At 28.3% G+C, this 144,179-nt stretch overlaps 6 protein-coding genes across 9 annotated transcripts in view; 3 read left to right on the forward strand and 3 right to left on the reverse strand.

Annotated features, from left to right (window-relative positions):
* The window catches only part of LOC107441664 (ankyrin repeat, PH and SEC7 domain containing protein secG), a 13,540-nt gene extending 2,664 nt beyond the window's left edge, over positions 1–10,876 (reverse strand). Inside the window, exons 1-5 of the mRNA XM_043043727.2 lie at positions 8,822–10,876; positions 6,177–6,250; positions 4,418–4,484; positions 3,377–3,417; positions 2,290–2,368 (exon numbers count right to left, since the gene is read on the reverse strand). Of these exons, the coding sequence (XP_042899661.1) occupies positions 2,290–2,368; positions 3,377–3,417; positions 4,418–4,484; positions 6,177–6,250; positions 8,822–10,729 (2,169 nt within the window). The 5' untranslated portion in view covers positions 10,730–10,876. The remainder of the gene's footprint in view (positions 1–2,289; positions 2,369–3,376; positions 3,418–4,417; positions 4,485–6,176; positions 6,251–8,821) is intronic.
* Positions 10,877–15,848: 4,972 nt separating this feature from the next.
* LOC107441666 (uncharacterized) lies at positions 15,849–40,241 on the forward strand. Its single transcript, XM_016055010.3, has 5 exons — positions 15,849–16,155; positions 23,085–23,293; positions 24,617–24,776; positions 37,821–37,967; positions 39,278–40,241. The coding sequence occupies exons 1-5, from the start codon at positions 15,938–15,940 to the stop codon at positions 39,369–39,371; spliced, it is 828 nt and encodes a 275-aa protein (XP_015910496.2). The 5' UTR covers positions 15,849–15,937; the 3' UTR covers positions 39,372–40,241.
* A 9,141-nt stretch (positions 40,242–49,382) lies between these two features.
* On the reverse strand, positions 49,383–75,625 carry LOC107453686 (TRPL translocation defect 14). Of its 2 annotated transcripts, XM_043043724.2 has the most exons (14): positions 75,439–75,625; positions 72,099–72,166; positions 70,311–70,348; positions 67,318–67,355; positions 67,068–67,118; positions 66,600–66,728; positions 63,766–63,860; positions 61,692–61,796; positions 61,536–61,613; positions 57,759–57,854; positions 56,246–56,342; positions 56,066–56,154; positions 53,808–53,923; positions 49,383–51,380 (listed from the first exon to the last, which is right to left on the reverse strand). In XM_043043724.2, exons 1-14 carry the CDS (start codon positions 75,494–75,496, stop codon positions 51,164–51,166), a joined length of 1,275 nt encoding a protein of 424 aa, XP_042899658.1. In that variant the 5' UTR covers positions 75,497–75,625; the 3' UTR covers positions 49,383–51,163. The 2 variants fall into 2 exon arrangements, with proteins under 2 accessions (XP_042899658.1, XP_042899659.1); XM_043043725.2 differs by lacking the exon at positions 67,068–67,118 and having other exon boundaries at positions 75,439–75,624.
* A 27-nt stretch (positions 75,626–75,652) lies between these two features.
* Positions 75,653–79,229, forward strand: LOC107453687 (small nuclear ribonucleoprotein G). Its single transcript, XM_016070603.3, has 4 exons — positions 75,653–75,986; positions 76,072–76,094; positions 78,073–78,197; positions 79,061–79,229. Exons 1-4 carry the CDS (start codon positions 75,955–75,957, stop codon positions 79,112–79,114), a joined length of 234 nt encoding a protein of 77 aa, XP_015926089.1. The 5' UTR covers positions 75,653–75,954; the 3' UTR covers positions 79,115–79,229.
* Positions 79,230–91,223: 11,994 nt separating this feature from the next.
* Positions 91,224–132,874, forward strand: LOC107453679 (transportin 1). 2 transcript variants are annotated; one of them, XM_043043721.2, is made up of 22 exons: positions 91,224–91,842; positions 94,074–94,149; positions 96,086–96,342; positions 99,204–99,419; positions 99,504–99,626; positions 101,328–101,507; positions 102,817–102,924; positions 103,213–103,273; positions 104,972–105,124; positions 106,091–106,263; positions 107,129–107,278; positions 107,361–107,435; positions 107,545–107,631; positions 108,870–108,977; positions 110,687–110,845; positions 111,891–111,978; positions 112,340–112,447; positions 116,499–116,594; positions 118,607–118,682; positions 129,148–129,322; positions 129,405–129,518; positions 131,934–132,874. In XM_043043721.2, the coding sequence occupies exons 1-21, from the start codon at positions 91,723–91,725 to the stop codon at positions 129,510–129,512; spliced, it is 2,697 nt and encodes an 898-aa protein (XP_042899655.1). In that variant the 5' UTR covers positions 91,224–91,722; the 3' UTR covers positions 129,513–129,518; positions 131,934–132,874. The 2 variants fall into 2 exon arrangements, with proteins under 2 accessions (XP_042899655.1, XP_042899657.1); XM_043043723.2 differs by having other exon boundaries at positions 91,482–91,842; positions 112,340–112,438.
* A 7,490-nt stretch (positions 132,875–140,364) lies between these two features.
* LOC107453680 (paramyosin-like) overlaps positions 140,365–144,179 on the reverse strand; it is a 28,898-nt gene continuing 25,083 nt past the window's right edge. For both annotated transcript variants that reach the window (XM_071177764.1, XM_071177763.1), the window contains 2 exons: positions 143,435–143,562; positions 140,365–140,532 (listed from right to left, as the gene is read on the reverse strand). In XM_071177764.1, coding sequence (XP_071033865.1) covers positions 140,499–140,532; positions 143,435–143,562 — 162 coding nt within the window. In that variant the 3' untranslated portion in view covers positions 140,365–140,498. The remainder of the gene's footprint in view (positions 140,533–143,434; positions 143,563–144,179) is intronic.

Raw genomic sequence — 144,179 nt, forward strand, 5'->3', positions numbered from 1 at the left:
TGCAAAAAGGGTCCTGTTATTTCAAAAAACTTTTTCAAGGAGTTTTTAAATTGTAAAGATGTACAAGAATATGCTCAACACTGTAAAATAATAAAAAAATTAAATTTTAAAAAATAAACAGCAATTGCTGCTACTAAATTAGAGATGTAGCATACGAATATTCGTTACTAAGCCTATACTGCTGAACGCAGAATATTCATTTCGGATGAATAAAGGAAGAAGCGTCTGACGAAGACAATATTAGTTCGTTTACATTAGTCTTCCTTCCCTCCCCGTTCTTGGGAAGGGTTAATTCGATTAACAAAACAATACTGAAGATAAACAAATTTGTGAAGGGTCTGATTAAAAGATAAATTATTTTGTGAAGGGTCCGCTTTTAAGTTAAAATAAGGTCCGTTTTTTAAGGTGAAGGGTCCGTTTTTTTTTCAAGGGGACAAATTTCGTCTTAACAGACCCCTGTTAATACAGGTTTTATCGAAAGAAATGATAAAAAAAGAATGTTTATACATTATTATTTGAGGTTCAAAATAGTATAATAAACTAAATGTTGAGTTCAATAGCATGAAACTCTCAAATTATTATTTTTCAACATCTGAATATCAAACAATTTGCTTTTAATAAAAATAATTCAATTATACCTATTTAGTTGCAAATTTATTTAAATGAAGTACTTTTATCAAAATGTAGTTAGCGTAAGCAAATAATGGTATTTAACCACAATTAATGAGAGGGTTGAGTTTGAACAAAAATTATGATTTTATTCTATGGTTAGTTTGTAATAATTAAATAATTTTAACCTTTTCAATTTCAAACATTAAATATTTTAGCTATATAGTAAAGCATTGTTATTACATTTTATTAGAGCTTTAATTAGATTATTAAAAATTATTAAAATAAAAGATTATTAAAATAAAAAAATTGATGGTTTTAGCCAACTCTGATACAAAGTGATCACAAACAATCAGAAAAAAAAAACTCTCCCTCATCATTTCAGATCAATTTTATCAAATTTCCCTAATTTTTGTAACCAGGGGCATAAATTTAATCATTAATTTTTAAGTTATGCCCTACTTTTATATTTACAATATTACATGTAGAAATATTGTAGTTCTTGCTCTCTTTTTAAAAAAAAAAAAAAAAGAAATATTATAAGGCTAATTTTCATGCAAAAAATATCAGATAATATATTTATAAATTTGTACAAATAAATTAAAAGAGGAGAAAAGAAAATTATGCAAGTTCATAAGATTATATATACATAGCATAAAGACAAAAAGAATTCATGCAAGTACATGTAAGTTCATTGAATTTGTTAATTGATTTATAAGTTTCATTCTGTGTCTTGTTTTTTCCTTACATTTTATTTTCTGTTTTTTGCATGATATATTTTCTAATTAATGTGTTTTTTTTTTTTTGCTTTAATTTTTTTTAGTGCTCCTCACATTATTGTAGTATTGATATATTTTGCTTTGGCTACATTGATACAATATTATAAATAAATCTTTTTTGCGGATATAATCGTGTGAACTCATCTTTATCCTTAGTTATCTTTTCATTTTAGTTATCTTTTCATTTTTAGTTATCTTTCTAGTTATCTTTCCATTTTTTTATTCAGCTTTTTAATATATATATTTAAACTCTTTTTAAAGAATTTTATTTCAATTATCTTTATTGTTTTCCATATTTTCTCTCTCTCTATGTATATATATATGTGGTGTAACTACCACTACAAAAGTTTAACATCATTCACTAGTATATAAAGCATGCTAACTTGATTCTATCACGAGGTACCTTTTGATAGATGACGGTTGGCATGGTCAATAACTCCGCCCCCACATGATTAACAATGTCGGTTATTATACCATTGTCAAGTGTTGAAAGGTTATTTTTGAAAATGAATCNATAGCATTAATACCAACTATGATAGCCATATATATATATATATTCAAAAATTTAAGAAAATAATACAAAAGTTTATAATTTTATAATTACAGCCTTAAGTTAATGTTGCTCCCTATCACTAGATTTGGCAGTTTTTGTGGTTCACTGTCCAAAAATGGTTGCACATCCCCGTCTCAAACATCTCTGATTTTGATTTATATTTCAAACATTACTAATTATAATGAACAGGGATAGAAACATGGCATTATTTGATTCAAACTTGATATTAAAAATTTAAAAAGGAGTTAAAAACAACACAACAAAATTACAGACAAAATAAAGTAATATGAATGAAAAATTATTTTAATTTGATTGAAATTTACATGAATATAAAATATATTAACTTACGCAAGTTGCTTCACAAGATGATAAATTAGCCTCGTTCGGCAGAGATGAACCTTCAGTACCTTGCTTATTCTCTAAACATCTATACAAAATAAAAGTACTTTATCATTTTTAAAATGAAAAAGAAGCCAAGTTTCAAATGAGTATTTACTTTGCCAAGTTACAATTCATAAAAGTGAATGTAAAAACAAAGTTAATATTAGAGTTAATAAAAAAGTTAAAAGAAAGTTAATAAAAAAAACATTTGTTTACAGACTCATAGACAATGTGAACAACAGCTAACTTTTAAAGAATAAATTAGCATAAACTGGTTTTGCCAACATCTAATGATAAGAAAACATCAATTTCAGTGTGGAAACAGTAGAAGGAAACATAATGAAAAGTAAAACATGTTATTAGAAGCTTACTTCAAGCAAGCCACAATAAATATTTCTTAATTTATTTATTTATTACAAGCTTAAAAACCGGGCAGCGGCACTTGAGCATCTGTGTAATTGTAGTTTAAATAATCAGATCCAATACAAGAATGTTGCCAAATTAGAATAATCTAGTCTAAGAAATCATGACAATTAGAAATAGAATATTCAAGCAATCCAAATTTTAAAAAAAAGTTTTGAATATAAGCTTTATTGATACTATTTTAAAACAAAACAAAAAACTACAACAAAACTACATTTGGCAGAATAAATTAATTTTTGTACCTGTTACATATCTGAAACTAAGATGTAATTAAACCAAAAATTTTAATTCTTTTAAATTTTGACTGAACATGTTTTATAAACGTTAATACATTCACATTTGGTAGATTTATGCATACATCAGTAATAAATTGGTTGACTATATTTAAGGGTACTTGCACAGGGACACACAAAAAAACTTTTTTAAAAAAAACACAGAAAGTAGTGCAAAAGAGTAAAATTTGTACTCCCTTCATGCATCGAAGTACAAGAACCGTGAAGAAACACTTTTTATTGGCAATTGTAGTTGATTCAAACAAGTATTCGGCATGGAAATATATTCTTATCCCTTCATTAACAAAGATAAAATATATTCACAATAATTCATTACAAAAAAAATTTAACAAACTTACACAACATCTGGCTTTGTTTCATCACCATCCTTGATATCCTCCTTCATATAAAAAATATTTTATTAATCAAAAGGTACAAACAAATGTCAACAATAACTGCAAGCAAAATACTTAAGTATAAATAAAATATATTTTTAAAAGGGCTTATCACTTTCTCCTATTTAAATTTAAAAAAAAAAAAATCAGCAGAAATACAAAATCTTAATTTGAATTGTTTGAAATTTTTTTTTCGTAAATCTGTAAGATTTATCATAATGTTAAGAAAATAGCATTAATGCCAACTATGATAGCCAGGATGCAAAAGGTTTTTGAAATTGCACAATTTTTAAAAAAATATGTTTTCATTTCTGGAATGTGGCTACAAGCCGTATCTTATAAGTTGGTCTTGTTCCATGATTTCTTTTTTTCTTTTCTTAGTTTCTCACATGTCACAGCAATTTGTCATCAAATTGGGGCACAGAACCCAATACAGAAATCTTTCCAACTATAATATAGAATTGAACCCAAAGAAATCTCTGCTCAAGAGCCTGAATTCTTGATATATAGGATCAAGGTTCGACTCTACCAGCCTGGATAGGCTAAATCAACCAGTACCAGCTTGTCTAGGAAGTAAAGGCGGCTACTATGAATTGTTGATTACATTGACATGATCAAGCTGTTGGAAACAAAGTTGTGGAATCTTAATCTTCATGACCCCCAGGCCTACAATGGCCTGTTGCAAGAATGCGTTACTTTTCGCTTTAAGGTTTCAACAACTTACTAAAGTTTAAAGAATATCTTGAAAAATAAAGAGAATTTAGAATTTTGTATGAAATATAAATCGAACTACTTTTATTTTTAAACTAAACACAGTTCACATTTAAACTATTTAACGGAAGGGGTACCTATTTATGACAACACAAAATCCCAAAAGTTTTTTTATACCTTCAAAAAGAAAAAAAACAATAACAGAACAAAATTACAGACAAAATAAAGTAATACAAATGAAAAATTATTTTAATTTGATTGAAATTTATATGAATATAAAATATAAGAACTTACACAAGACATTAAATTAGTCTCTTTCTGCTGCGATGAACTGCCAGCATGTTGTTTATTCTCTAAATTTCTAAACGAAAATAAAACAGAAAAGTATTTTTTTAATTTTAAAATGAAAAAGAAACAAAGTTTTAAAAGAGTATTATATTCAAAACTTTTTTTAACATTTGAAAAGCTTGATTAACCTTTATTTAACCTTTTTAATTCTAAAATCATATTCCTTCTATTATGGGGATAATCCTGTATTGGCTCTGATCACTTTGTGGGGAGAGTAGATATTGACAATGTCAACCTTCATCGATGAAAAGGTCCCCCATCATAGAATCAAATTAACATGTCTCATATACTTGTGAATTGGAATTGTATTTTTGTAGAGGTAGACACACTACAGTACTCCCCCAGGGCTCGAAAAAACTCAGAAATTTTGCCTGTCCCCGTAGACGGCTGGTCCAACAATGTACCCGTCCTCCTTTGGAACTAACCCATAGCTTCTAAATAAATAAAAATATAATTTTCTCTTATTTATTGCAAACATTTATATAAATTGCACAACGAATTAGTAGTTACTAGGATTACATTATACGATAATAAAAGAAATACTAGGTTACCAATAGTAACGAAGGAATTAACTGGATTTCTAGATTAGAAGGTCATATTAGAAGTGAGGCGCTACTTTTGTAAGATAACAAAAATTGAAAATGCATCACAACGGGAAAATGGCCGTCCGCACGGACATCAGATTCGAGAAATTCGTTGTCCACGGGGAATTCCTGACGGCGATTTTTCGAGAAATGACTCTCTTACCAGAATTTTAGCTGTGATAGAATTCGATGAATGGATACCACTAGTTGATTCATTGCTGTTTGGTGAGAAGCCGAGAGAGCTGTATTAAGATCACCGTACTTTGAAATGCATATTGTGAGAGCTGTATTAAGTTCACGGTCATGGTCATTCCTGTGTAGGTTTAGTTTAGTTTTTATATTCTACTCTAGTTGAAATTAACACAATTATTATTTGATTTCTATTTGTATCCTTACTGCTCCTAAAAACCTCAGATCTCTAAAATATCAGATGTAACTCTTATAAACACTTCACTGCAAGGACATTATTCACATAGCGTCTTTTAACTGAACCATGAATATTTATACCAAACAGATTCAAAAAATTAGTAGCATTTGAGCCTTGTTTCCTTACCGAACTAACGTTTAAAGTAGCTGCCAGAAATCCTAAAAAACTGTTATTTTTATATCACACTACTCAATATACTATTTTAAAAATAAAAAAAAGAAGCACCCCACACTACAAAAAAAAAGCATCAAACACAGTAGTAGTAGATTTGTAGCGAGCTTCTTCCACGCAAAAGAACCGAGCAACAACACTTTGGTTTCTAGACGTTTATCAGGGGTCTGTCTAGGTTTTTCTGAGAGCTACCTATTTTGTGAAAATTTAGACATAATTTGTGAAAAATTAAAAAATTAAAAATCAACACAAAAATATGGTAGAGGGTAGGTATTGCGTCCTCTTAAGGGATACAAAAATAAAATTTTAAGAAAAAGTATTTTGTGAAATCCTAAAATTGATTTTGTGTCCTAAAGTTGAATTTGTGAAGGTACCGCTGAACTGTAGTAAATTCGGCCTGGACAGACCCCTGTTTATAGTTGGTACAAACAAGTACAGAAATGGAAATTTCTTTCCATCATTAATTAAAATAAAATATATCCACACGGTTTCATTAGATAACTAAGAATGTTAACATACTTACATAATAAGTAGTTTTGTTTCAATATCGTTCTTGATAACAACTCTGCAAGGTTTGCATAATTTCCTTAAATCCATCTTCAAATAAATATTTGTTCATTAATATAAAAGGCATTAATGAATGTCAATATCAACTGTTTTAAAAATATTTGGGTGAAACAAAAATACAATCATAAAAACGACATCTGTAAGTAGAAATAGTGACTTCACCTAGAGGAAAGGGTGGGTGTCAAATGGCGAAAAGAAGCAGTACGGAATGCTAATTTTTTTGGTGGCCACTTTTCATTTTGGGTACCACAGGCGACTACTATTCTTGCCATTTACATTTTTCTATTGCAGGAATGTGTGACCCTTTGCTTTAATGTTTTAACTTATTAAATTTTAAACATGATTTTGAAAAATAAAATTTAAAATTCCCTATGAATACATTTGCAACGTTAGGGGTGATTGTGAGCCCAAGTCGAAATTCCGGAAAATTTCTTTAGTTAAAAAAAATAAATAAAAAAAAACAGTTTAATTTAAAAAATTAGAAGAAAAAATGTAAACAAGGTTTTTTTCCTTTTTTCTCAATATTTCTTAGTTTACTTAAAATATATTTAAAATTTTACACATACCTCTACCATTTACACGTACCTTTGATGAACTGGAGAAGCAATTAAAATTTACAAATATGTCTTTCTTTCTTCAGTTTATGATTATAACAACTATTTACTGATAAAAAATGAATAATAATCATGAATATAAGCTTTTAAAGTATCTCTCTGGCTCTCCCTTACAAACAAATAAAATAAACTGTGTTTTTAAGTTCCACCTTTGAAAATTTGATTTCCGGATACTTCTGTGATCAATTATTTTTTTAAACGTCTGGACCTTCAATCTCCGGAAACTTCCGGAGATCACTGTTAGCGAAAATTCCGGAAATCCGGATTTTTCCCTCAGCACAATCAGCCCTGTATGGGATTGTAGAAAACTTTAAAAAATAAAATCTCTTTGATTGAATTGCTAAGTCTTTTACTAACATATTTATAGATTTTTTTGATTTGGATGAATTTATTTTTTAAAAATTATAGAATTTGGAAATAAATTGTCTTCTAATTCTATATTCTGCTCAGGGCCTTTATTTCTCTTAATCCTGACTCATAACCATCTTCAGATGAGAAGAAATCTGCTATTCTTACATTAAACACTTCAATGTTACAATGTTAACTTCGAAATTTTTGATTTTTTTTTAAATATTTATTTGAATATCATTAATATAATTGGAATTGGAATATCATTAAAAATAAATAAAAATACATCTGAAACTATATAACTGTATTAAAAATTATTTTATAAAACCTAATGCATGATTAAAAATTTTATAGAAATGCATTATTAGTGGCAAGACAAAAAATTGTGATTCCCTATATAAGAAAACACATATATTAAATTAATTGCAGATTGATAAAAAAATCTTAATATTGAATAGCTAAATTTACAGAACTATCATATTGGTAATACAAATCTAATAGTTACTAACGTAATTGTGCTGATTTATATCCTGTTTTTTATTTTTTTAAATTACACATTCAGTAACTATTTTTCAGATGTAAAAATATGAGTAACAAAATTTACAGTACAGAACCTATTATCTGGAAATCAGAAAACCAGGACGAAAATCGATAAATTTTCCAGCCATTTTTAAAAATAAAAAAAAAAATTTCCTCATAAGATTTTAGGATTTTTCTCTCTTTTTTAAAAGATGTTTACCTTACCATCATTTTACAAATAATCATTAGTGTATTAATTAATGGTTTTTACTACTTTTTAACATTATTTCTAAATACTTTTTTTTTTAGTTGGGTTTGCCAATAAAAAAAACAGCCTTTTGAAGCCATTCAGAAAACCGGAAAAATCAATTATCCGGAAAAGTGATCGTCCTGATCGTTCCGGATAATCGGTTCTCTACTGTTTTAAGTTTCCACATTTTGTATCGATTTGCATTTGGAAAAATAATTTAAATCAAAAGATTTTTTGATTGTCATTTCACAATTCAAATGTCATTTCTAAAGCATTGTAACTTTCAGCATTGTAACAACCCGAATTTTTACTGATGTAATTTGGCAAATTTGTATCATCTTTTTTGCACAAAAAAAATGCTTATTCAATACTACTTTTTACAAATATAAAGGTGGGGAGAAAAACTGCATTAAATTCTCTTTTTGTTTTTTATTTGCATTCTGAAAAATCAATTAGAATTTTTAAAAAATTTATTTAATCATTTCAAAATTCAAATGTCAATTAAGAAACTGACACTTCAAAAGTAATGTAATTTATTACCACAAACCAAGAAATTACTTAGTAATAAGTAATTTTGTAACAGAAGCTTATTAACAAAGATATGTATTTATAATAAATTTTAAATCTAAAGTCAATAAAAAAATTTAACGATCTCATTTAAATGCCTTGTAAATTCTTAAGTCAAAAATTATTGTTATTAAAAAAAAAATGTCCCTAGATTTAAATGAATGATTATTTTTTTAAAAAAATCAGTTGATCTAAATCACTATTTTTTTCAAGCTGATTAAAATGAAAATCTGGTTTAAGTAACCACATTAGCTAATTCTGAAGACTTTTCACAGTAAGACTTAATAAACAAACAGCATTTACCTGAGATAATCTTGAAACTTCAACTGTCACCTCTTTTGTAAAATCTATATGGTTCTCAGATAATACACTTCCATTTTCCTCCTCAAAGCTCATATCAGCTTCACTCTCAAACGAATCAGTAGAATTGGAATATGCTAATATTAAATTTATCACATCCTGTTTAGAGAGATACTCAGCAATATGTCGTACAGGAAACTGAGGTAAATTTATCCTCCTCAAAGATCCATCACGATAAACTCTAGTACAAATCCTGACAGCATCAAGATTTTCAAGGAAATCTTGCTTCCTTACATACAATACCATATCTTTATAAATTGGATACTGATCATTTGTCATTCTAACTAGAATTGCATCAATCACTTGCTTTTTGACCTGATGGTCTCGAGCCATAACCAGTAGAGAAAACTCATTTACCAGGAGACTATAAAAATTTATATAATCCGAAACTCTATCCCGCTGCATCCGATTGATTTCCATCATGCAAGCTAGATAGAAATCATTGAATAAATTCCAATGATACTCTTCTAACTTAGAATAAAAGACTTCGACAACTAATGGGAATTTCCTTTCACTAATCCTTGAATGATGCTTCAAAAACAAATATTTAAGAACAATCTTCAAAATACTTCTCTTCCCGTAACAATAGCACAAGTGTAAGAAATTTCTATTATTAGCTGTAAGCTTTAAACATGCTTCAATTGACTTTTCTGTAGACAGCAACTCAATCAAAAACGATGGCTGGAAATAGGTATTTTTAATTAAGTAGTGCAATGGTGTATATGCATTATTATCAAGAGTGCACATTTTGGCTTTATACCTTAACAAAGTTTTGATGACGGCCATATTTCTAGTGTTTTCAAATGCTTTATGAAGTGGAGTACTGTTTACGTTGCTCTTGGCATTAACATCAGCTCCATATTTCACCAAGATACCCACAATCCTTTCATCACAATAAGGCATACTAACTGCTAAATGCATAGGAGTACAGCAGGTGCTATCTAATGCATTTACATTGGCACCACAAGAGAGAAACTTTTCAATGACACTAATATCTGCACGAGTCACAACTTGGTGCAAAAGTGTGTCACCAAATCGTAACCTTCTATTTAAGAACGACGGATCAATACCATGCAATAATAGATCCACCAGCTCTCGATTACAATGTCTATTCAGCACAGCATTATATAACGGTGTGTTACCATTAACATCTGATTTCATGACATCCCCACCATGCTTAATCAACTCTTCCACAATATCTAACTTAATATTCCTATTTCTTAGACAGCAATAAAGAGGTGTCTGCCTGTGAATATTTTCTGCATTAGGATGTAATCCATGTTCAAGCAAGTATTGTACAACATCATTCTTACAATAATAATTTGTTACAGCAGCATGTAGGAGAGTGTTACGCCCGGAGGATTTGATATTAAGATCTGCACCTAGATGAACAAACTGCTTCACAATGTTAATATCACACTCATTCTTAAAAACATATTCAAAAAGAGGGGAATTACCTTTAGAATCTTTTAAATTCATATTTAAGTCGCGATTTCTAAATGAGAATCTTATAAATTCCCTAATGATGTCCTTAGATTCTTTAAAACGTTTCTTTCGGGCATCAATGGGTATGGATCTATCCTTTTTGATTATATGCAGCAACGGAGTTTCTCCGACGTAATTTTGGATGTTAGCATTTGCACCTAACATGAAAAGTAAGTAAACCTCATTAGTGTTACTGGCAAGATGAAGTGGAGTGTTTCCAAAACAATTTAAGTGATTGATGTCAGCCCCTCTCGCCAGAAGACTACTAATAATTACTTTTTTTCTTGTTATGGTGTGTTTCGATTTCAGCGTTTCAATTAGGGATTCGTTCAGTTCCTTATTACTATTTCGTGAACGGGTCAGCATCTTTCTTTACAAGGCTTCAAAATGAAACAAACTAAAACGACATTCTCCTTCGAAACTTGGATAAAGGATAAAAAGTCTTTGTTTACCAAACTTCTTTGTTTCGGAATCCAAACACCTTTGCCTAAAACTTCGAAACATATGTATTTCGCGCCACTCAGGAAATTGTTCATGACACGCTTGAAATCTCTGAACTAAGGTACTGTTCAACTTAGAGATTGTTTCTACTGCTGCATTTCTACCGTTATTGACTCAAACACAAAATTCTTTTCGCATGGGAATTACTGTTCTGACCACCCAGCAAAATCCACGAAAAAAAATAAGAATATTTTTAACTTACTTAACAAAAATTAAACTAAGAATTAATCCACATAAATATTAATCATTCAAAATAAAAATAAAAATTCATAAAATAATTATTTAAATTCTAACCAATTATTTAAAATATTTTAACCCAATATTGTAAAAGTAAACATAAGGAAAAAAAATAATTTAGTTCACACATGAATCTAATAATTCGTAATTTATTGACTAAATTACAATAAAGAGGTAGTAATTAAATTACATAAATTTTTCTTAATTAAATATTACTAATTTAACAAAAATATACCATGTTAAGGTAACATAATTGTAAAGTAACTTAACCCATCCAATTTCAATTTGTCAAGGTTAAATATAGCAAAATAATTTTATGTTATAAAACAAATATTTCATATGTGGAATACAATAAATACCTCAGTCCTCCATTTTCAAAAAATGTTAAATGGATCCAAAGACTTGCAGCAAATTTGTTCCAATGTATTTCAAGTGATAAATGTTTATTACTTTAAAAATTATAGTGATAGAAAAAATAAAGTGTACTTATTTTCTAATTCGCATCAGTCGGGATGAGAAATTTCTCAATTCATTTCCTCGTTTTCTACTCAAGCTTTGATTTTGTTATAATATTAAAACACGAATGAAGATAAAGAAATGCACAAATTTTATTTTATTAAAAATGATTTGCTAAAATTTCGAAGTTTTTGTTACTCTATAGGGGTTATGAACCCCTTATCCCGCTTTAAGTGACTATGCCTCTAGACCAGCGGTGCGCAAACCGGGGGTTGGGAGAAAATTTTTGGGGGGTAGCAAAATTAAGGATGGGAGGCACAAACCCTGACAGGGAGGCACAAACAACTTAATTCAAAGTATTGAAATTAAGACATATTTCATACCAGGGGGGGGGGGCAACCTGCTGCTCCCGAGCCACATGCAGCTCTTTGAGGGATTATTTGTGACTCTCCATAAATGTACCGGAGTTCCCTTTTCCTTTTTGTGCTATTTTATTTAAAAAAAAAAAAAAATTCGCTCCGTATGTTTCAAAATGTCTTTTAAATTACTGACAACAAATATGAAAGACTAAGTGCAACGTTGTAACAAATTTCATTCCCGAGAATGATATGTGACTCATCGAAAACTGCGAAATAGATTTCAAAATAGATTCCAAAATAGATTTCAAGCCTTGAAATATTTTAAATCGTCTCTTGATTTCTTTTTTTTTTTTTTTCTGAATCCTTTTGAGCATCTGGAGAATTAGAATTAATAGAGATGAAAGAAGATCAAGCTCTACAATTAAAATATAAGTCGACGTCAATTACTGAATTTTGGAAATTTGTACCAAAATCGAGTATCCTGAATTATTAAAAGCTGCTTGACGAATTATTTCAATATTCGGAACAACGTACTTATNTTCTGAATCCTTTTGAGCATCTAGAGAATTAGAATTAATAGAGATGAAAGAAGATCAAGCTCTACAATTAAAATATAAGTCGACGTCAATTACTGAATTTTGGAAATTTGTACCAAAATCGAGTATCCTGAATTATTAAAGGCTGCTTGACGAATTATTTCAATATTCGGAGCAACGTACTTATTTAAATCATTTTTTTTTCCACTTTAAAATTCGTGAAATCCAAGCACCGATCAGTATTAACTAATCAGCATCTCAAAGAATTACTGAGAAGTGCTGTCACCAATTATTCATCAAATTTTAAAGAATTATCAAGAGAAGTAAAATAATGTGTTTAATATTTAAATTCAATGCACATATTTTGTACAATGCACTTTTTGCATACATTTTAAATATCCATTTAATTGCGGCTCACGAAAAATTTCAAATTTTGAAAAATGGCTCGACTGTCAAGGAGCTTGGCCACCCCTGTTTTATACTTTAAATTTTTTTTTCTTGCGTCATTTTTTAAGTGTGTTTCTAAGAATCTAATATCACTAATTTTGATATCATAATGTGCAGATTCATTTTAATGTAAATTTAAATATAAATTTTTCTGTTATAGATGCATTTTGTACTGTATGGCTCAATTTACCACACATTGTAAGCTTAAAAATTACTTCTGTAACAAAGAAAAATTGTTGTCGCACAGTCACCGCTATTCCAAAAAATTTCTTCGCTTCTTACTCTAATAACCCAAAAAGTATTTGATAATAAAAATTTGAAATTTCATAAACATTTTGCAAAACGTTTAAAGAAAATTTTGATATGAAAATGTTATTTTTTTATGCATCGATTTGTTTTTGAATCATTTAAATATGAAATTTTTGATATGAATGTTTTCTTTTCTCTGCGGAGCTGAAAGCAGATTACCACCGAGATTTCCATTTCGATCTGCAGAACTTTTTACATATTGGCATGCGAATTGCAATGAATATTGCTAGGAATAAGCAATGCTAGGAATCAGTTTAAGTTTTGGATAAAAACGTTTCGTTTTTAATAGGTGAAAACGTTTCGTTTTTAATTTTAAAAACGTTTCTTTTTTTTACTGTCAATCGAATTGTCGCTTTTTTTTTTTGACAATCGAAATTGTTTTCATAACTTATATCGAACACTCATTGGGGTTGACCTCGATAATAAATCGTCTGAATTTGAATGCGTTTTCATTCCGGGATTGAACAATTTGGAAAGAGGGAGGGAAAAATTTCAATTATATCTGAAAATATTTAAATATTACTGGACTTAAGTACATAAATAGGAAATTTATAAAAGAAAGTTAGATTATTCTCTTTTATTCACTTTGTCGGTCGTATTAAAAAAATTTAACCCAATTGCTGTGGAAAAAAAATTACAAATATAATAGCTGAAATTCATTCCCTCTTAATTTTTTTTAAAAATTTTTCTTTATTATTTTTATGTATTTATTAAATATTTTTATTTATTTATTTGATTTTTTTTTATTTATAAAGGAAAGTTAGATTATTCTCTTTCATTAACTTAGCCGCTCTTATTAAAAAAATTTAACCCAATTGCTGCAAAAAAAATTATAAATATAATAGCTAAAATTTATTCCCTCATAACGTTTTTTTTTATTTATATTTATTTATTAATTTTATTTATTTATGTATTACTTTTATTTAATTATTATTTTTATTTATTTATTTATTATTTTTTTGAGACAGAGTNTGTTATTTTAATTAATTTATTTATTATTTTTATTCATTTATTTATTATTTTTATTCATTTATTTATTGATATTTTGTTAAGAAAGAGGCATAATGAAGGGCATGAATTACCAAAAAATACTTAATTCATACTTCTGACAATAAAATTTTTTTATTAATAGTAATGCACCGCATTTACTCTATCGATGCTTCTTCATGCTTAACACTTCTTTGTTACTAAAGCTTAAAAACTTAGGATTTATTTTTAAAATAAAAGTATTGATGTAAATGTAATGTTGTTAATGTCATTCCCGACAAATTAATAATTGAGTCATCTATTTGATCTGACATCTGTTTGATCTATTTATTAAAATGCATTTGAAAAAGAAGTTAGAATATGGAGAATGTTAATTAAAAAAAAAATTTCTATGTCTGAGATATTTAATGTAATGAGTATGTAAAGTGATGTAGCATTGAATGTGACACTGGTGATATCCATCATTGTCACATTAAATGCCAAGGATCGTATTGCAAGGAAATCATTTGCGTGGTCGCTTGACTTACAAAAGTACATTCCAGAGCAGAGCCACTGAGCGTTTTTTTTATGAAATATGTTAAATTATTGTAAGAAATTAAAAACCCGGAAAAAAATCAGGATTTAAGGGTTAAAAAAGCCTAAAATATTACTGTATTATTGTAAATCTAACACAAATATTTACTCTCTACATTCTATAGAAATTAAAAACTTTAATTAAACGTATTGATGTATAAATAAAAATAAAACGCTAAAATTGGGGTGCTTCTTTTCATTGAAAGTCACTGAGTTGTCATTAGCAAAGATTAGGATTGAATCTCAATAATTAAACCCACCTAGATTCAGATTGATAGATGCCATCTTGTCTTGGAAGTAAAGACGGCTTGTGCGCAATGCTTCCATATTTCCACAATCATAGCTTAGGTCGTGAAATTCTGGAGCGTTAACTTACCTAGCCCACAACCCACAATAAGTTGTTGCAAAAAAGCATTCCATTTACTTTACATTATATTAAAATATTGATTTTTATAATAGTATTAAGTCCCTTGTAAAAATGAGAAATTAATAACAAATGAAGTTATAATGAGATAAATAAATGAAAAATTGGAAATTAATAAATTTTTAATCCATATTTTCAATCTTCCAGTAAAAATTTAATTTTATCTCAAAATGCATGTTTTGTTTATATTAAGTTTTTTTTTTTTTTTAATCCGTATTGTATAACTTATCCTTTCATTTTCGTCAAATCATTTAGTAGTTGAATAAATGAAATTTTAAAAAAATCCCATTTTAAAAAATATGAAAAATTTCTCTTTGATAACGTTCAACATTTTGCACTTGTAATACAACCTTTTTTCAACTTTAGGTCACTGTCAACCTTCCAGCGACTGATAAAATTTCTGAAACCCAAACAATTCGTTTTTTAAGTCTTCCGTTTAGTCCGGTTTTGTCTTATAAAATGAAACCTTCTTCTTCCCATTTCTTTTCATTTGTTCTTTATAATAAATAATATTAAGATGACAGTCTTGAAAGTTTTTTGGCGGAACGTTAAATGAGCATTATACTTCTTTCCGCCTCAGAAAGCATCAAAAGAATAAATTACACCCGTTGCCAGATTTTTGACCGCAAAAAACAAGTCATCATCGTTTGCTAGTTCAATCGGTCGAAAGCATAGACATAAGGTCGAAAGGAACGGTTATGAGCAGGTGTAGCAGGTCACCAGGTTTTCATCATCGAACCTGTTAATGGCACTAAAGGCAAAGAAAATTAGTGATGTTTCGATATTTCTGTTGCGGTGCGTTTTTTCAGTTTCCTTACTCAATTCAATTACATTGTGCGAAATTCCAAATTTTTTTGTGGACATTGAACTGAAACCAATACTCTATTCTGATGGAAAAACTCTTGCGGAGATAATATTTGATGAAAGTGGAATAATGAAACATTGCAGGCTACATGAATTAGAGTGAGTAACGATATTATTACTTATTGTGCGTTAACAATATTAAAATGTTTTACAATATAATAAAGTAATATATATAGATATTAAATAAAATAAATTTTTTTAACTAAAAGCATTAAAAATTAAAAGTAAAGTTTTTCTTTTTATTAAACTTTAATATATTATTTTCCATGTTTTCTCTGTATTTTTAACTTTTATCTTTTATCTATAATTTTTTTTAACTCTGCATTTTTTGTAAAGTAAAATTCTTTTTTTTTATTATTCAATTTTATTTTTTTATTTTCAAATTTTATTTTTCAAAATTTACGAATAATGATAAAGTAATAATATTATGATGATTAATAATAGTAATTTTATGACTAATGAAGCAATTGTACTGTTGTATAAAATTAGCTGTATAAATTTCACAAAATTTTGTGAAGTAAAATATCTAATCTTTAATTTGTTGATAGAATACTATAAACAGTTTAAACTAATTTATATTCATTGTTTAATTTAATACTTCCAATTAGGAAACGACTGTTTAATTGTACAAAGTAGGTTTTTACTAAAAGATTTGAAAATATTTACCTGTTATTTGAAAAATAAAAACATTAAAAGTTGTGACGATATCTACGAGTTAACTATTTATTTATCCCTTATTTAGCCATATTTACCTCTAATAGCCATTTATCATCATTTTTGATTATTGTTCTCTGTTATTATTACGTTTTGATTTCTATTCTTTTAACAAAATTAAAATCTTAAAACTTAAAGTGCTGTACATTGATTTTAAAATAATCTCATGACATTAATTTTTACGTATATATCAACATATTATTATGGAGTTATGTCATTAAGTTTTCCTTACATCTAAAATTTCAGCAAATCTAAAGTAAAATTAAACAGTTATCCTAAACTTTAAAACGAAAGCAAAAATAATAATTCAACTAACGTTACACGTTTTAAAATACTTCTTATAATTTATTTCTCAATTCGGAAATGATTTATTACTGAAACAAATAAATATAACTGAAAACGTATAAAATTATGTTCTCTCCTTACATAAATTAATTAAAAAATAATATGTTAACATCATACAAAATCGAATCACTTATAAACTTGAATTTATTTTCTAATATAATAGAAAACACTGGGAAATAAATTATTAATTTTAATAAATTATAATTATTTAGTTAAAATAAATTTTTTAATTATTAATTTAATTAATTTGATATGTATGCCTTACAAAACAATCTAGCAAGAGCAATGATAAATGAAATTTTGAACATTAAAGAATTATTTCAAAGTTAACGGAGAATGGAGATTAATGTTAAATGGAGAATAAATGTGATATTTTATTTTATTAATTTTTTGGCAAGGATGTAATTTACTTTATCACAACAATACACAAAAACAAAGAAAATAAAAGAAAAAAGAAGAAAAAACGGAGCATCCTGAATTACTTTTGATTCCCTTTTTAATTGGATTTTCACGTATTAGGACTCAGTCTTAATGGCTCGTGAGCTTGACTTCAAATATGATGACTTATTTAAGCAGATGATATTTAAGTAGAGAAATCAGGCTCAAAAATATACTTTTTTCTGAACAAACATCTTTTTTCGACGGATTTAGATTTCCAACATTAAAATATGGTGGATTTTTAATATTGAAACAGAATTATTAATACGAACAGAATTTTTAATATTAAACAGAATTTTAACTATTTATTTATTAATATTTTTATCGCATTTAATAATAGTAGAAAATTTTTTTTACATCAATTTAAAGAATGTAATTTCATATGGCAAAACACAAAATTTAAACGAAATCGGTCAAATAGTTTCCAAGTAATCCAATTTTAAAAAAGGCGCATATTTAAATCTCCAAGAAATGAGGTTTCAAAACTTCATTCCTTGAAATTGTCGTTAATACTTAAATGCCCGTTCTAGGAAGAAAAAAAATGCCGAGATGTGGTAGCCATGGCAACATTTTACTTTTGTCATACAAATTAATTTCAATGAATGCATTGGTATTTATAGAAACAGGAACAACAGGTCAACGCCCCAATAATTTTGATTATCATGATTGTCATTTGATATGTGCCCATAAAAAGAGGTTTATTTTCCATAGCTTTAATAGTTTTTCTGCTACTTGCATATGAATAATTCCGAATATTTTGGAAGATCCTGTTATAAGGAATAAATTGTAAGTAAATTAATATACGGCAGTTCTGTAAAATAAAAATTGCCAAAAAAGTATACAGCGAGTGCTGTTACTGAGTCTTCTTATTATTATGGCCTTTACAAAACACGAGATGTGGTCTAGAAAGAAAATGATATTTTCTACTAGAAAATACACAAAACTGCATTTAAAGAGAATTTTAAAATGAATTAGTCTAAAAGAGGTTGATGTAATTGCATATGTATCCATCAATATTTATCGAGTCCCGTAGTGAACTGATCGAAAAGACACAGTTTCCCAGTAGAAAACAGAAAGTCAAGCATCACTGGCTGCGGTCAGTTAGCGGGTGGGTGACCACTTTGATCAGCCTGCGTAGGGACCGAGGGTGTGCGGTTTCGGACCTCGTTAAACTGTTCCATCGTAAAGTGCTCGACTTCACGCAGATTGTCAGACTAGCAGACAGTGGATCAAAATTGAGATGGCATGTCTTCGTATCATCTCAAAGAATGTTTTCCAGACCGTCGCCAATAGCCCATTGTGCAGCTCTAGTGCAACGCAAATAAAATACGTACCTACCTGTCTTATATTTATTAAAGTAGAACAATAATAGTAATAATATGTATAGAATAATATGAATAATATAGTGAATAATATGTTTAAAAATGAATATCTTTAAAAATATACTTGTTTAAAAATATAGCTAAATAAATAAAGAAAAGTAACAAATTACAAAATTTGAATTTAAAATTTGGATTCTTTGATACGTATGGGTAATTTCCAGAAAATACAATGCTTCAAAAAACAATTCAGAATAGTTCATTTATTTATTGATTTTAAATATTCCTTAGGTAACCCAACCCTGATTAATACCTTACAGAGAGCAATTAGTTTACAAACATTATGGAGTTTAAAAGGACTCAGACTGAATAACATAATTTATGTTATTAATGATTTAGAGAAGGCAGGAAAATGACAACATAAAAACCTATTTCCTGTTTTAAATCTTCTTAAGTGGATTTTTTTCCTGAAGTTGTCTTGTCTATTTCTATTGGAAAATATATTTTAACGAAATGGCATACCAATCATACATTTAATCAAAAACAGTTAAAGCTATGTGGCGGAATTAAAATAAGAGGTCAGGAAAAATGACATATTTTTCAATGATGTACAAATGATTGACTGAAAAACTTGTTTTAAATTAACTTTCAAAATATTCTTCAAAACTTATTTTTACAGAATACTTTGGAAATCACTCCTTAAGCACCTACTCCAAAAATGATTTCAACTGTTTAGATCTAAAAAATTAGCGAGAGAAAAATGTATGCAGTTTTAAAGCAAATAATTATTGAAAATATCCCAGGTGACATGCCAGAGAAATGGCATTTTGAAACTTAACATACACTTTTAAATATATATAATAGTTAAAACCAGTGTTGAATCATTCTAAAACGCTAACTTTAAAAAAACTGACTGAACTAACTTCTAAAAAGCTAACTAATTAAACTTAAAAAGATCGTCGTTTCATTTCATGATATTATATTTCTGTGACAGTTACAGTAAATTGTCGTATTTGTTGAGAAACACCCATGTATATGTTTGTATCCGCGTATGTGTGTTTCTTACAGAAATCCGCAATTTTGAATTGATTCACACTACATTGATGTACATATGTATAGAAGGCATGGAGGTTGTTACTATTTACTTAGAAACTCCCTCCGGCCATTGGTTGGAGTCCTTCAGATAAAAAAAAATAAAAAAAAGAGTTTTAAATAGAGAGACGGTAGAGCCGTGGTGGCTCAAGAGATAGAGCATTCACCCCCAATGAGGTGACCCGGGTTCGAATCCCAGCGATGGCTTGTCGATTCTAATTCCACACCTGGCTCGCACCAGCTAATGCTGACGTGCCTCAGTGGTGGGCGGATCATTGGTTAAAATCTCCTTGCGGTCAGACTAACTGTGAGAGGTTTTCATAGTTTTCCTCTCCATGTAACGCAAATATAGTTTAGTTCCCTCAAAAAATCCTCCTTGAAGGCTACTTTGTTCCTATTCTTGATCCATGAGTTCCCTTGTCTTCTGGGCTGAGTTTAAAATTACAAGGCTACGTAGAGATGAACATTAATGTTCAATTGATAGTCGTAAACTAAGAATAGGGTCTACTGTTCAACCCCGGTTATGAAATAAAATATAAAATATGTTATAATGAGTCGCAAGTGGCTCAGAGATGGAGCACTCGCCACCCAATTAGGTGATCCACGTTCGAATCCCAGCGATGGCTGGACGAAAACGAAATCTGCTCCCGGTTCGCATTGACCACAGGAGAATTGAGAGTATCGTCCATGAGTTGAGAATCAAATATCACTGACTAGGAACAGTAGTAACTTAAAACAATAAAAGTATAACTAATAAAACTTAATAAACTTAAAATAAACGAAAAAGCAACTAACTTCAAAATGAAAATTAAAAAAGCAGGCTGATCAAAGTGGTCATTCAATCTCTCAATGTCTGTAAGTGATGTTTGACTGCGGTGATCTACTGGGAACTGTGTATTGCAATCAGTGCACTGTTGGACAAATAATTTACAGAGAAAAAAAACCCGTTAAACTTTATAACAATTTTGTATTGACCACTGAATCTTCTTTGTACAATCAGGGTTCGATCGCCTGTCCAATAAGAATGCACCAACAACAATGAAGAACAGTTTTAGACCGTAATTTTTTATGTTATACAAAAATTACGATATTATAAAGGCTATATAAAGATTACGTTATCTTTATTATGTTATTTATATTTTTATGTTATGAATATTAATATCAAAGCTAACAAATTGATTTCCTTAGATGAATACACAATTTAGTATTTCATTTTTATTTTATTATCAGGTAGTAATGAAGAGTTAAAGAACAATAATAGCAATTTATACTATGTCTACTTTTAACATATATTAATGATATACATTAGAAGAGATAATTAAATAAGTAATTTTATTATGCCAAATTTTAACAATATGTTAATACAAAAGCTTGCATAGTTTTAAATAAGTCCATATTTCTTATTTTATTTGATATGCATTAAATGAAGTTAATTAAATGTTTTCAAGAAGGCTACAAAAAAATCAGAATACTTCAACTAACCTTTTAACGAAGCTAAATTAATATCAAGGCCTGTCTACCCGATTATCGTTGCTCGCGGAGTCAATTGTATACTTCAATTTATTGGAATAATAAGTTAAATTAATGAATTAATCTGAAATTATTTATTTTTGTGCAACGTGATGTCAATAACTTTCACATAATAATTGTTTTTAAGCTTAAAATCATCAAGTATTCTAATGATTGAAAAAAATATAATTTTTTCGCTAAATTACAGGTTTTTACGAACAGCACAACGCCTGATACTATAAGCATGAAACGTTAATCCCACAGCTAAATACCCCACTGAAGTCGATTGGAGCAGAGCTCACACTGAATATTTTCAACGGTAGTACTGTTTCTAATGAATAAATGAACAAAATTGAATGAATTGGATAAAATGAATGAACTCCTCTAATTTAATAGATTAATTAGTTCCACTAATTCCTTATAAAAAATAGTCCCGCGGTGAACTAATTGTTAAGACACGGTTCCTGGCAGTTCATAGAAGTCAAGCATCACTAAATGCGGTCATTGTGCGGGTGGGTGACCACTTGGATCAGCCTGCGTAAGGACCGAGGGTGTGCGGTATCAGTCCTCGTTAAACTGTTCTACAGTAAAGTACTCGACTTCACGTGTAGGTCGTCGGGCTACCAAAGCGGGGGCGCCATCCCCTCTGCGGAGGATCAAAATTATGATGGCATATCTTCGGATCATCCTCAGGGATGTTTGTCAGACCGTCGCCAATAGCCCAATGTGCAGCTCTAGTGCGACGTAAATGAATTACAACAACAACCTTATACAAAATTTTCACTTGAAATTACGACTTTAAACTACTGACATATGCAGGAAACTTCAAATTAAGCGACATGATAAAAGGCTTCAAGAAGATGAAAAATTGCCATAGAATTTGGGAATCGCGAACTACGTTGGAAGGGGGAAAATTGGAAGAAATTCCCCGTAAATTTTGACGTCACGCTGTAAAACAACTTCAAAATATACTACGAACTCGCTAACAGCAGAAAAAAAAATTTTTTTTTGATTATACTACAAGAGTTTTTGGAAGTTGCTCCCACTGAACTTATTGCACAGTCTACAACGATTTCTAGACGCACACAAAGATGCCATGTGTGTTTTGATGTTTGCCGAAACGACGACAATCAGCGCAATGATAAGTCCACAAGAGTCGCATAAACTTGTACTTAAAGGTGGTTCCATAGGAAAAGGTCAAACGAAACGAAATTAGGCGAAAGCGTCCAGGGGTGGCGAACCTCGTGAACACCAACGTGTCATTTTTTCCAAAAAATTGTTTAATGAGGTCATAGACGCGCCGTCAAATAATTTTGCCTTCGTGATTATTGGGAAAATAATAATACTAAATACTATCAACTCAAAACTCTTTAATTACATTGAAAAAAAAAATATTTTGAAATGTCTCAGTTATATGCGTAATTCAACTTAAAGTAACATCAGTGTGACTACTGTTGTTGCAGATTAGATGANTTTTTCGAATTTTGAAACGCCGTGTACATTAATTGACAACATCTAACGACATGAAATGAATGTTTCGTTGCTTTATTTTAATTTGCCACACTTGCTATTCTTACTGTGGTGTTGCATGAGTTTATTTGATATTTTTAGAGAAGACGCAGATGCTGAACCAATCATCAAAGTGAGTGGTTTAGCAGTGAAATATCCCACCTTCAAAGAAATGCTACTGCTTATCAATAGTTGTACACAGCTTGAAATTCCTAACATCAATGATACAGATTCCACAACAACAACTACTACTACTGAATCACCAGGTCTTATAATAGGAACTTGGAGCATTTGGAATGGGATTGCACCAGGTAAAATCATTTAATAATCTCCGAATTATTTATTTGTAGCAGATTAGTCCGTACGTGATTTGAAACAAAGAGATTTAAAACTTTCACGTACCTTTTCTCATGTTTACGTAAGTATGTTCTGAAGTAACTGATCAAACGCTGTTTGAGTAATCTGCGACGCAAGCATGCGCAATCTATTAATCTAGTTACAATTCCATATTTGCAACTTAAAGCAACTCTGAAAACAGTAAATATGTAAAGTCAAGTTAGATAATACTATTTTTTTTTAATTCTGGCATGGCCAAGCATTTAAACTTTTGTTTTCAGTTTTTTGTTTTTATTTAAATTTTTGTTTTCAGTATTCAGACTTACCACGTAAATTGGTACCTAAGCTTATACTTCCACACAACACCGTCGAGTTTATTTACAATATCGGCATCGCAACATGCTGCATATGCAAATCGGAATTTTGGTTATCCTTAGTATTGGACTCTCAAAATCCTGCTTTCAGCATTCGGTTTGAGCTTTGCTTCATTCTGTTAAACAACCGAGGCACAATAAATTATTTTTGTGAAACAAATCGAATTTCACAGAAAAGTTTTTTTTTTTACATGGCTCAAACTAAAGATATCATGCAGGTCTTCGGGCTACCAAAGTGGGGAAACCATTCGTATGATAGAAATTGTGATGGCATGTCTTCGGATCATTCACATGAATGTTTCCCAGACCGTCACCATTAGCCCATCGAGCAGCTCTAGTGCGACGTAAGTAAAGTACTACCATTACAAACTAACGATACATTTTACACCACTTGGAACCTGTCTCAGCATAAAGCTAAAGAAGATATTACTTTTAGAAAATATTGCTACAGATTTACATTAACATGATAAAATAAACTTACATAAGCGTAAAACAAGTATTCCTTTATCGAATCAGAATATCTGTTATTTGTTACAGATTAATCCGCACGTAATTTAATAATAAACTTACATAACTAATTTAAACTTACATAAGCGTAAAACAAGTATTCCTTTGTCTAATCAGAATAACTATTATTAGCCGCAGATTAATCCGTACGTAATTTGAAACACATAGATTTAGAACTTTCACGTATATCCCACACGTTCACGTACGTGTTCTGAAGTAACTGAGCAAGCCTTATCTCCCTATTCTATTGCTATTAATTCGTAAATGATATGCAAATATACTGGAGTTCAAGATCAAAAATGCCCACTCGAAATTAACATATGAAGAAAACAGAAAAAAATATTGTAACATATCTAATTTTGTTGCATTTATGTATTTTAATTTGCATAAGCATCAGGAAAAATATTTTTATTGCAGGAACAAAGTGGTGCGGAGTTGGTGATATAGCCGGCTCATTTGAAGATTTGGGCTCGGAAACAGACGTGGACGCTTGTTGCCGTGCTCATGACCATTGTCCAGTAAAACTGAAAGCATTCCGTACTGGTTATGGTTTGCTGAATTTATCTCTATATACTAAGTAAGTTATTAAATTTGTTCTTTAAAGTATATCTAATAAATCTGAACTAATGATGAAAATTGAGTAAAAGAAGTTACATATCAGTAGAAGCTATAGGATAATAAACTCAGGCTGTAAATTTCATGTGATATAAATACTTTTTATATTCTCTTCTCTCTTAAGATATTTAAACTCTTTTCATCTGAGTTCAATGTGTTTGTCAATAAAAGGAGGAAAAAGAAACCTTGAATTTTTTTTTTTTTTTTTTTTTTTTTTTTTTTTTTTTTTTTTTTTTNTTTTTTTTTTTTTTTTTTTTTTTTGTTGATACTTCCTATGTTTTATGTAACACACTTACAATCATTATGATCAAAAGTAAAAAGTCTGGACAAAGTAAAAGAAAAATTTGCAAAAAAAATTAAATTAAATATTCAGTTTCGAAAATTTTACTTTAACGTTTCTTCCTATATTCTTTCAATGGACACTTTCATAGCAACGTTGACATAAAATACAAGATGTGTTTAAAAAGTTCGGCAAATGGATGGATACCCCATTGGTTGTCATGCCAATGGACAGACGCCACTTAAAAAATTACAATAAAATAGTACATATAGTCTTCTACGTGGTTTTACAATAGGCTATTGCTTTAAAATAAATATTTTTAGCGTATTTGCGCAGATTAACATATTGGCAACAAGTAACAAATGGGATTAAATTAATTTAATATGCCTAAAATGACGCTGAATTTTTTTAAACTTAAAAATTATTCCTTTTTAACTACTTTTTTCTTCAAAATATATTTAAATATATACAAAACATAAATAAATCCTTCTGTTTTTAATAGAAAACAAATTAAATTTTTTTTGTTACAAAATGCATCAAAAACCCATATGATCATAAACATAGCCTCATATGAAAGCTGGGCTATTTCTTTTGCGCAATCGCCCGAACTGTTTTTGCAATATCTATTGATAATAAACAAAAAATGAAATAAAATAAAAACTATTGCCTTCCTGCTGTATTATAAATGATGCAAAGAATTGAAGGGAAAGTGTATCAATATATGAAATCAACTCATTCATTTCATTGAATTTCCTTTTATTTATATTTCTCTGAAAAATGTATTTAAAAAGGGATACGATTTTTCAATACACATTGAATAATGAAAGATTTCTAGAACAAAAAAAAGTTTCTCTTTTTTTCACTGGTATTGAAATCTGAAATAATAACCTGCTGTACAGATAAGGAAAAAAAAAATTTTTTTTTTAGAAACAGTATCACATTCATCATTGCTCAATACGAGTAAAATCTAAAGTTACCTGCTGTTCAGATTTAAAAAAAGAAAAAGATTTCGAAACGATATGACTTCATTTATGTATGTTGAATAAATATTCTGTCGTGTCATGTTTTTAAATAATTTCCTCAAAATGATATCGTTTCAATCTGAACTGTGACTTTTTTGAAAGAGAATTTTTCATAGTTAGTTACAATAAACTAATAACCAAATTATATTGAGTTGTGAGGAAAGTAATTTCGTATTTTTCGCAACAGAAGAGTGGGTATATATTTTTTCAAACGCAAAAAGTAGTTCATCAGTGCCGTGAGTAGGCGAAAAATAGTTGATATTCACCTTAAATGTGAATGTCAGCAAAATGATACCAAATTAGTATCAGTCTTATTTCCTTTTGTCATTTTAAATATTTTAAACATGTCAGCAAAATGATACCAAATTAATATCAGTCTTATTTCCTTTTGTCATTTTAAATACTTCAATTTATAACGTCTAAAATATTTTTGATAAATAATTGACTTGAAAAACCTAAATTAGCAATTAACTACTTACACTGCCCATTAATTGGAAAAACAATGTAAGTGCTTCCCTATTTGATTCCGAGAAAAATGGCTTGACAACTATTTTCCTTCTATTGCTAATGCTATGAACGCTAAAATAAAATGCTAAAAAATAAAATTTAATAAAATATTAATTAAATTAAAAATTAATAAAATACTAATTAAATTAAAAATTAATAAAATATTAATTAAATTAAAAATTAATAAAATAAAATAAAAAATTGAAAAAAAAAATTCTGCAAGATGCAGCTTACCATACAAAGATGCCAAATGCATAAAAATGTCAATTTTGAATTTTTTGTCACTTACGTTGATTTTTCAATTCCACTGCAGTATACAATTAACTACCTAAATATGCTTGTCAGTCGTATTTTAAACTGGATCAATATTAATTTTTCAATTGTTATTTTTTACCGTTTTAGGAGAGTCATAAACCGTGTACAGTTAGTTTTGTATAGTTTAGTCGGAAACACTTATTTTAGGTTTTATAAGAAGTTACAGAACCAGAAAACTTTTTTTACTCTCAAATTAATATTTTTAATGAAAATTGTGATATTTTGAAATGATGCTTTTAAATAAATCAATAAGTATGCATCAAAATCACATTTGGCAAATTACAGCCAATTATGAACGTTATTCTCAATCTGGGATTTTGAAACTAAAAGAGGGAGAAAGTGAGATTAATCCCGACAGCTCTTCATGACGATCTTATACCAATCAATTGAAAAAACAACGAAAGTGCTTCTCAACAGATTTCGAGAAAAGTGACTTAACGTCTTTTTTCTTTCTATAGCTAATCCTATGAACGCTAAAATAGAATTTCAGAAAACTATAAAACAAAATTTATTTTTGAAAAAAGAAAATGTTTTTCCAACATGTAGTTAATCATACAGAGATGCCAAATATATATGTTACGGTCAAAGCCCGAAGTCCGGCTACTTCGCACTTTGGCCATATCTCTCGGCCAAAGTGAGATGTAATTGAAACGATCAGCGAATATTCTACTTTGGCCGGCCATTTCGCGAAGTGGCCACGATGTTCCGGCCAAAACGCGATGTGCTCATTCAAGAATGCCCGGTAGGCGGTAAATTTTTTTTGTCGACCATTTTACTACTTTTTTAATATCTTTTGCATTTCTGATAACTTTTACTTTACTTTTAATTATAGTGGTACGTTTTTTCTCATACCGGGTGGTACGGTGGGACCACAATTTTTTAATATTTGTTTTATTAAAAAGTTAATTTGCTAATATTGCCCCTTTTGTTTTCTTTTTTAATTTAAAAATATAAATCTTCCAATTTAAAAATATAAAAAATAGACAAGTTTTTAAATTAAAATTTAAAAAATTTAATTTTTTACTTCAAATAGTCAATAAAAAAGTTTATTTTTTATTTCAAATGGCCACATACCACCGCAGTTAGCTGCGGGCTGCGGGTACCGCAGCTAGTAATTTTGAAAGAATGAAGTTATGGTTTTACAGAGCCAATAATACGTGTCAATGATTTTTTCTTCCAACTTTGGCTGATCATCCCATGCCACTTCGCAATCTGGCCGGCCAATTCCCGAAATCAAGAAAAGATCGAACATTGGCCAGCCAATTTACAGCGTTCTTAGCCATTTCGCGATTTGGTCGGCCAACTCGCGAAGTGACCGAATTCGGGTTTTGGGCGTAACATATACAAATCTCAATTTTGAATTATTTGTCGCTCACCTTGGTTTTTCTTTTGCAAGGCAGTATAAATACTGCTGTGCAATTAAAAAAAAAAACAACAAAAGTGCTTCGCAATAGATTTCGAGAAAAGTGGCTTAACAACTATTTCCTTTCTGTTGCTAATGCAAAGAGCTCTAAGCTGGAATCAAAAATGTCAAATAGATAAAAATCTCACTATTGAATTTTATGCCGTTTGCGTTGATTTTTCTATCGTATGGCTGTTGAGATATGCATTTTAAAAAGGACAGGAGGGTCTTTAGCATGCTTTCAGTCGTGCACATAGAATAAAGCGCGTGACACTTCGCTTTTATGATTCACGGGAACGTGATAAATCGAAGCTTTAGACTTTCCATGGATAAATAGAATAAAAATTTCCTCACTTATAGGATAACAGTCATTTTTCTTCTTGTCGTTTTATAAACAGAGATTGACTGTCCCTAGGCCATTCAAATTTTTGGGGTCCTTCGATTAAATTGTTTTTCTCTTATATTTTTTATTCATTCAAATATAAAAGTATTTATATATATTTTCATTTAAGAATGCATATTTAAAATTAAAATAAATAATAATAAATTAAATTTTACTTTATTTTGTTAAATTAGAACTAAAAAATAATCCTAACATTTTGAAAATTTTTTTATATATATTTGAAATTTATTTTTTTTTAAGAAATCATTGTTTTTCCTAATTTTTTTAAATTTATTTTCATTTATGAATGCATATTTAAAATTAAAATAAATAATAATAAATTAATTTTCACTTTATTTAGTTAAATTAAAACTAAAAAATAATCGTAAAATTTTGAAAATTTTTTTATATATATTTGAAATTAATTTTTTTTTAACGAAATCATTGTTTTTCTTAATTTTCTTAAATTTATTTTCATTTAAGAATGAATATTTAAAATTAAAATAAATAATAATAAATTAAATTTTACTTTATTTTGTTAAATTAGAACTAAAAAATAATCATAATATTTTGAAAAAATTTTTATATATATTTGAAATTTTTTTTTTTAAATCATTGTTTTTCTTAATTTTTTTAAATTTATTTTCATTTAAGAGTGCATATTTAAAATTAAAATTGATAATAATAAATTAAATTTTACTTTATTTTGTTAAATTAGAGCTAAAAAATAATGATAACATTTTGTAAAATTTTTAATATATATTTGAAATTGGTTTTTTAAAGAAATCACTGTTTTTCCTAATTTTTTAAAATTCATTTTCAAAAAATCTGTGGGGGCGGAGTTATCGACCATGCCAACCTTCATCTATCAAAAGGTACCTCGTGATTGAATCAAGTTAGCATGTCTTATATACCAGGGAATTGATGTTTAATATTCGTAGTCGTAGTTACGCCACAATACTCCCCCACCAGAATTTTATCAGAGATAGAAGAATTCAATGAACGGTTTCCACTTAGTTGCTGTACTTGTGAAAGACCGGCAGAGCTGGAATTAAGATCACCGGGTTTTTAAGTGCTGAATGTGAGAGGTGTATTAACTTCACAGACGTAGTCCGTCCAGTGTTGCCTTGAGCAGTCGAGTGTATGCTGGCCGACGTTGTGTGTATGTTCGAGACGAGACTGAGCAGCAACAGAGCGAGGAGGTGGATGATGCCGCTATCACAAGTAGCAAGTCAACTTTTCAATGTGGATTATCCATCGAAGTATGCGTTACTGTCAAGAGATTGCGAAGTAGGCGTTACTGTGTGTACAAATCACGTCCGGGTCACCACTTATCTTTGGCGAGAAATCGTTTGCGTTTATTATGAGTCTGCATGTTTAGTTAAGTCTGTCGCCAAAGATAACAGAAAGAAAAAATGCTTAATTTAACCATAACTTTAATGAAAACTTAACAACAAATTAAAAACGAACAAGAATAATCGAGCAACTAATAACTGAAGAAAAACGTAAAGCAGATTGTGAAAAAAGAGATAAGTAAAGTAAAGTAAAGAAAAGAACAAAGTATCACGATGGTTTCGATGGTAACCAAATTTCACGATGATCACATTTTATTTCTTGAGCTTCAGTTCAGTTCAAAGAGATTATGAAAAATACTTTGAGCGTATGTTGAAATTTTCAGCTTCGCCAGAGCATGAACTTCTCGAATCAAGTACGATGATTTCACCACAAATCCATTTTAAGGGGGCCCCTAATCATTGGGGGCCGAAGGCTATGGCCTAGTCTGACCTAATGGGTAATCCGGCACTGTTGACTGTTCTTATTTTCGTTTGGTACTGCTACTGTGATCTTTGTCTATGCACAAACCTATCAGTCACAGCATCTGGGTCTGTTTCAGACCTTATTTAAGGATTGTTATAACCAAAGCGAAGTATCAATTCAAAACTTTCTCGGGCAGATCGCCCAATAATTGGGCTCTTGTAACTCGGGAAGAAGTGAAGTGATTATCCTAGTCCCGTCGGTTGGTCGGGGCGCCTGAAGCCGAGGTGGCCCTTTACCCCTTCATCACGAGATGCGGACCCTTGAGGTCCTTGTATCCTAAAAATGAAAGTATAAAGAGTTAGTAGTGAGCTCAAGTGAAATTATAAAAATGACATTGCTCAAGTGAAACTCAACATTCAAAACATTGCTCAGATGAAATCATAAAAATGATAAATTTTTGCATTAACAGAAGGTAAATAAATAAGTAAAAATAAAAATAAAAGTATACTTCTAGTAAGGAGTTTGTCAAAAATTAATTGTACATCCCAGGTACAATTCTCTTTCTCTCTTCGCATTCTCACATTACATTTTTAATACATCCATTCCATTTCTTAGTGCACTTTTACCAAGCATAATCAAGTATTTAAACAAATCAAGTTGATTTGTGTCAACGCTTTCATAATATTGACAAGTCCATGTCCGAGTTTTTCTTGTTTGTATTTTGTCTTTATATATTTATTAGTGCCATTTGTATATTTATAGAGTCATGTATATTTTTGGTGCCATTGCCATATAATGTATAATCACTATATTCGAGCCATTGAGATATACTCACATTGTCAATGCTACATCACTTATGAAAAAGTGAGCAACTGGCCACAGGGAGGCGTCTTCAGCTAAATTTTCGAACTCAAAAATTGAGTCGAAATTTTCGGGTTCACAGTCTAACGCTTTCTTAAAAAAGTTTCGATTTAGTTTGTTAAAATGGTGATCGAAACTGTCAATCTCTAGGTCCGTGTGTATGTCTACATTTCTCTGATACCACTGTGCGCCAGTTATCCTTCTTAAAATCTTGTTCTGCGTTCTCGTGCATTTCGCAAGCTCAGGTTCTAGTGATTATGCCAAACTGGAAGATTTAAATAAATAACTGTAAGAGACGTCACTCGTGTGTGTCGAACCTGATTGGCTTATGAATAGATCTTCCACAAATTACCAACGGTGATGTCACTTGCAGATATCCAATTAATCCTTTGCGTTCGTATTTTGTTGATACTCAACAGGAATTGGTGGCCTAGAGCTGCCATACGAACACAGAGGGTTAAATAGGAGGAAATGAAAAACCATAATTATTGTTTTAAAGCTTACGAATTTTGAAAATCGTGATCGAGGGCATCAAATATGAAATAAATACTCGAATGTTGATTTAGATGAATTCAATGCATGATGATAGTCTAGAACCAATGATCAATATAAATTAGAATTGCTCATAATTAAACTTTGATTAAACCTATGTAATTAAAATTTGCAGTCATTTGTGTAGCTATAATGTGACTTAAATAAAACTCAAAATTATGAAACATGATTCTTCAATACATAATAGTACCTATAGGTACTATTATGTATATAAGTACTATTATGTGCCTATAGATACTACTATGTAAACTCCTCTTCGATAATCGAAGAGTAGTTTACTTTTTCCTAATCCATCGAATCTCACGAATGATTCTGATCTAAAAAATCTTGAATCACGTTTAAATATCAGCTATATTTCTCTTTCCTGCAGCTGGTAGCTTCTCAAACATTTTATTTATAACGGTTAAACATCGCTTAAGAGTGTTTTTTTTTAAATCTCATCAACAAAAAAAAAGGATTACATTTTCGAAGGTTTTTTAAAGAATTAAATTAATTAATAAGACTCTCATGTCACAAAATCATTTAAAAAATTATCGTAAAAAATTAAGTCTGTGGTAGCAGGTTGCATTGACTGAGTTAAACTATTTTATTTTATAACCATTATTGAACAGCCAACCCAATTTTGAGTTTACGACTAACCATGTTCAACTCCGTAGTCTTATAACTTTGAACCCAATCCAGAAGGCAGTGGAACTCCTAGATCAAACATTGGGACAAATTAGCCTTCATAGAGGATTTTCTGCTGGATCTAACCCACGTTTGCATTACATGGGGAGGAAAACTACGAAAACCTCCAACGATTAGCCTCACGGCAGGAGGACTCTAACCCATGATCCGTCTACCACTGAGGATATTTTACGTCAGCACTGAGGTCAGTGTGAGCCGGGTGTGGAATTTGAATCGACCAGAGATTCGAACCGAGGTCACTTCATTGGGAGGCGAGCGCTCTATCCCCTAAACCACCACAGCTCAGTGTATCAACTACTAAGAAGGGTAGAGATGGAAATATCAAATCATGATTGACTACCGAAGAAAAACAGACAAACTAAAAAGGCATTTGTTAGAAATACCGCAAAGTTTCATCAAAAAATCAAACAGGTTTTAATTTTTTCAGTTCCACTTTTCTCCTTGCGATCGGTTAAAGTCCGTAAGCGTTTTCGTTTTTGTCCTTGCTCAAATATTACCTTGAAACCAACCAGTCATCGCTGGTATTCGAATCCGGGTCACCCCGTTGGGAAGCGAGAGCTCTATTCCATGAGCTACCACGACTCAGTGTACAACTATTGATAAAAGGAAATCACAGGCATCTCTCTTAACTTTAAGAATCTGTTTTTAACTCTTTTAAATGGACAGTTCATCATCTGAATTGAACAGTACCAAAACACAATACATTTTCAAGACAAACTGCTGTCTACTTTTGTTTGTAACAGGTTTTCTACCAATGAACATTTGAAAAAAAAAATTAAAGAACGAAGGAGTTAAGTATGCATGGTTTGCTGTATTCTGCCTAGATTACCAACTATTCATTCGAAGAAAATTTCGAAGATAGTTACGAAATTCGTCAATAAATACATGCTTTTTGCTACAGGTCAAAACATTCAGACGGAGATCAGCCGAGTACATTTTAAATTTATCCTCAGACATCCAAAAACGTTGTTGCTACAAACGCAGGTAATTTCGAAAATATAGTTTTATAATTTTGTTAACCACCATCTGTTGATACTGGTAATAAATTAACTGGTTTCCTAAACAGAACGCAGCACCGTTTTTCAAAATGGCCATTTTTAGAACATCCGTTTTACTGCATCTAATAATCAAGTATCGAGCCCTTTAAGCATGTTTTGGAAATTTTGAGCCCCATGCCACCCTTGTCGGCAAAAATAAGCAAATCACAAACCTCCATCCCATATTTTCAGCCGCAACGAACCCTTTGTGTTAAATTGGACTTTTATTGTAGTTACCTAATTTAAAGATTAAATTCTTATAAAAAATGTAACTTAACAAAAATTAAAATTTACGTTATTCCCTTTTGTAAAATTTTTAATACAATATTATTTATAGAAATAATTAGTCTTTTCTTTCCATGCTTAAGCACATTTTCGGCTTAATCTACAAATAACCTCTGAATTACTACACCGCTGTAACTCCTTGAAGAAGAAAAAAAAATCTACTTTTTCTTTCCTCAGATTTAACTTTCACTTCAATTACGAAATTTCTCCAAGAGTAATTTTTTTTGTTGTAGGTTTCAGTTAATTGTTTCATTAAAAAAAAAACAAAGAAAAAAAATAGTGCGTGGAGTCCCTCCGCGCGGAAGAAGTTAAACTTTGTAACCTGCGACGTTAATTGTAGAAGAATCAGCAGTCATAGAAGGATCACTAGTTCTATTCAACGACTCTTTTTTCTGCTCCGCTCGCTTCCGTGCTCTGTAATAACGGTAATATTGTGCATTTTTNATATAATTAAAAAATAACATAATTAAAAAATAACATAATTAAAAAAAATTTCAACCTTCAATTAAAAACTTCCTGTTGTCATATATTAATAATAATTATAATTTTTAGCAACTTTTTTGGGCACAAATTTTTAATTCTCGAACTTAATACTATCCTTTATATGAAAATATCAGAAAATTTATAAAAGAAAAACTATATTTTAAAATTGAGACATTGGCGACAACAGAGGTTAGATGTATGTGCTGAGTTTAAATAAATTATATGTTATAAAACTCACATTTAAGATTTAGATCAATTTATTATCAGGTCATAAGAGTGTTTTTTAATAAATAAATGTAGTGATTGTTTGATTTACAATTGTAAGGTCCTGGGTGTTTAATGTTAAGTTATACATTTCTTTAGAAATAATATTTGAAATATGCAAAGCAGGGCGGCATTCATTTCAACTTAAAAATCATCAACTTAACTTTCAATAACTATAGATAAATAAAAAACAAAAGTTTGATAAAAACTTTAAAAGAAATACTTTTAGAAAAATTCTTTCTAAATAATATTTAAATAAAACACAATCACTTCGCCTGAGTGATTTTGGAAGGAATTCTAAACTTTATAATTTTACAAGTTAGGTGAAAAGTAAATATCTTATAATAGTGGTAGGGAATTAAGGAAATTCTAAATCTAAAGTTTGAGTCCTAGAACGTAAACATCTGATCATTAGATCAAAAGTTAGTTTTAGATTTTTCGTTTACTGCTCTCTGTACACTAAAACGTGATGCTTTTTTCTTTTGAAATTTTGATTTTAATGCCCTTACTTCAACCTCCTTCGAGTTATGCTTACTTTATAAATTTAATCTCAACTTTATTTTTCTCTTCACTTTTAAACTGTAAAAGACTTTTTCTCCATTTGTAAATTACGAAAAAAGTTATTAATCTGATTGTGTAAACAGTTAATTTATTAAAATTGGACATTCTCAATTAATTCCTTTTAATAGTCATTTATATTATTAATAATAATTATTTGCACAAAATTATAATAAAGGAAAGTTTGATTAGAAATTTAAAAGTTCCTGCTGTAATAATTAGTGAATTTCTATTGACAAACTCAAGTAATTTTTTTTCCGGAGCAAAATGCATTTTTATTTAAAATGGAACAGTACTAACACTCTCTAATCGCTAACACCGATGACAGGAAAAAAATTTCGTTTTTTTTTTTTATTTTGCACAAAAGGTTTAAAACTTAAAATGTTGTTCTTTCATTATAAAGCAATCGCATAATATTCTCGTATCATGTAAAACTTTATGATGAAGTTACTTTTCTACCGTTTTACATTTATAAAATTAAATAATTATTGAATTCTACTTGCATTTTAAAATGTAATACTCAATCGTTCAATGAATTTTACGATTATTTTTATAAAACTGTGCATAATGAACATTTCAACTAATATAATTAGTACAAAATAGCTGCTAAAAATTCTCTTAAACATTTATAAATATTATACATTTATAATTTCAGCTTTTCGCATTATTGCTAAATAATCTCTACGTCGAAAAATATTTAAGAAATTCCATAATAACTGAAAATTAAATAAAATTTTAAAAAAATTGTAAATGGTTATCGAGCAGAACCAAGTTTAATTAATGAATATAGAACTAGTAACAAAGTCTCTGCTGAACAATAAAATTTTTTTAATCTTTTAAGTAAACAAACTTTATTGTAATAATCATTTCATTATTAAGGATTAGAGGTTATTGTGAAATTATTAATTTTAATTAGTGGATGAGTAGGTGAAGAAGTTCACTACTGGAAATACATTCAATGAAAGTTATGAAAATACAGAAGGGCTATGGTGGTAATAATATATAATTTTTTTATCTTAGTTTTGTTACGACCTTCTAAAACACGCTAATAAACACAATTATGTTAACAAATACAAACGATTATGTCGGAGCTATAACAAAAAAATACGCTTTATATTTCATTTAATGCAGAAGAATCTAATGAAGATAATATTTGAAACTCCGAAATGATAGATACGTGATGCCAAAAACAAAACAAAAACATAAGCACACAGCTGTTTGGCGATTTGCGAGAACATTCGTTTAACGCCAATTGAAAGTTTCGCCAAACTTTTATAATCTACGGTATGTTTTGTCAATACCCATCCGGGTCACCACGTTGGGAAGCGAGAGCTCTATTCCATGAGCTACCACGGCTCAGCGTATAACTATTGATAAAAGGAAATCACAGGCATCTCTCTTAACTTTAAGAATCTGTTTTTAACTCTTTTAAATGGACAGTTCATCATTTGAATTGAACAGTACCAAAACACGACACATTTTCAAGACAAACTGCTGTCTACTTTTGTTTGTAACAGGTTTTCTACCAATGAACATTTGGAAAAAAAATTTAAAGAATGAAGGAGTTATTCTGCTTAGATTACCAACTATTCATTCGAAGAAAGTTGCAAAGATAGTTACAAAATTCGTCAATAAATACATCCTTTTTGCTGCAGGTCAAAACATTCAGGCTAAGATATTTGCCCGGGTATATTTTAAATTTATCCTCAGACATCCAAAAACGTTGTTGCTACAAACGCTGGTAATTTCGAAAATATTGTTTTATAGTTTTGTTTACCACCATCTGTTGATACTGGTAATAAATTAACTGGTTTCCTAAACAGAACGCAGCACCGTTTTTTTAAAATGGCCATTTTCAGAACATCCGTTTTACTGTATCTAATAATGAAGTATCGTGCCCTTTAAGCATGTTTTGGCAATTTTGAGCCCCCTGCCACCCTCGTCGGCAAAAATAAGCAAATCACAAACCTCCATCCCATATTTTCAGCCGCAACGAACCCTTTGTGTTAAATTGAACTTTTATTGTAGTTATCTAATTTAAAGATTAAATTCTAATAAAAAATGTAACTTAACAAAAATTAAAGTTTACGTTATACCTTTTTGTAAAATTTTTAATACAATATTATTTATAGAAATCATTAGTGTTTTCTTTCCATGGTTAAGCACATTTTCGGCTTAATCTACAAATAACCTCTGAATTACTACACCACTGTAACTCCTTGAAGAAAAAAAAAATTTTCTACTTTTTCTTTCCTCAGATTTAACTTTCACTTCAATTAAGAAATTTCTCCAAGAGTAATTTTTTGTGGTTGCCAGTTTTCAGTTAATTGTTTTATGATAAAAGAAGAAAGAAAGAAAAAACACTACGAGGTTTAGTGTCTTACGAATGCATTATTCAAACTTCTCTTCATTTTCTCAAAATTATATAGCAACTCACTTATGTAATATTTATTTGAACGGCTCTTTAAAATTCTGCTTTATATTAACACCATCCAAATGTTTTGCTTACTAAATTTTGTAATTTAAATTAGAAGTACATTGTGAGAATTCATGCAATTATTATTTTGCTATTGTTAGTATTTCGCTTAATAAACTTTCAAAACAATTTTGCAGGTCACATTGTGATTGTGATAATGAATTTTATTCGTGTCTGAAAAATACAAGGAACAAATTTGCTGATATGGTTGGAAATTTCTACTTTAATTTCATGCAAGTGCAATGTTTAAAAGAGACGAGACCCTTTATTTGTGTAGAAAACAGGTAAAAATTTGTTCAAGCTTTCTATGCCTAAACTGCTATGATATTTTTTTTTAAAATATCGAAACATTTTTTTCCGAACACAGTAATTTTAAATAACATTATCTTGACTATCACACTGAATCTTAACATGTTTTGAAAATCTTTAAAAAAAATAATTAATTTTTTAAAAAATCATAAACAAAATTACTATGTATTATTTTTTAAAAAAAAAATTTCTATAATAATAAATCATTCTTATTATTATATGTTGATATTTTATTACGGCATGGAAGTTTCAATATTCTACTATCTATTTAAACTATTAAAAATTTTCTGTTCATGGATTTGATGCAGTTTGTTGTTCATAAAACTTTATGTAACTACAACTGTTACATAAAACTTTAAAATTTGCCAAGACATTATTTAAAAGAGACATTGTAGTAATCACTGAATTAAAGAACTGAATTAAATTACAACATAAACTTCAAATAAGAAGAAAATAAACTACTTCCAGATATAAACAGAAAATAAACAGATAAGAAATTAATAAATATATTCAATTCTAATCATATAGGATGAAATAGATTCCCCGATACTCTCAGAATTCTCCGCAGAGTTTTCTCGGGTTGTTCTTCTGAACAACCCAAAATCCAAGATTAATTTCAGTTACTTCGTTTTTTGTCTATTCTGGTCCAATACTTTTTGCCATCTTTCCGCAGTATAGACTGATTCAATGCTCATAAAATGTTTGTTCTTTACTGGCGAAACACTGGTCCTCATTTGAAGTATAAGTTTAAACATCTAAAAAATTTTATAGAGACCAGAACATTGTTGTAAAAAACCCACTTCTCAATTCCAGTGATGATGCGCTTCAAAAATTTATCATTTTTCTCAAAAATTCAACAATTGTAATTCATTAATTCAATTTTGAAAATAAGTTTAATTTTATCTTCATAGGGCAAAATAAATTAATGTCCTATCCAAGCAGCAGGTTGTTTTCTTTGGTTAGTTAAAAAAATTTTATTACAGCAATATTAAATTACTTTGCTTGCAATTTAGACTCAAATAAACCTATAATAGGAGTTAAGAGTGATTTCTATAGGGTATCCACAAACTGTAAATTAGTCATTTTACAGGTTAGGAATGACGTAATAAATATTAAAAATTTGAATGACTCATCATTAGCAATTATAACCCAACATGAAAATATTGAATATCATATAGCTCTATCGAGAACCTAAAATCGTATTAAATAAAAAAAAATTTTAAAATAAGTTTAAACTGTTACATCACAATACTCCTACGTCTATATTTAATTCCTTGTTTTTCAGAACTGAAATCGATGGAGGTCAACAATGTGTGAAATGGAGTGCTGATCCTAGTTCTACGAAATTACATGTAACAGTGTCACAATTAGAGTATTGAAAAAAATACGTAATTTTATTAGATACAGTCAATAAATAACGAGAAGATACTTTTTAATTCAAAAGTAATGTCTACAATCGTTTATAGATTTTTGTCCTATTGTGACACAAGTCGCTCAAAAATTTTTTTTAAAAAAAATGGCTACTATTTGGACCAGCAACACTAATTCGAAGTCAGTAACATGCAGAAAGATCTCAGACTTAATGGGTGGGTGGTTCAGGACTTCAAATTTGAATTTTGGCAGAAGTTCCTTTAATCTCTAAAGTACACGTGAGCGTGCGATTTCTCTTCGCAGTCCACAGTATCATATATAAAACGAAAATTTCTGAGTCTAGTGGTTCCTGGATTCGATACTTTCGGTACATGTACGTTTACTCTTGAAGTGCGTGGGCCTGCAAAAGCTATTCTTTCTCCTTCCGCCGGTTCTGAAGGGGTTGATGCATGTTCTAGCATTATCATGCAACAGGATGATTCCTAGAGGAGGTTTACCAAAACATTCGATTTGATAGCCTTCCTGGGCTTTGCTAACGTTTCAAATTATGGCTGATTGCTAACGCAAGCACTAAGAAATAAAGAAGGAAAGGTTCTTTGTATCCAGCAGAACAAAATGAAAAGACAGACAGTTGCTAAGTAATCTTTTTACCATCGCTTGCAAGGTAAGCATTGCAACTTAGCGAGAGACGCACGAAATTCGTTTTGGCCCACCACCATTTTTCTAGATAAGAGTTTTGGTTAAAGACCTCTGCTTTGTTATTTATTGACTACACCTAATTCTTGTACAAAATGAAACTATTAAGCACAAATATTTATAATATACTGTCATTATGTTTAATAAATTATAAAACAATAAACACATACATTTTATAAAAAGTTTAGTATTGTTAAAATACATAATTGTAGATTTTTTTTTCTTTTCAAGAAACTGATGCTCTATAACCTCTTAGTAATTTTGCTAAATATGCATATTATTATGAATTTCACAAAACTTGAAGATAACATTAGTTATCAGTTATACTAAAAATAATAACTAATTTTATCTTAATTATTATTCATTGAAATTAAGAATTAAAGCTTTGATATTTATCAAACTATTGATGCCATGTTTTTCAAAATGCGCAAGCAATAAAACGGCTCTTACCAAAAAAAAATAGTTCATTAAAACATAGTAACTTCATAGTTGAGATTAATAAATCAGATACAAAGGCTAGATTTAAAAATAATAGGTGTATGGTGGTATTTTTTTTTAAATAATAAAATTTGGTTAAGAAAAAATCATTTCCAATTTCATCCTATTTTTTTTAAAGAAAAAGGTTTTCTTCCAATACTGGCAAAAATAGTTGACTTACAAATTGCATAACTATTTGATATGTTAGAAACTAAAAAGAGTATAGAAACATTCCAAGAGAAAGCTTGATATTTTATACTTGAAAAAATCAATGTTCTTGTATTAAAATACTAATTTTAGCACAAAATATTTTGTACCTTAAGCAGTTATATTTAAAAAAAAAATAAAACAATATCTCTTTGCATTTAAAAATAATTTTGTACTTCAAAATCAAATGCTAGTTTTAAATAGTTAACTAATTTTAATTACATGCAAGTAGGTAATTAATTTAAAAGTTCTACCTTCAAACACTTTCTTAAAAGTATATTTTTAATTTAACCATAAAATGTTAAGCGTGGAACTTAATTTTAGAAATTCTGCACAGGCTTCGGAACTACAAACAAGCAATGATGAATACTGAGTAAATGGTCATAAATTTTACGAAAAACAAGTAAAGATTACATGTTTCTTTAACAAAAAATTAACAATTCATCTCTAAAAAGGTTACTGTAATTAGAAACTTGTCAAAATAATTATACATTATAAAAGACACAGAGTAATACACTGCCAAAGTAAGGAAGAGAGAGCTTTGGGATCACATGCCTCAAATTCTTACATTCAATCCAAGAATATCTAGGTTTCTACCTTTTTAGAGGAATTCTATTCTAATGCTTAGCAGTTTAATTGGTAATATAAAAGACGCAAAGAAATTATATTCTTATTGTATTTTGTTAAAATTTCTAGTTTTAGAAGTCAATGGTAATTTATTATGAGGGCAAGTTTTTTTTTTTAAGACATACATAACTAATTAACAGATGAAGGAATGATGAGGAACAAAAACTAATACCTCAAAAAAATTTTCATAATTTTCAAATTAATGCTCAACACAAATTTTTTAATAACTATTCAAAATAGCCACTAGTATTTGTACACAGAGGCTTTATACTGGATATCAAAAAGGCCCAAGATCCAAGAAATCTCAAAATCTTTTGCCAAGTAATTTATCAGAATTGGGATGAAAAAATACTCAACCTCTGTTTCCCACTTAGAATTCTTTTATTCAATTCTAGAATATCTAGGACTCTGCCTTGTAGAGCATCCTTTCCAACCATCTCCAGAAAAAATCTTCAGCTCCTTTTAAGTAAAGTGCGACTTCATTTGTTTAAATGCACAGAACAGATTCATTGCATACATTGTTAATACTGTTGGTTGATTATGTCCGAAAAAAACTTTTAAATAACTTAAAAAGTACATATTTCAGTCATGCTATTTTTTGTCCATTATCATATTACTTCAGTAAATGTGCATTGCAAAATAGGTCAAACAAGAAAAAACTTTCCACATTGTATTTTATAAACTTAAGTATTCACACATTACTATTCATAATCAGTCATTTTTTCTGCAATTTTAATTATTAGTAAATTATTTCAATACTATAGTGTTAAATTCACATCAAAAAATGTTTTTTTTTACAGCCACTTTTACTGAATGTGTTATTTTAAACCAGAATAGAATAGTTAAAATTGATTACGAAGCCACCCTGTAAATGCATAGCAAGCAACATGCAAGATGTTTTAAATACAGATAAATGAAACAAAAATGCACTCAAAATAAGGAAATTTATTCCCTTTGAATTTTATTTTAGACTTCACAAAAATAAGTACATTTTTATTTTTAAATACATTTCCTTCAGTAAATACATAAATGACATGTCATAAGGAATATATAGGTTAAGGTACGTTAATAAGTTTTTTTTATTATCAAACTCTGATATCATTGTGTTAAATTAAATGTAAATCAATTGAAAAAATTTTATTATCTTTAATACTAAATTTTATTTTCTATAAAATGTTTCTGAAGTTAATTAAAGTAATAAAATATTCAATTTAACATTACAGCAAAACTAAAGATAATAATCATTTTTTTAAACTTAATACAACTTAAACTAGTCGAATCACCGATAGAATAATAGTTATCACAGATTTTGACTACCAATTAATNATTTTTTTTTTTTTTTTTTAAAGAAAAAGGTTTCCCTCCAATACTGGCAAAAATACTTGACTTAGTGAAAATATTACGAATTGTATTACAATTTGATACGTTAAAAACTAAAAAGAGCCTAGAAACATTCCTATATTAACCAAGAGAAAGCTCGATATTTTATACTTGAAAAAAATCAATGCTCTTGTATTAAAATACTAATTTTAGCACAGAATATTTTGTACCTTAAGCAGTTATATTTAAAAAATAAATAATAAAACAATAACTCTTTGCATTTAAAAATAATTTTATACTTCAAAATCAAATGATAGTTTTAAATAGTTAACTAATTTTAATTACATGCAAGTAGGTAATTAATTTAAAAGTTGTACCTTCAAACACTTTCTTAAAAGTATATTTTTAATTTAAACATAAAATGTTAACTAGTTAAGAGTGGAAATTAATTTTAAAAATTCTGCACAGGCTTTGGAACTACAAACAAGCAATGATGAATACAGAGTAAATGGTCATAAATTTTTCAAAAAACAAGTAAAGATTACATGTTTCTTTAACAAAAAATTAACTATTCATCTCTAGAAAGGTTTCTGTCATTTGAAACTTATTGTCAAAATAATTATAAAAGACACAGAGTAATACACTGCCAAAGCAAGGAAGAGAGAGCTTTGGGATCACATGCCTCAAATTCTTGCATTCAATCCAAGAATATCTAGGTTTCTACCTTTTTAGAGGAATTCTATTCTAATGTTTAGCAGTTTAATTGGTAATATAAAAGACGCCTCACCAAATAATATTCTTATTGTATTTTATTAACATTTCTAGTTTTAGAAGTCAATGGTAATTTATTATGAGTGCAAGTTTTTTTTTTTTTTTTTTAAGACATGCATAACTATTTAACAGATGAAAGAATGATGAGGAACAAAAACTATTACCTCAAAAAAAAATTTCCTCATTTTCAAATTAATGCTCAACACAAATTTTTTAATAACTATTCAAAATAGCCTTTCACCTACCTTGGCTCTGAAATCAACTCCAAAAACTCAATTTCCACAGAAGTAAGGAAGAGAGTAACTGCAGCCAACAAGTGCTTTTATGGCATAAAAAAATTCCGTAAATCTGACAACATTAAAAGATGACACCAAGTTGCTAATATATAAAAGCCTAATAAGATCAGTTCTCACTTACGCATCTGAAACCTGGACCTTGTCCCAAGCTGATGAGAGCACCATCGCTGCTTTCAAGAGGAAGATACTCCGATCCATTTTTGGTGGTGTATGTGACAAGGGAGTGTGGAGAAGGATAATTAACTCTGAACTTTACAGGATATTCAGAGAACCGGACATTCTGACGTACAATAAGATCCAGCGCATGAAATGGGCCGGACACATTGCAAGAATGAACGATGACAGAACAACTAAAAGAATCATTTTGGCAAGGCCAACTGGAGTTTGCCTCCAAAGGGACTTAACCACAATCAAGGTCAGATACTGGAAAGCCGTGGCACGCAGAAAGGACTGGTGCAGTCTTCTTGAGAAAGCCAAGGTCCACCCAGGACTGTCGAGCTACTGATGATGATGATGATTCAAAATAGCCATTAGTATTTGTACACAGAGGCTTTCTACTGGAAATCAAAAAGGCCCAAGATCCAAGAAATCTCAAAATCCTTTGACAAGTAATTTATCAGAATTGGAATGAAAAAATACTCAACTTCTGTTTCCCATTTAGGATTCCTTTATTCAATTCTAGAATATCTAGAACACTGCCTTGTAGAGCATCATTTCCTACCATCTCCAGAAAAAATCTTCAGCTCCTTTTAAGTAAAGAGTGACTTAATTTGTTTAAATGCACAGAACAGATGAATAGCATACATTGTTAATACTGTTGGTTGATTATGTCCGAAAAAACTTTTAAATAACTTAAAAAGTACATATTTCAGTCATGCTATTTTTTGTTCATTATCATATTACTTCTGTAAATGTGCATTGCAAAATAGGTCAAACAAGAAAAAACTTTCCACATTGTATTTTATAAACTTAAGTATTCACACATTACTATTCATAATCAGTTATTTTTTCTGCAATTTTAATTATTAGTAAATTATTTCAATACTATAGTGTTAAATTCACATCAAAAAATGTTTTTTTTTTACAGCCACTTTTACTGAATGTGTTATTTTAAACCAGAATAGAATAGTTAAAATTGATTACGAAGCCACCCTGTAAATGCATAGCAAGCAACATGCAAGATGTTTTAAATACAGATAAATGAAACAAAAATGCACTCAAAATAAGGAAATTTATTCCCTTTGAATTTTATTTTAGACTTCACAAAAATAAGTACATTTTTATTTTTAAATACATTTCCTTCAGTAAATACATAAATGACATGTCATAAGGAATATATAGGTTAAGGTACGTTAATAAGTTTTTTTTATTATCAAACTCTGATATCATTGTGTTAAATTAAATGTAAATCAATTGAAAAAATTTTATTATCTTTAATACTAAATTTTATTTTCTATAAAATGCTTCTGAAGTTAATTAAAGTAATAAAATATTCAATTTAACATTACAGCAAAACTAAAGATAATAATCATTTTTTTAAACTTAATACAACTTAAACTAGTCGAATCACCGATAGAATAATAGTTATCACAGATTTTGACTACCAATTAATAGTAGGAGAAAAGATTGCTATTTCATTGGCATTTCAAATAATTCAAGAATAAAAGTAAAAATGCATAAATGCAGTTAATAAGTGAATTCTTGTTTGCATAAAATATTACACGGTCCTAACCAATACCAATAGAACAAACTTCATACAATAATAAGTGCAGAAAAGAAAAACTACCTTTTTTATATTGAACATGAAAGACTGATGGAAAAAACTATCAAAAGCATATTGCAATTCAATTACAAAATAATTTTGTTTTAAAAAAAATGACATTAAAGAATGAAAGACTAAAAAACATTGTAAAAGGTGTCATTTTAATTATTTTTTAATACTTCATATAAAAAACAAAACAAAGAATAACCTCCAATGAGAAGCTGAAAAATACTTGGGTTTTCATAGTGTATAAAAAGAGATGATTAAAAATGCAGAATTATAAACATAATAGTTGAATTAAATAATGTTTAAAAAAAGATAATCAAGTGCAATAAAAAATAAATCGAAAACAAACGGTAATTATCACTTAAAAATTCAATATTTCTTTTTATTATATAATTTGAAAATGAGATTCGTGCCAAAAGAAATAGAGTAATAAATATAAATGAATAGTTATAAAATAATAAGTACATAGTAGGGACGTGCCTAGCACCAGATCAAATTTTCATTGCTTGAAAAACTGCACAAAAAAAATTTAAATAAATTTAATTGCAATTTAGCTGGGTTCAAAAGAAATAATGTTCTTTAATGCAAAAGAACTTTTTAGCATTGATACCAAATTAAATATTTTGACAGATTTTTTACAAGAAAATATTAAATGATTTATGAATAACAGAGAAAACTAAATACAGCAATAAGCATTACTTAAAAAAAAGTTTTCATATTTAAAATTAAATTATAAATTTCATGTTATTTTACCGCAATTTTACAAATTTAAAATAATTTTAAACAGTAAATGCAATTCAATAAGAAAAGTAAATCGAAATTTTTGTAAATGTATAAATTCTACTACTTGTTTTTTTTTCCCCCACAGAGGCTAAAAAAATAAATAATCAGATACTTTATTGTACATTGAATAATATTTAAAGGAGACCCAACAAATATTTAGAATCGGGCATACATATCTAATATATAATTTAAATTAAAAATAAGCATTAAAAATAAAGAAAAATAGTAATATTTTTTGATGCAGTTAACATATAAAAAACTTATGCAAAAACGATATTTTCCCTTAGAATGCTATAAATGCAATAATTGACAAATCTTATAGACGATTAGTTAATAACTATTTCAAAAAGAAAAAATTTCCCATAAAACAATATTACAAAAAACTAACCAGCAGACACCAGAAATGAGAAATACACACATTAAAACAAAAGAAAGCTTCTAAACAATCTTTCAAAAGTAAGAAATAAGAATATTGGGAGAATAAATAAATTTTGAAAGGCAGTAAAAAATATACAGAAATAAAAAAAAACATATTTAAAAGAAACAGATTATTCTAAAATTTCACTTTGTTACTAATTACATAATTGAAATGTTAGAAGCAAGGATGCTTATCTGTAGCAATGCTTTTCTGAAATAATAAGTTTTTGACAATACTGAAATGTAAAATGAAGCATTTCATAATTATTTAAAAAGTTAAAAACTTTTTCTATGCAATAAAATCAGCTTCTTCATCTGTACTTGAATTTTGCTTTGACTGGGAAAAAATTATTTGTCTCCAGATTGTAAAAATGTTAATATAAAAATGGAGCTCAATTACAAGGTAAAATAATAAAACAGGAAATAACCATTAAAAAATTTGAGTTCCCATAATTGTCACAATTGAAATTCATAGAAATTATTCTGAAAATCTACTGAAGTTGAAATAATTCCTGGAAAAATTAATAAACAAGAGCATTAATGAAGACTAATATAGCAGGGGAATCTTAATTATTCAAATATTTTTCATCAGAAAATTTCTGTTCAGATAAGTCGATTTCTCCATTAACAAATGGTTCATTCACAACTAATGCTGTAATTGGTAAGCACAATAGGGATCAAATGCTCTCCCAAGGGGGTCTAGGGCACACCCTAGAAATCCAAATAAATTAAAAATTACTTTTCGTTTTATAATTTTTTACTATTTCTTAATTTAGGTAATTAAAATTTTTCATTTGGTGGTAATCATGTGGCATATTATACATATTATTGTCAGAATTTTAAAAAAAATTATTTTAAAGCTTAATGCCATGATGAACTAATAACCGGATAATAAATTCTAGAGCACAGTTCTTTTAATTTCCTTCAGTACATGCAACTTATTTAATTTAGTAAAATGTAATTATGGTTTTCTTTTTTTAATTTCTAAAACTGAAATGTTCACATTTTTTGTGCCAAAAACTTTTGGTTTAGCAGCATTAAATAAATTATCAGAATTTATGAAACATTTTGCTATGCACAGTTAAGAATATTTTTCAGAATTACAAAAAAGTACAAGAACAATTTTAGATCACTTGGAAAATTTTCCACTGCTCTCCCTCTCTGGCGATTCCAATGGTTTTAAACATGATGTAATAAATTTCAAAAACATTGTGCTTAAGATTCAATTCTTTCGCAGTACACACTATGCAGGAACAAAACTCATTTAGTTAATTAAAATAAATTATACAGTCACCAATGTCATACATGTTGCATCCCACATAATAATGAAACTCATAATCTTAATAAATTCCACAGTTTCATCACTGATTTTGAAAATAATGAATAAGGGAGTAGGTCGAAAGAAATTACACTGCCAATAAAGTCATAAATGTTGCATCCCACATAATAAAATGACACATAGTCCTGATAAATTTCGCAGCTGCATAACCCATTTTTATAACAATACTAATAAGGGAGTGAGGTAAAAGAAATTACATTGTTACCAAAGTCATAAGTGTTGTACTATGCATAAAAATAAAACCCACAGTCCTGATAAATTACATAGCTGCATAACTGATTGTGAAAATAATGAACAAAGGAGTGGGGTGAAAGAAATTATATCATCATAAATGTTGCAGCCCTGCATAATGATAAAACCAATAGTCCTGATAAATTCCATAGATGCATCACTGATTCTGAAAATAATGAATAAGGAGTGGTGGAAGATTATAATCTGAATACTTTCCTAGGATTAGGTGTAAGTTTAATAGAGTACAAGTTAGAATCAGGCTTTCCAAAGTCCGGAGTCAGAGCGAACATTTCAAAGACTGACGCAAGAGCTCGGAGTTATAATTAATATTTTGTCTATAAAAGAGCACTATTCAAAAATTAAAGATAACACACCTGGAGAGAAGTAATACAGATTTATCGAAAAATTTCAATTCATTTCATTTAAAACTTTAGAAACAACTTTCTATCTGTCAGTAATCGATAGAGAAAAATTGCCATATGAAATTTTCGTATCACTTATCAAATTCATCTTTTTCTATCAAAACTTCAAATATTTTATTTGTAGATTCAGTCGGGTAGGTTTATAAAACATTTGTTCACAATATTTACAAATTATAAAAAGGCCATAAAGTATTTTATAAAAGTTACCGAGAAAAAAAAGTGAATATGTGAGAGGTAATAAAATAGATCAAATGAATAAATGTGAGATACAGAAAGACAAACAAATAACAAATATCAACAAAAAAAAAGGTCACAAAATTTTAAAATAAACAAAAATAATACCAAAATAACTAATACTTCAAATTGTAGGTACACTTTTAAAATTATGGTTGACTTTTTTAATTATCAGTCAAAGATCTCAATTATAAAACTTAATAAAGATAAAAATGAATAAAATCCTTCACATAAAAGGTAGAACAGAAATCAGAAAAATAGGAACAAATTTTGTTAACTGTGAATAGGTTTATGAATGCAATCTGACATCTAAATACTAATTTGTTTTCAGTATATTTTTCCTCATGTCTCCAATTGAGTTTTGTATCTAAAATTCCTTAAATTAAATTACATTATCTGAAATTATGGAATTAAATTACATGTTATGTGTATTTTTATTATTTTTTTTACTCAATTAGACACTTTCCTGTATCAAGAGCACTATCTCAGAAATATGATATATATGTTTTAAAAAAATGTGTCATAAAATTTTAAAAGTGTTCAAGAATTTTATACATATCACAGACATTCCTAACAACGCAAAAATTTAAATATACACATAGTTTTCAAGCGAAACAATTAATTGCTAAATAGCAATGCAGAACCTAAATTATTTTTTTTTTTTATATTTATTCATTTATCAGACAGATCTGATATTTCTTGATCAGAGATTTGAAGATCCTTAAAGTTAAGATCCTCAAATCTTTAACTTTAAAGGTGCACCCACAAATGCTCTTTTTTAAATAAAACACAACAAAAGAAACTCTCCACCATAAAAAAAATAATAATAAGGTACAGTATATGAGATTAACAAAACATTTTGGGGAAAAATTAAGATAAGTTTCACTGAAAAATTTTCGACAACATCAATTAAGAAATAGTGAATTATATTCATAAATATACCTTTTAAAAAAGAATTTGTTTAATATATTTAATTGAATATAAAATGCTGTTTTAGTCGCTTATAAAAATTAAGGCATAGACATGGGTGGATTACTTATATAGAGAAGAAATATTTGAGTATTAGTAGTGAATAATAAAACCATGGGTTAAAAAAACAGAGTCCAAAGGTTTGGTATCAAATACTTCTGGAAGATGTAGAAAATCTTATTAATTTCCACCAGCATTTTAAAATCTATCAAAATGAGGTACAACTTATTATACTTGTGTAAAAAGTTTTGTAGCCATGTTAAAAACAAATTTCAGTTAAAAATAGTGAGCAATTCTAGTTTAATACTGATGATGTGCCTCTACAATATTCAAAGAAAATTACAGTTTGTAATTTGTTTTTACTTAAATTTGAATGTAAAAGTCAAATATTTACTCTTAGATTTTAGCTAGTTGCTATGCTACAACACAAACATGTTGTATAATGAGATATTACCACTTAAAAGAAAAAATTTCATTCAAATTTGTCCACTAGGCAATTATAATTTTGTTAGTAATTTTTTTCTTAATTTGCAATTAATTTGTTACAATAAATACTTTATTATTATTAAATTATAATAGTGGCATTAATTTGATAGAAGTAAAAATACTTTTTGACTAAAATTTCAAAAGTATTGATACAATTTAAGGAAGATTTTAAAAAATATTTAACAATTATTTTTAGCAATTACGTAATTACAATATTTAGCAATTGCATAACTATCAAAAACTACAACTAAATGTAATTACTATGAGATTAAGTAAGGACATTGAAAAAGTTTACTAATAATTTGTATTTTGGAAATGCATTATAATAAATATAACCAATAATATAGTTTGATAACTCTGATATGATATTAACGATTTTTATAAATTTAAATATAATTTTTATAGTTTTCAAACTATAGGCAATTTATTAAAGTGCTTAAAAATAATTTTTAACTCATGGAGAATGTTTAAAACTATTAAACATTTTCACCGAACAGGACTGACTGAAACTAACAGTCTACACAAACGTTTAAAAATATTTGGTGCATAACAACTACAAAACTAACACAAACATAACATTATCAATAATATTTTTGTAACTAATGTTCTACTCTCAACAAAACAACTTGGTTAAAGACATCTAGATTTTTGGACCAAATAATTTGCACTAAGGAACAATGGTTAAAGAAACGGGAGAATGAAATATTTAGGGCATGCCTGCTTGAATAACTAATTATAATCAATGAAATAACTTTTTTTAATTGACAATGATAGTTTTATAAGCTCCATCAGCACAGTTGTTTTCAGATTTAAGCTTGCTAGGTGTCCAATCGCTTTTTAAAGAAAGGTTGAACATCGAGTATGAAGGATCTCCTGTTACTTCTTTTATGACATGCAAGAAGTCTGGCAGACGTTGAATAAACTCCTCCCCTTTAAGTGTTGTGTATGTTTCCAGCAATATCAAGCCATCACACCTTTATCAAGAAAACAAAAGTACAGATATCAAAATTTATGTCGGAAGAAAAATACGGTCGGGCTTCTATTTAACGAACTTTCATTTATTTAGCGATTTTCTTTGAGGAACCGAGAACAGTTTGGAAATTTCTTTGTAGAATAACTTCTAAATAGCAGAGTGAATTTTCTATTTAACGAACTTTTCCTTGCGATCCTTTTTCCCAAAATATTTTAGAACATTTCAATTTGTTAACGCATTTTATGGGGGGAAATGACCTTGAATTGATTTTCGCAGCTACTTAACTTTTAGAAAAAGCAGTAAAATCCCTTTTTGTTTGCATTTCATACAGAAATCCATGCCAAAAATCAATTTACAAGAAAGCATGACAGAAATTTCTAAACTATAGAACTATGATATTACAGATCGTACTATTCGTAACAGTTTTGCTAAAGTTGGATTCTTAGTCAATGCGGAGAATTTGGAAAGTGCAGAGGACAAGGATGATATTCCTTTAGAAGAACTTTTTTAAAAAATACATGGGTACAGCTAAGGGAAAACCATGAAATTAACAATAATGTACTGATCAATGATTTTATTTTTACTGATTCTGAAGCTGCAACCACAAGACACATCAACTGAATCGTATATTTTGGACAGTGTGAAAAATAAAATCAATACAGCAATAAATTATGAGGAAGACTAAGAAGATGAAAACAGAAATGATGAAGATATCACAAAACCTTCATATGATGAAATGTTAAAATCATTCTAACAATTGGATTGTAGATAATAATTTACAAGATAAAGATGCATTAATTGCTATTTTCATTATGTCTAGTGTTTATAAATTGTTGTGCGTATTGCAAGTATTTTAAATGACGATTTTCTATTTAACGAATTTTCCATATAGCGACTTCATTAAATAGAGGTCTGACTGTATATTTGAATTATCATTTCCTAAATATAGAGGTTTTTTTTATTATTAAAATAACTGTGCCAATTTATGCCACCTTTCTTGATTAGCTTATTGTTTATCCACAAAACAATATCCTTTGGTCAAATATATTATGAGGTGTGCACCAAAGAATAGCGTTCTCAACTTTCACGATTTAAATTACATAATCACGAAATTTTCAGTATGAAAAACAAAGGTGACAGACAGAGATGAAAAAAATATAATTTTTATCAATTTTGATATAAAAACAATTCAGTTTTACTGAATATACTAAGATGACAATGTGAATAAAGAAGTAGTTTGTACGCTGCATTTTGCTCTCTATGTCTAACATTAAGATAATCTTTTTTAATACTATTTTTGAACAACATCTTACATACATTTATACAAAATTTTATTACATTCTTCCAAATGGTATGCAAGCCAGGATACAGTTACTTCAAAATCTCCCAGAACATAATTTAAGTTATAAAATACCTGCAAAATTTATAATACTCAAAAAGAAAATAAAGTTGTTAATTTTGAAGCTAAGAACTTTGTTCTCGTATTAGTGACAATTAAATAGCTGAATATAATGTCACAAGGGTCAAAAAAGGCTATTTATGACAATTAAAAAGACACATTAAAAACAACAAAATCAAATCAACTTAAAATTCAAAGTTGTAAGATCTGTATTTATTCGATAATTTCCCTGAAAACTTCTGCTTCTCAGTTAAAGCTGAAAATAAACGAAACTATCATGATTAAATATAATAAAGCTGATAAATTTAAATAATAAATTTTTTTTCACTATTTTTAAATTTCAAAATTAAATATTTCAAAATCAGGATAGCTTCATATTATTTCAATGAACTAGAAGGTTCTTAATTTCAGATTAGTCTCCAACTTTGGATCAAACCTGTAGATAGCATCCAACTTTAAAAACACTGTTGACTTTAAATATTCAAAATGAAAAAAATGAAAAAATCCAAATTAAAATATCTGATTGCTTGAACATGCCACTGTAAAATATAATGTTGAAATTACATTTATTTCGCTGTGTTACAGAGTTGGCACCTGGTGATTTAAGGTTAGTTAGTTGGTTGAAATGTTTCCTAACTTGGGAGCCGAAAAATTCAAAACTAAGCCTAACATAAGAGTAAAACAAAATAAAAGAAGAAATATCAGTGGGGTGGCTTAGAGTTATGGGACCCACACTTATCAGATTAAAGTAAAACACCAGAGAGTCAGATAATGTGAGAAACTAGTCTTAAAACTCTGCCATTACAAACACTTATCTTTAAGAAGTTTTTCAAATGAATGAATCTGCAAAAAGTAATGTAAAACTTAGTGTCTCTGGGGTTTACCTTTACATAAGCCTATTTTTTGTGATTTCAGATCATAATATATAGGTACAGAACAAAAGATAATTCACTTAAAGTAAATGTAGTAACAAAAAAATGCTAGCTTCATTTTTCTTTTAAAAAAAATTGCGAAAAATGTTTTTTTTACCTAGGATGACAGGGAGATTTGTAAATATCCATCTGCATATACATGTTATTTAGCATGAAACTCCTCCTTTTCTTCAATACCTTATGGTGTCTTACATCTCTCTGAGCTAGCATATTCTAAAATAAGAACACGAAAAAAGTTGATTTTTTAAAAATGTTTAAACAATGTTTAAGTTAGAAACAAAGGTGGTCTATTTATCAGAAATATTTTAATACTACAACAAAATAACTAAGAAAAAGTGACTAACTTCTAAACGCTGTTTAAATTTACTAATTGCAATTTAAAATACTTTTTCCATATTAAAAGTACGAAGTAAATATTATGTTAGAAATAAATAAGGAACTGGATTTTATAAATGGTTTTAACTCATTCAACTGGGAAACCAACTATTATCAGAAACAAAACAATTTTTACAATATTCATTTTTCTTAATTTTATTTTTATTTATTCGTGTTAGGAATTATTGAGAAAAATTCACAATTATAAATATCAACAATCAATTAGGAGGCTAAATAATTAATAAACAATTGATTTTCATGTTTAAAAATTATTAATTGTCAGAAAATTTACAGTTACATTGAGAGCAATTATGATGCTAATCATCTTTTGATGTAAATTTAGTAAACAATGAGGTGATACACCAAAAATGATTGCTTTAATTGCTTCAGATATATAAAAAAAAATAGTCTCCAAAATAGCTTACATCCTCTCATTTATTTTTACAGTATTTATATTTTAGCGATGTAAAATAATCCGAATAATGTCTCTTTTTTTAGACATTTACACTTCAAAAAAATATGTACAACAATAATTTAATTTTAAATGTACAAAAAGCAAAAGGTTTTAGTTCAATCTATTGAACATATCATGCTATACCAAGTTATAAGGTTTTCAGGAAATTCTCAAAAAAAAAAAAAAAAAAAAGAGGAAATATATGAAGAAAAAATTTACATGATATGTGTTATGTAAAATTTACATAACACATAATTTAAAATTTACATAAAAAAAACAACACATTATATGTTATGTAAAATTTCCAATAACAATTTACAATATGTTAACGGAAAATTATGCTATACAACAATTTTCCGATAATTGTAAATAATATTAATAAAAATGCTTTAAACACACAGACACTACACTGATATTTTATAATCTGTGCTTAATTTATCAATGCAAAAATAACAAAATATTGAATTGGAATTTTGTCAAAAATTATAAACTATAATGTGTTAAATGAAAAATAATTGGAGTATACAATAACTAATGAGCTTATTTTAATGTGTAACGAAATTTATTTCCCATATAATTATTTTTCTTCAAGAATTGCAGAAATTTTTTGGTCAATAATTAACTATTTATTATTTTTTTTCCATAGCTGCAGACCTTTATACATTTTAAGCATTTTTTTTTCATATTTGAAGTGGTAGTAAAATTTATGCATTCTATTCCTTTATTAAATTTATAACTAACTTGAAATGATTTTGATCACCAATACATGTAAATAAACATATATATAAATGCATGATTATCACATTATGGTGTGTTTAAGCTCTTAAATACAAAGTTTATTTCTGTTTAATAGTTATAATTCAATTTTTCTTTTTACTATCAATAAGGAAAATCATTTTTAGAAAGATTATAAGTATATATGATATATATGACATATATATACAGGGATCTGTCAAGGCCAAATTTACTACCATTTAGCGGTACCTTCACGAATTCAACTTCAGGAAAAACGGTAGTATTGCAAAATACTTTTTCTTAAAATTTTATTTTTTTATCCTGTAAGAAACAATAAATCCATATTTTTACCATGTTTTTGTGTTGATTTTTTAATATAATTTTTAACTTTCTTAAATTATGGCTAAATTTTCACAAAATAGGTTACCTCTCAGAAAACCCTAGAGAGACCCCTGATATAGTAAGATTATAGGTACATTTGATATATATTAATTTCCACAAAATGTATATTTTTCTTATAGAGTTCGATTAATGTTAGTTATTTGCAGCTTCAACAACCCAATTTTTAAGCATTTCTAGCAACACAAAAAAAAATCATAAATTGATTTCTTTAGTAGCCAATGGGTAAAAAAGAGATTTTTCACAAGATTGCAAAATAGTCGTTTTAGCCTAATTTTTGGCGAAAATAGTCACAGTTGGGTGTTTTTTCTTAAGTTGCCAATAGAAAGGGGCTTAGTAGCAAATTAAAAAAAATACACACAAAAAATAAAATAATTAACAAGATGACTAACAATATAATCTCTGTGGGTAATTTGCCTCTTTAGTTCAATGACCTGATTGGAGTCAGAACGCCTCTGAGTATGCAAATAGCTCCAATTTCCTATGCAAGATAAAAAAGAAAAATTTTATACATTTGAAAATTCAACAGGAAATAGAAATGTGAAATGAAATTATAAACAAAAAAAAATCACCCTTTTGACCACGTTTTCGCAGTCTAGCCTGAACTTTGGGATTTGAAGTAACTAAATAGTGATGCACAACTTCAAAATCCTGGTAACGTGGAAATTCCTAAAAAAGAAAAAAAAATAAGAATTTTATCTGATTTACAGAAAAATTTAGTTACCAAAAAGTATTTGCAATCAGACTCCCTGTGGCAGAATTGTCGTGACAATGTCACAGAATGTTGGAGTTTTGGAAGAAAGATTTTTCCTTTGGAAAGTAAAAATATTTTGGTCTTCTTTTCTCCAGAATTTTTTTGAAAGATGTTAATTTTTTCTCTCTTTCTGCAGAATTATATTTTAAAGATACCTTTCTCGCACATTGAAATGGAAAGAAATGCTCATGATTTTTCTGTAAATCAGATAAAATTCAGAGGAAATTCCTAAAAAAGAAAAAAAAGTAAGAATTTTATCCGATTTACAGAAAAATTTAGTTACCAAAAAGTATTTGCAATCAGACTCCCTGTGGCAGAATTGTCGTGACAATGTCACAGAATGTTGGAGTTTTGGCAGAAAGATTTTTCCTTTGGAAAGTAAAAATATTTTGGTCTTCTTTTCTCGAGAATTTTTTTGAAAGATGTTAATTTTTTCTCTCTTTCTGCAGAATTATATTTTAAAGATACCTTTCTCGCACATTGAAATGGAAAGAAATGCTCATGATTTTTCTGTTTTCATTCCAGAAAAAAAGAGAAATTCGGAAATGACTAGCTGGCTTCGACTAGAATTTCAAATAAATAATATGGAGAGAAAAAAATCAGAAATCGCGAAAGTTTAAGAGATAGTTCGGTTTAAGAATGATGTTCTTCCTTTCATTTCCTTAAAGAACACCCTATTTTACACACATTAATAAAAAATATGACTGTAAGCAAGGATTTTTTTACTAACTAAGATTTGTAGCAAAAGAATTAATCATTCAATTACATTTGTCGCTTTTTTTAAAAAATTTGAAATGAAATCTTTTTTTTTGTTGGTTAAAATGAGATCTATTCTATATTTCTAACATAATGTTACACATATAAAAATTTTAAAACACACGTTTGAGTTTTTACTTTACAGCTCCTAAATCGTACTGATTCATAAAAATTATTTAAAAAACTATATAGTTTCATTCTGTTCAAGTAGGGCTTTTCTTTTGTAAACGCAATGCTTTTGTTACTTTAAATTAGTAATTGTTATTATTAAAAGTATCTTGCAGAAAGATATTAGGTAAATGGAAGCTTGTCGCAGAAAGCCTGAAAAAATTCAGTCACAGATCTCAAGACTTAGCTTTTTGAAATTTTGTCTAATTTTTCTACCCAAAAATATTTAATACGAGAAGAACAGATTAGAAAATGAATTCATTGTGGTTTATCAATAAAAATTCATATAAAATAGATCCTTCATTATCAAAATTCTAACATCCAGTATTTTGGTTACATTAAGAGGTTTGAAAACCATAAGAATTAATAATAGAACTAAGTGATGAATTATGCAACAAAAATATTACCTCATCTGAAGCTAAATGACTGACTAGGAACTTAAGCTTATGACTATTTGTGGCCAATCTGTCGCTAGTATCAATACCAATTCTTCTACAGACACTCTAAAAAAATTATCGGTGATTATAGTGTTGTACATTCAGATAACAAAAGTTACTAAAACAGCATTTTTTGGAAAACTTATAATTCAAAATACTGATGAATTAAATAGCTCTGGTAATGACACTTAAATTTAAATCATTAACATAACTATAACTAATTTGTACTAAAAATTACAAGAAATAAATATACAGTGAAAAATTTTACTAAATTTCTTTTAGCAGAAAATCAAATATCAGTCAAGCAAAAACTCTGGAAAAAGTCTCTTTTTTTTCAAAAATGTTAACTTAAATGCCTTTATTTTGCTTTATGAAGAATAATGTAATCTTATTTTTAATAACTGTCATAAACAGTCAAATTAATAAAATATTTTATTACATATACTACTATTTTATATATAGTTTTATATTATTAGTTATACACACCAGGTTATTTTATCAAAGAAAATATCAAAAATCGACTAGTCATTAAGGAGAGATCTTTTTAATGAGATTTGATTTATTAAATTAATGAAAAATGATCATTCACGCTTAGAATTTATATTTAATATAAACAGCATGAATTTTTTAAAAAAACAATACTTAAAAAATGAAACAAAAGTGACTATAGCAAAAAACACATAGATGAATGTACATAAAGTTGATGAAATGCACAAATGAAGGGTTGTGGTTCATTCATGTTGTTTTTTGCGTTAGTCTACATCGACATAGCACAAAATTAACCCAATCCTTTGCTGAATAGAAAGTGACAAAAAAAAATTTCATTGATGTTATGAGGATAAGACTAAAAATTATAGTTATTGTAATGCTATAATTTTTGCTACAACACTGCTACATAAATTAATTTTAAAACTTTAACTCAAGCGATTTCAAAAGAAATTAGAATTCATAGCAAATACTGAATGAAATGCTAAAATCTGATATTTACATGCATTAAGTTGTATTGTATTATTTTTAATTTCACTTCAAACTAAGATGTTATTTTATGCTCATAAAAATTTAAATATTATTTATTATACATATTACAAGCCTTAAAAAATTCAAAAAGCATTTTTAGAGTAAAAACACAATTTTTTTAACAAAAACTTTTATGGACTAACAAAGTAAAATAAGAAAGGTATTTTTAATTATATATTTTTTTTTAATTTTAAGGCACATTCCATAGACAATACAATTTAAATTGTGAAACTGATCTCTCATATCTAATCTCTCCTAAAATATGCATATTTTTAAAACTGCACAATGTGTTGACAAAGTATGAAACAGTTTAAAAAATAAAGTGAAAAAGAGAAGGTGGAGAAAAACATCAAGTATAACAAAGGAAATAAAAAGAGTTTTAAAATGCGATTGAACAAATTTACAAAATAACAGTAGCCATTAAAATTGTAACAAACAGGGATGAGATTAGTCAAAAGGCAAAAAAGCTGAATTTCCACGATTGTAAATTTTACGCAAGCGCAGTCCATTAATAATAAATTCCAGACAGTTTAAGGTAATAAATAATGTGTTGATATACAATTGCGTACTAATCTATTATTATAAAAACGACAACATTGATACCTAACATTTAGTGAAAATAAAAATTACCAATTGAAAAAATAAAGCTGGAAATTATATTTTTCCTCAGTTCACATAAGAGACAATTATTACTTGAAAAACTACTTGGTTTAGCAAATTAAAACTACTGAGAATATACATTAATATTTCATTTCTTTTAATAAATACTGTTATGTGATTTATAGCAAATATATCAGTAATATTACTTTTTAAATTATATTGGAAAAAAAAACTTTAACAATGGACCGAATCATTATGTTCATATTATAGTCTAATCTAACTAGAGCCCTCTGAAACATATCAATAACAGTGAAGTAGAAATATATAGTAACTCCTTAACATACAAAAATTGCTATTTTAGTTTGAAAAATTACATGACAATCAGCAACTGTTTAGATAATTGTTTTTTATTTGATAAGAATTTTGCATTTTATAGCATAAATAACAGCAATTATAAATAAAATTTTGATGATGAGTTAATTAACTCTTTTTCCCCCAAAATTTTTTTTTAATTAAATCCCTTTTTAAGTGATTGCTTTTGTTTGCTATATCTTTTATGTTTGCTATATTTAGTCGTTAGTCCATCTTCAAACATCTTGTGACAAATCCTATTTTTTCTTCTTTGCAAGCACAGAATGTAAGTTTTGAATATATTCCCTTCCAGTTTCTCTGATGTTGTAACACTTACATATACTAATAATCGTCGTTAGAAAAACAGTCACCTTTATAGTAACTAATTTTAAAAAAAATTTACTTCTTACAAGAATCGCGATAGTTGATCTTAAAATTGCGTGAATATGAATAACAATTATGGATTTTGAAATCACATGAATATGAAACTAGATATACGATTTTGAAAATGAGAAAATACAAACTGGGATATAGAATTTTTAAAACGCGTAAATACAAATCACGATTCATAATTTTTAGATCGCGTAAATACGAATCATGATGCGTAATTTTTAGATTGCATAAATAAGAATTATGATGCATAATTTTTAGAATGCGTGAATGCGAATCCCAATGCCTTATTTTAAAATCACGTATAAATACGAAAATCAATGTTTGATATTATAAACCGCATGAGCAAATCAAGACATTGAATTTTAAACTTGCGTGAATACGAATCGCTTCATAGGTTTTTAAAAAGGCGTAAATACGAATCACAACGTACAATATTCAAATCGCGTGAATAAGAATCTCAACACGCAAATATGAAAAGCTATGTTTGATATTAAAATCGTGTGAATAAGAATCGAGATATTGGCAGATTCCAGGCTTGGGACCTCTAAAAGGCTTGTCAGAAACAGCGTCGTCTGAACTACAAAAATCGGATCTATCTGGAGGGCGGGTAAAAAATTCGGAAAATCTTATCCGCTGCGAGTAAAAGGGGAGAAAATAGCTAAAATAAGTAAAAATGAGAAAGGATTGGTAGTTATGTAGTTTGAATTTTCTGTTTCTCTTTGAAAACGGGTGAATTTTCTGAAAAAGCGGAATACTTATAAAAAAAAGTGAAATTTTTAGAAAAATCTGAATTTTTGATAAAAAAGCTGAAATTCAAGAGATAAAAGTGAAAAAAGCGGAAATCAGCTAAAAAGCGGAAAAATCTCATCCCTGAACAAATAAATAATGAATAGAAAGATCAGAAATTGCAATATAAAACAAGAAACCTACAGTTTTCAAACAAAGAAACAACAACGAAAATTGAAACATAATCAGTAAAAATATAAAACATTCAAATCAGACAAAACATAGGAAATTTGATACATAATCAGTAAAAACATAAGCCATTTGAAACAACCAATAGCAGAACATGACATTTCAAAATAAACTAAATGTTTGAAATAAAGCAAATGTCTGGCATATAGATCTGATTTACCTGAATTGAAAAACATTATTATTTTGATGGTAATAGATTATTTTAAAGACTGCTGTGATTTAGAAGCCTTGTTACCTTTTTTTTATTAATTTGTAAATACAAACACTCATGAGTTTTCTAAGATAAGTCCATGTTCATAAGGTGGCCCTTTAAAAGCCATAATTTACCATGTAAATTGGCTACATATTATAATATCAGTGATGAAATACAAAACAATGAAAATTAATGCTCAAATATGAATATCTACTCACAGATATCAATCGTCTTAGTTTAGTGTCAAAATCAGTTGAATTATCAATAACATCAATATATGGATGCCCAACCCATGCCTAAAAGTAAAAAAATTAAGGATTAATCTTAGAATAATCAATACACTCATACAGTTTTACTCAATTATCAACAGTTACCTCGGCTGCTCTTGAATCTCTAACTCTAGCTAGTTCAATACCTTCAGTACGACAGCTGTTATCTTCCAGATTATAAAATTCTTCAGCTCCATCAGCAGCTGTAATCTAAAAAATAAAATAAAAATTCAAGTATTTAATTCGTAAGCCTTTGTAGAATTATTTAAGAAGCAGCTTGGGGAAACTTAAAGTACGATTTAGAAGTTCAAGATTTAGTAAGAAAGAAATTTCGAAGTTTTAGATTTAGTAAGAAAAAAATTTCAAAGTTTTAGATTCCCTGTAGCAGGGCTCGAAAACCACCCGTCCTCAGCAGTCAAAAATTCCCCGCGGACAACAAATTTCTTGAATCTGACGTCCGCATGGACAGCCATTTTCCCGTTAATGTTCGTGATGCATTTTCAATTTTTGTTATCTTACAAGAGTCTAGCGCCTCACTTCTAAAATGACCCTCTAATCTCGAAATACAGCAACATACTGTGTATGGTGGAATTGATGTTTTCTCTGTCGGTGAGTACTGCAGCGGTTTAAAGGGGCTTTTCAGCAATAAACTTACAAAAAAAAACACATTACGTACTGGTCTTAAACAAGAAGCATTAAACGCAATCATGAACATCTACCTAAATGGAAAACCCCTTTCAGATGTCTGTGCAGAAACCTCTGTAAATCATTGGCTTGTGGAACAGGCAAACCTCATATTTGATTCATTTAAAAAAACGCAGTACCCTCGGATAAATTGACATTCCAGAACTTGACCTTTGTCATTTAAATTATTTCATAAAAGAAATACTAAGTTACTATTAGTTGCCTAGTATTTCTTTTATTACTGTATAATGTAATCCTAGTATTTGTAATCCTAGTAACTACTAATTCATTGTGCAATTTATATAAATGTTTGAATAAAATAAGAGAAAATTATATTTTTATTTATTTAGAAGATACGGGTTAGTTTCAAAGGAGGACGGGTACATTGTTGGACAAGCCGTCCTCGGGGACGGGCAAAATTTCTGAGTTTTTTCGAGCCCTGCCCTGTAGGATTTAATTTGGCTCAAGCACATTTAGCTTTTAAAGTGTCATTTGTCACATGAAAGCAGGCTTAATTCATAATATTATTAAAGGCATAATAATTAACAATTAAATTTAATTTTAAATTACTTTGCAATGTATCATACTTACATCAACATTGCTAAATTGTTAAAATAAATAATGCAACACAATATTGCGCTAGTAGAACAAACTTATTTAATAAAGATGATAAGAACAAGAATATGAGCCGAAGTAGAAGATTTAGCACAAAGTGTACAATACAAAAAATTTAAAATAAATAAATAAATAAAATAGAATTTATTGTTTGTTTTTTTAAAATTATGCCGGCCATCGTCTTCTCAGATATAAGGTGTCTTGCAGTCCAATACAATAGTGAAGTAGCTCCAGAAGATGAGAGGGAGAATTTATTATAAATCTCTCACAAATTTAATTCTTATACGAAAATGTATTTCAAAAAATACATTTCCATGACAAATATATACTTTGTTAAAAAAAAATGAAAGTGATATCTTTATCTTTAATGAAAAAAAATAAGAATCATTTTAATTAATATAAAGGAAATATCTGCAGATTTTTCAAGGAAAATCTTCAGTGGCGTAGTATTTGTTAAAAAGTGAAACAGATGATGACAATTTAAAACTTTTACGGAAAGATTTATATTTGTTAAGGAATAGCGATTGCAAAAATAGCAATTGGTAAATCACACGGACTTATATATTGATTGAAATTGACTTTAATTGTTGTCTATTTGTTATTTTTATTGAATAAAGATGTTTTAATATGTTTACCTTAAAGACCTATTATTCGGAAAAATCTATTTCCCGGTCTTGCCAAAGTCCCGACGATTCCGGATATGGGACTTTCCACTATATACAATTTTAATAAAGAACTCAAATAAGAATAAAGTTCTACAATAATAAGCAAGACAATAAGACAAAATACAAATTATAAATCAATATACAAATTCTTTGAAGAAATAAAAGACAATTTCATATATTTCTTTACAAATGCATAAAGATAAATCTTATCTTACCAAATGAGTAACTTGATTGTATCGGTTATCTCTTAACTGTACAGCATTCCAACCGTTTGCAGAGAGCATCTTTTCCCACACTTCTTTAGGTATAACTTTAAAAGAATACTTTGATAAATATATGAAACACACATTGGAAAAGATATAAGTGTTACAAATAAACTAGTTAAAAAATTAATTGAATAAATTTAAGCCATTTCTTTTTAATATCATTAAAAAGTGAATCTAACTAAATCATATTATTTAGGGCAAAAATGTTAAGAATGAGTTATTTTTGAGCTATGTATAAATTATTTTGGGGGGAAAGTACTCAAAAATCACTTATACTAAGTCACTTTGCAAACTACATATTTTTTAGACCTAAGAATTTTGTGATAAAATACAAATACAATCAACAACAAAAAAAAATTTTTAAATATTTTTTGATTTAATGATTGAATTTTCACACACTAAAACCAGGGATGAGAGCAGTCAGAAAGTAAAAAAGAGGAAATCCAAAAATGAATATATATATAACTTTTATAATTACTCAGATATTTTTAAAAATTATGATTTTTGGAAGCATTTAGGAGAAAAAGTCTTTTTTTCTTCATTTGGAAAAGAAAGCATTGTTCGAAAAAATATTTCTCTAATTTAGTTACATAGAAAATATTGTAATATATCATGAAAAAACTTATATCTTCTAATGATATATTGCAATTTTAAGAATCCTGATATCGCCCAGTACTAGTATCACCCAGTAAGAAACTAACATAGAAAAACTTTGAGAAGCTAGAAGTGCACCTGGCCAATGAAAAAGAAAATTTATAAAACTATTATATTCAGCACTGCTACGAACAAGAATTTTTTTACTTACTTATCAAAATCTAGCTATACACATAATACTAGCAAATCCAGCTATACATACAGTAAATTCATCTTTAAATCGAATGGATGTTTGTTACTAGTTATCAATTCAGTTCAAAACTAAGCACTTACATTATTTACAATTCATAGAAAGGTAACTTATGTTCCACAAAAAATGCATTATGCGGAATACAAATTTCCTGATACTCATATTCCAATAATGAATTTATTTCAATCTTTTCATCCATTTATCATGTTTTCTTTTCTTTTTTTAAAATTTTTTTTCCTTTGTTTAAAACAGCTCTTTCAAGCCATTTTCATAAACAAAGGCGTAGCCAATTTATTCAACAAAAAATAAGCACTTTTCAAGCACTCAAAAAATATTTTTAAGCACTTTAAAAAAATATAATTAGGCAGGGTTGGAAAGTTTTGGACAATTGATGGTTTTATCAGGGGCAGATTAAGCGTACGCGGAGCCCTAGGCCATTCAAATTTTTGGGTCCCTTAGATTCCATTTTTATCTCATATATTTTTTATTTATTCAAATATAAAAGTATTTATATATCCTTATTTTCATTTAAGAAAACATATGTAAAATAAATAATAATAAATTAAATTTTACTTTACATAATTAAATTAGAACTAAAAAATAATCATAACATTTTGAAAAAACATTGTTTTTCCTAATTTTTTTAAATTTATTGTAAAAAAAAATCCATTTTATGGGGCCCCAGGCCATGGCCTAATTGGTAATCCGGCCCTGGGTTTTATCTTGTTTTAACCGCCATGTCAAAAATCATGAAATTTTGAATCATGTGAAACAAATGGTGTTTTCATTCGCTACGGACTGAGAATGCGCCGAAATAGATTGGGGTTGAATTAATTGTGAAAATGTTGAATCGAACAATGTGAACTGTGTCTTTTTGCATAATTCGAAGCAAAAATCAACATAGTAATTTTTATATAGTTTTACATAGTATTTCAACATAGTTATTTCATAAGGAGTAAAAAAAAACAAATTTTTAAAAGGAGTATTTTTAAACCCAGTAAAAAAATTTTAAGGAGTAGAAATCAAATCCTAAGTGTGAATTACACATTTATATGTGTATTGGTAAACTCTAATGGGCGGGTATTAGTACTGGAATAAATATCATTTTTTTTCCATAGANGGAAAAATCTCATTTTGAAAAAGGGAAAATTAAGCACTTTTTAAAAACACCCAATGAAAAAAGCACTTTCAAGGGCATTCATTAACGCGCCAATTAACACCTTTAATGGAGGCATAAAAAACGTATCCTTAGAGAAAAAAAAATAATGACAGGTCACTCCATCGCTTCAAAGATGGCATTTTGGATTTTATTCTATTTGCAGTTGCACAATCTCTTTCAAAAGTGGCTGCAGTCATTGGCACTGTTAGAGCAACAGCAATTAATTTACTAAATTCAGAACAAATTAAAAGGGTGTGTGTAACTCACTCTACTTTCATTGGTTTATTTCCTAGGGATTATTTTTTTCATAAGGAGTAAAAAAAAACAAATTTTTTAAAAGGAGTATTTTTAAACCCAGTAAAAATTTTTCAAGGAGTAGAAATCAAATCCTAAGTGTGAATTACACATTTATATGTGTATTGGTAAACTCTAATGGGCGGGTATTAGTACTGGAATAAATATCATTTTTTTTCCATAGATAACAAAAAAATATAATGTCAAACTTTAATGCAAGCAATTTAATGAATTATAGAGAACGTTAATGAAAAAATAAAAGAGAAAAAAAGTTTATGGCTAATGGAAATAAATTAATCATAGAGAAGATTAAAGTTATATAATTACAAGCAGCTGCATCCATAGTGCCTCGGTCACATATTACCAAGCANTTCGACGTCAAAAACCCAACTCTGTAGAGAACGTAATGAAAAAATAAAAGAGAAAAAAAGTTTATGGCTAATGGAAATAAATTAATCATAGAGAAGATTAAAGTTATATAATTACAAGCAGCTGCATCCATAGTGCCTCGGTCACATATTACCAAGCAGTTTCGATCGCATGTCTCTGCTAAGGAAAAATATGTTTCTTCCATTGCCATCATAGTTTTCAGCAAATTTTCTTGAAATTTTTCAGCTTTAAAAAGAAATTTTTAGAAATTAGAGGATTGAAATATTTTAAAGTATCTATTAAACTTAAGTTATATATTCAAACTACAGCAGTGCAATGAATACCTTTTCATAAATATCTATTTTTCTAAAATATCAAAAATGAGTTAAAACTACAAAACATACAACAAAAAAAATTACATATTATGTTCAAACTACAATTTCATACAACTTTTCAAATAAAAATTAAGAAAATATAAATAAAATTTGGATAAAATAGCAATGTGTAATTATGTTAAGCACAAATATGTAAAATATACACAAATAAAACAAGAAGTATAATAAGCATGCTATATTATTAAATCACCTGGTGTAAGTCTGAATTTAGAACTTTTTTTAGAACATTTTTCAGTTCTAACTAAAAAATAAAAATAGATTACAAATAAAGTTAAATACTACAAAATGCAATGTCAAAAGTGTGAAAATAAAAATAATCAAGAACAATAGCCACTAAAAAAATAAACAAAAGCAAAGTAAAAAGTAAAGGAAAAAGCCACAAAACATATTAAAAACAGAATAGAAATTAGCGAAATGGTTAGACAATATTTAAAGCATACCCTCACTGGGAGTTAAATCTGGAAAACGTACACCCCCACTGGAAAAGAGCAAGAATTCTTAGAAGTGAAATAGAACAAATATGCTTTTTAACATACAATAAACAAATATGCTTTTTAAGAGATACAGTAAACAAATATACTTTTTAAGATACAGTAAACAAATATACTTTTTAAGAGATACAATAAACAAATATACTTTTTAAGAGATACAATAAACAAACATGGTTCTTGATAGAATATCTACCCATTTTTGACTGAAAAATGATTCTAAAGCTTATGTCTATGTTAGCTCTAATGTCTTAATTTAAAAAAAAAATTGGGTGACTGCTTGTTGCAAACAAAATGTACACCAGTATTACACAGAGAATATTACTAATATGTTTTAAAATAAAGAACTGGTATGAAATTACAATAGAAATTGTATGTACGTCAGTAATATGTTAATTTATACTAAACCACAAAATTAATCACTTTAAATAAATAAAATTAGTAGAAATAATTTAATGTAGAATAAGCGAGTTTCAATTACTATTTGTAACATACAGAGTTGAGTAATAAATGCTTTGTCTAGAAAAGTGTCAGCACCAAATTTTTTGCAACATCAGTCGGAAATAGGGAACTATTAAGTTAAAAACAAGAATTAAACAATACTAATCTTATACAATTTAAGTAAAGAAATCATATATTCTTTCCCGAGACTACCACCAAAGATAATAATTTTACTTAATACTTTGTCTGAAGTATAATTGAAGTTAAATTTAAATTATAAATATATATTTGTATGAAAATATAGTTAAATTACACAAAAATACTTATGACTAAAAGAAACACCTTAATGCACCAGTTGTAGTTACTTTAGCTCTATAAAAAAAATTTCTCTTTTCGAATATTTCTTATGCATGATAAAAAAATTTTATCAAAGTTTTGTTTTTATAAAAATTTAACCTATTGAACTACAACATTTCTCCCACATTAAAAGCAAATTTTAGCCACTTTTTTTGTATAAAGATAATTGCTAGTTAGCAAAATTAATTTAAGTTGGGCCTATCAAAATCAAAACAAAAATTTTTGAACAAGCATTGGTGTTTTAATTAAAAAGTCAACAAATCAATTTAAATCATAAATTAATAACAATTTTCTTTTTCATATACACTAAAACTTCTAACCTTTGAATTTGGTACCATTTACAATTAATGTTTCATGGAACTGTATTTAGTAGTTAAATTATAATCCCAAACCATTCAAAAAACTAAACATTTTCTAAATGAAGTAATTGTGTGGGATTGGACTGGATCTTGAACAATTTATATCAAATTATCACTCATAATTAGTGAGGGAAACAATTTAGTAAGGAGTTAATATAAATAGTATAATTAGCTTTGTAATAAGGAAGGATGGTATTAACGACTGTCAATACGTTGCTTAACTATTTTTATAGAGACATAAGATTCTAAAAAAGCTACTTTTAGGGTAAAATTGTGCCTTTCAAAACAGAAACAAATATTCAAAGGCTCATGAAGAGTTATTTTTCTTGAATACAGAATAAAAAAAATTGAGTAATTAAAAAAATATAGTTTGTCATGAGTGCAATAAGAACANACTATTTAATAAATAAAAATATTTTCACAGTAAAATTTATGAGCACTAAATGAAAAAACCCAATTTTCCCCGGGTTTTTTCAAATAAAACCCAATTTTCCCCGGGTTTTTTCAATAAAACCCAGGCGGGTTGGGTTTTTTCAAAAATCCCCGGGTTTTTTCAAACCCTGCATGAGTGCAATAAGAACATCAATTAATTTTTGCATTTTCATAAAGATACCCTAAGAATTTTTTTAAATCTAAAATCCTGACAATTTTGTTAAAAAAATTTCTCATGAAGTGTAAAGAAAACTATTTTATAACATTAATATTATAATCTTCTATTATATATATGATTTTAAAATGTTTTTTTAAACTACAATATTTAATTTTTCTTGATTAAATTTATGAATTATTCCCTCCTTTCCCCTGTGAATCATTCAAGATAGAAGAAGCCAACAATGTAAGCTGCTATGGGCATCCATCAATAAGAAGCTTTACCCGTATAATTAGAAAGAATCTACTAATAAAGAGACAGAATCAAGAAATACATCAAAAAGTTAAATTATTTTTAAATTTTTTCAGTGTTAAAATTTCAGTTTCAAAAATGGCGAAAAATGAACAATTATGCAGTATTACTTTTGTATTTCAGACAATAGAGGAATTTACCTGGAAAAAATAGTAAGATATTTTTATTTCCTACGCATTTATGTTTTCTGGGGTGTTGAACATGAATCTGCATTTTACGACCAAAAATTTTTTTAAAAAATATTTTCTGCAGGAAAAATCCTTATTATTTTTTTTAAAATATAACTCTTTGATTTAAGAAAGAAAATTTCTGATGGCTATGACAGCTAGAAAAAATTTCCTATAAATTTTATACCTACTATGCCCCTAAAGCAATAAATCAAAGAATTATGAATATGAGAATAATGACTGCGACAATAGAATGCCTCTCACACTGATTCAATTGACAAAAGTAATTAATAAAAGTTTGGAATTTTATAAAAATTCTTTTGTGGGATCTAGTAACCCTCCAGAATTTTAGTATTTCCACCCAATAGAGAAAACTCCCCTTCTACTAATAATCATAATTTTCCTTAAGCGTTCTTAAAAATATACTTTTTAATGTCTCTTCCATTTTTTAATTTCCCCCAACAAAACCAGCAGACTCATCGGCATCATAAAAGAGCTGAAGGACCTCCTCACACAATGATGCAGTCCTCAGAAAAAATTTACTCGTGAAATGTGGATTCATTTTTAACACTCCACAAGAAACATAAATACACAAAAAATAGAAAGTCACACCAAATTTTCCAGGTAACATACATTTTTTAGCTTTATTGCCTGGACTGTTAGACATTAAAAAAATTCAATAATAATAACATTATACTAAAACAAGTTTTAAAAACTTACTTTAATAAGACAGTTGCAGCCTCCGGCACTCGATACACCTGAAATATTTAAAATTATTAATTCATTTTTTATTACTCTCGTAGCCAAAATTACAAATTAAAATAACCAAAAATATTGATACAGTACATACAATTCATGCAATTGTGATAATAAATTAATTAAATGTTACAAAGGAAATCATAATGGTTAATCAGCTTTCACGTAAAATGCATTGAACAGGGTGCATAGCCAGATAATTCAACAAAAGATAAGCATCTTTTAAGTATTTTTTAAGCACTCAAAAAATATTTTTAATCACTTTCCAAAAAAAAAAAATAATAATCATAATTAGGATCTGTGCAGTAATAAAAACTATTTTTTCCTATCGTTTAAAGTTCTTAATTTATAAACATAGAATTCAAAAACATTTTCAAAGACTTTACATAATTATGATAAAATAACTAGTTTCTGATAAATATTGCAGAAAAAAGTGCGAAAATCGCGCTTTTTTTGTAATTTAGAACGACAATTGATACAGCAAAGAAAAAATCTCTTTTTTAAAAGATAGAAAATTAAGTCCTTTTTACAAACCTTGAATGAAAAAAAGAATTTATCTATAAAATATACTGAAGCTTTCAAGATTTGTCGAATGAACTTTAGAGCAGCAATTATTAATTGATAAATAATGTGATCAGTGTTTTCACTACAGCGCGAGAATCTTGCATACTCGCATTAAAAAATTATTATCGCGAGAAATTCGCGCATTCTATAAACCAATCTCAAAATTCGTGAATTTCTTGCATTTTGAAAAAAAAATTCTCATTGCACCATTTAGAATGAAATTCGTTTCACTTTCCTTACTGGATCTTTCATTATTTTCAACATCTGCCCCATTATCTAGCTTCCCTATTTACCAGTATTGTTCAGAACCGTTAAGAACAACAGAACACCATCCCTCGGAACCTCTTTCAGAACGCATTTCTCTGTAACCACGTGTTTACCGTAGGTAAGGTTTCTCCATGTAAGAAGTTCAAATTTTTTGCGTATTAATTAAGATGGACAAATACCTTGTAAAGGCAATATCTTCTACTCCGAAACGGACAAATGAAAATGAAACAAATGTGGGTAGAAACGATCAAAACGAAACAAACACGCATTTGAGCAACCTAATGAGAATAGCTGATGAAAAAGTAGATGTAGAACATTTTCCATATGATGATGCAAAAAAAGTATTCAATGCTTTAAAAATTAGAAGATGTTAAAAATGTATTATAATTAAAGAAATGATTTTTTTTTCAAGTCTCTTTGTGTTTTTTTTTTTTATTTTAATTTTTGAAATCTCACTTAACTTTTTGAAATCTCACCCTGTTTTTGAGAAAGGGTGAGAAATTCTCACCCATTTTTTTTCTGCGATGAAAACACTGGTGATGATATACCTAAATGAAAGTATCTTGAAAATTACAAAAAATACATGTAAATTAAAAAAATAATCTTCTAAATTTCATGGATGCTTTCAGTAAAATGACTTTAAATTCACAGAAATAATAACAATGCAATTTATTGGTCAATGTATGTAGCTATGAATATGCCGATCTAATTGTACAATTAACATATCTCTTCATCTCTTTAAAGTACATAAATAAAACACATTTAATTATGTTTAAATTATCTATAGGTTACCAATAAAACAGACATTAAACATAGATTCATTTTATACAAATTTTACAGTAAGATGAAGGGAAAAAGGCTATTGATATAAAAAGATACAAAAATTTAAAATTAAATGTGACACTTGTAACAATTCTTCACCTTCCATCCAAGATTTTCAAAAAAAGTACATAGCCTAGCCTGGCCAGTTGTTTTGCCACTACAAGGTCCTAAAATACATAATTAAGAAAATATTACTAAATACTGCATAGTATATACAAATAATAATATTCCTAAAAAAATGAACACCTTGATTAATTAACATAAATAATAAATTATTAAAAGGCTCTTACAAATAAAAGCTTTATTGCAATAGATTCTCGAGTTTACAAACAATTAAAACAACATAGCTACACTTTTTAATGCAAGAATAATATAACATCTACTATATATTCTGGTATATAAGTTGACTTTTCCAAAACACAAACATTTTATGAAAATCAGGGTGTTAACTTATAAATCGGTAATAAAGTTGAACATTCATTGAAAGCAGGGGTGATTGTAAGCCCAAGTCAAAATTCCGGAAAAATTCTTGAGTATAAAAAAAAAAAAAGTTTAAATCGAATAATTCGAAAAAAAATTTAACAAGGTTTTTTTCCTTTTTCTCAACATTTCTTAGTTTACTTAAAATATATTTAAAATTTTACACATATTTTTGAAAGACCTGGAGAAGTAATTGAAGTTTACAAATATGTCTTTCGTTCTTGAGTTTATAATTATAATAACTATTTACTGATAAAAAATGAATATTAATCTTGAATATAAGCTTATAAAGTATCCGGCTCTCCCATACAAATAAATAAAACAAACTGTGTTTTTAAGTTCCACCTTTGAAAATTTGATTTCCGGAAACTTTTGTGATCAACGACTTTTTTTAACGTCTAAACCTTCGATCTCTGGAAACTTCCGGATCATAGTTAGCGAAAAATCCGGAAATCCGGACTTTTTCCGGAGCACAATCAGCCCTGTTGATAGTGAAATATTGATGCATCAAAAACAATGAGATAGATATAAATAACTCTGTATAAATGTACCCCTTCCAAAAACTATTTTTAATACATTACATACACTTTGTCTTAATCACTTTGTATTTAAGTACATATAGAGAGCTCAATTTTGTATTATTTGTACAGATAGAGAGTTCAGTTTTGTATTATTTGTACATATAGAGGTTTTATTTTAGAAACAATTTGAAGAAAAGGAACAAAATTAAAAATGAGAAAAGTTACGTAAATTTATTAAAATAGTTCAAAAAATGTAAAACAGTGAAATTTTTTAAAACACACCATAAAGCTACACATTTAAATATTCCAGAACATCATATGTCTTGAATTCAATAACATTAGCAGTTTTACTCCTAGGGAAAACTCTGTGAAATACAAACTATGTTGAAGATATTTTTGTATCTGTAACTGTTTGCACCTAACTAGCAAAAAAGATTTTTTTTAAAAATTGAAGTTGGCTAAGGGGCAACTATGAATATCACATTTTGAATTAGTCAGTTTCTGAGTTGGTTTTTTTTATTTAATAGTGAACCACTGTCCAGAAGTTGCTGAAACTTGGCGTTAATTTTGGCATAGATATTGAATGCATTACGCAAATTTTCCCACCAGAACTGCTGTTCGCGAAACATTTGTCACCATCTCAGAACATTTTTTTACTATTACTAAAAAAGGAATAAAAACTAATCTGCCTCTTCAAAGAAAGCTTGCCTTTTTCATTTTAAAATTAAACATTCAGATTCATATTTAAACATCTTTAAAATTAAATGTTGAGATTCGCACTCGCGTGATATTAAAATCACACATTGAGATTCATATTCATACAATTTAATTAAATAAAATCTGGCAACAATATTTTTATTAAAATAATGTTTCCTACAGAAACTTTTTTTCTCACTTAAATTTCAGAAATTTTTTCAATTACTTAAAAAGTGTTTTGCATATAACATTTTGGACTTCTATTTTCAGCTTTTTTAGTATTTCACCAAACTCATCCCTGTGATATCAATCAATACTATAAAAATTATACATTTTTAAAAAAATCAGTCATTTTCAAACTATTTTAGCCAAAATGGGAAGTCAACAAAAGATTGAAAATAACGGTTACAAGAGTTAATCAATGAGTACAGAAAGTTTAATTGAGATTTTGTGTTTCGTTTGTTTGAGATGTTGAGAAAGTTTTTTCATTTTATCTTAACTCTGCTTCCCACTGTGGTATAAAAAGAAAAGTTCGTTTCTATACCTATATTAATTTCAGTAAGAATAAAAAAGAATTATCGCACAGCTCAATAACATATGGGTTTTAATTTGTCTAAGTTTGTTAGCATACATCATAACAAATGTTCATCATTACAATTTGATGAAATTAATTTTTGTATCAATGTAATATAAAATAGATAATCTAGAGTGAATATTCTGTTTTTTCTTTCTCACAGATTCAATTTTTTTTTTATTTAACTCTTTCTACTAAGTAACAAATAATAGTATCAATACCCTTCTTCAAAATAGAGGTAAAATAATAGCTAAACGTATCGATAGTCATTAATATTTATTCCCTCCTGAAGGCCAAACTATGGGTAGATTTCCGTAGTGAGCCAAGTCTTGGATACTTCCACAGTGGCCCACAAAAAACTTGGGGAAAAAGAAAAGAAAAAAAAACACAGGCAATCAATTTGAAGGGTATAAGTCATAGCCTTATAAGTCATACACCTGACGTAGTATAAGTTGTATGTATTTTTTTAATAAAATTTACTAGTTTAAAATCCATTTGGTGCCTTGGCGATTTGTGATCGATTGTGGTATATGCCACAATAAATCACAAAATGGAAATATTCCACAACTACTGTTGACACTAGTGATGCCTCATTATCTACGTTAACAGATACTTAATATACTATAACTAAGGTAAATGTCAGTTTTTATAGCTCTCGAAACACAATATTATAGTATCTACCCAAGTCATCTGCTGTAACCTTAAGACACTACAACAGATATATTAGGCGATTATCTTAATTGGTACAAGCACATTAAATAAATGTAGTTCGACTCTAAGAAAACAACAATGCAGGTTTAAAATTAACAGTTGAAAAATACAAAATCGCATAACCTTGTAATTTAATATCTTCATTTACATTCTAACCTTAAACTTCATAAGATACAGAGATAGCTGAAAAAATATATTTAACACTATTGAATTAAAAGAATACCAATAACAATTGGAAATTGAAAACATTAGTGAAAATGAAAACCCCTATGTGCACAAAACCCTTATGTGATTAATGATGTAAAGAAAACAATAAAATATATGCTACAGTTAAATAATATGAATAAATAGCAATTAAAAGAGTGATACACATCTCTTTTGAACATTTGTTTAATTCAGTTTACACAGATAAAGAAAATGCTCGATATAAAAAATGGAAGGTCTTTAATTGTAGTACCTCCAGTTAAGACTAGCCGATACACCGTTTTTTCTTTCTTTTCCGGATCAAGTGTCATTATCAAATGATTGTTGAGTCGATACTATACATTTATTTATTAACACCCTTAGTTTTGTAATATTTTAGTGCTCATTTGTTTATGCAGAAACGTGTTTATGTTCGCGCAAAATAATATTCCGGTTATGTTGCAGTTAAGCTTCCTTTTAAAAAATTTAGAACAATTTTTGATCTAAACAAATATGTCTAGATGAAATATTTTATTTGATTCTAAACCAAAAAAAAATTTTCAGACAGAATGTAGATCAGTTTTGGATATAGTTTTTGATTTTGTGAATTTAATGAATTCATTCAGACTATTTTTTTATAAATGGCATCAAAGTTTTTGTCCGGTTAAAGTTAAAAAAATTTCTGCCGGCTTAGTGTGAGAATTTAGGAAATTGAAAGCTGTGTATTATTGAACTTAAGTTGCATTTTAATACATTACTGTTATATTGCATCAATTTATTATAAGTCATTATGAGTAAAGCACAACCACCCGAGCTTAAAAAGTAACTATTTTATTAGATTCTTACTTATTTGTAAATATGGCCATTTTGATGCTCCATTTTACTAACTCTATTTTTTTAATTGCAGGTATATGGATAAGAAGCTCCACTGTAAGTTACAAAATAAATTATTTTATTATTTAAGAAAGACAATTAAAATTTTTATGTTGTTAATATCCCACATTACCTACAAATTTTACATATGTAGTACTATCTTTCATTTATGTTTCAGTGTAATAATGGCTTCCAGGTTGCTTTTTTTTACCACCTTACGCATTATCATTTCTACTTACGCATTATTCATTTTGATTACCACTGAAATATATAATTGCAGCTTTAAAATGTTTGTATTTCTGTTCATTTTGTTCTTTCATTTGTATTTCTGTTTCAGCACAATACATTTTTATTTTTATAGCATTTGTTTTATTCATTAATAAAAAAAATAACACTGTAAATACATGAAAAATTTTACTTTCATAGCTGTTTTTTCGAAGACACTCAAGAAAATACCTACCTTATAAAATAGACATAGTTAAATAATGGTTTTTACAACTTTACTGCAATAAAATTATCAATGATTTTAATTGGAATACACGCTGCAACAATATTCATCAGAATGCTACCATGATTACACCTGTTAAATTCAGAGCACCTTCCCTAAAATTATTCATTGGTTCTCTGCACGCTCTTCCAAAATCATGAAAGTTAAGTTTGACTAGGCTGTACTGATGAGGAGGAAGGCATGATTCACCCTAGAGCAGTGATTCTCAACCTTTTTTGGGGGTCGGCACGCTTTTAACGATTTCGAAATTAGACGACACACAATGAAAAAAATTATTTTAAATGTTGTTTACTTACCTATAATACACTGTGTTAAATAGTTTGTGATAATACTTTTGAATGTGAAATAAAATAATATGTACTACAAAAGCGCGTTTATTGAGGGATTAATTATCTCTTTAGACTAGATTTTATTAGTTAGTAGCGGTTATATTTTTTTTTGCTAGCTATTGTTAGTTTGTTTTCTACAGTTATTAACTTATTTTTTTGTTTTGCTGATTATTAATTGTAAGCTTATTTTTTTGATAGTTATCCCTTGTTAATTTGTTTTTATAACTATTAATTGCATAGTTTACTTTAATGATTAGCTATTATTTCTGTTTGAAAGTTAATATTTAACTTGTTTCATTGTTAGTTAATAATTTTAATAGTCATTAAATTTCTTACTTATTTCAAACTTTTTTTTTTTAAATTTTCAAAGACAAGACGATCGCCGACAAAGATGTTCATGCGGTAAAATCGTGTAAAATTTTTTATATGTAAATATATACTTTTCTTTAATTTAAACTTTACTTGTAACAAAAAAAAACATTATAATTTTTATTGTATCATTTCTAATATTTAACGGCACATTTTAAGAATTTGGCGGCACAGTGGTTGAGAATCACTGCCCTGGAGACTTACGTAGCTGTATGTAAATCAAGAACACTGCTGTAATAGTTTTAGTAATAAGCCCTGAAGTACAAGCAGCAGATCCATTTACCTTTCACATAATTTATATATTGCTGGTGCCTACCTACTTCAGCAAAAGTAGATTATTATATTTACATGCGTTTCAGAAGTATATGCAAATTCTTAACCATAAGATAAAGACTGCAAATCTTATTAATGCGATTTTAAAATTTAATTTCTCAATCAGTATTTATGCATTTTAAAAATTACACATCATAAAAGTTGGCATTATTAATTCATAAATAAAAAGTAAACTTGGTACCTAGCCAGCCTATTTGTAATATTTATTTTCAGTGCTCACACTGATAATATATTTTTACTATCACTATATTTTGATACAAAGTGAGACAATTCAACTATTTTTTCTAAAACAGTCATTTCTGTCAAGACATTTTCTGTGTCATTCTTGTTTTTACTTCACATTTTGTTAACTCAAACTTTGTCAAGTGAAAATATTTGTTTAGCTAAAGGTCAACTATGGTAGTGTAAAAATTCAGTTCCTATTTTGTTTTCTTGATTTATTCTGTTGAATTTAAATTCTTCTTGTGCCTTATTTATAATGTATTGTATTTTGCAGTGAAATTGAATGGTGGACGCCACATTGTAGGCGTTTTGCGAGGCTTTGATCCATTTATGAACCTTGTCCTTGATGAAGCTATAGAGCAATTGAAAGATAACAAGAGCAACAATATTGGGATGATTGTATGCCTTACTTTTAGAATATTATCATTGATTAACATTAATGTTTTGTTTTATTCTTTCATTCCTTAAAATATTTATTATTACAATTAGGGCTGGGTGATTAATTAATTTAACGCGTATATCGGCAGGCCGATGTACTGACTTTCGTATGACGTGATACTTCAGAAATCTTATTTAAGCCGTCATTATAAGCCACTGAACGAGTCTGTTGATATGACGATTTTCGTGTTCAACAAATTTGAAAGTTATGCATTGTAAGATGTATATTCTCGATTTATAAATGGGCCATTGTAATTTTTGTTCACGCATTTAAAAATCCGATATCTAGGTTCAAGCAAGTTTAAAATCAAACGTGCCAGTTGTAATATCAAACTTTTGTTTTCTTATTTTCCTAGTTTAGAGGTGCAATATATAAACTGTGCAATTCAATCAATTTTGCAGTTTGTACTTTCGAGTGTTTTAAATCCAATATCGTGGTTCATATTCACGAGATTTTAAAATCCAATGTTGCAATTCTTGTTGAATTAGTTACTATAAAAGTGTGATATTCTTCATTAGTAAAATATTTTATTATAAATGTTAGTTCAAAGAATTTGTATATTAAATGTGAAACATTTTATGGTATATAAATTGATATCTTGATATTGGATTTTTTTTATCACTCGTAATTTTCAGGGATTTTCACTTAGTGTCACAATCAAGTGTTCATGTGTTAGTATAATTTGCTTGTTATATACTAGTTAATGAATTACCTATTGAAATGCTAGGGTTAAAAATTGATTAATAGTTATTCCAATTTACTGTTTGATTTCTGATATATTACCTACTTCATACAGTTCTAATTAAAAAGTATTTACTTTCAGGTTATCAGAGGAAACAGCATTGTTTTGCTTGAAGCATTAGAAAGAATAGCTTGATATATTCTCCCTCCTTCTCATGTTGTATAAAAAGACATTCATTTTTTTCTTATATCGTCATTTCAATTTGTAAAAAAAAAAAACCTTGTGACAATAATAAATGTTTATTGCGTGACTTTTTCTAATGGTCATTTAAGTAACTCACTATAATATTTCATTTCACTTTTGTCAATTTATGTCTCAAAGTGAATTAAGCGCTTTTTCAGTTATTGTAGTAATTTTGTATTCTTATTCATGATTTTTAGGTTGTGGTTGAAGTTACTTAGCTAAATGTACTTAAGTGTAAATTTGTACTATTGACTTAAATTGTCAGTTATTTATATAATAATGCATATTTTAGCATTAGGGTGAGAAATTTATGACATAGTTTGTAGGTTAATTAGAATCATCACTTCGCAAAGCGCTTACAAGGCTCATTGCAAGAAGTCTAACAAATGAATTTACTAGGAGATGGATTATTTATTTAATCATGTCTGTGACATTTGAATCATGATTATTGATGTTTGACAAAGTGTGTGTAAGGAAATAGGTTGGAAGCATAGGTGCTAAATTGCTCAATTTCCTAATTTATGTTATGCATAGCTGCCAACTCTACTGGATTTTCCGGGAGACTACTGGATTTCGTCCGAATCTCCCGATTTCCCGGATTAATTAAAATTCTCCCGATTTTTTAACGTTTATGAAAATATCCCCATGTTTAAGGAATAATTTTTAAAAAAATCCCTATAACAGGGAAAATGAAACCAAAGTTGATCCAGTTAAACGTAACCTCGAAGCGATGACGTTTAAACGGCTCCGCCTACCTTTTTTCTGAGTGGTTGGCTTATTTTTCTCCTTTTGGGTTTGAGATTATTAGAGTAAAGTTATGTTTCGGAATCTGGCAATGCTAAGAGTTGTTTTGTTCGCGATCGCATGTGGTAAATAAGTCTACTCTTGAATTAGTCGAGGTTATTTCATTATGGATGACTCTAAGAAGAAGAAAAAATACTATCAGTCTTATAAAGAAGCATATTCCAAAGAATTTTCATTCATATTAAAGTCACGAAAAGGCGATAAACATGTCTTTTGTTCGGAATGTGCCGTTGATTTTAGCATTTCTCACTCTGGTAAGGGTGATATTAAAAACCATATTCAAAGTGTGAAGCATCAACGGAATACTTCTGCCAATGTGAAGAGCGATAAAATTAGTACTTTCTTCGAAAAATCAGATGATTTAAGAACAATACGGGCTGAATGTTTATTTACGTCCTTCTTAGTGGAGCACAATCTGCCCTTAAGCTGCGCTGATCACATTGGACCTTTGCTAAAAAAGATTTTTCCAGAAAACGACCTAGCAAACAGCTATAGATGTGGTAGAACAAAATCTTCAAATATTGTTGGAGAGTTTGCTACCCAAGTGACCGAAAAATTAAAGATAATTTTACGAAGACAGCCCTTTTCAGTTGCTACTGATGGTAGCAATGATTATGACTCAAAGCTGTATCCTGTAATTGTAACTTTTTTCAATCCAGAATCAAGATCGGTGGAAAATAATTTATTAGGCTTACCAGCTTTAAACGGTGATAGCACCGGGGTAAATATTGGGAACCTCGTTATAGATCTTTTGAAGAACCATGAGGTACCGATTACAAATTGCATATCTTTAGTGTCTGATAATGCACCTGTGATGGTGGGGAAAAAGGCGGGTGTTGTGACTGTTTTGAGAGAATTACAACCGAATTTGATTTCTGTTGGTTGTGCCTGCCATCTTCTAAATTTAGCTGCCGAAAAAGGGTCTTCAGTGTTACCGCTTAATATTGATGAACTCCTCGTTGATATTTATTTTTATTTCAAAAGAAGTTCTAAGCGGATTGAAAAATTACGGGAGTTTCAAAGATTGCATGATACAGAGGCAAAAAAATTGTTGAAGCATGTCTGCACAAGGTGGCTTTCTGTTGGGAAATGTCTTGATAGGCTTCTAATGCAGTGGAATCCCCTAGTAAGTTTTTTTAAAGATCAAATTGAGAAATCTTCTAATAATTTCAATACACTAGATGGTTACACTATTCCTAAAAAAAGAAAGGCTAGTGACATGGTGGTACCAAACAAAGAAACAAAATCGGCATCTCAATCAAAGCAAGTGGATCCGAAAATTCTTAAAAAGGAAACTAATGGGACTAAAAAAAACTACAAACAAGCTAATGAAAAAAAATCTGATCAAATAATTAAGAGAAAGGTTGATGAACCTGTGTTGAGTACTAAGAACACTGTCCTTTCAAGGGAGGAAAGATTGTTTTATATTTTAACATCTGAAACCAATAAGGCCTATTGTCTTTTCACTGCTTTTATTTGTCCACATTTTGATAAAATAAACTGTCTTTTGCAATCACAGCAGCCTTTAATTCACAAGTTGCGTTCGATTTTATTGTGTTTTTTTCAACAAACCTTGACTNAAAATGTTAATTATTGAAAAAGTCATTAGTTTGATAAAGTCAATTTTTTTATGTGGTTTTTAATTTTTAAAGCAATAATAAGGTATGTATGATTTTATTGTCACCATTCAGCTGCGGAAAATTGTTTACATAATTTTTTTATCAAATTTTTATAGTGTTAAATAATAAAGTTTTAAAGTTATTCATATAATCTTTTCAATTTAAATTAGATCTTTTTTGCCCTATTTTTTATTCCAGAAAATCCTATATTTTTTTTCTAAAAAATCCTATATTTTTTTCAAAACAATCCTATTTTTTTCTCATTGGTCACTTCTACCCCTGAGTACGTTTTGTTTTTCTTATGTGAAGGGGATTATTATCTCCTGTAAGTACAAGTTGTGCAGTAAAAATGGAATTAAAAAGCCAGATTAACAAATGTCACCTCAATCAAAGGAATAGTTTCACCACTTTTTTGAAGAGAAAGTAGTCTATGTTAAAACAGATAATTTTCTAATGTCGCCTAATAATATTTTAACTTTTATGGAAAGCTGAATCTTCTAAAATTTTGATGTAGTTTTGTCAATTGTTCTATGGTTTGTTGGTCGAGGTTATTATATAAAATATATTTTGATTTTAATAATGTTTGGTAAATATTAATTTCTTGGTGAAACTTTTCAAATAGACCTATTCTCTTGGCCCCTTAAACAGAGCATTGCATTGGGTGACATATATCCATTGATTGCATTTTATTAAGAAAACGAAAAAATGTTTTTGAGTTTCCTAAAATTATGTATTTTAGGAGTACTTTTATATTCAACTTGAAGAACCACTGAATTACTGGATATTCTGACTTTTTTTAGTTTAAGGAAACTTGTCATGGTATCACACAGTTATTGATCCCAAATATTCAAATTGGTCATTTCATTCAATATCAATAGTTGTATGCAGGGGTGCCTCCTCTCCCAATTTCTGGATACAATAAAAAAAAAAAAAACATTTATTTGAACTATTTTCTTGTTATCTGTTCTATCTACTGTTGATTTGCTGTTAGAAATATTTTGTAAATAAGTATGTTCTAAGATCAAAATACAAAACTGTTGCAGTGATATTTTTGTCTTAAAAAATTTTGTCAGTTGACTCTTATTCAAAAGGAACTGATATTAAAAAATCAATTTATATACAAGGATTAGATTGAAGTGTGCAGAAAGAAATTTTTTTAATTGTATATCTCCTAGCATATTATTATATATTACATGTCGCTGAACAATATTCTCTAAGTGTTAATGTATGTTACACATCCCTCTGAAGAAGGAAAGCCTAGACCAGGTCCAGAAGGCCCTGTCGTGTCAGTTCCCCATATATCTGCAGAAAGTCAGGATCAACCAGCAGCTGCTTGGAAATGCAAGGCAGAAAAGGTGATTAGGAACACGATTGGAAAGTCCCCATTTTGAAACCTTAAACACTTAATATGGCCATGGCCGATTGGAAAGGCTGAGGGCTGCAGTATATGAAGACTTATTAAAAATTCCAATCAAAAAATAAGAATTTGTTGCTTAAAAGCTTAGATTTTTATGAGAACTTTATTTTTCAAAGGGTTTTAAAAATTTCTTAAAACTAGTGTTTCAGTAAACAACTGGTTATGAATGTACCTCTCTTGCTTAAATTTTTAGTTAAACTCTCCACTAAAAATATTCAAAAAGTATCCCCTACCAAAAAAGATTTTGAAATCTAATCCACCACTTAAACTGAACCACTAATTGTGAATGTGTTATCTCTCTTTTGTTATTTCATATGAATGTAAAGTTGTGCATTGACATTATGTAGTAAATTTGGCTGGAAAAATATGCCCCATCAAAAAGATTATAAATCTCCCCCCCCCCAAAAAAAATAATTTAAAAATGCCTTCTTAAGTAGAATAAAGTCAGCCCAACGAATAGCTATGGTGACTGGCACCCTTGGTTGTATGTGCTAAGTGTTTTATTTAAATAATAATTCATCTATATCTTTGCATGCAGTGTAACATAACACATTGCAACTGGGGTGTGCATCCAGCGGCAGCAACCTGAACAATATTTAAATATATATATATATAGATGGATTGAGATAAAAAATCGTAAATTTGAAATTCCACATTTAAGTTTTGGCGCACCCAGTCTCAATCAATGTAGTTTGTCGATAGCCTGTTTTCGATGGTTAACGCTACGGATTTATGCATAGTTTTGAAAATCCCAATATTTTTAATACATTATTTTACGATACACGAATTTTAGTTATCACTTTTGACGCTTTTCGTGTGTGCCGATTTCATCTTAAATCCAATGACTTATCGGTGGCTATTGCTACCCATTTTTACGCAGTTTCTGAAATCCTGAATTTTTTGAATGGGACATTTAAATATACGTATTTTCGATGGGCTTTACCTGCGCAAATCTAAGTGGCTTTTTTTCGGCAGTTATTGCAACGCATTTCCACTTGGTTTTTAAAATTTCGATATTTTAAACACGATATTATAAATCGCGAGTTACGAATCGCTCATTTAGATAATTACTTTTTGACGTGGTTTACCTGTGCCGATTTTATCGCAAAACAAATTATTTTTCAAACGTTATTTTGGTAATTATTGTTATACATTTTTACAAGGTTCCCGATATTTTTTATAGGCTATTGCGACGCTTTGATTTCACATTCCGCATTTAAATTCATTATTTTTTGACGCGCTTTATTTATGCCAATTTCATCAGAAATGTAAAGGTTTTTTAATAGTTTTTTTCGTTAGTTATTACTAGACAGCGGATTATATGCACTAAAAACTTGAATAAATGCTCTTAAAACTAGAAATATGCATTTAAAATAGAAATTAAAAGTTCAACTTATTTAAATACTACTACTTACTTTTTCCAACAAACACAGCTAAAACATTTTTTTGTTAAAAGGAAGAAAATCAAAATATTTCTTACTTGAATCTATACATTTCTGAAGAAAAAGCCTAAAACTGAAGTATGATAAATGAGAGAAGAAAAATTATCGCATTTTCCGGAAAGATTTTATTAAACTGAATAATTTTTGTTGCAATACACAACTAAGTGTTTTTCCAAATTTTCAAGGGTGAATTGATGTCGTCGGTCATCAAAGATCATTTTGAAAGCAGAAAATGACCTCTCCACGTCAACCGATGTTATTGGACAAAACTTGTACAATTTCGTACTCATTGGTTTTACTTTCTCTGGAATTTCAGTTCCGTTTCCCTTAAGAAAATCATTTATCTTCTTCACTGCTGCAAAACCCGAATTTTTGTTTTGAACGAAACACCATTTTTCTTTTACTTTCTTCCCAACTGAGTCTGGAAGAGCATTGATGCACTGTTGAATTTTTTCAATTTCGGATATGGCCTCAGCCAGGGGAAGACCTCGTGTTTGGAGCCTTGTTATTGCTCCACTTAAGAAAGAAAAGTGAGTGTCAATTATGGCCAAATCCTTCTGCAAAGAGATATCCTGTAGTAATTCTTTTGTGACATAAACTGAAGAAGCACAGGAACTGTCAATTGCATCTACAACTGACTTTATTGCATCAAAATTATTAGCGTAAAAACGTGCAGCTTCAATCCATGTACCCCACCTAGTTATCACAGGCTGTGGGGGTAAGGACAAATCAGGATACATTTCTTTATACAATTTTATGCGCACAGGTGCCTTGAGAAAAACTTTCTTGATACTAGAAATTAAATCATTCACAGAGAATACTTCTCGAACAGTCTCAGCCAGTCTGTGAACAGCATGAGCCAAACATGTAATATGAAGCATTCTGGGATAAAAAAAATTTCCAGTGCTGCTGCAGATTTGACCATATACGGAGCGACATCACTGACAAAAATCAAAACATTTTCAGAACCATCTCTATCAGGCCATAATAATCTGATAGAATCATTGACAAACCTTGCTATTGTATAATGATTGACTTTTTCAAGGGCTTTGCTTGCTAGAAGATGTGATCGAGTAGGAATATTATCCATTTTTCCACAAATAAAATGAGCAATATAGCGACCGCACTTATCTGTCGTCTCATCGACTTCAATCCATATAGGGCCATCTCCAATATCTCGTCGAATACTATCCAGTACTTCGTTATATATCGGTTGAAGGTAGTTCTTTCTTAAAGTCGATTCATCGGGAATGATCTGATTGGTACAATATTTTTTTAAAAACTGTCTTAAGTTTGGATTATTTAACTTTTTTAAAGGAATATTGCTGCTTACTAAGGCTTTGCATAAATCACTAGAAAAATCACTTTCCTTTTTAGCTGCTTGAACAGGAATAGTTAATAAACTTTGAACAAATCCTTTTGTATTCTGCTTTTTCTTCGCGGAGTGAGCATTAGTCTTTATATGTTGATCGATTTGGTACTTTTTTTCACAGGAAATGTGTTTTTGACAAATCACACAAAATACTATTTCCCCATCGGTCGTAAAGTCCTTCCCATAGTCCGAAATCCATGTCTTCATTAAATTTGATTTATTGAACTTAATTTTTGGCATATTATAAAATTCAGCAGTCTAAAATCACGTTCGAAGCTTCTCTAACTACGTATTCAACTGATGGATGTCGAAACTATCTATCTATCGAAATATGTTAGAATAGCAGCTCTCTCCGAAAATGTATTCACTCCACCTTTTAACTAATCAATCACAGGAAAGGGAGGTCATTTTCTACCAACCACAGAAGCCTTATTTTTCCCACACAGATTGACAATTATTTATTCCAGGAAAAGACATCCCTTCATAGAATATCTGACCACCCCTTTCTGAGGTTTCTGTGACGAATGTCTGTTTGGGTGGACCCTTTGTACCCCCCTTTCTGACACACACCTCATTTCTACATCTTTTTCGCGTGATTGCAATCACCCCCAGCAACATCAATCCAGCTGACCCTTTCAGGTGATAAAGAACGACAAAACAAAATTTAAAGCGGTTCTTATGCTAACAAAAAAAGAATAGTGACATGGTTTTAGGAGGGAAAAGCCATAAAATGCTGAAAATATGCATTCATAAGAGCAAGTATACCTTTTTATGCACAAATGACAAAAAGTGCTAAAATATGCAATTGCATATGCACGTATGCAATTGCATATTATCCGCTGTCTAGTTATTACTATACTTTTCCCCGTTATTTAAAAAATCCCGATATTTTTAATACAATGTTTCACGGTACGTGAGTTTTAAATCGCGCTTTAAAAAAATTACCTTTTACGTGCTTTATTTGTGCCAATTTTAGCATAAATATACGAGTTTTATTTTTTTTTGCAGTTATTGCTGTATTTTTACATGTAATTTTGAATATCCTGATACTTCAACACAATATTAAAACTCATGAAATTCGATTCTATTTTAAATTTTTATGTATTAATTTTCTTTTATTTATTGATTTTTTTTAAACTTAAAAAGTAATTACGTATCTTAGCTAAATCGACGCCTTCCCAGAAAGAATAGAAAAACGCAATTTGTACATTTATATTAAATGCGGGTCCTTTTCGCAGAAAAATAATTCAATACACATGCATATTTCTTTAATCCCATGTACACGTGCAAGTTTAACAACACGTGCCCAACATATTATTTTTCGTAGTCACATGATTTAAAAACCACATCGCATTTCGTATTTACGCGTATTAAAAATCGTACTTTTTTATTCTCTTCGCAACCTAAGATAAGAGTCACATTTCGTACTGACATTAACGAGATTTAAAAATCTTAAACCACGATTCGTATTCACGCGATTTAAAAACCACATACCGCTATTCATATTCACGCATTTTAAAAATCATACATAGTGAAGTTTTCCCGCAATTTTACGTCACACATCTCGATTCACATTCACGCCATTTAAAAACCACACATCGCTTTTTTTATTCACTCAATTTAAAAATCACTAATAACAATTTGCATTAGAGCGGTTTAAAACTCACACATTGCTATTCGTATTTACGCGATTTTAGGTTATTTGCCCTGAATTTAATACTGCCTAAAAATAATAGCTTCTGTAGAAAGACTTTTCCAGAATGAATTGAGCATGGTTCAAAATTGTGGAGCAGTCCTCATGAAAATCATGAGCAAAATCATGAAATTTTCATTTCATGACCTGAAAAAGCTATCAGATGATCAAGTAGATAAAATTATCACAATATTTGAAAATTTTGCAAATTGCAGGATGACCATTAAGAAATTTTTTAAACCATTTTCTACCTACATGGACCATTTTATATCATTTATGATTATATGCTGGAATTGATTTGTATATTATTAAATTTTAACTATAAAAAAGCGTAATCAAGGTAAGTATCGTAATGTGAATTTTAATTAATTGTTAATATATATGTGTGTATTAACTGTTAGTAGCGTCATGTTAAAAAAGTATTGGTCATAAAGAGTTGTTGACAAGTATCTTAATAGTTCTTTAGTTCCTTCGAAATTAATGTTTTCTTTCTTTTTATTTTCTCTCTCAGCCCCTGACTCTTATAATTTATTTAAAATAAATGTTTTAAGGTTGGAGTATATTCCTTACTAAATGTTGAATATTATTTTTCGCTAAAAGGGTTTTAATTTTAATCATTTTTAACCCAACGAACTTTCTATAAACTAAAGAATTTAACTTTCATTTATTTATTATTTTTAAATTTCATTCTATGAACATTAAAATGTTTGAATGATAAAATTGATGTTTTAATGCACTTTTACATTATATAATGTGATAAAAAAAAACATTAATTTTTCCATTGTTTTTATTTACTTCAACTTATCTGAATATTTTTCCGATAAATTGATTCTGATTTTCTAATTCTTCTTTTCGACTCTAAGTAATCAGTTTCGCAGTTTTTAATTTTAAACATTTAAAAGTAGTATTTAATTATATGCTAGCATATGACAAGGTTAACTGATAAAAAGTATTTATTGACCACAACAAAAATTGTTTTCATAACAAATGCTACCAATAATTGCTGTCAATATGTTTTTCTAAATACTTTGGCATACGGCCCTTCATATATCAATCTGTTGTGCATATGGCCCTTCCCTCAAAAAGGTTGTGCATTCCTAATATAGTTAGTAAAATGCAATTCTTACAGATATTAAGAAATAAATTCCTTTTTTAAAAAATCTTTTCTTTTTTCTTGATAAAATTACGCAGCTGTCTTCCATTAAAACAGAAACTGTTTACCCTGAATTGATTTTTAAAGCTATAAAAAGCTTTCTGCCTCTAAAACAACTCTGTTTTATAAGAGAACCAAGTGGGCTCTACTGGGAAATTACAATTTGAACTAAATTTGTAATTTCCCAGAATATTACAATAGTCCGAGAGGCAGCCATACAAATGATAAATAATTTTAATATATTCTGTATAATTTACCTCTCTAAATTAAAAAGAAAAATGTAAAAGCCACTACTACTGCTGTTTTAGGGACTTTTCATTGAGTATGCTTTTCACTATACTTAATTTAAGAAAAAAAAAAAACTATTATACATAAAATAGCAGAAATTTTGCGCATTTCCAGAGAAATGTTTAAAGAACATTTGAATATCAAAATATTATTTTTGTGACCATCAGTTAATATTATTTTCTGTCCATTCTGAATTATAGATTGCCTTTCATTTAATTTTTTGCGCAGCGTAATCTAGTTTAACGAAAACTATTAGAAAGAGGATAATGAATTTTTTTTCCCGCATACTTATATGTTTGACAATGAGTAACGTGTCTCACTTTATTTTAGTTTTGGAGTAAATAAATAGTTTATAGTGAAGGTTTTCGAAGTAAAAAAAAAACTATTAGAATTAATGACTTTTAAAATTTCATATATCTTCTTTTTTTTTAAACTTTTCTTTGGGTAAAAACTTAGCCCGAGATTTATATCGTTTTATGAAGTTAGGTAGGGACTTTATGTCGCGCTAGAGCTGACAATGGGTAATTAGTGACGGTGTGTGAAACATTCCTGAGAACCAACCGAAAACATGCCATCATAATTATTGATCCTCTGCAGAGGGGATCTTGCTTGTGAGGCGACTTCCTTAATTTAGAAATAGACCTAAAGAAGAAGGGATTTTATATTGCTGCTGACATGATTCCGTATTTTTTTCATTCGTGCACGTCTCGTGAATATATTCGCGAACGTCTTTGGGGGGGGGGGCAGCTGGTACCCTGTGGGTGAGAGGGGTTTCCCTCAATAATTAGGAACCTCTTAGATTCCTCAATATTTCAGATAAATAAAAAAAAGTTTATGAATCATTGATTTAAATTCGTAAAAGTTAGAAACGGGAAAGAAATAAAAATATTTAATCTTCTTGCAGACATAAGAATGTTTTTTCTTATGTGTGAAAGTTAGAGCTATTGTGGTTGTATATTTTAATTCAGCTCCCTCAAATATTCGAGCCTTCCGACTCTCATGATACTTTGATATTGATAGCTCCCAGAGCGAATTATTAGAAGCCAAATAAGGTCGGAATAAAATAATATTGCGGATCGGCAGTACTGTGCATCCCTTCAGTTACGTAACCGACGTTGAGCAGTTGACCCAATTTTGGGTTTACGACTACCAATGTTCAACTCCGTATCCTTGTAATTTTGATACCAATCCAGAAGAAAAGGAAACTCCTGGATCAGTACCCCCAGAGGCAGGCCCGGACTGGGATCTAAAATCGGCCCGGGCATTTTGGAGACATCGGCCCTNGACAAGGAAACTCCTGGATCAGTACCCCCAGAGGTATTATTTGCTATGGGAACATGGAGAACTTTCTGACTCAACAGATTTCACGTGTATCAGTCACCATTTACTACACGGGGAGTCATCGGCTTGCGGGGATCAAACCCATGGCCTCTTTGACATGGGTCCAGTGCCCTACCAAACAGTCTATCATCCCTTCAGTTAGTACTATAAACTCAATAGTACCAGTCTCGAATCGAATATGCGCAATGGCTATTGGCCACGGTCTGAGAAACATCTCTGAGGATGACCCGAAGATATGCCATCCCAATTTTGATCCCCTGCAGAGGGGATGGCAACCCCGATACGGTAGCCCAACGACCTGCACGCGAAGTCGAGCACTTTGCGGTAGAACAGTCTAACGAGAGCCAATACCGCACACCCTCGGTCCCTACTCAGACTGATTCAAGTGGTCACCCACCTGCTCACTGACCGCAGTCAGTGATGCTTGACTTCGGTGAGATGGTTGACTGTATGTAAACAACAACAAACTTCCTTAAACCGGAAGAAATTTAGAGAACTTCCAGTGTATCCCTCCGCTCATGTTATGCTTATGATGCGTTGTGTGAGCACGTTAATTATTCTAGGAAGTTCTATGATTGTGATTTATACGTAAATTTACCATTCATAAGAGTTTTCTGTAATTTATAAATTCTAACTGGTCGTGAGCCTAATAGAAATTCTAGAAAATTAATATCACAGCATAAATAAAGTGTAAGGTGTGCCAGGTTTTGAGTGTTATCCCTTATTTGGCTATATTTGTGTAATGTAGTCTTGCTTTTTTTTTTAAGTAGCATCATAGCAAGCTTGTTAAATCTTTCGAATTCTGCGCGTTTTCAAACTCGGAAAAATCAGTCCGCCAGCGTCAGTAAATTTAGTGATTATTCTACCATTCCCACTGTATGCGATTCACGCACCTCCGGTCCCAGCTGAGAATATATTTTACCAATCTGAGTGCTCACTCTTCCTCAACAGTGCTCTCGAAGGTGCGTAAATTGCATCAATGAGAATGTCTTTCATACAAATATTACTCATCTTCAGAAAATAGTAATAATTTCTGTAGATTCATTAATATTTACGACTCTTAACAGAGATTTCATGAAAAATTTGTATATTTCTAAACATTAAATTTAAATTTTTGAAGTGGAAAAAATATCAATATTAGTGCTATAAGTAAGCCCAACAGCATAAATAAATCAATATTTACACTCTTTGAAGAAGAGGAAGTTCTTCGAGATTGAAGTCTGATTAGTGACGGATACATTTTTTTTAACTGCTTAAAATTGATTCACAGTTTATTAAGTCTTGTTGGTGAATCTTATAAATTTTATTGTTTGCGAAATGAAGTTTAAAGGTCTGTGTGTGTTTTACTTTCATTAGTTTGTGAATGTGTGAAACCAACGACGTTTTTGTAACTGCGCCCAAAACATTATTGCCGGTGTTGTGCTACACAAAATGAGAGAAAATACCATGGCTTTAGCATGGCAACCACAAGAAGAAGGCTTAAGAGAAATATTAAAACTTTTAAAAGAATCACAATCTCCTGATACTGCTACCCAACGAGCTGTTCAAGAAGTATCCTTATTATTTTACTTTAAGCGTTTTCTTTTCGATTCTGTGGATAACAAAGTAGCAATTGTTAAGCCTATTTTTGTGTATTACTAAAACATTTATTGTTTTCCCAGTTTTTTTAGTTTTCAATGTAACTCAGATTGTTTCGTACTACATTATAAGTTTTAAAATAAATTAATTGTTGACTTTAAAACTTTTTTACTGTAGTATTAACTTAAGATGTCAATATGTTATGTTACACTTTGAATATCTCTTAACGTTTTTCATCATCAATAAATTTTGTGGGTGCTTTAAATTTAAAATGGCTGTATTAATGTTATTGAATAAATATTTTTATTTGAGCAATTTTATGTAAAGTATGTCAATGCATTTTAAGTTTATAAAAGTTATTACAAATATTAGAAAGATCATATTTTTCAGTCTTAATTGTAGTTTCATAGCTTTATTTTGGAGTTTGATTTATTGATTCTAAGTGCTTCTTAAAGGTAGTGGAGTCCTAAATTGGTTCACATTAGTGTTGTAGGATTACAATAGTTTTGTAGGAATTACTACAAGTGTCATAACTGATGGTTTTTTTTTTTAAAGCTTATATGCCAAGCTAGTAAAAAATGAAATGTAATATTTAGATGCTTAGCGCGTAATCTAAATATGTTTGCTATAAAGAATTTATATCCTATATTTAAGGGAATAATTTATAGTCGGAGAGTTCTTTTGTATGAAGTGGAACTAGCTTGACTGATTCAGATCAACCATTTTAACTAACATGAAATCCTTTTTTTTTTTCGTGAAAAGAGAGAAGGGGAATATTTCAAATTAGAGCTTAAGAACCATTTAAAAACTTCAAATGCTTGACATATGAAGCCGCTCAACTGGCTCCATTTTTATAAATCTCACCCAATGTGAAGTGTTTTGTTAATAATTTTGCACATTTGCAGCAGAGCTTTAATTAATCATGTATTGACTAGATAAAATATAATGAATGCCACATCTGTATTAATCTCTTCTGTTCTGGTTGAAACCAAAACTTTCTCATTTGGGAATTAAGATTGGAATGTCATTGTCCCCATGTAAAAAATTTGCATTTATTAGCTGTTGAGCTAGCTGGTTTAAGTTTTGTTTTTCCTTTCTAATTGCAAGTGTGACTGATAGTAAATGTTAAGGCAATCTTATTTTTGTGTTTATTGATCATGGTCAAAACTAAAATTTAAGAAAGAGCTACTGGTTTAAAAAGAGTATTGGATATTTTTCTGAAAGGATTGCCTTTTATGTAATATCTATATCATGGAAATTAAATAAAATTAAATCAATTTAGTGACATTGAGAAACATTTTTTTATTAGTTCTTATGTAATAAAAAGTATATGAAGCTGTATTATGATTTTATTTGTTAACTTTTAAAATAAATTTTATGTTTAATATATCTTCTAATATTAACACTACGTTCTTATAGATTTAAAAATTAAATTATTTCATCTTTAAGAAATACTATGTATTTGTTCCTTATATCCTCCCTTGTAAAAATAGTATCCCCCTCTCAAAAAAAAAAAAAAATCTAGTTGAACCCAAAAAACTCAATTGAGGTTTGCTCTTTAAAAAAAAACCGGAGTTTTTTTCAGCCTTGATTCGAAGTTAATAGAAAAAACTGTAGTGGAAGTTCTTTAACTGTGTCAATAGCTCTTGTTTGAGATTGTTGATAACAAAATATAGGCAGTAGTTAATGCCTAGACAAGTAAAATAATTTTATTCAATGTGTGTTCTCAGCTTATTAAAAAATTAATTCAATGCAATCAGATCAAGGAAACTGATGTCAGTTTTCAAAAGTTTGAATGTTATCATAACACTTAACATAACACTTAACATCTTCTGATATTTAAATTTTTACCACTTTAAAAAAAAATGAGAGTATTTTCCTTAAACCATAGTAATTTATTTGTCATAAAGTAAATAAATTTTAAAATAAAACTTTTAGTTTTAGAGTCTTAAGTTGAATGATTAGTTAAGATGTGACACTAATAGTTATAAGTTTAGTTAAGTTATCATAAAACTTAGGTGTTTGATTAAGGATCATAATTCAAAATGTTATCAATTCATGTGTAAATGCTTGAAAGACTATTATATACAAGATGATAGTTAAATGTTTTATCACTGCTATACCATGATATTTTATGCTAACATTGTTTATTCTGTTTTTAATGTATTCACAAATTTTTTCAAAATTTTCTTAACATTTTGTAGAAACTTGAAGAGTTAAATAAATTTCCAGATTTCAACAACTACCTTATTTTTGTACTTACAAAGCTAACTTCAGAAGGTATATATATATTTTTTTATTTTAAAATTAATATGAAGATGACTGGTTACTTTTTTTGAGAAAATTTTCCCCTTTGATAATGGCTATTAAAAGCATATTATGTAATGACTGGTATTTTTTTAAAAATATATCTTGAATATGATTAAATTTTGTTTGTAACAAGTAATTAATTTTTGATGAGCGACAAATTAGTAGTAGCACATAGATTGTACCTATTTACTTAATTGAAATAAATTGTTGGTGACTTTCAGGTAATATAATTGTGAAAAAGATTTTTTTCCTTATTGTTTTTACTTGTGATTTTTATAATAAATTTAATTGTAATAATATACTGAGTTATTCATAAGTTTCCAGGTATCCCTTTTTTCCTACATAGTGCTTTTGTATGCATTGTAATATGTATAGGTTTCAATTTATTACATTTTTAAATATTGACTAGGTTGTAAAATAACAAATCCATCTTAAGTTTTTATTGACAAAAATGGAATATTTCTTACAGTGCAGCCCAGATTTTTCATATAATTCGGAACAAGTAAAGAAATTTTTTTTTTTGATTTTCGTATAAATTAAGATTATGAAAATGTTAAAAAATAGATATTCTCGTAAATTATAAGCAACTAGTACTTAAAATGGCATGACATTCTTGAAAATTAATTTGTTGTAAATTAATACATAAAAACTGAAATTTTACTATCTGTAGCTCTTCCATAAAGATAACACACACCTTTGTATTGAATTTGAGATTAAAAATTATAACACAAATGTTAGCTGATAAATGGTATTAAATTTTGTTTTCTAAAACGTCTGAATGTCTGTCAAGGGCCGTTCAAATATTACTTAAGTGCCTAATGGGGGAAGGTAAATGATTTGCTTATTTCTGTTGACAAGGGAAAAGAAAGGACACGAGCAGTGCCTACAGACAACATTAAAATCTTTAAAAAAAAAAAAAATTCTGATAAAGCAAAATAAATAATTAAAAAATTCAAAGAAAAAAATTGCTCATGGAAAAATTTTAAATATAGAATGAAAGTTGAATTTTGATTTGCCAGGCTGCTGATATGAGGGTGCCATGCTCTCAGCAGAGGATAAAAATTGTGAAGGCATATCTCCAAATTATCCTCAGTGATGTTTCTCAGACCGTTGCTAATAGCCCATTGTGCAGCTCTGGTGCAACGCAAATAAAGTACTACTGCTACTTTTGTTTGAAACTTTTTAAAATGCTTGGAATTAATTTAACTTGTTTGATGTTTGTGGATTCATTTCATATTTTCTTTGAACATTTGTTCATATCATTTAATAGCAGGGTTGGCAGGTTTTTGACATGTGACAGTTTTTGACAGTTTAAACCATAGTTTAAACCGTCNAAACCATGGTTTAAACCGTCACGTCAAANTTTTTGACATTTTTGACGGTTTAAACCAGTATTAAACCCTTGTCATGTCAAAAACCACTTTTTGACGTCAAAAATCCAACCCTGTTTAATAGTCATTGCCAACTATTAAAATTTAATTGGTAACTAGGTTATTAAATACAATATGAAAGTTTAATCATAATATTGTAAAACTTAAGCATGTAGAGTGTGATGTGTTGCTCTAAATGTATTAGTTTTTAGAATTTTTATTCTGAATAATTGGGGAAAATTGGGAATTTTTTTTCGGAAAAATAGAATGTACACTGATCTTGTATCGATGTTCTAAAATCAATGGTCTAGATTTTAGAACATAAATTTTCAGTTTGGTATGGCATCAGATCAGAATAGCAGTACATTGCAAAAGTTTAAATTTTATTTGTGTGAAATTTTTTTCTTTTCACATCTTCTCTAAGTGGAATGCAATATTTTCAGCATGTTTTCTATATTTTTGTAATAATAAATAAATGTACTAATCTACCTAATAAATCTACTTTAAAAATTCACTTATGTCTTCTTTTTTTATAGATGAGCCAACTAGATCACTGAGTGGGTTAATATTGAAAAATAATGTAAAAGCTCATTTTCATCAGTTTCCACCTGAAGTTACAGAATTCATCAAGTCAGAATGTTTGAACAGTGTTGGAGATCCGTCACCTTTAATCCGAGCTACTATAGGCATTTTAATTACCACTATTGCTTCAAAAGGCGAGCTTACAAATTGGGTTGATTTACTACCGCGCTTGTGCCACTTGTTAGACTCTGAAGACTATAATGTTTGTGAAGTATGTGTTGAGTTATATTTTCTTATTACTTTTGATTTTATATTGTGCACACTTGATTAACTGATGCCAACCAATAACAATTAGTTGATTTTTGTAATTAAGTTTAGTTTGTAAAAATTCTCTGAAATCTCAGTTTTGCGTGAAGCAAAGGGCAGAAGTATTTTTGGTTATATATAAATTTCTGCTGTCAGGGGACTGTTTATGAGAAATTTGCGGACTCTTCACAAAATAATTTAACTTAAAAATGGATCCTTCACAAAATAATTTATCTTTTAATTGGACCCTTCCCAGGAAGGGAGGGATGTAAACGAACTAAGTTTTGTCCTCAGCAGACGCTTCTTCCTTTATTCGTCCGATATTAATATTCTGCTGCAGCAGTATATGCTAAATACTAAATTTTTGTGTGTTGCATCTTTAATTTAGTAGCAGCAATTGCTGTTTATTTTTAAAAATTTTCTTTTTTAATTATAATTTTCCAGTTTTGAGCATAATTTTGTATGTCTTCACAATTTAAAAACTCCCTGAAAAAGTTTTTTGCAATAACAGGACCCTTATTTGCACAAATTCACAAAAGCCGGACCCTGGTTGAAAGAATGTGACTTAACATTTATTTTATATTCACAAATTATGAGTAATTTTTTCACAATTTTACAAAACCGGACCTTTCACAAAATGTCCAAACAGACCCCTGGCTGTATATCGTTTAGTAGTTTTGTATTTTCCCAAAATTATTAAGAAATTACTAAAACTCCCTGTGGCAGAATCGTGTCGACATTGTCACAGAACTTTACAAAGTACTTGCAGAAAGATTTTTCTTTTCGATAGTAAAAAATTTTGGCAGCTCAACTTTCAGACATTTTAAACAAACGCCCATTTGTTTGACAGAGCATAAAACTTGATTTATTGGAAAGAGCCACTTAGTGGAAGTACAGTTTCAGTATTGGCATAGAAGTTTGTCTTCATTGCTGATGAATGGCAGTTGGCATAGGTACATTAACTAGGCAAATGTTGTAGAGATCCATACACAGCATCATTTGTTGAACCGTCATTGAGGTGACATTGTTGGTAGCCCTTTGGTTCAACTGTGTGGTTGGTTGCTCAACAGTTGCACATCTATTTGACCGAGCGCGTCTTTGCAGTTATCATTCACTTATGTCCATGGGTGCCACTCTTCAGTCTTGAGAAAAATCAGTGGCATAGAAATGTTTTTACACAATTTTAAGGGAAATTAATGATTTTCTTTTATTTCACTGAAGATGTTTGTAATGACGAACATATTAATGAAAAATACCATTTTCTAGTCTCTTTCCAATTTGGTTTTGTGATTTGCTAAAAAAAATTAACGATTATTTTTGGTTTACAATAGTTTAACAAAATTATTGTTAAAGAAAATTTTTTTTCTTTGTTATTGCAAGATAATGATGAAGCAATTGAACCTAATAAAAATCTTTTGGGATGATAAAGCTCTTCTCATGTTTGATCTGAATCTGCTTGAGTTTTTTCCCCTGATATTTAGAAATGCTTGGAAAATCAAAATAACATGCTCAAATTGAGATTTTAAAAAAAAGAAAAAAATTAATGAGCTAATGAAAAATTGATGACAGGGTTCCCACGGGTCAGGGAGACAGGGAAAACCTGGAATTGTCAGAGATTTTTTTTTCAATTCCAAAAATCAGGGAATGGTCAGGTAAAGTTGCAATTTTTTTACAAAAACTTGAAAAATTCCTTCATTATACCTGGAAAAAAAACCAGTCTTAAAATTGTCAGTAACAGAAAATTGTCAGTAACAGTACTCAGTTGTTGAGATTCAAGTTAAATGATTCTAGCATCTATTATAATTAGTTATTGTAAAAATTTCTCATTTTAGACAAACTGAAATGTTTCTTTCCTCATATAATATTTATTTTACATAGAAAATCTAATACGAATTACAACATTACAAATAAACATTACAAATAAAAGAATGAAACGTTACGACGTTACAACGTTACGACATTACAAATAAAATAATGAAAATTTTCTGATGAAACATTTCGTAGCGTAGTTAAAATATGGTATTGATTTTCATTGAAATTTACCTGATATACCTGGAAGAGTCAGAGAATTTTTTTTCTGAAATTGAGTGGGAACCCTGTGATGATAAAGTGAAAAATAAGTAGAGATATGAATGGTTTCAAGGAAAAATGGTGGTTTATCGTTCAGTAAATGGTGTAAAAAAGATACGGTGCAGCTTTTATTTTTGTTTTATTTGCTGTTGGCAATAAACTGAAAAACAAAGAAAAAAATATTTTTAGAAAAAACAATCATAACATTGAGCCATTCTCATGGAAACATATGGGCCATTCTCATGGAAAGATGTTTTTTGCAGTCATTGAGGAATGAATTTTTGTTAATTCAAATTCTGTTAACCAATGCAATGGCACGGAATGTTGATGACCTCGTTCGACAATTGGATTGAATTGTTAATTAGTCAAAGAGTAAATTCAGTCTTGAAAGTTTTTAGATTAGCACCCATGCTTATGTCATTTATAAACCGTATTGCACCTCATTTGTTACATCACTGATACATCTTAGGATAGTGTTATTCTGTTATACACTGCATGCTTTGAAAGTCATGAATAGGAATCTTTGTTTTTAGTTTGAATGGTATGTCTTAAACAAAATTAAATTATTGCTTGAGTAATTCAGAACATTTTTTCTCCTGCTAGTTAATTACTATTTTATTCGATTTTACTGAAAAATAAAAATAATTTTTCTGATTTAAAACAGTGTAATTAGTTATATTTAATTTGTTTTAATAGGTCATTGTTTTAGTTTTTTGGAAAATATTTGTATTTATATATGTCTTAATTTATTTTTAGGGTTCTTTTGGTGCTCTGCAAAAAATTTGTGAAGATTCTGCAGAATACTTGGATTCAGATGCTTTAAATAGACCATTAAATATATTAATCCCCAAATTTTTACAGTTCTTCAGACATTCTAGTCCCAAAATCCGTTCCCATGCTATTGCTTGTGTCAATCAATTTATCATCAACCGAACTCAAGTTTTAATGCTACATATTGATTCATTTTTAGAGGTATTTCAATTTTCTTTTTCAAACATATTTAGATTTAAGGTTTACTTGGCATGTTGGAATAACAAAGCTAATAATTTTTTTTAGAATTTATTTCATTTGGCATCAGATGAAGATCCAGAAGTCCGTAAAAATGTTTGTAGAGCACTTGTTATGTTGTTGGAAGTACGGATGGATAGACTCATTCCTCACATGCATCACATCATTGAAGTAAGTGTTGACCACAAAATAGGGGGTACATGAGTGACCACAAAATAGGGGGTACTGGGAGAAGTCAAGCAATTTTAAATATATCTGGAAAAATCAAGACAAAGTCAGTCAGGGAATAATTTAAAGTGATGGAAAATTAATTTGAGTTTGAGGCATCTATTAGTCCAATATTTTTTGTAAAACGGGGTGATTTGCTCCGGATTTTTCGCTAACCGCTNTTGTAGAGCACTTGTTATGTTGTTGGAAGTACGGATGGATAGACTCATTCCTCACATGCATCACATCATTGAAGTAAGTGTTGACCACAAAATAGGGGGTACTGGGAGAAGTCAAGCAATTTTAAATATATCTGGAAAAATCAAGACAAAGTCAGTCAGGGAATAATTTAATTAAAGTGATGGAAAATTAATTTGAGTTAGAGGCATCTATTAGTCCAATATTTTTTGTAAAACGGGGTGATGTGCTCGCGATTTTCGCTAACCGCGATCCGAAAGTTTCCGGAAATCCAAAGTCCAGAAGTTTCAAGAAATCATCGATTACAAATATGTATAAAAATTCTTGCATATTTTATTTAAAAATATTAGAACTAGACTTTATACTTGGCATCTCTTTCATTTATGAATATTTTTTCTGGTAGAATAATAAATGTGATTAGAGATAAAAGTAAACTTGCACATAATTATTCATTTAAATTATTCTTGCACATAATTATTCATTTAAATCATGTTTTGAAAATTTCAATGATTTAAATTTATAAAGATATAAATTTTTTGAAGGGTTTTATTCGAGAAATTTTCAGGATTTTTGAGTTGGACTTACAATCACCCCTGGTAAAAAGAAATTGGTCTTGAGATACTTTTTAAAAGATTTAATTTTCTAATTTTATTACAAGTACCATAATTTTTTATATATATCCACAGATTGTTAAAATCAACTACCGGTATTATCTGTAGACGAATGTACGTAATGCTCCAGACTTTTTCCCTGTACCAGAACTTATAATGCCTATTTTTTTACCCGACAGATGGTGTCAATCGTATTTGTGTATATCTTTTTACTTCAACATAACTTTGGAAGATTTGATTACTGAGTGTCAAACATGGCATGATTCAAATTTCTTTTTCATTTTTCTGCAAAATAAAACTATCTTTCTTTTTGCAGAGTTTATGTTTGATAGTAGCTAGTTGAAAAAAACATTGTCTCTGCATGTGATTCATGCAGATCCAATTGCGGTCTTAGGGAAAGTGAGAACCTGGTTGGTGAAATTTATTTCTTGCGAAAAACTCTCCAAACAGATTCTCCTTTTCTCGCGACCGCAATTGGTGTGTTACATTGAAAATGACCTTTTTTATGATCCTCATTAAGGAAGCTTAAAATCTTAATAGTTAATATGTTATTGTTTGGCAATAAATTTCTTTAACAAACGAGAGTAGAGTGCAAAAAAAAAGAAAACTAAAGCTGTTAAAAGAAAAACTGATTTTTGAAAAAATAATTTTTTTTTATCTCAGTAGAATAAGAGTGAATAAGAATTGTATTTTATTATCTTTTAATTCAGTCTATTTAAGAATTGTAATAGAAATCTATCAAAAATTCGTTGCCGTGCCCAACGAAAATGAAAAAATTTATTGCATTTTATTTTTGTTATTTACCAATTTTGTACTTGCTGTCCACTATGCCTGAGAAGTTAACTTTCTATTTTAGTATATGCTGATGAGAACTCAAGATTTAGATGAAGGAGTTGCATTAGAAGCTTGTGAATTTTGGCTGTCTCTTGCTGATGAACCTATTTGTAAAGAAGCTTTGACACCTCATTTACAGACATTAATTCCAACTTTAGTTAGAGGAATGAAATATTCTGAACTTGATATTATTCTATTAAAAGTAAGTTTTTTAAAAATGTAATTATTGTTTTGCATTATTTCTAAAAATGGGATTGTTGATAATTTACGAGGATGTATGTCTAGGAAATAACTTCATTATGATCAATGTAATTATCATGTAGTATAAAACTGTAGATTTCATTTGATTTTAGCTGTAGATTTTAACTTTTATTTATACTTCTATGGTTTGAGAGATCTACATTTAGCATAGTTGCAACTTTTCAGCCCTAGGGACTGAAATCAGTCTTTAGAAAAATCAGTGGACTAATAAATTCTATCAGTTAAATAAAATTTCATTAGAAATTTGAATTGTTTTTTGTTTAAAAAAGTATTACATTTTGATGAAACTTTGTTTTTTTTTTTACTATTATTGCAAAATGAACTAGTAATGGTGCCACACTGACATAAAAGAATAGTGTCAGGACTTCAGCCTCACTAAACCTTGACAAATGATTGAACTTCAACATCTGTATGTATAAAACAAAATTTGTTTCGATGCTGAAACTAAATCTGTTCCAGTTTGTTTTTCTCCCCCTTTCCCTAAACCTACTGACATGCTGCCCCTAAACATATTGGCAAATAAAATCAAGATTATTAAAAATAAAAATATTGCTAGAACAAAAAATAATTAAGTGAAAAATATAGATATAAATGGTTTCAGGCAAAAGTTAGTTGGTCAGTAATAGGTGTAAAAATATATACAAGGTTAGTTTTGTTCTCTAAAAAACCCCCTCATAAAATAAAATAAACAAAATCTTTATTTAGAAAAAATAACCAAATGATTGATTTAATATGTAGGCTATTATCAAGGAAAGGTAAATTTTGTTGTCAGTGAGCTTTTAATTTTTAAAAGTTTGTTAAACAATGCTAGACAGTATTATTTGATCAAAAAATAAGTTCAGTCTTAAAACTTTTTAGCGTGGCACCCATGAATTTAGACATTTGTGCCAAGTTAACTGCTGAAAATATAATATCAAATCAATTACTTAAATAAATTTTCATTTGTAACTATATGAGAAGGGTTGTGTGATTCAGTTGTAAATATGGCCAAAATTCCTTCCTAAAATGATAGGAAAAAATTGCAGAAAAAATTATGTATGATGAAGTATAGTTTTCAGAAAAAATTGTGTACACTGTAATTATATTATTGACCCTTCTGCGATCATCTTTGCCACTTATAAGAGTAGAAAAAAATGTATTTTACAAAATGAGAGATTATTAAATGTCACAATTCATTTCATTATGGTAGAAGACTGTGACTTCTAATGATGAATTAGATTTGAACTCAAATTGTGAATTCTTTGTTGCAGGGTGATGTTGAGAAAGATGAAATGATTCCTGACAGAGAAGAAGACATTAGGCCGAGATTTCATAAATCAAAAACACATAGTCAAAAACATATGGATGATAATACTGAGGTAAAAGCATGATATTTTTTATTGCTATAGGTTGCACCGCATGAAAAAACTTGAAACTTATTGTAGAATAATATTGTATCTGTTTTCATTAAACTACTGTTAGGGTTAATTTATTGTTTCTAATTCTTCATTATTTATAATTAAGATATTATGTTGTCCCTTATTAACTGATGCTTGAATTCATTATAAATTTCTATTTATTTATTTCAAATTTTTTTTTTAACTGACCAAAACAGATTGAGTGAACTTTGTTGCTGTTTAATGTTTTAAATTTATATTATTTTCCAGAATGATACTGAATCTGATGATGGATTAGATGATGATTCATCATTATCTGATTGGAATTTAAGTAAGCTATTTTATGTTTTAAAATTAATCTTTTGTTAATGTGAACTTGTGAGTTTTTAATTGACATTGATTTTTTAATGAAAAAATTCCTCTGATTTTCTATTTAAGCTAATTTTTATTTTCTATTAAATTCAAAATGTCTATTCCATGACATTAGTGTAAGCCAGACTAAAATTTTTGCTCATAGTTATTTTCACTAAAAAAGAACAATTTAAAAAAGGTTAACAGATGTATATATATTTTTTTTTTGTGTGTGAAAAGAAAAACTGAAGCACCTTTGTTGTTCATTAAAAACACTATTAATAAAAAAAAAAAAAAAAAATTAATACATTTTTATTATCTACATATTATTAAAAGTGAAAATACTATACATAAAATATATACTAAGTTACAAATTTATAACGTTTAAATACATGAGATATCAGAAAATTAAGACACCTGAAATGTTCCCATACTTTTAACGCTTCATTACATCGTGTCATACTTCTAATTTTGATGCTAAAATATGCATACAACTCTGGCTTCTCATTAATGCCAGTTAAGGGAGGGATCAATTTTATATAAGTTCTGAGCAAATCATCAGGTGTCTCAGTCTTCAGAGAGTCTGTTAAGCTTCAGAGAGTATGTAAGTTAAAAAGAGTTGTTACAGCTAAAACCCCTCTCACTGGAAACTGTGATCACTGGTAGAAAAGCATAAAAATATAATAAATATAAACATTTTCTGGAATCTTGCTAAACATTCCTCACTGTTTAACTTTTCCAGCATCTAAATGAAGTAAGCATTTTCTATTTTGTCCTGCCTGACAACAAAACATTCAATTGTTCATTAAAGAGATTTGGGTTTAAATAAATTGAGAATTTTTTTTATCTCTTCAAAATTTTTTTCTTTAGTTGGAAAACCCAACTGGCCAGCAAATTTGAATCCTGTGAGATTTTCTATTAAATGCAAAATGAAGTGGGTGAGACCTAATCAAAATGCTAGTATGGGTAAGGTATGTGGCTGCATTTAACAATACATTCAGTTGAATAAGAACAATGACAGATCTTTTACCGTTTAAAAAAAGGGGTTATTTTGGCACCTGTTTAGAAGAACCCTGGTTGTAAAGACAAAACCCTTTGTAGTCTCTAAAGCAGTCTAATCAAAGGTTGAAAACCTTTGAATACTCCATAGTCACTAGAATCCAGTCATTGTCTAGAAAACGTAATTATGATTTGCCAAAGCTGTAGTTAACAGCTCAGCCGAAAATTGTATAGCTGAAAAGGGACTGTATTTTACTTCAGTCATTTTCAATGCGAACTATGCACAGAGAATTTCTGAGGTGATCGGACGCCTGTCATTTCTTCAGCAACATTTCTTATTAGCTCAGTACAGTGTCATCATTTTTTTTTTTTTTTTACATTTTCTTTACATTTTTGCATCTGCTAACTTTATTTTTCCCCCTCAATTTTAATCTTGTTTAATTCTTAGCCTCTTGGCATGTTAAAAGTAGAATGTTCTGAATTTCTACATATTTCATTCTAATTAGGGGTTCTAATTTTTGTGATGCAAATCTGAAACTGATATTGAATTGCTCAAAAATTATAAATTTTTACTTATGTTCTTCAAACTATTAATTAATTTTGACCTGTTTTCTGGGAAAATTTCTTATTTTTCATACATTTATTATCACACCTAATATATGTTCCCCCTTTTTTATAGGAAAATGTTCCGCTGCTGCATTAGATGTACTTGCTAGTGTTTTTCATGAAGAATTGCTGCATGTTTTGCTTCCTATTTTGAGAGAAACTCTTTTCCATCAAGATTGGGAAATAAAAGAATCTGGAATTCTTGCTTTAGGAGCAATTGCTGAGGGTAAACAATAATTTTTCATTTAAATCCTTTTTTTTTTATTATGAATTATATTTTATTGGATAGTTTTAAATCTCCTACTCATGTTAGAAAAATCCAAGCATGTTTCCATTATAATGAGTGAGTTGGTGCAAGATAGTTTTTTTAAGAAACACATTTGTAAAAACATCATCAACCATCTATTGCAATTAGTTTTTATTCTTTAATCCTCAAACCAACTAAATATTGAATCATGGCAAAAAAGATATGTTTCATGTGTACAATCTATGGCAATGCTTGTTATAAGCAACAATCATGGTTGAAAACAATTTCATACTGGCGCTCCAAGAAGATCAGATACCCACACATGTGACTTCTGATGTTAGTTCCAGCTAATTGTTTAGAGACAAAATGGCTTGTTAAATTTGAGCTTAGCTTCTCCACAAATGTTAGAAACCTGATTGATAGGAAGGTAATTTTATACAGTGCTGTATTGCACATTACATTAAATTTGTTTTAAAAAATTCTTTCTCATTTACGTTTTTTATTTAGTTTTATTATTTATTTATTTTATTGTAACCCTGTTATATATGTTTTGTGTACCTGGCAACTTTGATGCATAATCTATATTCTACATGGCATCGTGCCTGTGTTAGTGTTAAGTAGGAAATATATAGTGAAATCTTTGTGAAAGAATATAGAATGTGTCACTTAAGCTAATTGATACTTGGCAGGCTTTACTTACTCGAAAAGAATGGAAACAGTTGCTAATGTAAACAAATGTCACATTTCAATTACCAATCAGGATTGAGATACTCGCGCTACCTCTCTTGCAAGTATATTGAAGGGATTTGTCAGACTAATTTAGCCATTTGAACTGAGTGCAATTACTGAACTGTGAATTTCTACTTTGTTTTAAGTGACTGTTTGTTACCTATTTTCATGAAATAAATTTTTTATAAATTTGTAAAAAATATATTTATTTTTCAGGTTGTATGAATGGAATGATTCCACATTTACCTGAACTAATACCTTATTTAATTTCTTGTTTGTCTGACAAGAAAGCACTTGTAAGATCAATTACCTGTTGGACTCTCAGTCGATACTCTCACTGGGTTGTGGGACAACCACATGACTCATACCTAAAGCCCCTCATGATTGAGGTAATTTAAAAGCTTTTAATTCTTTTATGTTATTAGTAAATAATAAATAGTTGAAAGCTGAAAGTTAATAGTTTCTTAGAGTGCTATTTTTGAAATGTTTTATGTATATATCACTCTCTCTTTTATTTTAGTCTGTCGAAAATATTAAAGTTTTTTGTCGTTTCTGTGGTGAATATTTTAAATTCATATAATTTATTCATCAATTTTGAATAACATGAAGTTTGGATACTTATTTAAGCTGCACTAATATAGGCATAAAATGCCTATTATATATGCCTATAAATATAGGTCTATTTCTAAATTATACTTTTCTAATATTAAATTAATTGAATTATACTTTTCTAATATTATAATTTTTATACTGAGCAGCAAAATATTGTATATTTGCATTTAAACAAACAAAAATGCAGAAAAAAATTTTATTAATAAAAATTTCACAGAAGTTTATATCTTGTCTTATTGTTAATATCTTATTTAATATTATTCATGATATAATGTTTTTCAAAGGCTTAATAGTTTAAGAATAAATCTATCTTCTTCCTAGAAACCTTAAAGACTTGCTGCTGTCAATTATTATATAGTATTTATTTTAATACTTTTCAACCCACAAAGTTGCTTATGAACAGAAATTATTAAGTAATCTATTCCTACTGGCTGGATAGTTCCTTGATTATTTTGCAAATGCATTCTTTTAATCTTTTCATTTATTTCAGAATTTTTTTTTTTCAATTTCATGCCTGATAGAAAATAGTCATTTTATATATGTGTAGTAACATTTAAAGAAAGTTTGGTGTTTTGAAAACATTAGAGTTAAAGAATTTTAAAAAGTAGAAGCTAAAGGCTTTTTGTATTTTCTTTCATTTAGTTGTTGAAACGTGTTCTAGACGCAAATAAAAGAGTACAAGAAGCGGCATGTAGTGCATTTGCCACTTTGGAGGAAGAAGCATGTACAGAACTTGTCCCATATCTTGCTTTTATTTTAGAAACACTTGTATTCGCCTTTAATAAATACCAGGTATTTTCTTTAATCATATATGTAATAAATATTAAACTCACATTTTATTGATATAGAATTTAATTATTGAAATGTTTTTCAGCATAAAAACCTTCTTATCCTGTATGATGCCATCGGTACATTAGCTGATTCTGTTGGTCATCACTTGAACAAGCCAGTATGTCATTTAAATTACCATTTCAAATGAACACCTATATATGTGTGCAATTTAATCATACTCAAATTTCAAAACTTTTTTAATTGAATTTAACTTTTTTAATTTTTAGGAATATATTAATTTGCTTATGCCTCCACTAATTGAAAAATGGAACTACTTAAAAGATGATGACAAAGATTTATTTCCTTTGCTAGAGGTATATATGATTTTTGTTAAACCTTCATTTTCTACTACTGCATATTGTCTTGATGGCTGTATAATCTTTGGCCTGTGCCTTAAATGTGTCTCAGTATTTGTCTTTGTGATAGTAAAAAATAGGAAAGCCACAATTAACAAATATTCATGAAGTGTCCAGTACAAGTTATCCATAACTACACCTAAATACATCTAGTTACTGATCTAGGTTAAATTCAAGGTTACAAATTTTTTTCTCTTTAGTTTTCTCTTGATTATGACATTAAGTTATTTTAGTTGAACTCAACACCGTGTTTTAGTTGTGGCTAACTATAAAGAGATTATTCACTCCTAATAAAGAAAATACTAATGTATTTTATTTATTTTAATATGCTCATTAAAATTTTTCCCTTTAAATTGCTAACAAAGCATTGCATGTATATTTATATTTTTAAAAATTATATCTATTCTATACATATTTTTAAAAAAATAAAATTTATTCTTTTGAACTTTTTAATGAAGCACCACTTTGGCTGAAGCTGTTGCATGTTTAAAAACTGTATATAGGTTTGGTATTTTTTAAAATATCAATTTGCATTGATTTTCTTTTATGATTTTTCTTTGCATTGAATTTATATTGAACTTTGTTGCTGTTTAATGNTTTAAAAATTATATCTATTCTATACATATTTTTAAAAAAATAAAATTTATTCTTTTGAACTTTTTAATTACTTTGCTGAAGCTGCTGCATGTTTAAAAACTGTATATAGGTTTGGTATTTTTTTTAAAATATCAATTTGCATTGATTTTTCTTTGCTTAGAATATATATATATATATGTGTGTGTCATTTTCTTATCAGATCTTAAGCATTTAAATGTTATGTATTGTAAAATCCTGCTGAATTGAAATTCTAAATAATCTAAATCACTTTTGTTACTGCTGTTTTTAAATATTGACAAAAAAAAACCTGTAAAAATTTTTAAAAAAAAATAATGCACGTCTTTGCTTCAATGTTCTAGAATTAAAAATATGTGGAAGCTATCCAATAATGATCAGCATTTCCTATAATCTTCTTTTTAGTAATCCGAAAAATTAATTCTTATTGGCTGACTTTTATTTTTCTTCCTGATCCATTTCCATCTTTGTTTCTATTGCTATTTTAATTTAAAATGAATGTTTGCTTTTGCCACTGAATTTATTATTTTATTTTGTAATACCCTTCACTGAAATTAGTTTTTAATGGAATCATCTCTTTTTAGTGTCTATCTAGTGTAGCAACTGCATTACAGTCAGGATTTTTGCCTTATTGTGAACCAGTTTTTCGTCGATGTTTAAGTCTTGTGGAGCAAACATTAAATCAGACAATGGTATGTATTTTTGTTGTCAGATTTTATCGATTTGCAGAAATGTAATTTATCAAATTTATTGGTAAAAGAATAATGCAAGCAAATTTAAATTATTTTCAAAAGCTATGAGGACATTGAAAATGTAAAAAGCCCATATATTATAAGTTATTGTTTTAGATAATTATATTAGAGAGCTTAAGAGAATTATTTTAGTGAGGTTTCCTGTGACTTCAAGGTAACTTATTAAATTTTGATTTTAAGGATTCAAAATCTTCCAAATAGTAGAAAGCGAAAGAATCTTTGCTAACTTCTTTTAAAGATATATAATTTTATTCATTATGGTATAAAAATATATAATATGAAAGATTATAAAAATCATATCACCATATTTCTATGATTTATTTATTTTTTTGTTGCAGGAAAAAGATAATTGATACTGAAAAGAGAATAATTGTAGTTAATTTTATAGTTGCAGGCATATTAACTTCTCCAGATAATAGCTGGAAAGGTCTATTAAGATGTTTTTAATCACTGAATTTTGGCATTTGCTTGCATGTATTTATATATTGCAATAGCTGCCGATAATTGCCAAAAGACAAAATCCTACAAAATTTGTTGGAATCAAGCCTGTCTAAAAGTGCTTACACTTGTGCAATTAAAATTAGTGTGTTGTGGTACGATCACATAAAAAATAATGCAACTTCATGAACCTTTTTTTGAAATCAATCGTACTAACTGCCGTAAAAACAGTTGATGAATCAGATTTACACAAGTTCAATTCAAGTACAATTCAGTATTAAAGCTTATGATTTAGAAAAAACTTGTGTTTACTATCAAATTGGCTTGATTACTTGATTACAAAACTGTCTTATGTCCATTAAAAGTTTGCCTAATCACGTCATATTTTATTGAGAAATAATAGTCGAATTGTAAAAAGTACATATTTTTGAGCAAACTATTTTTTAATGTTTTTTTTTTTTTTAAAAAACTTGTAATGGATGATTAAGGAAATTGTTTTAAATGATAATGGTTAGAGTTTTCTTTTATAATAAGAACAAGTTTAAAAAAATATGTAATCTGACATTTAGCTTTAAAATAAAATGAAAATTTTGTAACTATCTCATCATTTAATATATCAATTCTTAAATACTATAAAATAACATGAGGATTTGTACCTCACGCTATCTTTTGTTATTTTAAGCTATTTTTTCCGTAATTTTGCAGTTGATCTTCTGCAGTTTTAAAAATTGGGATTGGTAGTTACGCCCGCTGAAAAAATTTAATTTGGATAAAATTGTGATTAGGATTCTTATGCATCACAGATAATTCTCAATAAATGAGATTATTTACAGGGGTCTGTCCAGGCCGAATTTACTACCGTTTAGCGGTACCTTCACAAATTCAACTTTAGGAAAAACGGTAGTTTCACAAATTCAATTTTGGAAAAACGTTAGTTTCACAAAATACTTTTTCTTAAAATTTCATTTTTGTATCCCTTAAGAAACGATAAATCCATATTTTTGTGTTGATTTCTTAATTTAATTTTTAATTTTTCACAAATTACGTCTAAATTTTCACAAAATTGGTACCTGTCAGAAAAACCTAGACAGACCCCTGATTTAAATCAAGTTATAAAATCAGAATCATAAAAATATGAGTATAGTTAAATTTGATGAATTTGTTTAATTAAAAATATTGTAAAAAATATTTTATTTTTTGTTTAATTTAAGGCCAATGTTAGTAATCCTGATCAGTTTGAAGCTCCAGATAAAGACTTCATGATTGTAGCATTAGATTTGTTAAGTGGTTTAGCTGAAGGTCTTAATGGTCACATTGAATCACTAGTCGTTTCAAGTAATATTATGCAGTTGCTGTTTCAGTGTATGCAGGTAAATTATACTTCTTTCATTTTGAACTTGGTTTAAATTTTTTCTTATTTGTTATCTAAAATAGGAAAGTGTCTGTCTTTATGGTTTTAGGACTATTGGATTCTTAAAAATGTGTGCAATGCAAATATGCGCAATTCAAATTTTAAAAAATTGCTTAGTAATAAATATATTGCTTTTTTTTTTAATCTTATGCGTGTCCGTAAAATGCTATGCCTAATCGAACTAGCCTAGTTAACATTATTCTTAGAAACAAAATTTTATCTGAACCTTAATGAGGCTTTGACCAATATGTTCCCTAAACATTTCTTTCCGAGAACAGCTCATTTCTTCCTGCCTTTTCCTGAGGTTAATTGCACATTTCTTTTTATTTGAGTTTTGTTCTTCACTTATCAATTTTTTTAAAGCTTTCTAAGAACTATTAGTGTGATTTGTCTCGGAATTTTTTTTCTATCATAAAGTGTTAAATTAAAATATTAATATAAAGAACAGAGAACTAATTACAGGTAGAAAAAGCCACACTGGTGATAAATTAAGTTTCTGACTTCAATAATTAGAATGGTAAAACGAAAATATATTTTGACGAAATTGTTCTCGTCTAACTTTTAGTTTACTCTAGGTATTTAAAATTTCATACTCATTATCATTTATTGTGCGATTATTTTTCTAAGGAGGATAAACTAGTTTACTGGTTTAATAACGTGTAAAAAATAAAGGTCAAAAATTTGTCTTCTTAATGGCAGACTTTATACTTTATTCCCAGGCATTTTGTTCAACCTAAAAAATATTCTTAACAGTTAGAATGGTTAATAATTTTCAAGTATTTTATTATAATTATCAGATTAATACTACTTGTATTTTTATGGAACAGAATTTTACCATTAGATAGTGACCATTAGATCATGACTGTTTTGATTTTTATTGTCTATAGTGCCACTAGACTTAGTAATAATAGTGTGCTTGTGGATATGTATAGTGTGCTGTCACAAGAGTATTAATAAATCAGTAATTGTTTATTTTTACTAATTCTAAATTATGGTTTTTTTAGGATTCAATGCCAGAAGTAAGACAAAGCTCATTTGCTCTCTTAGGTGATTTAACCAAAGCCTGTTTTCAGCATGTTAGTCCCTGTATACGTAAGTATTGTGACTAGTTGTAATTTAAGTTTTGTTTAGTATGTAATTTGATTTATTTTTTTTAAAATATTAAAACTGTTGACATATTTTATCCTTTTCATATCCTCATTGATTTCTTTTACTTTTTCATATTACATTATTCGTACAAATTACAAATTTTCGTTAAATAAAGCTTTTTAAGGTATGTAAAAATGTGTATAAGCTCTTTTAAAATTTAATATTTTCTCCTTTTTCTTTACGTTCTATGTAAGAATTATACTGTACCTGTGAAATATTTTTACCAACATAATGTTTCTAAAGTTTTTTTTTTCTATGGGAATAATATATCTAGGTAATTGACTATGTATATTTTTAATTCCAGAGGATTTTTTGCCTATATTAAGCCAAAATTTGAATCCAGATTTTATATCTGTTTGCAACAATGCCACATGGGCAATTGGAGAAATCTCAGTGAAGCTGGGTAAGCAAGGTATTGTTGTGTAACGCTTTTCTGCCTTCTTTTACTCTTGGTTCTAAGTTTCATTTATTAAATAACATTTTTGGTTGTGGTTAATTAGATAATTGTTATTATTTCTATGTTTTATTTCTTCTGTTAGTGTGTAGTTAAATTTAACTCAAATATAAAGTATTTATATTGTTTGCTAATACCATAAATTAAATGATTTGATTTAAAATTGTGAGATGCACCAAAGTCATGCTATAATTAAAAATAAAATATGTTTACACTCTCTATTAATACTCTGCGAAACAGAACACGTTCATGCCTTCGGGCTAGGTAAAGCTCTGCATTCTGTAGAGTTATCTATTTGCAATAGATAACTTTTCTGTAAAAGATAAATATTTTTCCATAAAAGACTTCTCCAAAAATGCAATTGAGACTTTATTTGAAAGGAAATAAGATTTACTTAAACATGTTTAATTATATTTTACTCAGATGTGGGTATAAAATAATTTCTGTAAATAAGCAAAAACAAGTATTGATTGCTACAACATCGCAAACTAGTTAATTAAAATTCTCATTTATCCTATATAAGTGAATTTTAACCTGTTATGACAGTAAAATTTGTTCCTGATATTGTTCAAATTAATGAGATGGTTCTCATTTGAATTTCAAAATTATGTTACATTTGAAAAATAAAATATGGAGATGTTAACTGAAACTTATCCATGTCTTTAACTATATACTCGAACTAAGATGTGCGCACTTAATCTTTCTATTCCAGTGATCTTGTTATTTCAAGTAAATGTCAAGAATATTTACTTGATTTATTTACAATACATGCTTCTTTGCTAGTCCTGTGTAAGATATTAAACAGTGCTCTCATTGGTCAAGAACAGAGAAAAACCTTTTAATTGTCAGGAGAAATTCGGCACCATACCGCCGGGCGTTGCATTGCTTTAACAATCAACAATTACACAACACTTTCCACAGGTAGCATATTTGAGCTCCTGCTCGAAGGACCACTATTGTCGACGCTTAGGTAAATATGTACTCGCTCAATAAACAGAAATAAGCGGACTGTAATTTTGCACAATATTTATTTATTAACCCTTTGACGGTCAGGTAAATGAGCAGTTTTCGTTTCATTAATTTGCGCAGTATTATGTCCAAACAGTAGTCGAAAGTGGCATCTGTTTTCCACATCCGTTCTTCCGAAAATGTCACCCTTCTCTGGTGATGCCAACTGCTCCGTCTTCTGGAATTGTTATAATATAGTGGTAGCAAATTATGTAGTAAATTTCGTTGGAGAAGGACAGTTACGCCTATTTTATAATAGAGTAGCCAGTAGATTGTTGCGTTAACGTTGCATTTTATATGTTACTTATAGTTTTTGATGTTTAGTGGTGAAAGAATTACTTAACAGGAAAAATACTAAACTGAAAGTAACTTGACTTTCGCTATCACTAGGAAATACTATTTTACAAAGCGGAGCAAGTTAGCATCTCTGGATGCGGTAGATAGCTCGCCTCAGGCGTTTTAAAAATTTCTTAAAGTATTCGTAGTACATAAATAACAGTTTTTACGTACTTTTCGTTTTTAACATAGTCAATGCTGAATAATAATGGCGAACGAGCTCAGCTCGTCAGCGCGCATTGGGGAAAATTTTCACTATGCGAGTAGTGCTCGTTACTAACCATTACGGTCAAAATCTTACTCCCGAGCGGAACTCGTTTGCGCACATTATGAGGCATGATTCGATTGCGAGCTGAACTTGTTCATAACCGTCAAAGGGTTAATATTTACAGGGTTCCCGCGGCCTTGAAAAAACCTTGAAAAGTACTTGAATTTCATTTTGATTTTCAAGGGTCCCTAGAAGTACTTGAAAATGATATTAAATCCTTGAAAAATTCAAAATGACCTTGAAAAGTATCGAAAACTCAGGAAAACAGCCCTATTTCCAGCATTTCTGTGTTTAACTTTTTGACGCACTCAAGTGTGAGAGAATGACTTTCCCGCCTTTCAGATGATGACACGTACTGTTTGATATTAAGATTTTATGTATGTTTGGCTGATTTTAGGAATTTTAAATATTGGGAAATGCGCCATATTCTGACAAAATCTCAATTCTTATTCAGGCAATTTTAATATCAATCATTGATCTTCGTATTAAACTGATTTAAAAGCTATGTGTTGCAATTCGTTTTCGCGTGATTCAAAAATTGTACTTGCAATTCCCATTAAAGCAATTTAAAAATCTAATATCACGATTTGTACTTAAGCGTTTTTAAACCCCAATATCGCGATTAGTTTTTCCACAAGTTTCATTTTGCAATATCAAACATCGATGTTGTAATATCAAACATCGATTTTCGTATTTATACTCTATTTGAAAACTACTCGTTACGATTCGTGTTCATGTGACCATGTCAAGTGCGTATGATCGATGCTACTGAAAAAAAATTAATTCAAGTATGAGTGGTTAATTAAAACAGTCAAAGTGACCAAAATTGTTAGTAAGAATCTATCAGAAGATATTGAGGTGAAAGTTGGCAACTGATTCAATTTAAAATGGTTGACCCGTAATAAATTTAAAATGATAATTAAGCTGCAACATCCAATAATCGATTAATTTTCTTTAATAGAAAAGTGGTCAAAATTTCAAAATTATATTTAAGAACAATTTAAATTTAACTGTCTAAATGCTTCTGCCACTTTAAATATTGAATAAAAATCTCCCGGCAGAGTTTTTAAATATCTAATTGATATCCCGTAATACATTACGGGACATACAATACATTGATATCCCGTAATACATATAAATATATTAAATATCTAATTGACCCGTCCTGCCCGAATTTTTGCTTATTCAGAGGTTGTATACCTAGCTTAAAATAGGCCTTGTGCAAAATTCAAATTTGACATTTTTATGAATCATGAATTTTATTCTTGACTTGATGCCAATCACCCTTGCTTTTTTTATACTTAGATCACTTTCCGAAATCAAGAGAGCAATGGAAGTCTTATTTTTCAGTACTGCTATTATCGACTGTCAACTAACTATTATCGTCAAAACATTTTACTTTAAAATGTAAAATTTTAGTCTATCTTTTACTAAAATTTAAGTCCTTGAGAATTTTATAATAAGTCTTAAAAAGTTCTTGAATTTTATTTTTAAAGTAGAGCATGAACCCTGTATTTAGAAGAGAGCTTTTTTGTAGCTCTTTACGGCTCTCCTTCCACACACACACACACACTCTCTCTCTCTCTATGTTACATGTTTTTTCTAGATGGCGCTACAAATCCGTGCGGATACACAAACCTCGAAATTTCCTATATTATACCTCAATAATAACTAGTCTCCAAATCGTCAGTAACAGTAATCAGTTATGGAGTTAAATAGTTCTCTCAGTTATTACAATTATTTGTTGTAAAAATTTCAAAGTTCAGTGAAACTTCCATACCTCCATCCTCATTCGATGATATTTTTTTCACTCTAGTCTACTATTTGACCTAACAAATTAAAAATCAAGATCTCATGATGAAAATTTTGCTTGGTGTTGCAATTTTTTTACACAAACCTGGAAAATTCTTACATCATATCTCATAAATAACCAGTCTCCAAATTGTCAGTAACAGTAATCAGTTATTGAGATTCGAGTTAAATAGTTCTCTCAGCTAGTGCAATTATTTGTTGTAAAAATTTTATAGTCATGGAAACTTCCATACCTCCATCATCAGTCGATATTTTTTTTGCTCATAGAGTCTATTATTTGACATTACAAATAAAAATCAAGGCTTGGTGTAAATAAAAATAAGGCCTGGATTTTCATTAAAATTTAGTTGGAACCCTATTTAAGAATAATACATTTTTACACTGCTATTATATATTGAGAAATAGAACTGATTTTGTGATGTTCATATTTTGAATATTAGAGGCACATGATATGATCCTTTTATATTAATTTTATGTGCAAGTTGTATAATATCTTTTAATTAGAATTTAAAATTTTATATTAAAGCATTTGTTTTCGTGTGAATTTTCACTTATATTGAAAGATACTTTAAAAATTTTTTTCAGGGCAAGACATGAAGCCGTATGTTTTAATGGTTTTAACACAATTAATCAACATCATTAATCGTCCAAATACTCCTAAGACTTTATTAGAAAATACAGGTGAGCAATTTAGCTTTAATACAAGTTATCAATTAATGAGGTAAAATTGATAACTTTGTTCAGTATTTTATTTACTTCGCAATCAGACGATTTCATACTAAATTCTGATATGGAAAAAAGTATGTTTCAGATATTAGACTTAATCATTCAGATCCAGTCTAAATTTTGTATATAATATAATAAGCATGTTGTTCTTTACTGTCGTTAGCTGCAACATGGATGTTTATTTTCTCTTTTTCTGTGTGATATTTAGATTTTTAATTATTTCTTTGAACTTTTTATTATTTTAAATTACAGTTTTAAAAGTTTTTTGAAAGAAATTAGTATTTATTTTATTTTTATGCATTAAATGTTCAGCTGTATTTTAATTATGGACCTTTCTATCTGCAAGTTCATCTAATTTTTTACAAAAATCGTTTATTAGATTTGTTCTATTCCTTAATTATCAATATTAACTTATCTTATAAATTGTTTCTTATGTCTCTTCAACAAATACTGTACGAAAAACAGAAAATTTTCAAAAACCTTTTTAAAAGTATTTTAAAGAATAGTTTACACTAGGAGAAAAAGAATAAATGTTTAAGCTAAGTGCTATAGAGAAATCAAAGATTAAAGGAATATTTTATATAAATGAGGATCTTGAATTAGAAAAGAACTTGCAGACGATAACATAGAGATAAAATATTTTGATTTTAGATTTTAAATTAAGCAGAAATTATCAGTATTCTAATTTATTACTGATTTGATTTGAAAATGCTTAAACCAGTACTAGTAGAAATCTCCCAACTTTTTAAGCAAATTGAATTTTTAAGCATTTATCTAAAAATAATTTCATGCAAAAAACAAATTTTAATAATTTTATTTTTTTATTTTATTTATAAAATTTTTTCTATCCTTTTAAAAACTAGTTTTATATAGCAGAATATAAAATTTGAATGAAATTGGTCAAATAGTACCCAAAAAATCTTATTTTCACTGTCTGATTTTTAAAATTCAATTTTTCAGGAACTAGTAAGCCAATTTTGTTCAAACTTTATATTACACTGTATAAAATTATATTCTTTAAAATGATTTTTAAAATTAGTGTATTTTACAATTCAACTATTATAAAATAACTAAAAATAATTGTTTACAACTATTTTTTTACATAGGATAGCTTTGGATAAGGATAATTTTATTGTTTGCAAAATTAATTCCCTTAAAAAGCTCTCTATTTTATGGTGAAGTACACCTAAAATATAATTTATGAAAGGGGGCTAAACTTTCAACTGCTTTCCTGACCAAACTTTTGGCACTATATTTCAGCAATTGCAGCTGCCCTTTATATTTTGAGGATAAGAAATCAAATCCATTGAAAGAAGTATGGTTATTCAGAGAAAGTATGTTGTGTGTCTGTTTTCTTAACTTAAAATATCTTCAGCATTAATTTGAATCGAGGTTACCCCCTCGAACCATTGAGATTGATTTCTAGTACATGAAAATCGGATCATTTGATCAAAAGTTTTTTTCTTCTAAATTTAATTTGGAGTTTTGGTTTCAACAATTTTTGTTTTAATTCTAATGATACTTAATTCGAAAATTTGGGTATTTATTCCTCATCTTTTTACTAGTTGTCTTAGAGTATGTTATATCAAAAATTGTAAATACGCAAATATAGGGTTTTGCGAGCCCAACTTTTATATTAGGTCTTCACTTAATGCATTTGTTTTAAAAAGGTGGGAAAGGTAATTTAAAAAAGAATTTTTTTTTTTTTGAAGTGCTACTATTGAATTTACAAAGAATAAACTACCAAAAATTATAAATTTTCTGCAGATAACTAATAAATCTAAAACATTAATTATTTTATATTACTAAAGTATTAAGAAAGGTGCATAGTTGAAATATGTGTTTCATTACATTTATTTTATATAATTATTATTATTGCTATGTTATTAATATTTTTTGGCTTGTATGTTTATGAGTTGTTCTTGGCTTTTTTCTCCCTTTTTTGCACCCTGTCTCATCTTGTTCAGCCATAACTATTGGGCGCCTTGGTTATGTTTGCCCTGCGGATGTCGCCCCTATGTTACAGCAGTTTATTCGCCCCTGGTGTGTAAATGTTCTTTTTTATTTATTATTTTTTAATATTATTTCTCTATATTTTATACTATGTTCTTTTGTAGTAATTTTAAAGTAGAGTTCTGGTAATATTATCTAATGATATTTTCATTTTGTAACTAAAATTGTCTTTATTTTTATTCATTTATGCTTTGTAGTTTAGAGGTTTATTTTTATTATGAGGAAAATTAATTTTCATATTTTGTTACTAGTATATTATTGGGTTATTTTCTATGATTTGTTAAAACATAAAGTGTTACTTTTTATATGTTAGCTTTGCAGATGAGAGTATAAAACAATATCCTGGAAATTTAAGGGAAAAAAAGGATTCTTCTCCCTTTAATCTAAAAAGAATTTTATGAAAACATTTTTTTTCTTCAGAAACTGTAATTAATAGCTGAATAGAACAGGAAATTATGTTCATGATACTCATTGTAGATTAATATGGAGGAAGAAGGGTACCCTTAAGGAATTATTTTTTTCACAATATTAGAGTAGTCATATGTTAAATGACCTCTAATTTTGTCAATTTTTGTTTAATGTTTTTAATTAATCAATGTATTGAATGAAAATTACAGTTTGTATTGTAGCAAGTCAAAGTGTAAGAAATCAGTATTTTTTTTTATAAATAAACCTACATTATTTAATTTTTTTAAATCAAAATTGTAAGTACTGAATAATAACTGGGAGAAAACAGATTCCCTACGAGTCATTACTGACTTAAAAAAGCACGAAATTGGCAAATTCACATCATCTTGTTATATTAATTTTTTCCCATGATCCCATGAGGTGAGTTTTTAACTTCTGTTAAACTTTTAATTTAAGTTTGTTTATATGCTTCAGGGTGTTTATATTTAACAGGGTTTATTATATTTAACAGGGTGGCCACCAACCTGGAAAACCTCGAAAGCCTGGAATTATCAGGGAATTTTTTTTATACTGGAAAAAACCTGGAAAAATCAGGGAAATATGGATAAATATTTGGAAAACCTGGAAATTTTTTAAAAAAAAGCTGGAATTTTTTTCTTATATATTTTTTTAATTTCACTAATTTAAATTATTTGCTAATTTTCTTAATTTAAATTGTTTCATCCATTATACCCACATTTTTTAGACGGAAATGTATCTCCAAACAGTTAAAATATCATCAACTTACTTTGCTTTCATCAAAATTTGCTCCATTATAACCCTGTTAAACTAGAATACAACATAAAATTCTGCAATTAGGAAAGGCAAAGATTATGGTGGATGTGGAAGACAGGGTTAGGATTCGGTTTTTAAATTCTGTCCGTGTTCACACAATGATTCAAGTTTGTTCGCAATTGAGAGTGGTAATTTTTTTCTATTTTGACAAAATGAGTCAAAAAGTATTTGTATTTTTAACTTTATTAAATTCTCTAAAAATTAGTTGGTTATAATTTAATAATAATAGATTTTATATTGCACTCTTTTTCTGAAAGCTTTTGAACTCCCATTCAAAGAAATCTGCAAATTATTTTTTTCTCAGCAAGCCAACGCATTCCCCCCCCCATCACTAACAGCAATGTTTGTCGACAAATTGTTACAATTCTTGCATTAATGCTAATTTTTTCTATTTCATTTTAATCTTTTATAGTATATTTTTATTTTGAAAAAAGTTTTTTTTTAGAACTAATTATATATTAATATCAAATTTTACGGTTTTGTTGGTAAATATTAGTTTTTTGATTCTAAATTCGAATCGCATAGTTATCACAATATCGAAAGTTCGTAAATGTTGCTTGCATTCCAGAGATGATATTTCAAAACTATTCCTCTTTTTACCTAAAAAAGCTGACAATGACTTAAGGAATATATAGTAAACATATTAAATGATGTATATATGTAAAATAAGTTTTTTTTTATTCATGTGTGTTTAGTCAGGAGAAGGAAAACGAAACTTAGTGTTTTAGTTCTGCACTGTACAAGATTCCAGTTGTTCAAACAAAAACAATTTACTATGCTGAACTAAAAAACTGTGTGTTTAGATTGGAATTCTTTAAATGTTTTAATTTCAAATAAGAAAAAAAATCAAAAAAGTATAAATTTTAAGGAATTTTATCTATTTTTTCTCTTCTATAGAGTATAGAACTAAAAATTAGACAATTTTACATTTCTGACATTTATTTTTTTTATACTGAATCTCTTAAAATAAAAATGCTATTTCAAAATACCATTATTTAAAAATTTGACTTGAGATATTGGTTTAAGGAAAATATGATCAGTGAATTTTATAAAAAGCACTGGTAAGATGAAATACAGTATAATTCAGTATACAGTACAGCTTTATATTGAAATGTAATTACAGTGATTCACAAAACTGTTGATACACTTATGACTTGCAATGAAATAAGACTATCCATTAATTAAAATGAATGTTTCAGAATGTATATTTAATGATAACAAATGTGTCTTAATCTTAACAAAACTGAAATATTTTGAATGACAATATGAAATATTTTAAAAACAAAGGAAAAGTTTATTTTTAAGGAATCAATCATCAAAAAGTGAAAAAAACTTTATCCCACAAAAGTCATCATACACTTTTAAAGAAAAAACTCAGTCTATTAGTAAATCTAATTTTTCGTTAAAATAACATTTAGTGGAGTTTCCTTTAGCATCTACAATAGCTTTTAAAGGCTGAAAATACGTGTAACTAGTTTTTTTTTTGTCAGGTGAAATTCGTGCAGAATATTTTTTAAAATTTTTTACAGATACTTTTACACTCAATTGCAATTTTATGAATTTTTCCACAAAATTTATAATTTTAATCTCTGGTATGAAGTCCTTCTTTTAAGCATTTTATCACATATTGCACAGTTCAATTGAATACAGTAAACTAATTTAACATTCATTACTGATTTACCTCTTATGAAGACAAATAATCAAATTTGGTCTGTTTTATTACGACCACAAGTCATTTTTAAATGATAAAATAAAAAATTACGGAGTTAGCAAGCAAAAATTAAAATATAATTTTAGTATTATAGGTTTGATACTAAATTGCTAATAAAGAAATAAAAAATTAAATGAAAAATAATTAAATAAAAAAAGCAATTGACGATAATTTTAATTCTGAGATCCAAAACATTTAAATGTACGATGACTTTCGTGGGGTAACATTTTTGTTACTATTTGATTAAAAAATTAACTTTTGCTTTGTTTTTAAAATATTCCGTGCAGTTTTGCTAAGAATAGATTATACATCTTATTATCAAATACCCATTGTGAAATATTCATTTTAATTATTGAATTTTTATTTCCTATTTCAATATAAGTGAGCCACTGTAATTATTAAAAATTATTGATATATAATCACCTGAAACGGTTTTCTTTTCCTTAATGAAAATATATTAAACAATACTTATCCAAGGTTTTATTGGTTATTCTGATTTTGTCATTTTGTAGGTACACTTTGTGCAAATACTACTTAAAGTAACACATTAAATTCAATAAAAACAATTAAAATTATTCAATAAAAACAATATATTCTGCAAGCTAAACATATTATTTTCTCCACGTCTTAATTTTTTAAAAATTTATGTTGTATCAGAACATTAAAACATCTTGTAAAAAAATTAATTTTTTTTCAAGATATGTTTAAAAAAATGACATTTTGAATAAGATATTTTATAATACAGACACTTTTCTTGTACACATCCTACACTTTATAAGAAAAAAGGAAAAAAACACAAACCTGGAAATTTTAAGATTTTTACCTGGAAAAATCAGGGAAATTTGAAATCTGTTTTGAGTGGCCACCCTGTTTAACATGATACTTGGTAGGATTAACAATGTTAATGTATTTTTAATACATTAAAATTAAAACTACTTATGTTGAATAAAATGCAATAATTTATGTTTCCAGAATTTAGATAAGTTTATTACTAAATTACTGACATTAAATAAACATATTGAAATTATTGAACATATTACCAAATTTGTATTGGAAAAGTGAGTTTTTGCCTACCTAGCCATAAATTAGTTTTTGTTTATAAAGGGGGAATGACATGCCCATTGAGTAAGTTTGAAGTGGTCACTTTTATATGCATCAAAATAAGGTTGGCCTTTGAATGTAACATTAATTTTCATAACCAGAATCTATATTTTTTGGAATAAAATAATAGAAAAGAGTGGGGATGAATGATAAACAATTATAAATAAAGTTAGATAAATTTATATTCAGTAAAGTTAACAGAGTGGTCACAGATCAGGGAAATTTTAATGGTGTGGAAAATGAGGAAAATTGAATCAAAATAATAGTTTAAAAAAATCACTTAAGTACCTTAAGATCAAATTAATTCCTTAAGTCTTAATATTTTTGGCAAAAAAAAGAAAAGTATAAATTGTAAAAGATATTTTCTGATGCTTGGTTATAGTTCAATTTATGATAATAATTAGGTATCAACTAAAATCCTTTTGCTTCATTAATGCATTTGTTTTATCAATAATTTCTCACATTGTATAAAAAATTTTATATTTAGATAGTTAAAAAAAATTTTTTTTACCAAGAAGTTGATTTAACATTTATTAGAAAGTGATGCACCTATAGACAATTAAAATTATACTAACTGATAACATATTTTTTTAACAGTTTTTCTAACAGCATATAATGAAATAAGATTTAAATCTTCTATTATCTTTTAGTGCTATCTTTATCTGAATTTTTCGCATAGTATATTTGGTTAGTTTATGCTTGTAGTTATATTCTGCTAAATTGTCTATTAGTGTTTTGTATATATTTTACATGTGTTAAAATAAGGCAAAATTGAAAGTCATGATTTAAATTTTTCAGTTCTGCCTTAATATTGTAGTGCTATGCTTTCAAAAAAAAATTTTCAGTGATATATTTTGCCGAATTTTTTTTCTCGATTTAAATATTTATAATAGTTATATATTTATACATAGACACAATATATATGCAATGAAACCCTGGTTTAGTGGTCCGTTTTGTGCGTTATCCTACTACCTGTGTCATTCTCTACTGATCCTTGAAAATTGCCCTTAGCAATAATGTTAAACTATCCCAAATTTGACTTTACACTTATTAAGAAAGTATCGCTTTCTGTTTTTTCCAATTAGATCAGTCATTTTTTCTCTACAAAGTTCACACAAACTTTTTCTAGAAAAAAGTGACCTGTTAATTTGCTTTTTGTAACTTTCGTGACATTCTTCTAGATCTTATTGTCCTTTTGCCTGTTAGTGGGATTTCCCCCTTAAGTCAATCTCTTCCCCAATCCCAATCTCTTCATCAATCCCAAGTCTCTTTAAGTCAATCTTTAATTCTTGTTATTGTCCAATTTAAAATACATCACTCTAAACCAGGAGTGTCAAACTCAAAAGCTAACTTAGGCCAAATAAACAATGCTTAACTTTAGGTGGGCCGCAAAAAAAATCAATGTTTATAGAAACAAATATTTTTATTTTGAATTGTAATAAACATATATAAAGTTAAATTATTGTTTACGTCCTGATACTTGACATCTCTTCTCTGCTACTATCTTTTCTATTTCGGGAGAAATTTTACTGGCCAAGACTACTTTCAAAATTGACCCAACGTGAGCGCTATTAATACGGTTTCGGACATGAGATTTATTTCCATTCATAACAGAAAATAATTGCTCTCACTGATAAGTACTTCCAAACATGGAAATAATTTCATACACGAATTTTTGAGTATTTTCAAACCTTGTCGGTAAATATTCGTGAAATTCAGTCACACCCACTTCAATGAATTTTGCCTTCAAATTTGAGTCGCACTGAGTCTATATTTATTGAGAAAATCGAAGAAAATAAAAAAAAATTGTCTTCCAAAGAATCTTTAAACCTTGTTTCAAATTCTGTTCTAAGATTTGAAATTTTTTTATGCGTATTTTTGATATGATGCAGTATCATCTAAACTAGATTTGTTCTTGTTGCATGTTGGGAAGAGCGTTAAATCTTCATTTTTCAGTTGCCTTTCCCAAAGAAATACTTTACATTTGAATGCTTTAATTATGTCAAACATGTTCGTAACGATCTGATCCTCGCCTTGTAACAATAAATTTAAATCGGATAAGTGTTTGGTTATATCAACCGTAAAAGATAAATCTTGCAATCATATTTGATCGGAGAACAAGCTTGTATCTTGATTTATAGTTTGTAAAAACTTATATATTTTTTCTTTCAAATCCCAGAATTATTTAAGAACCTTGGAGCAAGATAACCAACTTACCTCGCTATAGTAGGATAAAATTGATTATATACTATCTAATTGATAGCTTAGTGTGAAACGGACTCCATTTCAGCCAATTTTACATTTTCGCTCGTACAATTTAAAATGATCCGTATAGTTCATAAATAAAGCATATTATAATTTTGTATCCTGGTTTCGTTTCTAATTCCCATTCCTCTTTTTTTTTTTACTTTGCTTCTAATATATTGACTGGGCCACAAAAATGCTCATCTCGGGCCGCCAGTTTAACACCCCTGCTCTAAACAATTGTTTAGTGATCATTTCTTTTTCTTGATTCCAATGATTTGCAAGATGCTTCTAAAGCAAAGATAAATGTTCTGGAATCTTTGAATTTGTTGATTTCCACCGCGTTGGACAGTGTTGACTAAAAAATGCATTACAAATGAATTTAATAAAGCTTCTCATGGTATTTGAAGAGAACATTGTCCCTTCGGGAAATAATTGTATGTATGAAGATCATCTGATGTCAATGACATGTATATCGACTGCAGCACGCATCCTTCATTATCTGCTACCAATAATAGTGATGAAACCATAAAAATGAGCAGAAAATATCGAAGGATATCCCCATGACTGATCTGCAGTTAGTAAGAATTTGCTAATTGCTTATTTGTAAACCGTAAAGCAAATAGGCAAGCAATAGTAAGTATTAAGAGCGATATTGTTGAAATTATATCTAAAAACCAGAAATAATAAAAGATTACAGAATTTTTCTAGTATATCTCGTAAGTGACAATTTTTGAAAATATACCCTAATTTAAATACTGTTAACCCTAATTTACGTAATTCCGCTTTGTGCATTAATACTAGTCTGAAGGAAAGCTTAAAATATGGGTTCTGCTGTATATGTTTATATATAAATGTGTGCGTATATATGTGTGTATCGGGTAGGGCGCGTGTGTTAATATATACATACATACAAACACGCCCTACCCTTCAATAATTGAAGACCCTTTCAATTTTTGGAACTTTTTAAAATTTCTCCAAATACTGAGATAATTATTTTATAACTTTAAAGGTCATGTGATTTCTTATTTTTATTAATAACATTTAAAGCTGTCAAAATGAGTTTTGAGTTTGAGGGACCAGCAATAAATTATGATAGAGAAACATTTTTCAGAAAAAATCTCAATAAACTTGTAACTTGTATCATTTTACATTTTTCTTATGAGCAATAATTGCAACTATTTCGGGACCCTAGCTTAAATGGAGATACTGACATTCATAGTTAGATTATATAGATGCACACACGCTCTTATTATAGAAGCACGCAGATACTCTTTCAATATTAAGTATCCACGCACACAAAAAAGGTTTACAGTGAGGGGAAAAGAAAATATAAAGCAGACAGCATAGTCATGATTTATGCCAGGTAGAAGAAAATCAGTGTTTAATTGTATGCATACTGCTCCCAAAGATATAAATATAACTGCCTTTTTTGCCCAAAGATTAGCGATCCCATTGTTAGCAGTCGAACCTACAATCAACTCATTTTTTTACAACTTTATACTTGATTACTTTATATGGATGTAATTCTATGTATATCTATTAATATTTCTCTTATGTTCTTAAGTTAATGTGCATATATATATATATATATATATAAAATATTTTGTCAAGAATAAATAAAACTGTTTTTGTATGTTTAATAAAATTATCCTATTATTAAGAATATTATAAACTTGCAGATACTTTTTATTGTGTACGCAGATACTTAATATTTTTATCTTACTATGCTGACATTTTGGTTAATAACATAGTTTTAACATTAGTTACAAATTATGCAAGTATGAAGGATTTAAAGTAGTTCTTTTATAAGCTTGAGGGAAAAATATTAAAAAATTTTTTTTTCTTAACTTTTGTAGTGAATTGTATTTAGTAATTGATAAGAAGTGTGATGAAATTTTATTAGTTCCAGTAATATTCTAAGCAGTTTTTGTACTTTAAAAAAAGGGGGGGAAGTTCTGAGTGATTAAGGGTTTTCCACAAATGTCATTACGTTCTCTTAAACAAGTGGCACTGCCATATTGGGAGAGCATTCTCGATAAGCAATTTTTTTATTTTCTTTGCTTGTTTTGTTTATAATTTACTGCAGTATCCTCAAAATCTTTGAAAGATTGAAGCTTAATTGATAAGTATGAAAAATCGTTTAACCTAAAAGTTAAAGATTTTGAACTAATCCGCATATTATTCGTTGAGAAATTTTAAAAAATGTAAAGTGTTTCTTCAATTATTTAGGGTGTGTATGTATACATATACAGTGCAAAACCTCTTATCCGAAAATCAGAAAACCAGATAAGGAATGAAATTCGGAACCGGAAATTAATTTTCTTCCATTAAAAAATTGTTTTTTTCCTGCAAGATTTTGAGCCCATTTTGTTATTTAGAGCGTACGGTGTATCGAGTTGACGAAAGAACTGATTTAGAGGACGGATCAAAAGCCGTTCGTAGACGAATCTCACATAAGCACAAATAGCTTATATATGTTATTAATGTTAATAATAACATTAATAACATATATAAGCCTGTATATAATTTTTATTTCATAATTTCTTTCCTTATTTAAACTTAAGTGTATTATTATTTATCATTTTTNTCTCTACTGTATAAATAAATTTAAATTTGCTACTTTACAGATTTAAGTGCATTACGCTTATAGAAAAGCATTGGTGAAAAAAATGTCGTTAAATGGCTGAAATAAAAATAAATTAAAATTGCTTGAAATCTTTTTTATTCATGAATTTAAATTATGTACTTGACATTAAAAATATTTTTTTTAAAAAAAATATTACCAGGACTCTGTAAATTTATAACACTATGAAGGAATTTGTAAATTGCAATTTGAACTAAACTTACATGAAGTGTAAAATGAGGTAAATAATTATAATAGCAAATGTGCCACTGTAGTGCAGGTTTCTTTGCACCACTATCAACAATATGTTGAATAAATTTCATTTCTGAAAATTCCTTCCTGGTGTTGCAATTTTTACAAACATAGTGTATTATACATTATTTCGATTAAACTTTAAAATTTATTCTTGATAGTTTCATGTTATTTTTTTTCTATTTAAAATTTTAATTTGGGTGTATCAAGAATATAATATATGAAAGTGGATTGGCTTTACATTTTAAAATACTTATAAAAATTAAATTGCTAAATATTTTAAATAAAATTCAACTTTTTTTTTAAAAAAATAACATGAATAAATTTAAACTATAATTAATTTAATTAACTGCAGGAAACAAAATATCTGTACAGGCAAAAATGTAAGATTTTTTTTCAAAATATCTATAAAGAACTGAGTTAGTTTATATTTTTTTTAATTCAAATTTAGCAACCTAAGTTATAGCATGTATAAAATCTCTTCTCTTTGCAGTAAGAACTTTTCTTTTTAAAGAAAGAATATTTTTTTTACAAGTAACTAAATGACACAAAATTCATATGCAATGATTTTGACCCAATTAAACTTATTAAAATGTGAACTCCATAAATTTTTATAGTGTTATTTTTGCCAGGAAATATGAATGTGTATAGCCAAAATAATGAAATATTTAACCTGCTTGAAATATTACCTATATTAAAATTAACCAAATTAAAATTTTTGACAATTCAATTTATTGAGATTCATACTTTCAACATTATTTTAAAAATGTCTTTAAATTTTGTAGAAATTTCTAGAATTAAATATACATTAAAAAGTTTTAATTAAATATTTTATTGAAATTAGTGAATTAATGAACTCAAGAGTCATAAAAACAAATGTAATAAAAAAATTCACTTCCTTATTATCGATAATTACTTATTTATTCAAATAATGTTTGGTTTGAACAATGAAAGTTTTGCGATAAATTTTTCAGTTGGAAACATTCAACAGTTAATATATTTCATGAAAATTAAAAATCTGTTAGTTTTTTAAACTGCAAAAGTATGGGGCTTTACTCCCCCGCTCCCTGGATACAATTTATTGTAATGATGCGACTAGGATTATTACAAATGTCCATGAAGTGTTAAATTTATATTTACTAAAATATACGGTATTTAATTTAAATGTATAGAGGAAAAAGGAAAGGAAAAAAGTGTTAAATGTATTAAGTAATTTTTGTTTTTTATTGACTGTCTGTTTAATGATATTTAACTCGAGAAGACTTAAGATTTTTGGAAAGGTTTTTTCTTGTCTAACATGTTTTATTGTATCTCTGTAGGTGTACTTCATTGCGGAATATCCGAGATAATGAAGAAAAGGATTCGGCTTTTCGTGGTATCTGCAGTATGATAAGTGTTAATCCTGGTGGCATTGTTCAAGACTTCATCTTTTTTTGTGATGCAGTTGCATCATGGGTAAATCCTAAACCTGATCTCAAAAACATGTTTTATGAGGTAAGTTTTTTTTTAAATATCGCTGCCAAAGTATCTATTTTACATTAAATGACGTATTATAATTATTTGTGTTTTCTTTTAGATTTTACATGGCTTTAAAAATCAAGTTGGTGAAGAAAATTGGACTAAATTTTGTGAACAATTCCCTCCACCTCTTAAAGAGCGTCTTACTACAAGCTATGGAGTATGAAAATAGGTAATGTGTCATTGTTTTGAAGTTTAAGCTATAATGATTTTAAATTTCATTAGATGAAGATGGTAAAAATCTAATGACCGATAAATTAAGTTAATTTTTGTAAGAATGTTCTATTTGGATAAGTTTGTTTTTTAGAGCTAAGTCCAGACGTGCCAACTCTCCCGCATTTTGCGGGAGTCTCCCGAATTTTNTATTGTACAGACATTAGTATTGAATTGGTTTTTTAAAATAAAATACTTATTCAATTTGTTTATTTTTTAAAAGTTTTTGTGTATTTTTATTACAGTGTCGGGTTTTTGAATAATGTTTTATTAAGGAAATGGTATTTATTTAAAGAGTATCTACCTAATATAGTTTTGTGTTGCTAAATCTGTGTTTAATTATTTTATTTCCATTTAATATTTTTAAACAATTATTGCTCTATTAGTGTGTAAAATTTCTTGCATTCTTATATTTAATAAATTTTTTACTTAAAATTCCTTAGAAGTGCCAAATGTTGCATACCATGCACCTTTTTTTACCCCTCCTGAAATCTCCTGAATTCTTGTTAGGGAAACTCCTGAATGTTAATTTTGCTAGGTTGGCACGTCTGAAAGTCAATTTTAGTTTTTTTTCTTCTTTTTTTTAAATATATATTCCTCTTAGTCGTCTCTTTAAATTAGTATTTGAAAATCAGTAAAACAAAGTGTTTCGATTACCTTAAAATTGTAATATTATTTAACTTTGTGGCTCAACCTCTTTCCACAGTACTAGAATCCTTTAATTTAGAAATTGCTTACTTATGAAATTTAACTTGTGAGTTTTTCGACAGTCAGCAATGTCAGAGCTTCATCACTTGCAAATTCTTACATTCGATTTAATGATGATGAAACATCCACTTTTCCTATGATCTATCTACACATCCCTTTTAGATGAAATCAAATATTTTATTATTCATTTAAAATAATTTTAATATAATAAACAATTCAATAGATACAAAAGTTTTAAAATGTGTAAATGAAGAGTTGGCCCTCAGTTATCCCTAATTAGAAAAACTTTTTAATAATATTAGATTCTTAAATTATTAAATATGTTTATATAAAATATTTTTTAATTTAATTTTTTATTATCCCTAATTTGTAGTTTGAAAGATATGTTTCAAAATTCAATTCATGTAAACTGATTTGGAGTTAATTTTGCTTTTGTATAAAGAAATATAACTAAAAGAAAGTATAAAATTTCGTATATACAGGGCTGATTGTGCTCCGTAAAAAATCCGGATTTCCGGACTTTTTGTTAACAGTGATCCGTAAGTTTCCGGAGATCGAAGGTCCAGGCGTTTAAAAAAAATCATTGATCACAGAAGTTTCCGGAAATCAAACTTTCAAAGGTTGAACTTAAAAACACAGTTTATTGTATTTGTTTGTAAGGGAGAGCCAGAGATATACTTTATAAGCTTATATTCATGGTTAATATTAATTTTTTTTATCAGTAAATAGTTGTTATAATCATAAACTCAAGAGAGAAAGACATATTTGTAAATTTTAATTACTTCTCCAGGTCATCTAGGTATGTGTAAGTGGGTACAGGTACGTGTAAAATTTTAAAAATATTTTAAGCAAACTAAGAAATATTGAGAAAAAGAAAGAATTTTTAACTCAAGAAATTTTCCGGAATTTTGACTTGGGCTCACAATCACCCCTGTATATATGATTTAATATAATTTTCAGTGCCGATAGGATGATACAAATAATTTTCAACAATTTGTTTTTAGAGAAAACAACTCATGATTTTTTAAATAAGTTGATATTTAGCTAGCATTGTGTTGGAATTTTGTTATATAAAACACAGTGTAATAACAGGTTTCCAGTGTTAACAATGTGGTAGTAATTGTGAGATATATGTAGATGTTTTAAGCTTTCGAAGGAAAAATTTATATGGGTGCAAAAATAACTCTGGAATAATTTTGTAATTCACAAATGAGAGAGATGTAAGCATTTTTCAGTAATTTTGAAGATTTTAGCTACCACTCATTTATTTTTCTAAGTCATGGGGAACCTTGAATAAAAAAAACTTAATTGATTACATCTTGCTTATAATTAAACCAATGATTAATATTTATCATAAACAAAGTGTTTGAGATATTGAAATTTACTGTACACATTTTATTATTAATTATTGAAAATTAAATAACTAAAACTAATTACTCTTAAAATGTTGAGTTTCATAATCTTAGTTATTTATGTCTGGTCAATTCTACTTAGTTTTTTTGCTGTGCCATTTGCAAAGAGTTTTCTATCAGGCTTTAAATAGAGAGAAATAATTGGTCTTTGAGATATTATATCATTATAATCTTGTGTTGAATTTCAATGTATTTAACTTAGGTGTATTTCTGTAGTTATTGGTATTAACTTAACTTGTGTATTAATTTTGTAGGCCTTATTTGAAAGACATGAACTAACTGTTGAGAAGTTCAAGGATATTTTATTCATTTTCGTTAAATGCCATTTATCTACTGCATCCTGAAGTCCTAAGTGTTAGTTCTTTCAATAAAGATTCAGCAATCTGAACTATGCTATTTTGCTTCAAGTGTTATAAAGCCTCTCCCTGAACATTGAAAATAATCCCTTAAAACAAATCACTGTTCTGAAATTCAAGTATCAAAAATGTGTTCAGTATGAGTCTCTAAGTTATGAAATATGTCCAATTTTCTTGGCTTTTTCAATATAGGCTTAGATTGCACTGATTGTATGTACTTTGTTTAACTTGTAAAAATTTATTATATTAGGAGGATGTGTACATTGGCTTTGTCTAATGTTTAATCTTTGTAGTTCATACTTGACATATTTGTGTTATTGGAGTAAGTCAAATATTACAGTCTCTAGTTAATTTATAAGTTTTATTTACTAACTTTTGAATTCTCAAGCTACCTTGTGTCCTACGAATGATGAATGAAAATTTGGTGGCATATTTTCTCCCCATTTAATTTTATACTTTTTCTTCATTCAGAAACCATCCTCTCTTTTGACATAAATTATTCTTTTGATATAGTCTCAATTTGTAAAGCCCAATTTCCAAAGGTTTTTTTTTCTTTGTGTAATTTGTGTGTGTAAATTTGTGAGAATTGTGAAGTGCCTTATTGTTATACACCCTTTAACTTCCCACAAAGTTATGATAAAAATTGGGTAGGTGGGAGGGTTTTTGGGGACTTGGGAAAGAACTCCAAATAAATTATTTTTTAAAAAGTCTAGAAAAAAAAATACTAAAAACAATCTTAATGGCATTGAGGCATCATTTATCATCATAAAAAAGTCTTTTAGGAGTACAAAAGTGATATTAGTCTTTCATTCGTCATTAAAACTCATCATCAAAAAAAATTAAACTAATAACTATCGCGTGTTAAAAATCGCGAGGCAGCTTTTTAAGAGCATTATTAACTTGTACTTATAATGTAATTTAAATGAAACGGATTGTAGGCGAACTAGTGTTCCTACCTTTAACTTGTATTATAGTGCGTTTTCTATTGCATCAAAGTTCGCGTTAAAGAAACTAATGGAAAGATGAACACGCTGCTGAGGTAAATGTGTTATACTTTCTTAAATTGTTTCACCATTATTTTAATAACAGTTTAGTCTTTTTCACTTATTCTATTTTATATGAAATCTGTTGTTTTTTGTACACTCTTTGATCAGTGTATATAATCCATATTTTTATTAAGTGTTTGTTAAAGTTAAAGAAGAAATGTTTGAAAAGAATATTTAACTTTTTCAATGTTTGTATTCTCAGCAGCTGTGAATTTATTCCAATTGTTGACATTTTTGAAAATGTTTAGGGAATTTAAACTTGTCTTTTAAATGTGAGGAGTATAAAAGAATAAATAAATAAAATGTGATATTACTCCGCGTTTGTGTACTTTTAAATGTAACTAGATTTATACAAATGATAGGACGCGCGTGTGGGAGGGCCATTAAGGCGGGTGGGTATTAAATAAAAAATACTCTTAACTCTTTTAAGTGACCCTTCAAATTTGAATTTATGCATACCTGTATTTTGATTGCATGTGATAGAGTGTATGAATGTGACTGTATCTTGTTCTTATGTATCTGTCAAGTGTTTATTAATATCAGTTATAATTTAATTTTATTTACTGACTTGTATTTAACATACATAATTAATACCAAAAGGAATATTTAGATTAAATTAGCAGTGCAATTATTGTAATAGAATACAGTACATACTTGCATCTAAGCAGACCACCCCCACAAGCACAGTTAAAAGCAGTAAAATACTGCACAGGCATACAAGTGGAATATATAAATTTGAAGCAAAAATATTTAGTTTATCTTTGGGAACTAATAAAACTCTATAATTTTTTAATAGCTTAATTAAGCAAATCTAATATTTAGAACAATTTTTCACTAAGTTTTATTGATTAAATGCTGTAAGTTAAAATTATTTTCCTTCAGTTTTCAAGTATTATTTTTAGCCTATTTTTTTCAAACCTCTTAAGTAGCAAAAATAATATTTGACTGTAATTTTATTGCAAGACACATTAAGAAATATATATATACTTATTTATTCATCATATATAAATCATTTTAAATATTATCCTAAAGTGTAAGCTATACTTTGAAAATAGTTGACTATTAAAGCAATAATCTTTACTGGAAATATTTTTATTTTTCACTATTTTATTGTATTTTTTCAATTCTAAATAATTTGTTTGAAGTATTGAAGCATTTATGTTATCTTCATATAGTGTTAAAAAAGAATTCTGTATAAATATTGTGTGAAAAATTTCCTGCGTGAAAAGTACTTCTTTTGGCATTTAGTACCAAACATTTTTTAATTACATTGCAACCTTTTTTTATTATTTAAAATTTGCAAGTCTCTCATTTCAAGTTATGGTTTAAGCCTTTTGTCAGCATTTTATTCAACAGTTTTTTATATTGAAGTCAATAAATTTATATTGTAAATAACTTTGAATTTATATAGTAAAAAATATTAAGGTATGCTTTTTTTTTCTTTATATATTTTTTTTAAATATTTATAAAATCGAATAATTTTTTATTTAGTAATTAAAATTCTATTTTAATTTATTCTAAATGCATTAAATGATGGTAGAAAAGTTATATAGTAGCAAATCGAACTTATGAACTATTATAGAATTTTTTTTTTCTCCCTAATGCCTAATTTTTCTAGGTATGAATTAACTGTGATAATGTTTTCCCTGCTAGTTTTCAAATTAATTTTATATGAAAATTCTGAATTGAATGCTTCTATGATTATTTCAAATCTAGTAATTCAGAAATAAAAATCCTATCTGTTTAAGTATTTAGTGAGTGTTTTTTTTTAATTAAGTCATCTATAAATGTATCATATTTGTTGACTTTTGGCTAATCATTGTAAAAAAATTGTTTTGTTTAATACCGCTTATTTTTTTATTGCTAAATTGTATGAACGTGTACTTATAAGAATAATGGAGGTCAAAAGTTCCTCAATTTTATTTGTTATTTAATTATTCGAATAATTTGTTTTCCATAAAATGTGTTGTTTTTTTTTGTTGTTAGGTGCAATTATTTTGCATTAAGTCATAATTTAATTAATTTAAGGTGAACATATTGACATTTGTGGATTTTTTTTTATGTATAGAGAGCTAACCATTATTTTTTTATATTTTTTTTTAAGACTGTGATTTTTCTTAACTTGTTTAACGGCTTGTTTATTTTTTATAATTTAATTTCACATTTAAGAAAAGTTAAGAGTCGAATTAGATTGTTTTATTAATACGGTGCCAAAGTTTTACTGCACAAGATTCGCATCTGAAACAGGTTTAAAAAAAAATTTTTTGTATGAAAAATAAAAGAAAAAAAAAGGAAAAATTTTAAAGCTTTCTAAAATAATGAAAATATGTATTTAAGAAGCACTTTATTAGAAAATTCTGTTTTCTTAGCTCCTAGTCATATTTTCTTTTTTTTTTCTTAAAAGAGTACATTGCCACTTGTTCAAAGCTAACATAAATAAATGCATTATAGCTAAATATTATTGTTAGTTTAGAGACTGTTGTGGGTTCCCTTTTCGTTTAAACAATTCCATTTTATTTTTAACTTGTGATATATTTAACATTTGTGAAAGAAAGTTTAAAAGAAAAAAATATTTGTCTCATAAGTAATTCTTGAATCTTAGTTTGATTTTATAATGAAACATATTCTTAATAATACATTATTTTTAGCTGTGTTTGTTTTTAGATCATTTGCTCAATGGATATCTTTTGTGTGTGGGGAACCCTGTAGGTACAAACTGTTAAATGTTTCTGTGTGTTTTCTCTCTCTTGATTTTTCAATACCTCATTCCACTCATATGGAACATAATTTCTCTCCTTTGTGAAAAGAAAAAAAAATTATTGTATGTGCCATCTCTCCTGGACACACGCTTATTCTAAATAAATGCAGTATACTTGTTCTTTTATGCTAAATAAATTTGGTGCATGAGGAAGTTTGTATTTTTGTTTTATTTGCATTACAATAATATTCAATACAATAGTATTACAATACATGGTGAGTAGCATTTTTAAAAAGTGCCTATTTTCGATTTTATGTTATTTAAAAGCCCTTAAAGGTGCTTTTAAAAAGTGCTTTATTTTCCCTTTTCAAAAATGAGATTTTTTTCCCCGTTTACTATGCCGATTTTCGCCACATATTATGCAAAAGCGTGCTTTTCTTGTTGTTCGATTCGACGTTTTCCAAATTCATTTCGGCATACCGTCGGTCCATAGCGCATAGAAGCGACAATCATTTTACATGCTTGATGAAATACTTGCGAGTCCGTATGTGCGTCTACTGAGCTGGGTTTGGTGAGATTATTGCCTTCACATGTGCTGCATTTTGCCAAATATTCTCAATTTCAGACTTCCTTTTCCACCCTCTGATATCGAACCGAAAAATCTCTCGATCATTTTATAATGGCTAATATGCTGAAGAAAAGAATTCTTTGTCAGAAATTAGTTATTTTATCATGTTCGTGTAAAGTCATTGAAAATTAATTTGCATTTTGTTAATGTATATAGTGCTTAAAAATATTATTTGAGTTCTTAAAAAATACTTAAAAGGTGCTTATTTTTTGTTGAAAGATTTGGCTAAGCACCTTACAATACGTATCTTCTAATAAGCATTTTTTGTTTTAAGTCTACAAAAGAAATTTGATAATGTATTCCAAGAAATGGTGTAATTGGGTTTTTATTTGAAATCTGGAATTAATCTTAAGCCAATTGAGTGCTTAACCTTCTTCACTAAACGTGTTTCTCTTTCAAAGAAATACAAATTCTTCCTGTGACAATTTTTCTTTATAGACTGCGACTGAAGTTGAGTAAAATCTGCTCTTGACATTTATTGGTTAGTGATGCTCTGAAAACAGCACTTCTGTTACTATGCTACCACAATGTAGACCAGAGAGCCAATAGTTGTGGTCTTGGCACTCTCCTATCGTACCTGGACTTCCTCCGTAACAACCAATAATATTATTTTTACAGAAACTAAGTGATCACAAACTACTTCCAAAATGTAGTCATTATTTAACTAAGTATAGGGGGAAAAATTTCCTGGAAAATTCAATTTGCACTCTTACAAAATTCCCATGCTAAGTAAAATAAATTCAGAACATACACAAGATAAAAATAAATTAAGCTTTCTTTATAAAGAGGCATTGAGTCAAATTTTTCATTAAAATTAGTTTAAATTTTTTTTTTTTAAAACTTATCTACTTTTGTTGAGTTGATATGTCTTAGATTTTTTATTATCATTGCTATGTAAAACATTTTTAGGTATTCTGTTATAAATTATTTTTGTTATTCAAGAAGGAAAAAAAGCTTATTTTAAAAATAATATTTAAAAAGCCATTTACATGTGTACAAATCCACTTTTCAAATCCCAAAAATTTCGGTTGGCTTAAATACTGGTAACAAAGTAGGTCATTTGTTAATCGTGAAATAGCTATGCAATCTAAACAATGAAATAGATATCTGTATCAATTTATCTCTTTCAAAAACTATTTTTAATTTATATATAATTAGCATTTCTTTTAGTAAAATTTTCTTTAAGTGTTAATTTTTTTAGAAACAATACTTTCATTTAAATTTTTTCTGAACATAATTTAAACATTTCAGAGCATACCATAAAGCTAAAAATTTTACGATTCCAGAACATCTGTTGGATACAGACCCTACTCAGCAATAGATTCTTCAGTCTGCTGTGTCACCTTTACCACTATTCAAAGAATTTGAATCAAGATTTTGCCTTGTGTCTTAGTAAACTGTTTTCTCTATATTTTGTTAGAATAATTTAAATTCTTTAAACATATTTCATTCAATTTATACCTGAAATATTTTAAAAGTATATAACGTAATTTCCCGATATCATTTGGTTTTTCAAAAGATTCTTTTAAATTTTCATTAATCTTTTTCGCTATTCAGATATCCAATTTTGTTTCGAATAACCATGTAACCTTTAATATACAATAAAAGTTTGGTTATAATTTTACAATTAACGATTTGTTTAGATTATACTTCTGTAAATACGAAAATATGACACACTGGAAGTTTTATATATATTACTTTGTGTATTATATTTTTCCTTTTATGTAGATGTAATTTTTCCCTTAGAATAAACCAGAGAAATCAGAAGACTAGTTAAAATTAAGTCATTTTGAAATGAAAATTAATTCTTTCATTTGTTTTAATTTTTTCATCCCTTGTCCTTTATCAGGAAAACTTAATTAATATGATAAATTTTGACTTTCTTTTTTTTTCCTACTTGTTTACTTTGTAAACTTTTTACCTTGCAATAAACCAGAAAAATCAGAAGACTTGATATAGATATATTACTTTGTGTATTATATTTTTCCTTTTATGTAAATGTAATTTTTCCCTTAGAGATTCTTACCAGAGAAATCAGAAGACTAGTTAAAATTAAAAGTAATTTTGAAATGAAAATTAATTCTTTCATTTGTTTTAATTTTTTCATCCCTTGTCCTTTATCAGGAAAACTTAATTAATATGATAAATTTTGACTTTCTTTTTTTTTCCTACTTGTTTACTTTGTAAACTTTTTACCTTGCAATAAACCAGAAAAATCAGAAGACTTGATATAGATATATTACTTAGTGTATTATATTTTTCCTTTTATGTAAATGTAATTTTTCCCTTAGAGATTCTTACCAGAGAAATCAGAAGACTAGTTAAAATTAAAAGTAATTTTGAAATGAAAATTAATTCTTTCATTTGTTTTAATTTTTTCATCCCTTGTCATGAAAACTTAATATGATAAATTTTGACTTTCTTTTTTTTTTCTACTTGTTTATTTTGTAAACTTTTTACCTTGGAATAAACCAGAAAAATCAGAAGACTTGATATAGATATATTACTTTGTGTATTATATTTTTCCTTTTATGTAAATGTAATTTTTCCCTTAGAGATTCTTACCAGAGAAATCAGAAGACTAGTTTAAATTAAAAGTCATTTTGAAATGAAAATTAATTCTTTTGTTTTAATTTTTTCATCCCTTGTCCTTTATCATGAAAACTTAATTAATATGATAAATTTTGACTTTCTTTTTTTTTCTACTTCTTTACTTAGTAAAATTTTTACCTTGGAATAAACCAGAAAAATCAGAAGACTTGTTAAAATTCAAAGTCTTTTTAAAATAAGATTTAATTTAAGAAATTAATATCTTTTACATCCTTCGTTTGGTTTAATTTTTATACCTTGTGCTTCAAATCTATCTCAGAATCAAAATGTAAATCACAAATTATTCTTGTTTCAATATGTTTTTGAGGAGCCAAAAACCAATTTATGTCATTATGATTAAAATGTACCTATAAAATGTATTGCTCAGCATTAACAAATTTCAAGGAGTAAAAATTTCAAAATTCATTGACTCCCCGTGTAGTAAATGGTGACTGATGCACGTTAAATCTGTCGAGTCACAAAGTCCTCCATGGTCCCATAACAAATCAAAACCTCTGGGGGTACTGATCCAGGAGTTTCCTCATCTTCTGGATTAGTTAAAAATTACAAGGCTACGGAGTTGAACATTAGTAGTCGGCTGTTCAACGACGGATGTTTAAAAAAAATTCATTTTTTCAAATTTTAATGAATTTTTTTTTCTTTTTAATTTGTTTTCTATTTATAAATATTATTTTGTTAACTAATTTGTTGCTGTGAATGTGTAGTTAATTCATCGTTAGTCGTCATAAACAACGGAAATAATTTAGGCAACTATTACAAATATAAATGTTTCGGATTTAAAATAATACAACTAATTTTAAAATATTAAATCGGGCAAAGTTTATGACTATGCATTGGCTCACCCCCCTCCCCCAGTCAAAAAAAAGTTGACACGCCACTGCAGTCGGTGATGTTTAATTACGTGCCAGTTCTTCAATATTGTACCAATACACATAGGAACGGTAAACGACTAATCATTTTAATCACTCCCAAATGCCCTGCACGAATTTCTTGTAAAACTTGTCTTTAAAATTTCTTTGGAACACAAATTCTTGAACCATAAAGTATGGAATCCCATTCTAGAGAGTATTTTACCTTTTACAACCGACCGCCATCTGTCGGTATAAAAGGATATTACTATCCATACACTACAAAAAGGTTATTATCACCTTTTAACATAACAGTTGAATTTTTTTTTTTTTTTTTTTTTTTTTNTTTTGTTTTTTTTTTTTTTTTTGATAAATGGAATCAGATACAATGTGATTGCATTATGAAAGTAAACATTTAATAATATAAATGACTTACTGCTAAGTAAGTAGATAAATAAATTGACAGAAGTAATTACAAAATGAGAAAATCACTCCTTCATATTAAAGTAAAAAATTACTAATTGCTTTATTTTCTCTCAGTTTTAACTGATTAAGCTTTCATCTATACAATTCAGTGTTCAAAATTTTGAACTATGTCATTTAAATTTGTTTTCAAGTCTTTCCGCATTGCTGCTAGTTCTGGTTTTGAAGTTTCAAGTTCAGGATTCTAAATAAAAATAAATAAATCATAAAAATAATAGAAAAATGAAATGTATTAAGTAGCATTTGATAAAATAATTTCGACTTGATGAAGTAATAAATCAGGTAACAATAAAATAATTAATAACAATAATAAATAAATTAATAACAATAAAAATATGTTTTCATTTGAATATAGTGAACTAAAATTTTTGTTCTAAAGATTCAAACAATGACTAGGTTCAAGTGAAATAATAATTTCAAATAATTAAAGCGGCTCTGGAAACAGATTATTTGATTTTCCAGATATCAGGGATGAGATTAGCCAAAAGGCAAAAAAGCTGAATTTCCACGATAGTAAATTTTACGCAAGCGCAACCCTTTAATAATAAATTCCAGACAGTTTAAGGTAATAAATAATGTGTTGACATACAATTGTGTACTAATCTATTATTATATAAATGATTACATTGATACTTAACATTTAGTGAAAATAAAAATTACCAATTGAAAAAATAAAGCTGGAAATTATATTTTTCCTCAGTTCACATAAGAGACAATTATTACTTGAAAAACTACCTGGTTTAGCAAATTAAAACTACTGAGAATATACATTAATATTTCATTTCTTTTAATAAATACTGTTATGTGATTTATAGCAAATATATCAGTAATATTACTTTTTAAATTATATTGGAAAAAAAAACTTTAACAATGGACCGAATCATTATGTTCATATTATAGTCTAATCTAACTAGAGCCCTCTGAAACATATCAATAACAGTGAAGTAGAAATATATAGTAACTCCTTAACATACAAAAATTGCTATTTTAGTTTGAAAAATTACATGACAATCAGCAACTGTTTAGATAATTGTTTTTTATTTGATAAGAATTTTGCATTTTATAGCATAAATAACAGCAATTATAAATAAAATTTTGATGATGAGTTAATTAACTCTTTTTCCCCCAAAATTTTTTTTTAATTAAATCCCTTTTTAAGTGATTGCTTTTGTTTGCTATATCTTTTATGTTTGCTATATTTAGTCGTTAGTCCATCTTCAAACATCTTGTGACAAATCCTATTTTTTCTTCTTTGCAAGCACAGAATGTAAGTTTTGAATATATTCCCTTCCAGTTTCTCTGATGTTGTAACACTTACATATACTAATAATCGTCGTTAGAAAAACAGTCACCTTTATAGTAACTAATTTTAAAAAAAAATAATTTACTTCTTACAAGAATGGATTTTGAAATCACATGAATATGAAACTATGTAGATATACGATTTTGAAAATGAGAAAATACAAACTGGGATATAGAATTTTTAAAACGCGTAAATACAAATCACGATTCATAATTTTTAGATCGCGTAAATACGAATCATGATTCATATTTTTTAGATTGCATAAATAAGAATTATGAATATTTAGAATGCGTGAATGCGAATCCCAATGCCTTATTTTAAAATCACGTATAAATACGAAAATCAATGTTTGATATTATAAACCCCATGAGCAAATCAAGACATTGAATTTTAAACTTGCGTGAATACGAATCGATACATAGGTTTTTAAAAAGGCGTAAATACGAATCACAATATCGGAGTATTAAATCTCGTAAATAAGAATCGCAACGTACAATATTCAAATCGGGTGAATATGAATCGCAACACGCAAATATGAAAAGCTATGTTTGATATTAAAATCGTGTGAATAAGATCGAGATGTTAGCCGATTCCAGGCTTGTCAGAAGCAGCGTCGTTTGAACTAAAAAAATCGGATCTATCTGGAGGGCAGGTAAAAAATTCGGAAAATCTTATCTGCTGCGAGTAAAAGGGGAGAAAATAGCTAAAATAAGTAAAAATGAGAAAGGATTGGTAGCTATGTAGTTTGAATTTTCTGTTTCTCTTTATAAATTGGTAAATTTTCTGAAGAAGCGAAATACTTAATAAAAAAAGTGAAATTTTTAGAAAATCTGAATTTTTGATAAAAAAGCTGAAATTCAAGAGATAAAAGTGAAAAAAGCGGAAAAATCTCATCCCTGAGATATTAAAAAAAAATTCCCGCTTAAATAAGTAACATATAACAAAACGTGTTTAAATCTGAGTTTTCCTTAAGTTTATTTGTATCATGTCTGATTAGATACAGCCTTTTTAAATATTAATATTGAGCAAAATACAGTGGTTAGTTATGATTATGTGAATCTGACAAAAGATATGAGGCAGTAGCTTAATTTACTTTTGCTGAATTTTACTGTTGAGCAAGTTGATAACTTCTGCTTTAACTATATTTAATAATTTAAGCAAGTTAAATAATAATTGGCTACTTGCAACTTGAGAAGAAGTGAAGTGATTGTGCCTAAACATGTGCTTTAAATCGGATTTAATTTTATACCTAATAGCGATGTCGCACGTTTGGGTCGAACCTGCTGGTCCTCTAAATCGGCAGATACTACGATTTACCTACGATGCCGTCTCTTGCAGGTATCCAATTGACGCAAAGGTATTCTGACGAAACTGCAGGTGAATAGAATCAACAAAAATCGACCAGAAAACATTTTTCTAAACAACCTTTTTCATTGATTTTTATGCATTTTACAAACTCAATGGGCTCAAAACTAATCTGTCTTCAAACACTGAAATTTAGAAACGTATTCATAGGAAAATTGATTTGTCTGAACCAAATGGAATTACAAAGTTATCGAAAGTTATATAAGTCAAAGATTTCACGGAAAGTATTTGTTATATATTCTTTGAACTTTTTTTCAAAAACTGAACAAACCTTCCTACAAAGTTAAACTAAAATAACTTTGTATCTAATAAGCAAGCAAAGAGATCCGAAAGGAACTGCAGAACCATTTTCAAGAACCCAGTCATGGTTCGTAAAGTAATTTTGTTTTTGATTTGATTATATTATAAATGAACTCACTTGGAATGCAATTGGCGCTGTATGCTTTTATAAGCTTCCTGCTGACAGTGAACTTGATTGATCTTTATATCCATCTGTTTCCTTGCAATTTCTGCAAAATTCTGTTCGATTTTAATTACTTCAGTCATCTGCAAATTATAAAACAATGAATTAGACAGGAATTCAGAACTCAGGGCAAATGAGAATTTTTTTCGTGCATGTTTGAAGGTTTGGCTTAACTCATTTTATTTTAAGAAATATGAAAGGTTCGGTTCTTAATTTTTTTAAGTATGAAAATTCATGCCGTATTGGAATTCACGCCTTATTGAAAAAAAAATGCGCCTTATTGGATTCCCCATCGGGGCGCACAATGTCTTAGAGTAGACACACCTTCAAATTCAAATCTATTTTAAATCATTAAAAGAATGTTAATTACGAAATTCAGGAACATAAAAAAGGAGAAAAGAAAAAAACAGGAGAAGAAAAGAAACAAGTGCTGGTTTGCAGGCTAAAGATAAAACAAGTTAAACAAAACCCAAAAAAAAGTTATAACTAAAAAAAGAAGCAAATTATTAGGAGTAAAAACAAAAAAAAAGTTAAAATTAAAAAGATTTGGCATTTAAAAGAATTTAATACTAAGTGCTGTTCCTTCCACTTGGATAGCAAAAACAAGCGAATTCCTTACCCTTATCCTAACAGGGCTCTAATCTCACAATTTGAATTTTAGTTTAAATTTTTAATTTGAGTTTTCTTGATATTTATTTGT

Source organism: Parasteatoda tepidariorum, chromosome 2, assembly GCF_043381705.1.
Source record: "Parasteatoda tepidariorum isolate YZ-2023 chromosome 2, CAS_Ptep_4.0, whole genome shotgun sequence".
NCBI classification, from domain to species: Eukaryota; Metazoa; Arthropoda; class Arachnida; order Araneae; family Theridiidae; genus Parasteatoda; species Parasteatoda tepidariorum.

What these genes read in the sequence shown, in the direction of transcription:
- LOC107441666 (XM_016055010.3), top strand. Translation starts at nt 15,938, where the DNA reads ATGGCACTAAAGGCAAAGAAAATTAGTGATGTTTCGATATTTCTGTTG. An exon ending in TGCAGGCTACATGAATTAGA is followed by an intron (nt 16,156 to 23,084) that starts GTGAGTAACGAT and finishes TGATATTTTTAG; the next exon opens with AGAAGACGCAGATGCTGAAC. An exon ending in AATTTATCTCTATATACTAA is followed by an intron (nt 24,777 to 37,820) that starts GTAAGTTATTAA and finishes ACAATTTTGCAG; the next exon opens with GTCACATTGTGATTGTGATA.
- LOC107453686 (XM_043043724.2), bottom strand. Translation starts at nt 75,496, where the DNA reads ATGACACTTGATCCGGAAAAGAAAGAAAAAACGGTGTATCGGCTAGTC. An exon ending in TCGGCTAGTCTTAACTGGAG is followed by an intron (nt 72,167 to 75,438) that starts GTACTACAATTA and finishes TATGTATTTTAG; the next exon opens with GACCTTGTAGTGGCAAAACA. An exon ending in GCGAAAACGTGGTCAAAAGG is followed by an intron (nt 56,155 to 56,245) that starts GTGATTTTTTTT and finishes TATCTTGCATAG; the next exon opens with GAAATTGGAGCTATTTGCAT.
- LOC107453687 (XM_016070603.3), top strand. Translation starts at nt 75,955, where the DNA reads ATGAGTAAAGCACAACCACCCGAGCTTAAAAA. An exon ending in CAACCACCCGAGCTTAAAAA is followed by an intron (nt 75,987 to 76,071) that starts GTAACTATTTTA and finishes TTTTAATTGCAG; the next exon opens with GTATATGGATAAGAAGCTCC. An exon ending in GCAACAATATTGGGATGATT is followed by an intron (nt 78,198 to 79,060) that starts GTATGCCTTACT and finishes ATTTACTTTCAG; the next exon opens with GTTATCAGAGGAAACAGCAT.
- LOC107453679 (XM_043043721.2), top strand. Translation starts at nt 91,723, where the DNA reads ATGAGAGAAAATACCATGGCTTTAGCATGGCAACCACAAGAAGAAGGC. An exon ending in ATATTGATTCATTTTTAGAG is followed by an intron (nt 99,420 to 99,503) that starts GTATTTCAATTT and finishes AATTTTTTTTAG; the next exon opens with AATTTATTTCATTTGGCATC. An exon ending in ACATGCATCACATCATTGAA is followed by an intron (nt 99,627 to 101,327) that starts GTAAGTGTTGAC and finishes TTTCTATTTTAG; the next exon opens with TATATGCTGATGAGAACTCA.